At 39.0% G+C, this 121896-nt stretch overlaps 2 protein-coding genes across 5 annotated transcripts; both read left to right on the forward strand.

The window, feature by feature from the left end:
- The first annotated feature begins 27642 nt into the window (after nt 1-27642).
- Nucleotides 27643-77587, forward strand: ppp5c (protein phosphatase 5, catalytic subunit). Its single transcript, XM_067365629.1, has 13 exons — nt 27643-27733; nt 50296-50537; nt 58835-58982; nt 59517-59638; nt 69960-70025; nt 70328-70426; nt 70844-70949; nt 71055-71197; nt 71642-71729; nt 72616-72656; nt 72749-72927; nt 75897-75978; nt 76338-77587. The coding sequence occupies exons 1-13, from the start codon at nt 27643-27645 to the stop codon at nt 76398-76400; spliced, it is 1470 nt and encodes a 489-aa protein (XP_067221730.1). The 3' UTR covers nt 76401-77587.
- A 2049-nt stretch (nt 77588-79636) lies between these two features.
- Nucleotides 79637-108060, forward strand: si:ch211-235m3.5 (BICD family-like cargo adapter 1). 4 transcript variants are annotated; one of them, XR_010892129.1, is made up of 11 exons: nt 79637-79966; nt 81808-82023; nt 87225-87341; nt 87640-87786; nt 88209-88388; nt 88937-89086; nt 99117-99194; nt 102623-102723; nt 102826-102946; nt 104858-105339; nt 105522-108060. XR_010892129.1 is itself a non-coding variant. In XM_067364651.1 (10 exons), exons 1-10 carry the CDS (start codon nt 79691-79693, stop codon nt 105059-105061), a joined length of 1590 nt encoding a protein of 529 aa, XP_067220752.1. In that variant the 5' UTR covers nt 79637-79690; the 3' UTR covers nt 105062-108060. The 4 variants fall into 4 exon arrangements, 3 of the variants coding, with proteins under 3 accessions (XP_067220752.1, XP_067220753.1, XP_067220754.1); XM_067364651.1 differs by having other exon boundaries at nt 104858-108060; XM_067364653.1 differs by lacking the exons at nt 79637-79966; nt 81808-82023 and adding exons at nt 83945-84154; nt 84714-84893 and having other exon boundaries at nt 104858-108060.
- Nucleotides 108061-121896: the final 13836 nt, after the last annotated feature.

Below are 121896 nucleotides of genomic sequence, written 5' to 3' on the forward strand. Positions count from 1 at the left end.
CAATTCAAAATAGAATCTCGAACGGGGATTCACCTTACTGCCCAACAAGGAGGAGGAAAAAACACTGATTAAGCAGAGGAGAGAACTACCTCAAAAGTTAGGTGGGGGTAATCCAAAGCAAGAAGATATATGACCCATGGAGTCAAACAGTGCTAACTCCTTACACAACCCTGTATGCACTAAGGGCTAAATTCTTATGAATGGAGGTACCACCGCTAGAGAGTTTCACACAGTGTTCATTAATAGTAGCTGTTGAAACGTTTGGTGAGAATATTGTTCACTTGGTTAAAAGTTCCCTAGAGTCAGAACCAAGATTGGAAAACATAATCCTTCAGAGACCAGAGACCATATCCAGATAAAATTTTGTTTTACAAATGCACATGGATGTTCAATGGGTAAGACATTCTGTCTTAAAGTGGCCATTGTAAGATTCTAAGAACATCATGTGCCTGTTTTCTGTGCTTCTTTATCTCTGTCTAGCCATTACATCATGCTTAGAGAACATGTTACTTTTCTTAGAGTTGTGTACATCCCCTACTGATTGTATTAATGCTGAGTTGCCATTTTCACTTCCTATATTTTCAATGTATAATTGGCTCTCTGACTGAATAAACTTTGTATCTTGGTTGAACTGCACTCTTTGTGTCTGAGTCTTCCAATTGATACCCAGGTACCTGCTTTTCTGTGCTGGATCGCTCAACTCGAATAGATCTTTTTTAATTGTATTATTAAGTTGAATTATTAGATTCTAACAATGCTCACATGCACAAGTAGTTCTGTACTACATTTCTACTCCTTTCACACCTCTTGTGGTGAAAACATTATCAAACATATGAAAACATTATTTAACAAACATTGTATGTTAAATCCTTAAAACTTCAGCCAAGACAAATAAAATTATGCCTAAAAACACAAAACAGCTTTAGCATTTAGAAATAACATTTACTGTAACTTTACACACATAAAATTGTGCTTAACATAAGTTGTGCTTACCTTTGCATGAATTTTTAGGATGATTCCCTTGCAGATGTCGCTTCAGATTTGTTGTGTTTTTTCCAGCGATTTCCACTCCACACGGTTTACACAAGGTCTTGTTTGTCTTGACATCAAACATGAAACTAGCCCATATATCTTCTCTTCTTTTTCTCCCAGCTGTTGCCATTTCACCCAACATATGCAAGGTGATGTCATGTAACTAGCATATCACGTCGCCAGATGGATCAGTTACTTTTAAAATGTGCGTGTGTGTCTTACATCTCATTTTTCCTCCTTGCTGAAGCCTTTTACAATAGCGCAGTGAAAACTGCACGTCTATTGGCTCAAAGGAATGAAACTCTTTAAGCCAATGACGGTGCGGCGTAGTCGCACGAGCCAATGGCGAAATAGCGCGCCAACAAGCCCGCCAAAACGGGCGTGGCTTATGGCTATATAAGCCAGCGTTTCGCCGTTGGATTCAGTTCTCTCTCCTTCAGCGACGATCTACACTTCGCTGGATCCTGCTGATCGCCTTTGCCACAGAACGAGCTCTCTACGCCATGGAAGAGGCCCCGCAGAGGACAGCTGAATCCGCCGCCTGCTCCCGCCGGTGCCGCCGAAGACTGCCGCCCAGAGCGCTGCTCTCGCCGCCCGCCGCCCGCCGCGAGCTTCCGGTTTCGCTTTCAGCGAGTCTCCTGCTGCCATCCGGCAAGCGTTTTTCAACGCACCAACGCCGCTGCTTCAGAGCTTCCGTTCGCGGTCTATACCGCTCTAAAAGAGCCCCCCCAAGCGCCGTTTTTACTGCGGCGGCATCCCAGTATGCCGCGCCACGCCTGTGGCACCTGCAGAGCCCCTCTGCAGGACGACGACGGCCATGGTGAGTGCGTCGGATGTCTGGACAGGCCCCACGCTGACGCCGCGCTCACCGAGACTTTATGCCCGCACTGCGAGTGCATGAGTCTCGCTTCTCTTCGCGCTCGGATCGCTTTCTTCTCTGAAAGCGCTTCCGCGTCCTGTGCCTTCCCGTCTTCTTCCTCCCGCGAGCCGGCAAGGAAAAGACAGCGAGGCAGAGGAGTTCAGCGCTCGGAGATGGGAGAACTTACGCCGGCCCAGCGCCCGCCGACCTCTCCCTCTTCTGTGAGAGAGCCGTCCCCCTCAGCGGAAGCGAGTGACCTCATCTCCTTCGGCGGCTCAGAGGATGAGCAGCCCGACAACTCCATGTCGCTCGCGGCATCTGAAGCGGAGGAGTGGGTCGGCGACGAAGAGCCCACCCCCCTGCCGTCACTAGAGCCCATTGACTCGCCGAGCTCATCCGTATCCTTTCCAAGGCCGTCGAGGAGCTCGACTTGGAATGGGCCACACCTGAAGAGCCGACTCACAGCAGGCTGGACGAGTGGTTTCTGCCGGTGCCCCGCCAGACCCATCGCCAGCGATCTGCATCCTTCTTCCCCGAGGTCCACTCAGAGCTCACGGAGTCCTGGCGCGCCCCTTACTACGCCCGCCTTTGCACTTCTTCACCTGCGGCTCTCACCTCGGTTGACGGCTCCCGTGAGAAGGGCTACGAGCAGATGCTGCCGCTCGACGAAGCCGTGGCCGCTCACCTCTGCCCGCCCGCTGCCGTGGGCTGGAAGAGCAAGAGGGCCCTTCCCTCTAAGCCCTGCCGTACGACCTCCGCCATTGCCGGCCGAGCGTACTCCTCTGCAGGGCAAGCAGCTTCAGCGCTCCACTCAATGGCCATCCTCCAGGTCTTCCAGGCCAAACTCCTCCGCTCCCTGGACGAGTCTGGAATCGACGCGCCAGCCTTCCGTGACCTCCGCAGCGCCACCGACCTGGCCCTGCGCGCCACGAAGACCACGGCCCAGTCCATAGGCAGGTCCATGGCCAACCTGGTTGTGTTGGAGCGCCATCTCTTGCTTAACCTCACAGAGATCAAAGACGCAGACAAGATGGCTTTCTTGGATGCCCCTGTCTCGCCCTCAGGTCTCTTCGGGTCAGCTGTGGAGGGGTTCACCGAGCGCTTCTCGGCCGTGCAGAAATCGTCCCAGGCAATGCGACATTTCTTGCCGAAGTGCTCAAGCTCTTCTTCTGCTGCAAGTCGATCCAAACCTGCGCCGACCCAGCCTCAAAGAAAGCAGCAGGCCACCTTGAAGGTGATCCTCTAGGTCAAGTCAAGTCAAGTCAAATTTATTTATATAGCGCTTTTTACAATTGGTAATTGTTTCAAAGCAGCTTTACATATTAGAAGCACAGAAAAAAGAGAAGTGGTTAAAAATAAGCTGTACAAGCAGGCGTGGTAATATGTAACATATACAAGATGGTGCTACATTAAGCCAATGTCGGCTGACTCCCAGGGGTGGAAAAAAACCCCTAGGAGAAAAACCCAGCCTGCTAGCACTGGGAAAAAAGTCCTAGGAGGGAAAAAATCCCTTGGAAGATATATGTAAATAGTTATGGAGATCAAAATCTGAATTATACATTTTTATTATAGAGATTAAAAATAGATTATATATAAATATATGTAAGCGGATACGGAGATTAAAAATCTGAATTATAGATGCAGCCAGAACTGGATCTGTAGGCCCATTGTAGTCAGGTCCAGACACAGGTTCTCCATCTGATCTGGATACGGCCTGGATCCAGCACCCGGCAAACCTCAGGATAAGCAGAGAGACTGATATTAGCGTTAGACTGATATTCTGATGTACAGGTATATCTAGTGTTAAAGGAAATGTTCTCGGTTCCGGCCGACCTAATTATTGCAGCGTAACAATCCTTAAAAAGTATTAATGTTCTCGGTTCCGGCCGACCTAATTATTGCAGCGTAACAATCCTCCAAAAGTATTTATATCATTTTTTACCTCTAATACACCACTATGTCCAACTCCGTTCAGCTTCCTGCTAGTGAGGTCAAAAAACGCGTTCTGGTGACGGAAGTGATGTCTCGCCCATATACTTCAATGAGCGGAGACATCACTTCCGTTGTCAGAGCGCGATCTGACCTCACTCACCGGAAGCTGAACGGAGTTGGACATAGTGGTGTATTAGAGGTAAAAAATGATATAAATACTGTTCGGTTTCTCACACAAACCGATCGTTTCGTGTCTTAGGACATTAATGTGTCGTCACGAGCCGCAGGGTTTCATTTGGATTTGTCTAAGCAAGGTTTATTCACTCTTATAGGTGAAGTTCCCATCTACTGCAATTATCTGAATGACAGAGGGCAGCGGTTGCAGTTAAAAAATCATCATTTGTGATCGACTGAAGAAAAAATGTCACCTACATCTTGGATGCACTGGGGGTAAGCAGATAAACATCAAATTTTCATTTTTGGGTGAACTATCCCTTTAATAATATTTGGTTTAGGACTGCACGATATTGGCAAAAAAAAAAAAAAAATCTGCAATATATATATTGCGATATGAAAAAAATTCACCAGATGCCTTAAATAGCTCTATTTGGAAAGAAGTAATCATTCTAGGAGGATTGGGTTGATTTTGTAGGTGAGTGAATGCACATAGAAAATAATGAACAAATTATAAGCATAGATAAATATAGAACAAAGATACAAATGAAATAAATAGTGCTTTATATTTTTCAGCTAAGTCTAACAGTATTCAGTAGGGCTGGGTATTGACAATGTTCATGATTCGATTCGATTTCTATTCACAAGCTTGCAATTCGATTTCGATTCAATATTGTTTATTTTGGATGTATATCAGATACAGTTAATGACAAATTTTCTTGAAGAAAAAAAATCTCTCAAATAATGCTATAAACTAGACGAGGGAGTCACTTGGTACTATATTACTATAATATTGAACTTATTTACATACAAACACTTAATTACAATAAATAGTTTTTTTTTATAATAAAGTTATAATACTAACTTTAGAATTACATAATCATATTTCTACTCCAATTTGTTTTTTGAAATATAAACATTTAAATCATGGCTGTCATAAATAATTTATTCAAACATGCATTAAATACATAAATTAATTATAAATAAAATAAACATTTAAAATAAAATTATAATGAAATGTAAAAAAATGTAAAAGAAATGTAAAAAAAAATGTAATTAGCAGAATGCTCCTCTCTATAGCTGACTAATGAGTTTATGCTGAATATGATTTTTCTGAAGTAAATGTGACGTTACATGACATTGTTTACAAGCTGTTTTATTGACGTCTTTCCACGGTTGAAACACTGATCTGAGCGATTAAATGTGACATGTTATGGATCAGTTGTACTGTATCTTGTAACATACCTTCAGATGTTCATTCATATTTATTTCACACTGTAACTGGTATTAAAGTGGAGGAGATGATCGTTACACAGTACACATCTTGGCTTCAATCACTATCAGCAACTCTTTTCCTTTAGGAATACCAAATGGGTCTAGGAGGGTGGTGGAAAAGAACATCAAATGTCTTTGTTCATTTTTGATTATTTTCAAAACTACAAAGGTGTATATAAACTTTGGAGTGCAACTATATCTCTATATTGCTTTCATTCAATTGAGCCAATTATAATAATGGACTGACTCTGTTTACAAACAATTGTTTTCCTTCTGTTTATCTTTTTCCTCAAGGTATTTTTTTTTTTTTTTACTTTCCTGCCTCTTTGGAACATGTCCATTTACGCATACTGTGTAGAGATGGTGCGCAGCTTCATGGACATTTGAGGTTTCCTGCCGATGGAGAGCTTCTGGGACATTGACATAAACAGCACTTTTTCCTACAACTTCAAAAAAGTTGGTGATAGACAATTTTGGTTTTTGTGCCTTTTGAATTTGTCAGGTTTTTTGTTTTGTTTTGTTTTTCTTTTCAAAATTACATTCACTGTAATGCTGGAGAAAGATTTTAGAAGAAACCTTTTGGTCCTGTTTAATGTTCAATGCTAGTAAAGGTTTCAGAGCTTCTAAGTAACTAGGTTCGATAACACTTTACAATAAGGTCTCATTTGTTAACATCAATTAATATATTAGACAACATGATCTAACTATGTGCATTAACTTTTTACAGTATTTATTCATCTTTTGTTAACATTAGGTAATAAAAAATATAGTCTTTTCAAGTTGGTTAATAAAATGTATAGTCATTGTTCATGTTAGTTTACAGTGCATTATCTATTAACATATGCATGATTAAAATCAAGTTACATAAGTAAATGTTAAAATGAATATTAACCAGGATTAATAAATGCTTTGAAGTATTTTTCATTCATAGTTAATGTTAACTAAAATAGTTAAATAATAAAAAGTTATTGTAAAGTGTTACCCAAAGTTTTGAATCTTTTCTTTTCTTTACATTTTGTTTGTATACATTTTTGTTTGTATCTTATTTATCATCTTATAGATCATACCGAATGATTTTATCTGAAAATGTAAAAATGCAGTAAGTGATGGGTAGGTTAAACTTTAGGTACCTTTGTATGTGAGGGAGAAAATGATATATATAAGCCTCTCTGTCCTCCAGACTCTTTCTATATGAGAGTTAAAGTGTTGTAAATGTTTGTGTTTGTATAGTGTTTCTTGGGTTTTTCTTGTGCATCAACAAAAAGGTTTTTGTGTATTTGTTTTAGAGATTGTTTTGTCAATAAATGTAGAGGGTTTCAATTTGCATTTGTGTTGATTGCAATATTTTGAAATATACTAAATTGTAACTTCATTATTATATGTAACTACAAATAATGTAATAACAAATGTAAATAATGTAATTACAAATGTATTAAATGATATAACAGTGTACATGTAAATTACATTGAAGTATATTTTAGTTTACATTAATTGCTTGTCAGTACATTCGGAAGTACACTTTTACCATATTTCAAAGTACATAAAAAATTGTATTAAAGTCGCACTTAAGTAGTTTTTAAAAAATCACTCAGAAATTCAACTTATTGCATTTAATATGAACTTAATCTGTGATATATTTAAAATTAATTACAAATAGAATGCACTTAAGCGGCTGAAAACATTACATTTAATTCACACTTAAGTGTATTAATAACGTCTCGGTTACGTATGTAACCCTCGTTCCCTGAAGGAGGGAACGGAGACGTACGTCAGTAGTGACCGACGAATTGGGATATCGCTTAGAGAGCCCTATCATCTTCGTGTAAACTAAAACAAGCCAATGGAATTGGCGTGCGATATTTGCATAATGCGCACCGCCCCCGACAGGTGTATATAAATAGGAAGCAGATGCAATCGCACTCTGTTTTTCGCTGAGGAGACAACTGGTGTCCGCACTACAGCGAGGGTACAGAAACTGTGGCGACGGGACGTACGTCTCCGTTCCCTCCTTCAGGGAACGAGGGTTACATACGTAACCGAGACGTTCCCTTTCAGTCGGTCACGTTCGACGTACGTCAGTAGTGACCGACGAATTGGGATCCCAACTAAAGCGCCACAGTTACGAAACCCCTTCCAGTGCCCAGCGCAAGCTCAGCCGCCCATAGCACCGGCTGGCGGTGAAGGGGGCAAGCTTACACCGAGAGAGTCTACTGCTGTCTAACCACTACCCACTAAGTAAACTAGACACACTGGGGAAGCGAACCCGTAAGGGACGCTGCGGAAACCACTACCTACCCAATGGGGGAGGAGTTTACGTGGGAATACACACATGGACTGGCCCGGGGGGGCAATACGCATATGGAGTCCCTGGGATGGCTCCACCTGGTTAGGGGGAGACTCATCTGACAGGTGACAGCAGAGCTGGCTCTGCTAAGGGAAAGACACGGACTCGGCCCATAGGGAGTTTTAAACCGTGGAAAATACACATATGGGACCGCTCACGTAGAGGGGTCACGACATATGGGCCCCAGCCAACAGACAGCGTCAGCGACGGATGTAGGCCTGGCATCAGACACTCCGCAATGTCCGAGCCGAAGGGGGAGGCGGAGGAACTCGACAGGGTTCGCCAAGCGGGGAACACGACGGGAGTGAAAGTATGCACGTATCCGGCCAGTGGCGGGAATGGCATTGCAAGCCGACACTTAGAGTGGGTACAACACGTCTACCGACTAGTGGATGCGAGTACACGCGAGGATACCGGCTCTACACGTAGGCTATAAAACCTAGCGAACGTGTTAGGTGTCGCCCAGCCCGCAGCTCTACAGATATCTGTCAGCGAGGCGCCATGAGCCAGCGCCCAGGAAGAGGCCACCCCTCTGGTGGAGTGGGCTCTCAACCCGAGCGGGCAAGGCACGCCCTGGGATTCGTACGCCAAGGCGATGGCATCCACTATCCAGTGGGCCATCCTCTGCTTGGAGACAGCCTTTCCCTTCTGCTGGCCTCCGTAACAGATGAAGAGCTGATCTGAGGTCCTAAAGCTTCGCGTTCTGTCCACGTAAACGCGCAGAGCGCGGACGGGACAGAGCAAAGCTAGGGCTGGGTCTGCCTCCTCCGAGGGCAGCGCTTGCAGGTTCACTACCTGATCTCTGAAGGGAGTGGTAGGAACCTTGGGCACGTATCCAGGCCGGGGTCTCAGGATGACATGAGAAGCACCGGGCCCGAATTCTAGGCACGTTTCGTCGACCGAAAATGCATGCAGATCCCCTACCCTCTTCAGGGAAGCCAATGCAACCAGAAGAACCGTCTTAAGAGACATTAGTTTCAGGTCGACTGATTGCAAAGGTTCGAAGGGATGACCCCGGAGAGCTGTGAGAACCAGGGTCAAATCCCAAGAGGGTACGGAGGAAGGGCGAGGAGGATTCAGTCTCCTGGCCCCCCTCAGGAATCTGACGATCAGATCGTGTTTCCCCAGGGACTTACCCTCAACTGCATGGTGATGTGCGGCAATGGCGGCAACATACACCTTGAGGGTGGAGGGAGACAGCCTTCGCTCCAACCCATCTTGCAGAAAGGAAAGCACGGATCCGACCGAACATGACCGGGGGTCCTCTCGGCGAGAGGCGCACCATTCGACGAACAGGTTCCACTTCAGCGCGTAGAGATTCCTAGCTCTAGCGGAAGTGATGGTGTCTACGACCGCTTGCGGGAGATCACTCAGAACCTCCGCATCCCGTCCAGGGACCACACGTGGAGGTTCCACAGATCGGGAGGCGGGTGCCACAGGGTGCCCCGTCTCTGAGTCAGGGTGTCCTTCCTCAGAGGAATCGGCCAGGGAGGTGCTGTCACGAGGAGAATGAGGTCTGAGAATCAGGTCCGAGTGGGCCAGTACGGAGCCACTAACAGAACCTGCTCCCCGTCCTCCCTGACCTTGCACATGAATAGTGCGAGAAGGCTCACTGGGGGAAGCGCATGTTTGCGCAGACCCGGGGGCCAGCTGTGTGCCAGGGCATCCGTGCCGAGCGTGCCGCCGGACAGGGAATAAAACCACTGGCGGAGGGCAGTTTCCGGGGAGGCAAGCAGGACTACCTGGGCCTCGCCGAACCGCTGCCAAATCAGCTGGACCGCCTGGGGGTGGAGCCGCCACTCGCCCGCAAGTAGATGCTGCCGTGACAGCTCGTCGGCTGCACGGTTGAGCACACCTGAGACACGAGTGGCCCGAAGGGACCTCAGATCCTTCTGACTCCACAACAAGAGATGGCGGGCGAGTTGCAACATGCGACGGAAGCGTAGACCACCTTGACGGTAGGTGTACGCAACGGCCGCAATGCTTAGTGAGCGGACTAGAACGTGCTTGCCTGACAACAGCTCCTTGAAGCGGGCCAGCGCAAGACGGACCGCTAGCAACTCGAGGCAATTGGTATGCCAATGCAGCTGAGGCCCCGTCCAAAGACCTGTCACTGCATGCCCGTTGTACGTGGCCCCCCATCCCGTGGCAGAGACATCTGTGGAGACCACAGCGTGCCTGGACACTCGTTCGAGGGGTACTCCGGCCCACAGGAACGAAGGGTCCAACCACCGGACAAGGGTGCGACGGCAGCTCGGTGTCACGGGGACACGGAGCGTGCCGCACTGCCACGCCCATCTCGGGACCCGGCCGCGGAGCCAGTGTTGAAGCGGTCTCATATGAAGCAATCCGAGCGGCGTTACCGCGGCTGCAGATGCCATATGCCCCAGGAGCCTCTGAAAATCTTTCAGTGGAGCCGCTGTCCTGCACTTGAGCGAGCTCAGGCAGTTCAACACCGACTGGACGCGCACCTCGGTGAGACGCGCAGTCCGTGCGACCGAGTCTAGCTCGAGACCGAAACAAGAGATCCTCTACCCGGGGGCGAGTTTGCTCTTGTCCCAGTTGACCTGAAGACCCAACCGGTTGGGAGCTACAACCATGTCGGGTAGGACTTTGTACTGACATGCCCGACCCTCGAACGCAGACCGACCTAGGAAGGGTCTGCGTCGAGGCAGAATCGAGACATGAAAGTATGCGTCCTTCAGGTCTATTGCTGCAAACCAACCCTGGGGACGGTCCAGGATTGGCCGTAGCCCACCGCCCTTTTACGGTACAATGAAGTAGGGGCTGTAAAACCCCGACTTCATATCGGCTGGAGGGACCGGCTTGATTGTACCCTTCGCCAGGAGGACAGCAATCTCCACCCGGAGAACAGGAGCAGTGTCCAACGACACCGGAGTGAAGTGGACAGCCCTGAAGACCGGGGGACGCCGGGCGAACTGAATCGCATAGCCGAGTCTGATAGTACGAATGAGCCAACTGGACAGGCTGGGGAGCGTGCTCCACGCTTCCAGACACTGAGCCAGCGGGACCAAAGGCACCACAGACGCACCGGGGGTGGGGCAGCAAGGCAGAGAGGGACCCGACTCGGACGGCTTGAGGGCGGCCCGGAGTGGGGTCGGACTCTGCGAGGCAGCAGTGTGCATGGGAGACGGCGCACGGGACGCGGTCTGCACCAACACACTGCCACCTGCTGGCGAATGGGGAGGGAGCTGACAGCAGCGAGGCGGAGCCTGGCACACTGGCAGACACCCCCTGTTGCGACCTGGAGTTTGAGGAAACTGCTCTTTTTGTGGCAAAGTGGGTACCGCTGGACTCCGGAGAGCCAGCGGCGGTAGATGGACAGCCGCCACAAAATCCCCCCCGGCCCTCCTCCGGGGGTGGGAGAGCAGATGGAATACTCTCCCAAAGGGCAGGAACCTTCCGCTCCAGGTCGCCCGTCTCAGGGCCGAGTTTTCCCCGACCGCTTGCCACCTGGCTGGCAGAGACGGGCTGGGCACCACGTCCACGCCCGGCACCCTGCTGTTTGGCTGGTGTAGGCTGCTGCTTTGCCAACTTAGCAGGGGCGGAGGAAGACGCAGGCGGGCGCCCTCGGCGACGAGCGGGCTGAGGCTGAGCCACGGGCGGCTGGGTGGAGGCAGCAGCGGACCGCCGTGGCATGACATGTCTGATAGCCTCAGCCTGCTTCTGTGCAGCGGAGTACTGTTGGGCACAGTTCTCCGCCGCGTCGCCGAAAAGGCCGACCGGAGACACGGGGGAATCCAGGAACCGATGTTTGTCGGTCTCCCTCATGTCTGCCAAGGTCAGCCAGAGGTGGCGTTGCTGGGCTACCAAAGTAGACATCGCCTGGCCAACAGAACGCGCTGTCACCTTCGTTGCCCGGAGGGCAAGGTCAGTGGCAGCACGCAGCTCCCCAAGCAGCTGTTGGTCAGGACCTTCCTGGGGCATCTGCGACAGCGCTTTTGCCTGATAGACCTGCAAAAGGGCCATCGCGTGCAGGGCAGAGGCAGCCTGCCCACAGGCACTGTAAGCTTTCTCAGTCAGACCGGCTGAGAGTTCACAGGCCTGGGACGGGAGACGCGGCTCACCACGCCAGCCAGCGGCCGTTGGACACAACTGCGTCGCAACAGACCGCTCGACTGGCGGGATCTTCGCGTACCCCCTGGCTAGCCCGCCGTCCAGGGAGGTGAAGGCAGACGAGTGACCAGGCCCTGTACGAGCCCCATGCGGAGCTTGCCAAGACCTGGTCACCTCATCGTGTACTTCCGGGAAGAAAGGCATTGGGGCGGGACGCTGGATTTGACCAGCGCGACCCCCCGCCAAGTACCAATCGTCCAACCGAGATGGGCCGGGACAGGGTGGAGGGTTCCACTCAAGCCCGACGCACAAGGCGGCCCGGGAGAGCACAGCCGTGAGCTCGGGATCCGACTCGGGCAACGCTACCGTCCCGGGCGGCAGCGCGTCCGAATCCTCCCCCGAGGACTCAGGCTCACCTTCCGATGCAGCGATCGACATCCGATCCGCCGCCAGCACACCAAAGGTAACGGCTGGACAGTCCGTAGAGGGCCCAGCGGAAACCAACGGTGGCACGATGGGTTGCGGTGCTGATGAGGCGGCAGGGGCCCGAGGAGCGTTTCCGCTCGGCGGGGAAGCCCTGACCGTAATCCTCCGGTCACCCTTCCTATACAGCGCCGTACCGTCATTCCGGTTCCCGGGGCCGGAAAACGGTCGTACGCGGCATAGGAGAGGGGACCCCCGCTTCCTGAGACTTCAGGAAGGAGAGTCTCGACCTCAGCATCGCGATAGTCATGTTCCCGCAATGGGAACATGAACCATCCACAAAAGCTGCTTCAGCGTGCAGAATGCCCAAACACGAGATGCAACGATTGTGCCCATCAGCAGGGACCAGGGAACGACCGCACCCATTAACGCACAGACGAAATGACATACTGTCAGGGTTCGTCTGTAAAGCTCTTTTAGAAGGGGAAGTCAACTCACTCGTGCTGAAGCACCCAGGGAGCGACGCGATGTGTCAGGTACACCACTCCCTGACACACCGAGGAACCGGCCCAAATCGCTACACACGCACACACTCTTTGTGTTGCTGTGAAAACAGCAGTTTTCGAGCTTATAGCTCAGCTCCTCGGAGACTCGCGACCTCGCTGAACGTGCCCTTTCACCAGCACTGAAAGCTCGCTGTAAATCCTCTTCTGAGGCAATGTTTTAGAATAAAACAAACGAAGAAAGGAGTCTTCTAAAACAGGACACCAGTGAATGGCTCCGAAGCGAAAGACAGAGTGCGATTGCATCCGCTTCCTATTTATATACACCTGTCGGGGGCGGTGCGCATTATGCAAATATCGCACGCCAATTCCATTGGCTTGTTTTAGTTTACACGAAGATGATAGGGCTCTCTAAGCGATATCCCAATTCGTCGGTCACTACTGACGTACGTCGAACGTGACCGACTGAAAGGGAACTGATATTAAAATATATTTTATTTCACATTAATTGCTTGTCAGTACATTAAGCAGTGCACTTCAACTATATTTTAAACATACTAGACGTAATTATGAAGGTTATCATAAAGTTGTATTAAAGTACCACTTAAGTTGTTCAAAAAAATCACTCAAAAGTTCAACTTATTGCATTTAATATGAACTTAATCTGTGATACATTTGAAATTAATTACAAATAGAATGCACTTAAGCGCTGAAAACATTACATTTTATTCACACTTAAGTGTATTTATAACTGATATTAAAATATATTTTATTTCACATTAATTGCTTGTCAGTACATTAAGCAGTGCACTTCAACTATATTTTAAACATACTAGACGTAATTATGAAGGTTATCATAAAGTTGTATTAAAGTACCACTTAAGTTGTTCAAAAAAATCACTCTTAAATTCAATTTATTGCATTTAATATGAACTTAATCTGTGATACATTTGAAATTAATTACAAATAGAATGCACTTAAGCGTTGAAAACATTACATTTAATTCACACTTAAGTGTGTTCTTTTTAAGTATATTATTTGTGCAATAAGTACACTTTATAAAAGTATAATAAAGTGCACTTTCTTTTGTTGAGTGACGTAAAATGACGCAACGCTGAAATAAAGTGGGTTTTACAGAGACCGTCACTTTATCTACTAAATTCATGCCATTATGTCCTGCAAAACATTTTTAAACCCTGCAGTACCCTTTTATATGGTATTTTTTGTTCATGGTTATATATTCATCTTGAAAAAAATGTTTAACCTGCAATATGCACTTTAATCATCAGTGCCCGCCATTCAAAACTCCTTCCCTGCGTACCACCACAGCCGGACCTTTAGCATTAGCCATTACACTTTTTTGGCTAAAGGTTGCAGGCTTGCCTTCCAGTGGCTTTTACACAACATCTATTGTTCTATCTGTTAAACAGTAATGCGGCACATTTGCTGTTGGTAATGCCGTAAATGAGTCCTACCTGTTTTTTTATTTTAACAATTGGAAAGATGCAGCAGTGTTACTGAAAATACAGAAAGCCGGGGTCTGAGTTCTTATGAAGTGGTGTGAACAAGGAAGGGTCTGAAATCACTTGAATGCTGAAGAAGATCAAAAAAGAACTGGGTTCTCTAGAACCAAAAGGACTGAGGTCACTTTCGGCTGGTTCCCTTTCTGGTTCACTTGAACTGGGTTTGGTTCTTTAAAACAAACTATATATTAAAACACCCTCAATTATATATTTGATTTATTTATTTGTTTTGGATCAGGTGAGGAGCTACGGAGCCCCTAAAGAGACAGAGATGGGAGGATCAATTATCTTTTAATGTTTTTGTGTTCTCTCACAAATGTTTTATTGTCTCAAAAAAGTTTCCCCACAAATCTCTTTTCCAACACCATGTCCCTTTAGGGGCTCCACATTTAAATGTATTTTAAAATGAAAGGGGATATTTGCATTGTTTTATTGTGCTGCTTTCTTTCTCTGCAAATAAAAACACTTAAAGTGAAATTGACTATGCTGTATCAAAAACATATACACAGACATATCTTCAGAAGATTCTTGTAGTATTCTCACTGGTTGTTGTTTTAAACCACAATGATGCATGTTAGGACTCTCTTTCTTTCAACCCATTCACACCAACTGATGAGTGGGAGAGGGTAGATAAGAGGGCAGAAATACCTGTGAAATGCGTTAGTTACTAAACCATAAAATCTGGAATATCTGACATGTACTTTACTGACACTTTGGCTTTTCTTATCTTTTAGTTAGTGTATTCGAACTCCACCCACTCCCTCCAAAAACATGTGGTTGTAATAAATGCCCCTGACAGACCTCCTGCAGATAAAACTCCCTCAGCCCCTAATTAATTCCAGAGAGAAGAATAGTGATAGAGAAAGAAAGGAATTTATTAAAAAAAGATTCTTGAGATGCACTACCAATTCAAGATTTTACCTTTTCTAAAGAATATTTATGTGGTGTTGTCCTTAAACACTCTCTGCCAGAATAGTTTCCGGGTAGTACTATGCAGTTGGTAAAGTGTATTTTGTGTATAAGGCATGGTTTCACAAACAGGACTTAGATTAAGCCAAGATTAGACCTGGACATTTAAGTGGCTTTTATAAAAGTGCCTTAGAAAAAAACTTTATTGGTGTGCATCTTGAGACAAAACAATGGCAAGAAATAAGAAATATAATCCCTATATTTCTGTGATATTCTTTTCCCAAGATATGTGTGCGCCCCTTTACAGTGTTTTTTTTTTCCTTTTCTTTTTCACTGAGATGTTTAATTTCAGCCACTGCTTGTTCAATGCAGGGATCCATCAGATAAACAAAACTATACTCATTATCTGTCATGATCACAGTCTGCTCCTGTCAGTTCCCGGACTGCACTTCCCACAATCCTCCCTGCCAGTCACATGTTCACTCTACACCAATCACCTGTCGCCACATACAGCCATGCACACACTCCTCACTAATCACTACACCCAGCTGCAGCTTGTTACCTGGACTATAAAAGGACTCTCACTCACACCATCCAATCGCGAAGTCTTGATTACCCAGTGTATCATTTCCGAGTGTTTCCCTGTGTTTATTGTCTGCCTGTTTATTGTTACTGATCCTGCCTGTTTCCTGTTTATTGACCCGTTGCTGCCTGTCCTGACCCTTGCTTTGTATACCGACCTGTGAGTGATATGTGCCTGTCCTGATCATTGCTTGTTCCTTGACCACGATTCTGCCTGTCCCTTGCTGTTCCTGTTTGCTCCTGTTTGGTATAACTGCAAAACAGACAAAGAGCTGCTCAGAACTTCTGAAGCTCTGCGTGCGGTCCACGTAAACGCGCAGGGCACGAACGGGACACAGCAACACAAGGGCTGGGTCTGCCTCCTCCGGGGGCAGTGCTTGCAGGTTCACCACCTGGTCCCTGAAGGGCGTGGTGGGAACCTTGGGCACATATCCAGGCCGGGGTCTCAAGACCACGTGAGAGTAGTCCGGCCCAAATTCCAGGCACGAATCGTTGACCGAAAATGCTTGCAGGTCCCCAACCCTCTTGAAGGAGGCGAGCGCGGTCAGGAGCACTGTCTTGAGAGACAGATGTTTCAGCTCGGCTGACTCAAGGGGCTCGAAGGGAGCTCTCCGGAGACCCGAAAGGGCCACAGAGAGGTCCCAGGAGGGAATGAGGCGAGGCCTAGGGGGATTTAACCTCCTGGCGCCTCTGAGGAACCTGATGATAAGGTTGTGCTTTCCTAGTGACTTGCCATCGAGCACATCGTGATGCACTGCAATGGCGGCCACATAGACCTTCAGGGTGGAAGGGGACAGCCTCCGTTCCAAACCCTCTTGAAGGAAGGAAAGCACAACACCGACCGGGCATTTCCGGGGGTCCTCCGAGCGGGAGGAACACCACTCAATGAACAGACTCCACTTCATGGCATAGGCGCGCCTCGTAGAGGGGGCTCTAGCCGAAGTGATGGTGTCGACTACCGCGGATGGTAGGCCACTCAAGTCTGCCGCGTCCCGTCCAGGAACCAGGAACCACACGTGGAGGTTCCACAGATCGGGCCGCGGGTGCCATATGGTGCCCTGCCCCTGAGAGAGGAGGTCCTTCCTCAGGGGGATGCGCCAGGGATGGGCTGCCGCGAGGAGCATGAGTTCCCGGAACCAGGTCCGGTTGGGCCAGTATGGCGCAACTAGCAAGACCTGCTCCTCGTCCTCCCTGACCTTGCACAGTGGCATATTTGCGTAGGCCCCGGGGCCAGCTGTGTGCCAGTGCATCCGTGCCGAGGGTCCCCTTGGTCAGCGAATAAAACAACTGGCAATGGGCGGATTCCCGAGAAGGGAACAGGTCCACCTGTGCTTCCCCGAACCGGCTCCATATCAGCTGGACCGCCTGGGGGTGGAGTCTCCATTCCCCCGGGAGCGTGAGCTGTCGTGAGAGCGCGTCGGCCGCACGATTGAGCTCGCCCGGGATGTAGGAGGCGCGCAGCGACCTGAGTCGGCGCTGACTCCACAGGAGGAGATGGCGGCGAGTTGCCACATGCGACGGGAGCGTAAACCACCCTGGTGGTTGATGTACGCTACCGTCGATGTGTTGTCCGTCCGGACCAGTACATGCTTGCCCTGCAGCAGCGGTCGAAACCGGCGCAGCGCAAGGAGTACTGCCAGCAACTCGAGGCAGTTGATATGCCAATGGCGATGGGGTCCTGTCCAGGAGCCTGACGCCGACTGGCCACTGCATATGGCACCCCAGCCGGTGGTGGAGGCATCTGTTGTGACAACAACATGCCTGGACACTTGTACTAGGGGCACACCGGCCCGTAGAAAAGCAAGGTCCAACCACGGGCTGAATGTGCGGCGACAACCCGGTGTGATGACCACACGGAGTGAGCCACGGTGCCATGCCCACCTCAGGACTCAGTCGTGAAGCCAGTGCTGAAGCACAACTGCTCTCGCGACTGGGCCAAAATGAGCCAGTCGTCGAGGATTGCGGTCACTGTCTCCCAAGCAGCTTCCGAAACCTCCGGGTCTCCCGTCTCAGGGCCGCTTCTTCGCCTTCTTCTTTTTCTTGGAGGGCGGTTTGGCGGTCTGGGCGGAGGGCGTAGCCTTCCTGCGGGTGGCTCGAGGAGGATGGGAGGGCTCCGACCTCACAGGAGCCGGAGCCGCAGGAGGACGCCCTCGGCGAGGAGATTGGTGGCATCATCATGCCTGGGCAGGATGTGCTTGATGGCCTCCGTCTGCTTTTGCACTGCCGAGAACTGCTGAGCGAAGTCCTCGACAGTGTCGCCGAAGAGGCCGGCCTGGGAGATGGGGGCGTCAAGAAAGCGAACTTTGTCGACCTCCCTCATCTCAGCCAGGTCCAACCAAAGATGCCGTTCCTGGACCACCAGGGTGGACATTATTTGACCCAGGGCGCGCGCCGCGACCGACCTCGCCCTCCGGGCGACGAAGGGCCGTTGCTGCATTGCAGCAACCCTGGTTCAGCACTACCCTCGTGCAGGTCCTTCAGAGCTTCAGAGCGGAGTAAGCCTTGGCAGCGAGAGCGGCCGTGGTCTTACCTGCTTTGGACGGGAGACGTGGACGATTCTGCCAGGTGGCCGCGGACTGCGGGCACAGATGCACCGCAATCGCACGTTCCACCTGCGGGATGTCCACGTACCCCTTGGCGGCTCCCCCATCGAGAGTAGTGAGAGTGGAGGAGGCAGAGGACCTTAGTCTGGCAGTGTGAGGTGCCAACCAGGTCTTCTGGAGCTCCTCATGCACCTCCGGGAAGAATGGCACTGGGGCGGGACGCGGCTGGGAGCTGCGCCCCAAACCCAGAAACCAATCATCCAGCCGCGAGCGCTCGGGACACGGTGGAGGGTTCCACTCGAGCCCGATGCCCGCGGTGGCCCGGGCAAGCATGGCTGTAAGTTCAGAGTCCGCCTCCGACTGAGCAACCATCCCAGAGGGCGGAAGCTCTGAGTCATCGTCGCTCTCTGAACCATTCAGCCCACTCCCCGATGCAGCGATCGACATCCGATCCTCCTCCGGAGCGCCGAAAATGACGTGGGGCACCCCGAAGAGGGCCCCGCAACAGCAGACGGCATCTCAACGGCACATGGTGTTGCAGAGGAGTGGGAGGTTCGTGGGGACGGACCTGACGAAGTGGCTCCCACTGTGATCCTCAGATTTCCCAGAGCACTAACCGGGCCGGCGGCCACTACAGCCACCGACGCTAGAGTAGTGACAGAGGGGCCTCTCACTTCCGTGTTAAAGAAGGAGAGACGTGATCTCAACACCAACATGGACATGCCTTCGCAGTGAGGGCATGTGCCATCCACAAGCGCTGACTCAGCGTGCGGTCTACCCAGATACGTGAGACAGTGGTCGTGGCCGTCAGAGGAGGTCAGGAAACGACCGCATCCAGAAACACACGGACGAAAAGACATCTTGAAAAAGACGCTGATCGCCCGTGCTTGCTCTTTCAGTATACCTCACCAGCCGAAGCACCCAGGGATGGGCGTAGCACCATCCTGTGGGCAGCGCGCCGTGACACCCACCGCTGAACGTGCCTTTTTCCCACAGCTGGAGAGACTCAAGCAGCCACCGAACAAACAGATGATAGCAATAAAAATTGCTGTTGTTCAGGATGAACCTGTAGCAATTAAAATTGCTGTTTGCTCTTTCCTTAGAAATTCACTCTTTTAAGAGGTGATTGATGACCGAACTGATCGGCTCCAAAGCAAAAGTATGAATGAAGGTGAGTATGCCGGCCCTATTTATACCCGGATGCCGGGGGAGGGGCCCGGCATGTAAATCTCACAGGCCAATTCCCATTGGCTTGTTTTGTATCCTTGGAGGTGATTGGGCTCCCTGGCGAGACTCCATTACGTCAGTATCGACGTAACGTCGAACGTGACTGACTGAATGGGAACGCGTCATCCCTGGGGTACTCTATTAAACATTGTGAATAAGTTCACACAGCTAATATAACTCTCAAAATGGATCAAAGTGTTTGTGGTGCAGCATATCAGATCACGTAAGTAAGGCATGTATTTTGTGGATTTTACATTTGATTCTGAATGAGTTTGATAATGCTGCATGGCTAAGTAACATAGGCCTACGTGGTGTTAAACCGGATCAAGCTACCAAGCAATAAACATGCCATTGAGGATTACAAAATATTGTGCAGGACCTGGACTCGACAGTAACGCAACAACATGTGTGTGAGTGTGTTAATTCTAATTCCTGATCTGATATTAATGATTCAGTCAGGTGATCTTTGTCTATGTGTCAGTAAATCAAACCAGTGACTAAACGTCAACTTGCGTTGTTTCTCTTAGTAGGATGAAAATAATCTGTTATTTAACGGTGATTAAATTATATAAAGAAAGCGATCAAAGAAAGCGCCCTTTGTAATCGTTGGAGCAGCGCGCGCTGAAGCTATCAATCAAACAGCGCGAGTTTATCATTGACTGACGTGCAAAACTCCCGATTTATTCAACGAATCTCTTAGTTATATCGCGTTTGTACTGTTAGTGAAGATGAAAACATTTGTTAGTGTACAGAAATTGAGTTGCAATGGCGAGATCACTGCTTTCATGTGCTCAACATGTCTGTGATCGGCTACATACATATAAGTGCACCCTAGGAAACATTATAAAACAATAAACCAAGGCAGTTCATGTCCCCTTTAAGCACACTTTCATTCTATAGACCCTTTTCACATGTCCAGGTTTCTCGAAACAGAAGTCTTCATAGTTGGGTAAAATTCTATGGTGGTGAATGAGAGAATACATTCAATATAATTTTTGTGTCCCCATTTTCTAAAATAGCAAAAGAAAAACGCAATAACAGTGTTTTCCCAACTTTCAAAACAGACTGATAACGGCAGTCAGAAGAGAAAAAGATGTCAACTTTGCCATCATGCACACAGCCATATGAGAAACATATATATATATATATTTTTTTTTTTGTAATGTGATGAAAAGGTAATATAATACTAAGTATAGTCATATAAATGTACATACATTTAAAAAAATGAAAATATAAAAAAACTTTGCAAGATTTACAATGCTGATGACCGCTCATCACAGTCCGTGAAAAGGGTCCATTTGTGCTACAATAATTGTGGTGTGTGCTTTCTAACAGTTGTTTATGTTCCAGAATGTCTGGCATTCGTTTTTCCATTTCCCTCTCTCTCTCTCTCTCTCTCTCTCTCTCTCTCTCTCTCTCTCTCTCTCTCTCTCTCCTTCTCTCGGTAGTCGTGGATTTACAATTCCCTACATGAGTTTGTTTAAACTTTCTCAGGACTTAAAAATCCCCATACCAGTCATTAGTCCACCCATGGGGCTGCTTCACTGTCCATCCCACAAGCCTTTTTATTCCCCCATCTGTCCACCCACTAAATTTCTCCCACTTTTTGTTTTTTCCTCGGTCGGGGTAAAAATTCTTTAATATTAATATTTATATTATATCAATATTATAATACAACAATGTTAATATGATTTAAATCTTTAATAATAATCTATACTAGTATGCAGTACATTTTCATGTCCCCATCATTATCACAGCAGTAAGAGTTCTGTTCTTCTGAATATCAGCATGGTTGTGATTCAGCCGCAGGCCCAAGGTCACAGTTAATAAGCACAGTGATGTTTAAAAAGCATTCTGTAACCTCTCTGTTCCAGCTCCCCTTCGGGTCTTCAGTTTCCTGACAGAAATCTGTCTGATGATAGCAACATTTACTTCTAGATAGTATTTTTTTGTGTAAGCTTACTGTCTGCCCTTCACCGAGCAGTGTCTAACTTTTTATCCATCCTTATTCCTGCAAATAAAAAAGTTATTTAAAAAGTGCCTTAATGTGACTAGAGCATAGTAAATACTTTTTTTTTTTAGATTTCCATAAATTACAATGCAAACATTTTAAAATAAGGTACAGTGTTCAAAAAGATCTACATAACAGGATGTGCGTCCTCTCCACACATAAGTGAAAGTTGAGATTTAAGATTATCATACAGATTCATTCCCTAAACATGGGGAGTGAAAGTTCACATATACTTGTACCTTCACTCTTCCTGGAGCTGTTTCACAGGGCTGCTGATTCATCTGGTGCCTGTTTCTTCACAGTGGGGTGTCCTTTGTGAGTCAGAGGACCAGATGGGTTGGGAAAACATTCTCGTAATCAACTTCCTATGTTTGCACGAATGGCCATCTCAAAGATATGTTCGTGAGTTTCACACATAACTGACCAAGACATTTGACACTGAATCATGATATTATTCAAGTCCAGGAATGATGCATTGTCTGTGTCACAAGGAGACTATGATTATTATCAGAAAAAAGAGACTTATAAGAGTCAACCACTATGAATCAGTCTGTGAAAGAACCATGGGTCTATGCATCCTGAGATGTCTTTCTACTGAAAAAAAAAAGAGAAAAGGTCTGTCCATCCAGTCTCATAAATTGCTGCAGGAATTGTTGTACTCATGAATAAGCAAACATTCAGAGATGATAGTGTGTGTGTCAGATTTGCGATGTTGTTCAATAATTTCAGGCTTGCATGTGAATTTTCTGAATCATTACCATGGTCACACACTTTATCTGGTTAACACTTCTAGTATTAACAATGTATCTGTTTCTGATCTCTGCTGATACTTGTCTGATACAAGTATCAGCAGAGATCGAGTCGACTAGATCAGGGGTTCTCAATCTTTTGCAAGCTGGGCCCCCCCAAAGCTGGTTCATTGCATCTGGGGCCCCAGGCCGTGCGAGCATTTCACAAAAACTAAAGGAAAGCTTTAACTGTAGCCTATATTCTGACTAGTTTATTCGTTTATATGTATACAGGGTGCGATTTGTGAAAAAAACAGAGGGGAGGATGTTTTTAATTTTTAAAAAAAAAATTATTTTTTTTTTATTTGTTAAAAACCACAGTGCTATATACTATTTTTTGGCAGCTGTTACAGAAACTTTTTTTTTTAAATCTTCTGATTTAACCTTGAGATTTGAAGTATTACATATTTGCACCACTAAAATGACATTAATAATTCTTAATTTCTGATAGAAATGCAAAATCAATCGGTAGTTATTAATAGAATAACGAGACACAAACCTTTACATTCAATCGCGTTTGGCCCCATTTATTTTTGCATACAAGTTTACCTCAGATTTTATTATATAGAATTGAAGCTGGGCCATACGCAGGGTTTCAGAATTCCCGAGGTCAGAAAATGTAGTTTGCTAGGGGGGTACGGGGGCATGCTCCTCCGAGAAAATTTTGATTTCCCTCGTGTACATATGTGCATTTTAAGACATTTCAAGGCCAACTAATTGTATAACAATAGCTTTAAAACTTGACTTGACTTGACTTGATTCACAGATTGGCAGGTTATTTCTGGCTCATCATATTTAGCTTTGACTTTCCTTTTCCTGAATTGGTTCTCAAATCTGCTATTACTTTCCGCAGTGTCAGAGCTGTTGATTCTCTGTGTCTCTGACTCCATTGATGTATCTTGTCTATCTACATACTCTGATTGTTCTTCTGCAGTCCTCTCTCTAACACCAGTGTTTCGGAAACCTCAGACCATTATTCATTAATTAAAGGGATAGTTCACCCAAAAATGAATATCCTGTCTTAATTTACTCACCCTCTAGTTGTTCCAAAACTGTATGAATTTCTTTGTTAGATATTTTGAAGAATGTTGGTAATCAGACAGTCTCTGGTCCCCACTGACTTCCATAGTAGGAAAAAAATACTATGGAAGTCAATGGGGACCAGAAACGTTTTGGTTACCAACTGTCTTTGTTTGTGTTCCACAGAGCAAAGAAACTTGTCTCCATCATATCCTCTAGTCTAAACCATGTTCTGTGTCTAACTTTATTTTTCACCAGCCCATCTTTGATTTATAATAATCACAAAATCTCTAAAAGTTTGTAAAATGATCTTATTGTGAATAATTTACCCACGTCTGTCTATTTTTTTTTTTTTTTTTTTTAATGTTTAGTTATTAAAAATGACAGGTCAGTCAAATATGAAAACTGAACCTCGCAGAGATAAGTTGAGGCAAAGGGAAGACATTTTACAGCAGCTTCAACTGAGGATATTCAACACAGTCATCCTACAGAAAGGCAGAGCGCAAGAACTAAAGAGGTGTTACAATCTGTGACACTCTTTAATTTGACTAACTGGTCCTCCATGTAGATTGATAAGTCTTTTCTTGAGCAACTGAAGGGGTCTTTAACCCACGTAGAAGGCGACGTTCTCAGGACCTTGCGGAATGTTCCCTAAAAGTTCTGTAAAGGCGAAGAAAATTCAGAACATTTACAGAACATTAAGGACGTTCCTAAAATGTCCACTTTTGGTAATGAAAGTGCTGCAGTTCAAGGTTCTTTATATGACTTTAGGGGGACATTCTCTTTTGGTTATTTTATGGTCACATAAGAACGTTATAATGAGGATATTTGGGACATTAACAGAACGTTCCCACACGGTCTTCTGTCGGTCATTTAATAACATTCTTTTTTGGTTATTTTATTATGATCGTTACAAAGAGGACATTTGGGAAGTTATCAGAACGTCCTTGTCACGGTTGATCAATCCGCTGTCTCATTCTGGTGTCTGTGTGTTTGTGTGGGTGTGTCTGGTTGATTGTTCTGTGTGGGCGTTGCCGCTGATTGTTGATCAGCGGCAGCTGTGTGCAATCATTATCTGCCTATTTAACACCTTGTCTTTCGTCTCGTGTTTGTCAGATCGTTGTTTGGAATCCTGGTGTTGTGTCTTGTGCTCTCTCGTGTTTGTTTGTTCCCCGGAGTGGGTTACCTCGTCGTTGTTTCCTGTTCCTGTTCTCCGTCGGACTCCCACTTTGGATTGCACTCACGGATTCGGACGCACGGACTCACGGACTCACGACACCATCTCACCTCACCACAGGATTTCCAGCTGCCCATCGAAGTCCCTGCGTCACCACTCTCCTGCTACTGTCTCTCCTCGTTTAATGACTAACTCTGGTGTGAAGCTCTAATAAAGAGATTAACTTGCACTTGCATCTGTCATTCTTTCCGTGACAGTCCTATTGTAATAGTCCAAACAGTCCCAGAACATCCTGAATGTTCCCTGAAGGTCCACCAAATAACGTCCCTCAACCCTTAAAAGAACTTCACATTGTGACCATCTGTGAACATTCTGGGAATGTTACCAGGTGACAGGTTACCCTGCTAGAAATTTTATGTTTCCAAAACATTCTCAGAACGTCCCCACTGTTGTCAAGAATGTCATTTAGTAACGTTCCCAGTACACTGACATTTAAAAAAAAATAGTTTTTTTGTTTGAACAGCCACTTTTGTTAGTCAATTTAGCTCTAATTTTCAATTAAATTTTTGACAAGGGGAGCAGGGACGTTCTGGGAACATCACAAATAAAATATGTTCAGAGAACGTTCTGAATGTTCCCTGAAGGTCCGCCTTAAAAGAACTTCAAATCGTGACCGTCTCTGAACATACTGGGAACGTTACTAGGCAACGTCCTTAACACCAGTGGGGACGTTCTGAGAATGTTCTAGCGGGGTACAATTTCTAGCGGGGAACCTAAGCAAATTAACTGAAAACCTCACTGAAACAACAGCGAATTGTTGTTTCAGTCTATCAGCATGGTGAATGACTTTATTAAACAATGGAAAGATGTTAATCTCTGTTATTAATTATGCCTGCAACACAGTCAGTGAAAGCTGGGAAACATCAACATTTTTAATGACCACAGATATGCCCATGAATGCACTGACTGAAAGAAGCAAGATGTTGGCCTCTCTCCCTGCATCAATGTGTTCAACAAATTCAACCTGTTGAAAATGTCTGCAAGGTATGACAACCGCGCTAACCAAATATCATTCAGGTAATGTGCAAGATCAGACTTTGCATCAAAAATAAATGTCTTCACTTTTGAAGGCAAATATATGAAGGCAATAAAATCCCGACTGACTTCTGCAGAACCAGCACACCTGCAGTGTGAAATAGGAGCTGCTGATGTTTAGCTCCTATTTTCTGAAAAAAAAAAAAAAAAACGAGTGTGCATTCAGTGACCATGCTTTAATGAAATTGACCATTTTCAATGCCTGTTTTAAAACTGACTTCAGAGTCTCAGACAATTGCTTTGATGTGAGAGATGTGCAATGAATCATTCAGTGGGTCCACTTGGCTAAAGGAGCTAAATGCTGGACATGAGTGACCAGATGGTTAACCCTCCCAGTTACTGAACAGGCCACGCCACTTGCCATGTCAGATATGCAGAGACTAACTATATCATCAGACGGGGATGTCATCTATCTGTTGTGCGAAATTGTCTCCAGGTAAAAGTTCCACCTAAAATTGAAGATGTCATACTTTAGTGTTTCAGACTTTTTAGGGGTAAGTGTCACAGCTGACAATGTATATTTCCCACAAATCCTTTTGGCATGTGTGATAAACTTATCTATAGCCTTATTAGCACTGAGGTTTCATTTAGTTGGTAGTCACTGATTTTATGATACATGTCTGGACTGACAGCTAGAAAAATGCTAGACTAATTTCCACCTCTCCTCATCAATAAGAAAATGGAGTTGGAGAGGGAACACTTTTTTTTTTTTTTTTTTTTTTTTAATTTATGCAGTGGTTATGCAGTCTCTACCCCATTTTTTGTTCATTACTTGGAAAGCAATAAAATAAACCCAAATGATGGCCTATCTCTGTGTTTTTTTTCTTGCGAACCATTTATTTATACCCTACATATAATCACCTAGCCTTAAGGCAGTTAAACCATTATAGATAGAACAGTGTGACATTCTATAAAGCTGCTTTGAAACTATGTGCATTCCGGAAAGCACTATACAAATAAACTTGACTTGACCTAAGTGATGTTGAAGTTCTGTTGGCACTCATTTAGTGTGAATTCTGTTGGTACATTTCTCCTCATATTATTTCAGTCATTGCTGCAGTTGGTAGACAGTAGGGAAATTGGGTGCCATTTTCTTTGTTTGTTTTTCTCCTGTGTTTGATAGTTAGGAAGGGAAGCCTGTTATTTTGTCGTTCCCTGTCTTTTGTTGCAGGTTTGTTTTTAACCTTGATAGAAAAGGTAAAAAGTTTTAAAAATCAAATTTAAAAGTGGTGCAAAATCTTTTCAAATTGTTTTTGTTGTTCATTTGAATGGATCATATATTGTTTGTATTTACAGAGAATAAATAGTAATAGTAAATAAAACACAATAAAACTCAAAAGGATATACTTGATAAAATATCATAAAACACTCAAAAACAATAACAATATACAGACCCATTAAATACAATAAAGACCCTAAAATTATATGATTTTTTCAGGGAGAACGTATAAAATATGTTTTTAAAAATGTCCGCCAGTGGTGGATGAAGTAGGCTACACAATTCAAGTAAAAGATACCCAATTTAAATACTAACCTACTCCAGCAAAAGTATAAGTAGGGTAGGCTACTCATTTTCAGTTTACCCAGAAAACGTCTTTTGAAAACATTTGTCTTGAAAAATGTTTTTTTTTTTTTTTCTCCTGTGAGAAAAATATGTTAAATTTAACGCAAATTAAAATGTTTATAAATTATTTAAAATAACAAAGTAAATAATATGAAACATGAAACATGACCCACTCAAACCTGTAAAATAAAGCTGTTGTGCCCCCTACAGGCATAGTCAAAACATTACAAAATGTCTACTATCGGCACATACTGTACACCACATGGCTATAACCAGTTAACCTTTATATTCTTTGCTGAGATCAAAATATATATTTTTTTAATTTCGATGTGTATTATCCTTTTACTTAATGCATTTAATTACATCTTTTCTAATTAATAATGTATTTTACTTATTTTATTTGAGCAATTTTTACTTATTTTATCTTGGATTTGTAAAAGTGGACAGAGTAATTCACAAAATCTTGCAATAACTTGCACAAGTTCATATCGTTGATATCAAACTCATGTTGCTCTGTTAAGCGAACAGCGCTTTACGACCCTCTTGCAAGTGTTTGCGACAGCTCTTCGTGCACTCACAGTAGCATGATGGAATACGGCAGTGAGAAGATGGCGGAAGAAGAGCGGAATTCCAGTGCAGAGAAACTCAAGGAGAAGGCGAATAACTATTTTAAAGGTAAAAGCATATCAGCTACCCACTGTAAATAAGAGACTGGATTGATATTGACAGGATAGGGCTGTGTTGGATGAGTTTGTGGTTTCATGAGGACTGATGAGTTTAATAGTTGGGAAATGTGTATGAGATGAGCATGAACAACACATGACGAATCAGGCAGACCCATGAATCACTCATCTGACCGAATTGTTCATTAATCGTACTTATGATTTATTTACTCAACATATACCGATGACGAGGAGAGATGAGATAGTAGATCTTTTCGTTGAGTACTGCTATGAACTGTCAGGCTATATGTTGATGGTGTAATAATGCTGTTTCACTGTCATCACTACACTGTACAATGAAAATGCTCTGATGACAGCAATTAAATATGATGATAACTATGTGAACTCATTGCACCCGTTTGACACTCTCGTTAGCCAATTGAGTCAGATCTGTCCTTCATCGATGTACAGTAATTTATTTGCATTTTATATCTGCACTCTTCATATAATTTAATCTGGGGAAAAAAATAAGCGTCATGTTATTAGATTTTTTTTATAAAAATATTCTAATGTTTACGAAGAACATTAAACATTAGTTCAACTATGGATGTTCCTAGCATTTTAAAATGTAATAAAATTAAAACAGGACCCAGTGGAATAAATGTTTTATTTTCACACAATTTATTCCTAATTCTTTTATTCTATTCATTTATTAATTATACAACTTTATATATAATTTCCTCATTTATTTAATCCTTTATTTTTTCATATTTGTACCCCCATACACATCTCAGGATTGCTTTATGACTATAACATTGAAATTATAGATTGCAGTTCTGATTGTAGTGTTTTAATTGCATTTAGGTGTAAATATCTCTAGTTTTTATATCTCTAATGCTTTAACCTTCATTCTTTTTCTGTTGAGATTGACTTTACTGTCTTTATGTTTGGAGTCACCCCAATAAATACTTATATATATATATATATATATATATATATATATATATATATATATATATATATATATATATATATATAAACTAACTAACAACAATGTTTAAAGAAAATTGATGTTTTAGACCTATAAGGAGTGTTGCTTTGCAAACTTTAATGTTTTATGTTGATTGTTTTTGTGATGTTAGACACTGCAGTTGCATGTTTTGTTCTTTCCTTAGTTGATCTCTCTCTCACTCATTGTCTGTTTAGTGAGAATCTACAGAGCCACAAATCACAATGATATGCAGAGTAATGTCGATCAGGGCTCGACATTAACTTTTGTCCATGACAAGTGGATTTTTTTTGAAGGGGCAAGTGAAAAGAGAATTTTACTTGCCCAACCGGACAAGTAGCCTGATTAAAATGTCAATAACAAAAAATAAATAAATAAAATTACTAGGGAAACACCAAAACACGATAATGATTCTTATTTTATTTTATTTTAGGGATGGGCATTTTTCCAAAATACTATATTCGAATATTTGGGCTCGTAAAAAATGAATATTCGTTTATTTAAATGAGGTTCAACGAGAAGGACGTTATTTTTTATTTTTTTTTAATTCATCAAGATTTTTTAACCTTTTCTGAACAAGCTTACAATTAGGCAATATGCACAACAAGCTTATGTTTACATTTATTTACATTATGTTATATCTTAAGCTTTTCTTTTAGTTCAAAGCATTAAACAATATGTGCAAAAAAAAATAAAAAAAAATATATATATATATATATATATGCTATAGATAAAGAACAAAAACATTTAAGCTCAGGCAGCGCGAACAGGAAAAACACTTATAAAGCAGACAGTGCCAGTTATCGTACAAAATGTTCATAATACACTTCAGTCAGTAACATTATATGGTATAGTTATCATTTTCATATTGTTTCACATGTTCATGTTGAGAAAAACAATAATATCAACATGCTCGGGTTAGAATACGAGCCACAACAGACATTGCAGAAACACAAAGCTAAGTTTCTAACAGCAGCACTTTGTGATTTCTGTTAGTAAATATATCTCCCTCAACGAAACTTAAAGAAAGCATATGTCTCAAAATCATTTTGCTATCCGATAAGTTATTATTGGCTCATTCGGGTTACAGCTGCACTTACCTGTCGTGAATGCAGTAAGTTAATGGACAGCTGTCTTTCCTCATTCGACGGGTGTTTAGATTTCATTTTCATGATGATCAAATAAAGTGAACTTGTTAAACACGCTCCACAGCGCCACCCGGTGCATTTAGTTATAACTTCGAGTTTTAGTGCTTAGGATTTATCATGGATTCACTGCGTTTACGGCCAGCAAAGCAACATAGTAAAATTCAAATAGTATTTTTATTTTTCGAATATTAATTACAGGTAGAATATTTGACTATTTGTGCACACCCCTATTTTATTTAGTGTAATTGGTGATTGATAGTAGATAATAACATATAATATACGTTCTGTGATATACTGACAGTAACAAGGTTGCGCTTTTGAGGTTTGCGTAGCCTCTCAAAGAGAAATCGAAACAGTTGAGCGCAGCATACACAAAGAAACTCAGTTAACATATTACTGTGGTAAAAATTCAAAATATGAAATTTATAACACATACAGTTAATCAACATCACACGACCAAGAGTGCTGTCTTCCTGAATACCATCATGATTGAAAATGTGACACTGATTTCATACAACAGTTCAATAAACAAGTAGTTAAAATGAAGTCACTCACATTTTAGATGCAATTTTTTTACAGAGCCCGATCAGTTTAAAAAATAATACATTTACAAAACAAAATTCATAAATTCACAGCACAATTCATTCTTACAAAATCCGATTTGTAAATTCAAAACACAATTCATAAATACACAAGTAAAAGCAAAAATATTTCCCCAAAGGCTCACACAAATGCGTCCTACCTATATACATTTAAAATGTTTACGCAAATATGTATATATAAAGTTTTTGAATTAACTACAATTGCATATTTATGAATGATGTTACATGTATTTATGGATCGTTGAATCTGCATTTGCAAATCCTCACACGTGCATGGACTGCTTTGAATTTGTTTGTTGTATTTTTGAGACCTTTCTGGCAGGTTAAGATTCATAAATATCTTTTTTTGGAGGATGTTCTGTTCAGCCAATCATGGTAAGCTTTTAATCTACCAATCAAAATGCTCCTTACTGAACAGACTCAAGAAGCCCAACACTGCGCTTGTACTGTGCATTGTTACATGAGTCATATTTATGCAATAATTGTTAATTATTAATTTTTTAATTTAATGGTATTCAGAACAGAACAACAATGAAAAATGAGTAGCTATAAATTATATATAGCCTATAAAATAAAACACAAATTAGGCTATAGTGACGTTCATTATAAAAACAAATGTCAAGCCAAAATCCCATGCCATGTAACATTTGGGGGGCACAAAAAAAAAACCCAAATTTGTTTGTTTTTTTATGTCCCCGATTCGATCCAAGTCGTTGAATATTTATTATCTGCTGATGTCGATAATAAAATCATTTTTCTAGTGTTAGGTGCGCACTTAAATTATTTTAAATATACTAAAATCAATCCAATGAATTAGGGTTGTCAAAAGCACTGAATCCAGTAACAAGTTGGTACTAAAATTTAAAAAATGTGACGATACCAGCATTTCCCCCTAGTATTTTGAGCACTGTTGAGCAGATTCTTAAACACCTCTGATTGGCCATTGTGTACACACACTAAACAGATATCAACGCTTCAAAAGCATGTTGTAAATAAACATCTTTGGATCATCGATACCCAGATAACACTGAGATGCTGGAAGAAACACCTAACCTGCATGCATGCAAAAAATGTCTATATTATAAACTTATAAACTTTCTATTCATCAAAGAATCCTAAAATAATTGTACACAACTGTTTTCAACATTGATAATAAAAATAAATGTTTCATGAACAGCAAATCCACATATTTGAATGATTTTTGAAGGATCATGTGACACTGAAGACTGAAAAGTAATGATGCTGAAAATTCAGCTTTGCATCACAGAAATAAATTACATTTTAAAATATATTCAAACAGAAAACAATTATTTTAAATTGTAATATTTCACAATATTACTGTTTTACTGTAATTTGGATTAAATAAATGCAGCCTGGGTGAGCATAAGAGACTTACTTCAAAAACATTAAAGGTGCCCTAGAATTAAAAATTGAATTTATCCTGGCATAGTTAAATAACAAGAGTTCAGTACATGGAAATGACATACAGTGAGTCTCAAACACCATTGTTTCCTCCTCCTTATGTAAATCTCATTTGTTTAACCCTCAGGGGTCTGAGGATTTTTGGGGCCTTGGAGAAGTTTTGACATGCCCTGACATTTGTGCTTTTTTTCAGTTGTTCATAAACATATTAATGGAAAAAGTGTCATTACACTGTATTCAGCACGAACTAGGCTACAATAATATGTGAGGAACATGTATGTACATGTTTGTGTTTTTGAAGGAACAACGTTTATGCGTGGTTATTGAAAAAACAAAAAACTTAAGTCACTGAAATAAGGCCAAAAAATATATATTAAATCTTTGTTCACAAGACTTCTGGGTATTTGAGTTTGTAGACTAGAGTTTTTGCTTCAAAATGAGGTAAAATTATGCTGCCTGCTTGTTCATATAAAACAATAGAGAGATTTAAATTTTCTAAAACATCTTTGGTCAAACACAGTATGCGTGGAGGCGTGAATCCTCATGTATAATGGATGATTCTCACCTGAGAAAGACAAAAGAATTGCATAAAGAGCTCTAATGAGCTGCATAAATACAGAGCTCTTTCAGTCAGGTAGGCTGTGAAAAAACCCTCTGTTGATCATGTCTCAAATCTCATCATGGTGTAAATCAAACATACAGAAAAAATACTGCAAAAAAGCAATACTGTGAAATATTATTGCAATTTAAAATAATGGTATTCTATTATATTCTTTAACATATAATGTATTTCTGTGATGCAAAGTGTCTGAACAATTATGTTACCTCTATGGTATTTCATATAGGCTTTTAGCTTAAAAGCATGCACATTTGGAGAAATACTGATGGATTCTCATATGTTTGTCAATTGTCTATACAGAGGAGTACATTTATTCAGGATTTATTGTCATTACTATGAGTGCTGGATACTGTATTTTCAATTCACACTCGCAGCCGGAGGGCGCTCTGTACACCTTTAGTCCACAAATGCCTGAGCACTAAAGAAGAATAGGCAATTCAGGAAATAACTGAACTAACAGAGGCCAGAGATCGCTAACTATGGCTATTCAAAAACACGATTGAGACGATGAATGCATGTATTGACTAAGAATTTGTGTCTGAATAGCGCTCCCTCCGTGGGCGTGGCCGCATTAGCGGATAATGAGCTGAATCAAGGATTTCTGACATGGCTCTCTTTTCATACAGATTACATAAACACAGAATGTTTGTTTTCGATTTGACTTAAACGATTTAAAACCTGACATTTCAGCGTTTTTTTAGACATAAGTCTAATTTTTTTGTCATTAGTATTCACTAAGTTACAGTTCATTTTCTGAGAACTATCAGATTGGACGTTCAGAGGGAGACGAGAGATCATGCCTTAATGTTAGTTTTCTTTATTTTACAAAAAGCACAACATGTTGTTGTTACTCTGAGTGTACACAAATAAAAGAAGATATTCCACAGATTAAAATGGTGTATAACTCTTAATTGTATGTGCAACATTGACAGAGTATTTTGAGTCTCTTTCACACTGGTTAGAAAAAAAAAAACGCGTTGATCACGCCGGCGTGACCGCCGACACGAGAGTGTTAAAAGACTTCAGAAGAACAGGCGAATCTAAACATAACACCGACTGTTACGTAACAGTCGGGATCATTAATATGCACAACCCCAATATTTGCATATGCCGGCTCATGTTCAAGGCATTAGACAAGGGCAGCCAGTATTAACGTCTGGATCTGGCAGAAAATGTCAGATGGAGCAATAATAACTGACATGATCCATGATATCATGATATTTCTAGTGATATTTGTAAACTCTTTCTAAATGTTTCGTTAGCATGTTGCTAATGTACTGTCAAATGTGGTTAAAGTTACCATTGTTTCTTACTGTATTCATGGAGACGAGCCATGTCGTTATTTTCATTATTAAACACGTGCAGTCTGTATAATTTATAAACAACTTCATTCTTTATAAATCTCTCCAACAGTGTGTAATGTTAGCTCTAGCCACAGAGCACAGCCTCAAACTCATTCAGAATCAAATGTAAACATCCAAATAAATACGGTACTTACATAATCCGACGCATGCATGCAGACTTTGGTAAAGTTGGTTTTATATTTGCACATTCGGACTTCTGATAAATTCAGACTTTCCAATAAATGTGCAATAAATTAATGTTTGCGAATTTTAAGCAGCGACATGATATTGACAACCAACGATTGTCAACTTACAACATTTTTCACAGTCGATCAAAATAGACAAGTATGGTTTTAATGGCATATTTACTTGTGAATTAGGGCTGGGCAATATATCGAATGCTTTTGTCACGCGCATTTCGTCAGTAAAGCCGGTTCCCTGATTACCGCTAAATGGCCATCACCTGCTTTCAAATGGAGCGGCATTCAATAGACAGAGCCATAGTTCACTGACAAGCCACGCAATATCACGTTCAATATCGATATGAAACGCTGTCGATATTGAACGCGATATTGCGTGGCTTGTCAGTCAGCAGCCCTGAATCGGCTCATATTTAATGATGCTCCAAAATCGGCAGTTAAAAAAATTAATTTAAAAAAAAATCTATGGGGTATTTTGAGCAGAAACTTCACAGACACATTCAGGGGATAGCTTAGACTTATATTACATCTTGTAAAAAAACGTTCGATGGCACCTTTAAAAATTCTTACTGGTCCAAACTTTGCATGCAAATATCTTCCAATATGAAAGCTATCTTAGGCTCGGATGTGTAGTTGTAAGCATCTCTCAGCTCTGTATCATGCTTAAAGGTGCCCTATAACTTCTTATGCCACTAATCGCCTTGGAAGAGTATATCAAATTCCATAGCATGCGTTTTTCAAACAACCCATAATAGCCAACTTTCTGTTGGGGTGGAGTAGAACTTAGAGCATGGAAGTTGTTTGGCCCGATGAGGTCTATATGTGTACCGAGTTTCATACTAATACGTGCAAGTGTGTTTAATATATGGACCAAGTTTTCAGACTTTGTTCAAGGGGGCGCTATCGAGCCCCCCTGCCACGCCCGGGTACCAGCCTCTGTGGCGTTCCAATGTGTGTGCCAATTTTTGAGAGTTTTTGAGCATGTTAAGGTCCCCAAAAAGCCCCGGAAGACGGGGAAAAAAAAAATATATATATATATAAAAAAAAAAAAAAAAAAAAAAAAATATATATATATATATATGTGCACAGCGGGCAATGGGCATTTAAAACAGTTAAACATAAAAGGACTATGTCAATTTCACACCACATTTACTGCAGCAGCTGATGCTCCTATGATTATAAACCACAACAGCCACATCCATGAGATCGTTTAAATTGAGATGACTTTCATGTCATAGAATGTTGTCAATTTCAAATGAGTGCAGAATATCATCATAATCTGCCATGTCTGTATTCACCTTATTCCAACACCCCATGACGCTTTGCGCGAATTATGGGAGTAATTTCCGTTAAGCTGTAAACAGCCAGTGATAGACTCTATGAACGAGTAATGCGTTTTATCTTTAAACTTTTAAACTTTAAAATGACATTATTCTACTCACCCTTCAACCAACAAACATTAAAAGGACATTTAAAAGTGTAAAAGCATCAACAAGGTACTTTCAACAGGCCATGAAAAAGTGTGATTCTTTCCACAGCAATAACGGACGGAATTAAACATATACTATAGTGATACAAAATAAAATAATCGGGAAGATAGAAAGCATCTGCTGAAAAGAGAACTCGCCATAGATATTCTTGTTATAACATGTTATGTTACAATACCAAGCGTTATGTAATTCTTGTGATGTCTGAAAATAAAACATGAAAGAAAAATTGACAGCTTATTCAGTCAAGATGACAGATAAGCTTTATTTGTAGGGCAAGCTTATGATCTGAAACGATAAGTTTCAGTCTTTTTGAATGGAAGTGTCCCAAACCGGAAGTGGAACCCATAATTCGAAACGCAGTAGGCTAGTCAGGAATAAGGTCAATAATCCTCACACTTCTCTTCATGTTTTTTGACCTCCCTGAGCTGTTGTTTGTGCACCAATCTTATGCACCAAAAGCATGCTTTCATTTAATTTTAATATGTGTGGTATAAGATAAAAAAAAAATGGAAAAAAAATAAAAATTAATTAATTAATTAATTAATTAATTAATTAATTAATTAATTAATTAATTAATTAATTAATTAATTAATTAATTAATTAATTAAGCCAAATCACAGAACCTGCAAAGACAATTTTAATGTCAGTCTCAGGTAATAGTAAGGTACATGTCTAGATTTTTCTACTCACTTATGCAAGTTTGTTTTAAACAGACACTTTTATAATCTTGTGAAATTTACTTAAAGATTTTATTTTAATAATTTGAATTTTATCAATAAATAGTTCATTTTAAAAATAAATTTAATTGTAAAAATAATAATTGTAACTCGAACATTTTAAAAACTAGTCCTATACCAATAGTGATGTAGTGTCATAGTTCAATTTCAAATTAAGTTATATTTTGCAGTATGTTTTTATATTTGAATTAACCTAATTATCAAACTAATAATGTAATGCTATGTTGTCAGTGGCCTACAAATGAACTGGCCTGATTAGCTGTTTCAGATGTGTTTGATCAAGGGTTGGGAATAAAGTCTGAAGCACAGTGAGTCTGCAATAAAAGGGTTAAATAACTGATCAAGGGTGTAAAAATCTCTCTCTCTCTCTCTCTCTCTCACACACACACACACACTCACACACACACACACACACACACACACACACACACACACACACACACACACACACACACACACACACACACACACACACACACACACACACACACACACACACACACACACACACACACACCCCTATATTACAAACAGGGGACTATTACTCTACACCCGCCAAGAGGGGACCAGTGTTTCTGGTCATTTTGAAGAAACAAACATGACATCCAAAATTTTCTTTTAAGGTCTTATAACTTATATATTAAGTTTATTATATTATTATATTAAGTATAATTATATTATATATTACTTATAATATAACTTCAAATGAGCATTTTTTTAATTTTTAAAAAATATGCCAAGGTCCCTACCTGCAATGTCTACCTATCCAACAGGGGACCTCCATAGCCTGCAATGGAGCTATGTGTGAACAGTGAACTGGCAGTGAAAACATTATGTATCTTTCTATAATTATGTAATGTTCACACAGGCATAAGGGATCACAGTAGGCATGAACATACACAATATACAAATAAAAAAAAATGGCCAAACCATCAGTTATTAAAAATTATAAACGTTAAATTGCTTGAGGAAAAACCATTTGAATCAGTTTTAAATAGTGAGATGGCAACAGTTCAAAAGCTAATGTTTTGGACATTACATAAGAGTATTTTAATATGTAACAGCAAGCCTAGTTGTTTGAATTTTCCTGGTAATGCCGCCAAAACAAGTGCATTCTGGGAGTTGTTGTCTTTCATCCACATTATTGAAAAATACATTTTCTGCCTTTTTTCAGTCTAGAAAGCTCCAAATTCAAAAATAATTTCACATTTCTACTACATAAATGACCAATTTTAAATACACATTCATCTTTCCAGGGGTGAAGTACCCCTTTAATAGACATTTCCTTTGTTTTGGAGATGTTTAGAGTGAGATTTGATTCCTTGCACCAATTTAAAAAGATTGAGGACTGGACTGTGTTCCTCCTGCCCATCATATAAGAGACTCAGTAGCCATGTTTCCACTGTTGAGCCAAAAACTTCAAAACTTGCTGCATTAAAAAAATCCTCAGTTGGCTCAATTATGTGAACTGAACACTGGCACTTCATTTCTTAAACCAACCAAAGATCTTCAATGAAAAAATCAACATAAAAAATAATTTTGATCGATCAATCAATCAATCAATCAATCAATCAATCAATCAATCAATCAATCAATCAATCAATCAATCAATCAATCAATAAAAATCTTATTACAGTGTATTTTTTATGGCAAGAACTAAGTTCAAAAGTTTAAATCTGGCAGAAACAGGTATAAGGTAACAATTGCAGGTCACCATTTTATCAGGTTAGTGATTATATTAAACAAATGGATACTGGTCCCCTGTTAGATGGTGTGAAATGATCTGGTTGCTTTGCCAGTTCTTCAGTTTCATTCATTTTGACCTTAAAAATCTTTTTACAGTGTATTTTAATAACAAGAATAGGTGTTTTAGTGTTTTTCTGAACATTGCTGCTACATTCAAAGATATACAGAATACAAAATATTGCTAAATATAAAGGTATAAATATAAAAATATTATTTGACATCACTGAACCAACCTACCAATTTCAACAAAACTAGGTTTTATGGGTTAAATCAAGCAGAAATAGCTCTTTAAGGTAACAATTGCAGGTCATCACTTTATACAGTGAAATTTGATTTGATTAAACAACATGCCTTTGGTCCCCTGTTTGATGGTAAATTGCGACATCTGTTTGGTTGCTTTGCCATTTCTTACCATCACAAACACACTAAATATTTTGGAGGTCAGATCTCAAAATTTTATGTTGACTTGCTGCATTGCTGCCAAATTGTCAGTTATCTCAATTAAATTATGTGAACTTAACTGACACTTTAGCTGAACCAACTGAAGATTTTCAAAGCAGGAATCAACATAAAACTGAGTTTTGTCCTTTTAAAATCTTTCTACTGCGATGAACATTATGAACATTGCTATTACATTCAGAGATAGTCAGAATAGGAAATATTGCTAAATATAAAGGCAACCAAGCAGGTGTCACTTTACCATCTAACAGGGGACCAGTGTCTTTTTGTGTAATGAAATCAATATAACATGCACATTTTGCTGCTGCTTAACTTCACCATGTACACTTTAATGGTGAATAAAAAATGGCAACCTATTATGGTAACCTGTTATTATAATGGTGAATTAGCTAATTTTGTTCAAGTCAATTATTAAACCTTACTGAACCAACCTAAATACTAGGGCTGGGCGATATATCGAATGCTTTTGTCACGCGCATTTCGTCAGTAAAGCCGGTTCCCTGATTGCCGCTAAATCGCCATCACCTGCTTTCAAATGAAGCGGCATTTAATAGACAGAGCCGTAGTTCACTGATAAGCCATGCAATATCGCGTTCAATATCGATATGAATCGCCGTCGATATTGAACGCGATATTGCGTGTCTTATCAGTGATCTACGGCTCTGTCTATTAAATGCCGCTCCATTTGAAAGCAGGTGATGGTGATTTAGCGGCAATCAGGGAACCGGCTTTACTGACGAAATGCGCGTGACAAAAGCATTCGATATATCGCCCAGCCCTACTAAATACTTTAATTTATAACAACAAAACAAAGTTTTATGGGTTAAATCAAGCACAAATAGCTCTTTAAAGTAATACCACTTTATACAGTGAATATTGATTCAATTAAATAAAATGCTTTTGGTCCCCTGTTAGATGGCAAATTGCGAAATCTGTTTGGTTGTTTTGCCATTTCTTACCATCACAAAAAACACTGTAAATATTTTCCAGGTCAGATCTCAATTTTTGTTGACTTGATGCATTGTTGAGTTGTCAGTTATATCAATTAAATCATTTGAACTGAATGTCTTTTAACACTGGCACTTTAGCTAAAACAATTAAATATTTTCAATGCAACAATCAACATAACACTGAGTTTTAACCTTTAAAATCTTTCTAAATTGTATTTTTATGGCAATATCTGGTATTTTAGTTTTTATTATGAACATTGCTATTACATTCAGAGATATGAAACATTGCTAAAAGTAAAGGCAACCAAACAGGTGTCACACTTTACCATCTAACAGGGGACCACCGTTCTTTTGTGTAATGAAATAACTATTACATGCACATTTTGCTGCTGTTTACCTTTACCATTTAACTTGTTTGGAAATGGGCATGGAATAAAAAAAATGGTAACATATTGTGGTAACCTGTTATTGTAATGGCAAATTAACTAATTTTGTTGAAGTCAATAATTAAACCTTACTAAACCAACCTAAATACATACATTTTTACCCCAGAAAAAAGTTTTATGAGTTAAATCAAGCAGAAATAGCTCTTTACGGTAACAATTGCAGGTCATCACTTTATACAGCGATTTTTGATTTGATTAAACAAAATGCCTTTGGTCCCCTGTTTGATGGTAAATTGTGACATCTGTTTGGTTGCTTTGCCATTTCTTACTATCACAAACGCACTGTAAATATTTTGTTGACTTGCCGCATTGCTGCAAAATTGTCAGTTATCTCAATTAAATTATGTGAACTAAATGTCTTTTAACACTGACACTTATAAAAAAGTTATATGGGTTAAATCAAGCAGAAATATCTCTTTAAAGGTAACAATTTCAGGTCACCATTTTATACAGTGAATAGTGCTGTCTGTGACTCATTAGTTTTTTTTTAACAATTGCTAGGACAAGGGCTTGACAATAACACCCGCTAACCCGCCAAATGCGGGTAGATTTCAGCTGTGGTGGGTAAGACCAGAGTAGTCAAATACACGCACGCAGATGTCAAAATGTCGGAGTATGGATATGTGTCAGTATATTATGTACATCGGGTCATCAACTATATTTGTCCAAGGGCCAGAATTTTTCAATGCAGACACTGTAAGGGCCAGATACTCGTAATATAAAATAAAATTCAAATTGTATCCTAATATGTTATTATTTGATATACTAATTCTAATTCCAAATTTGTTATTTTTTACATAGTACCTGTACTGCAGCAAGCCACCAGGGGGCGATAGCGATATTTTAGGCTTCATATTTGTGACGCTGTCAAGCTGTCCATCACTGTCACGCAATTGTGCGCAAATCCCGGGCAAGGAAAATTTTGACATTTTTGAAAAAATGAGCATGTGAAACAATAAAAGATGTTCAATGAGAGAACGCGTTTATCGTCATTCTTGACTGAAGGCAGGCTATGGCACAAGCTACTTTTCAGAAGGCTTTTTGTTTCGTTAGATTTAAAAATAAAAAACTGTTCCCATTCCCCCTTGAATAAGGCTGGCGACACACTGGCTGCGTGAGCGTCTCAGCTGCGTGGCGTGTCCGTTTTTATTTCGGCTCCCATATTTAACAGGTTGGAGTTTGCACACTGAGACACGCGTCTCAGGTGCGCTCGAGCCACGCAGAAAACGCGTGCATGCTAGAAATAGAACCGACGCGTGTTCTTCCAGCCCTATGGTTGCAGCAACGGAAGTGTTCTCTGTTTGTATTAAATGTTTGTATGTCATTTATGTTAATCAAACAACAAAAGATAAATAAATATTAAGTAAACCTACTGTATCTGAAAATTAGTTTAGGCTATTTAATTTACTATTGTATTTGTAATTTGCTAAATTGCTTCTTTGTTCTTTTTTGTATAGCCTAATAAAAATAACTTACACAATTATTATAAAATTTATCATATTATGGTCATATTACACACCCCTTGCCTACCCGTACATACCATCTGATATACCATGTAGGCCTAGTCTTGATTTAGGTGGTTAATCTGCATTTGAAAGTTTGAAAGGTTTTAAATCTAGCTAATCAAGTAAAATTACTCAAAATCAAGTAAATTTAGTATGCCAAAGTCAAATTTAATCATATAAAATGTAATTTCCCAACAGCAAAATTATGGCCAGTGAAAATTCTGAGTGGCTAGTAACTTTGGAAAACCACTAGCCACAGTGGCTGGTGAGCAAAAAAGTTAATGTCAAGCCCTGGCTAGGACACATTTTTCAATATTTATGTCACTTTTTCAAAACTCTAAACTCTCTAAACCAGCTTTCAGCTTCACAACAGTTAATTACACATTCAGAATGCACTAAAACCACCAAAACACTTAAATCTCAAATCATGTCATTTTTTTTTTTTTTTTTTTTGCTGTTCAAAATTCACTGGAGTTTGTTACAATGTTCATGTTTACATTAGTGTACAAAAATATTTCTTAAGTTTTATGAAGTTTCCGCTTTTGTATAGATGATGAAAATGATGAAAGACTGACATGTAACTGTTCAGCTACACCTAATTGTTTTGATAGTATTTCATTTTTTTTTTTTTTTAGATTTGGAATATATTTCAATATGATACTACTGTAGAAATGTTGCAATTTTTGTCTAAATAATAACTGTGTGAATAATTATGAAATGTGTCCTATAGTGATTGAAAAAAACTGTAATAGCAGCTGTAAATGTGGCCTTATTTATCATTCAGATTTAGTTTTAAACACATTTACACAAACACATGTAGATGGTCAAAGTATCACTGCCTCTATAGGATCGTTCACACCACCATCCTGAGTGACTAAAGACACAGAATGATAATATGCAGTGAGAAAGTCGCAGATACAAAAAACTTAATGAGTTAAACTCTTTTTTATTTTTAAGATATAATTTAAAATCGTGGTCTAAAGATTGAATGATTTGGCCATAACTATTAATATATTTATTAATATAATATAATTATTATCCTTGATATTCTAAACATAAGTAACTTTGTGTGTATTTAGAAGTAGGCTTGCGGCACCAACCACCACTGACAATTTACATTTCAATAGGCTTCAAAAAGCAGGTTTGTCACAGGTGATGTACAGGCCAAAAGAGCTTACTAACTACAAATACTGTTACTAATGTCTAAGAATCTGTGGAACTTCACAAATAAACTAAAGAAGATTCTGGGATTTACCCAAATTAAATTAAAAAACAGTTTTACCACAGTTAGGATGCATTTCTGTTTAGGATAACTGAGTGAAGAGTTTTGAAAAATTACCTAACCAGCTTTCAGCTTCACAGAAGTTAATTTCACATTCAAAATGCACCAAAACTACCAAAAACACTTAATTTATGTCTCAATTCTTCACAAGACTAGCAAAAGTTCCCCCCAACAAACACACTTTGTCATAAAACAACACAACAACAACAAAACAGGAGCATTACACAATGTTTTCTTTTGTACTTCTTTACAAAACAAAAATAACATTACTGTTTATAATTCACAGTAGTTTGTTACATAATCCATGTTAAATTAGATGGTGATGAAACAAAGACTAACACTTGTGTAGGTGTTCAGCTTACATATAATTATTTTGATTGTATTTGTTGTTTTTTAGATTCAGAATATTAATATGGTGTTACTGTAAAAATGTAGCAAATTTCAGTCTTACTAATTTTTGTGTTGTGTTAGGTCTTGAATTTTATGTTAAACAGTTTTGTAAAGAGTATGTAAGCATGTGTAAATTGCCCTGTATAGAACATAAAGCTTTGGTGATGTTTGTGTCTAAGAGAGAAATGAATTGTATGTTACATGACAAAAAGTTATTTGTCATGTAACAAACTGCAGTGAATTATAAACAGTAAAAGTGTCAATCTTGTTTTGTAAAGAAATTTTACAAAATAAAACATTGTGTAATGCTCCTGTTTTCTGACAAAGTGTGTTTGTTGGGGGGATACCTTTTCTAGTCTTGTGAAGAATGACATGATTTGACGCATAAATTAAGTATTTTAGTAGTTTTAGTGTATTTTGAATTTGAGATTAACTGATTAACTGAAGCTGAAAGAAATGTGTCCTAGCTAGGGCTGCACGATTAATCGCATGCTATTCTCACGCGCATTTCGTCAGTAAAACCGGTTCCCTGATTACCGCTAAATCACCATCACCTGCTTTCAAATGAAGCGGCATTTAATAGACAGAGCCGTAGATCACTGAAAAGCCACGCAATATCGCGTTCATATCGCAGATGAATCGCCTTCGATAATGAACGCGATATTGCGTGGCTTGTCCGTGAACTACGGCTCCGTCTATTAAAAGGCGCTCCGTTTAAAAACAGGTGATGGCGATTTAGCGGTAATCAGGGAACCGGCTTTACTGACGAGACACGCATGACAATCTCATGCGATTAATCGTGCAGCCCTAGTCCTAGCGGTGGTAAACATTGTTTTAATTTAATTTGGGTAAATCCCAGCACCTTCTCTTGTTTATTTGAGAAGTTCCACAGGTTCTTCTACATTGGTAACAGTATTGGTAGTTGGTGAGCTTGTTTGTCTGTACCTCACCAGTGATAAACTGGCCCTTTTGAAACCTAGTGTATTGAAATGTAAAGCGGGGGTAGCGGGGCCAGCGGGGGTAGTGCACTCTACACAATCCAAACCCAATCCTGAATACACATGAAATTACCTATGTTAAAATATAAAGGATGTGTTATGGCCAAATCATTAAACTTTTTTGACTACAGTTTTAAATGGTCTTTTAAACAAAGAGAGTTTGACTCATTATTTTTTTAGTTTTGTCTGTGTGAATTTCTCACCGCATCCAAACCTTTAAGTTGATTTGGAGCTTTTTCAAAAATTATCTATGCTATCATGTCTGCTATTTCATAAAGAAACCTTGCTGCCATGTATGCAGCACTGTAACACTACAGAATTTGTAGTGTGTTATTCACCCAGTACACCAAACCAGCTTCACAGCGATTAATTTCATATTCAAAATGCACTAAAACTACCAAAACACATAATTTCTCAAATCAAGTCATTTTTCAAGAACACTAGCACAAGTTTCACCTAACAAGCACACTGTCACTCATAAAACACTATCGATAGGCATTATACAATATTTGTTCAGAATTCACAGCAATTTTTTACATGATGTTACAGTAAAATTGTTCCTTCTAGGTTTCCCCTTGTGCATAGACAGTGACTTGAGAAAACTTTCTAGCCATAAATTTTTTTTTTTTTTTTTTTTTTTTTTTTTTTTTTTCTGGCCATGAAACTCTTTTTGCCAAAACAAGCAGTAATGACACCAACATTTTAGATACCAGTGAAGATTTAAAAATTCTCTATTTCAATTTCAAGACCACATCTAAAACCACAAGCCTAATTGATATACAATAATATATATAAACATTATTAAAGACAAGTAAACAGTCAGTAATAAAATTATTATCCAAATGATGCAAATAAAATGAACCGTCCTTTTCAGGTTTTTCAGGTAGGTATAACAGTAGTTTTCAGATGCAGGAATTAAATAAAGTAAGGAAATGTAATATAACACTGCATAGCCTTCACTGTAAATTAAACATCTTTATTAATGAATACTTATTAAAGTTACAAAAGTTAACCAGTCAACAGAAGTGAGGGATAATTTTCTTTTGCCTTTGTTGTTTGATTAACATTAAAAACACAGACAATGCATGGATCTAAGATACTGATACTGTATATTAAGACCTAACCAACTATGTTTACTGGGATACTCACTATTTTTTGACATATTTTTTATTAATCTGTCCACTTAAGAGCAAAATGTCATGCAAGACAGCTCAGTTAAATATTTGTGGGCTGTCAAGAGATACTGATTTTTGGGCATGCGCTTGTTTGCGCACACAAAAGTTTTCTCAAAGCACACAAAATGAGCTCCCTTTTGTGCCTTCTTGCACTTGAAGTTTTATATGGTCAAGGCTTAAACTCTCTTGATGATGCAGCGCTGACCCATCAACTTACCCAATCGTTGTTTATGTTTGTTCACGTTCATGCTTTGTTAGAATTCATAAAAATGCTACCAGCCAACTGGCGTGTGACACCGTTTTATACGCTCGCCAATACCAATTTTTACTCACATTTGGCGGTTGGGCAAGTATTAATATTAGGCCTCGTCTATATGTACATGCTTTTTTTCAAAACTGTTCAACTTAAGTTCAAACCCGAACATAATATTACATTAAATAAGACATCAGTTTGATATATTTCTTTAGTAATATCATACTGAAATATATTTTCAGAATCTAAAAAATGATCTATCAAAATACTATCAAAACAATTAGATGTTGCTGAACATCAGTGATAATGTCCTCATGTGATAATCTGATAATATTTAGTTTATCTAGTTGTCATAAAACCAGACAATACATAAAGCCTGCTGTTTAAAAATCAAAATTCTAAGTTTTATGTTGATTATTGCATCTAAAACAGTCTTAAACAGTTGGCTCAAATTAAATTAACCCTCTACCGCATAGTGTTGCCATATGGCAACATACACTTTGTGTTCATTTCCTTGCCACTATCTCTTTAAGAGAACATTCTTGTTTTTTTTGTTGGTAAGAGAAGACCTTAGTTTAGCCAATGATGTGCTTTGGTTAAGACACATGACATGCAATTTTTTCTGTGGCGCAATTTTCTGACAGACTGCCGACTCTTGTCGGTAGTTGCTGAAAGCAAACTAAAACGTCAGTAACAAACAAGGACTCGTGTTGTTTATATTTACTGCTAAAGTTTATAATAGCACCAATTGATTCAATACAAACAACATTTCTGAGGAAAAATATTAACTATATACACTTACACTTATTCTAATTTACTTCCACTATTGTACGTTGTTGCCATATGGCAACATATAAAGTACCATAAAATCATCAGCACTTTAAGCCATTCTAAGAAAAGAAAAAGAGTCAAATATTTTTTTTATAGATTTATCATAATGCGTGCGGTAGATGGTTACATTTTAAAGTTGATCTGAAACTAAAAGTTAATTGAGCCAACTGACAATTTTGCAGCAGTGCTGAAGTCAATATAAAATTTGGAGATCTTGATTGATTGATTTACTTGATTTACTTTATTAATCCCCAAAGGGGAAATTCAATCTGACCTCCAAAATCTTTACAGTGTGTTTGTGATGGCAAGAAATGACAAAGCAACCATCGCACTTTACCATCTAACAGGGGACTCTAACAGAGTCAATTTGTTTAACAGAATGACTGTTCATTATATAAAGTGATGACCTGCAATTGTTACCTTAAAGTGCTACTTCTGCTTGATTTAACCCCTAAAACATTGTTTTGTTGGTATTTACTGATGTGTGTTCATTGGTTTATTGACCACGGTTAGTTTGTTGATGTTAAATAATATTTTGATGTGAAAAAAATAGGGGTGTAACGGTACACAAAACTTACGGTTCGGTACGTACCTCGGTTTTGAAGTCACGGTTCGGTACAGTTTTCGGTACAGCAGGTGGAGAGAAAACTAAACATAAAATTGCTTTTTTTAATATTAAACAGAGGTTTACTGAACAAATTGTGTTTTTGTCTTTAAATATATTAAATTAAATTAAAACTAAAAGTTTCTTAAGGATAAAAAAAAAAAGGATCTCTGCTAATGCTATAAACTATGTAGGGAGCCCTAACTTGAAAGAAGCCCAAACTATTAGCCTAAACTCAATTGCTTTTTATTTTTAGATAAAATAATCAACACTCAAATAACAAATTGTATGCAAACCTGTAAGCTGCACCTAAGGCAGTTTTTGCATTAACTTCTAAATGTTTTTACTCCAATTCGTTGTTGAAATATAATCATTTCTACACAGTGGCTGTTATTTTAACATGAGATTTTATTTAAACATACATTAAATAGCCTAATCAGGATATCACTAAAAGATTAAGTAAAATAATGAATATATTGGCTAATACAGTGCATATATTAAGCAAAAGAGTTCATTTCTCTAGCGAACTAACAAGCTGTGAACACTGAATGGCTTTTCTGAGGTAAATGCATCATGACATATTGTTGAATACGGACGCTTTCACCGTTGAAACACTGAATGAGCGATTACATGAGATATGACCGTTTCAGTAAGTTGTACTGAATCTTGCAACATACCTTCAGATGTTCTTTCATGTTTATTCTGTAACTAGTATTAAGGAGTAAGAGATGAACACATTCACTTGCGCTCCGCGCTCGCGCTGCCGGTTGAACTGAGGCGCCTGTACAGTGATCTGTCACCCCACATCAAAGCACGTCAAAATGGCATTTTCTGTTTAAACTTCATGATTTCGTGGACAGAATTTGAAGGATGACACTTTGTTTCTTATCGAAAGTAACAAAACACAGAGCTTATTGCGGTTATTGGTGGTGAATATTGGTTGCAATGTAATGCTTCGGTACACACGTGCACCGTACCGAAAGCCCTGTACCGAAACGGTTCGGTACAAATACGTGTACCGTTACACCCCTAGAAAAAAATGTTAGTTTACCTTTTTAGGTTATCATTTTTTATTCATCATTCTATGCCCAATTCCACACAAGTTAAAGTGTACATGGTGAAGTTCAGAAGCAGCATGTGCATGTTATAGTGATTTTACTACACAAAAGGACACTGGTCCCCTGTTAGATGGTAAAGTGCAACCCCTGTTTGGTTGCCTTTACAACCTTTATATCCTTGTCCTTATTTTGGATCAAAACTCAGTTTTATGTTGATTTCATTGAAAATCCTCAGTTGGATCCTCAGGAAAAAAAAAAAAAAAAAAGAGTTCAGAAACAGATGTCGCAATGTACAATCTAACAGGGGTCCAAAGGCATTTTGTTTAATCATATCAATATTCACTGTATAAAGTGGTCACCTGCAATTGTTACATTAAAGAGCTATTTCTGCTTGATTTAACCAATAAAACTTGGTTTTGTTGTTTATAAATGAATGTATTCAGGTTGGTTCAGCAAGTTTAGACTCCTATAACGAACACACAGCTGAAGTTTCATAAACATTAATCAATGTATGTAGAAGTTATAACACACTTCCTGTTTCCCTTTTCTCGCCATAAATTCGTTGCCTCGCCACGGCCAAACCATTTGAGATATCAAAAATCTGCTGGCAATTTTTCATCATCAATGTCTTGACTTCATCCTGACCGAGTTTGGTGGTGATCGGATTAATCGCCTAGGAGGAGTATATCAAATTCCAGATCATGCGTTTTTCAAACAACCTGTAATAGCTGACTTCCTGTTGAGGTGACATAACTTAGAGTACGAAAGTCGTTAGCTTTGGCTTTGGCCCTAATAATCCTAAAGAAAACAATAGGGCCTTCAGCCTTTGGCTTTGGCCCTAATAATAATCCTTAGGGTATCAAGAGGGCCCTGCGCGCTAATTCGCTTGGGCCCTAAATATCAGTAAAAATATCATGATATCATGGATCATGTCTGTTATTATTGCTCCATCTGCCATTTTGCATTGCCCTTGCTTGCTTACCTGCATAAAGTCTGTTGATTCAGCCATGCGGCTCCACACGGTAATACTGGCTTGTCTAATGCCTTGAACATGGGCTGGCAATATCGCGTTCATAATCGCAGATGAATCGCCTTCGATTATGAACACGATATTGCGTAGCTTGTCCGCGAACTACGGCTCTGTATATTAAGTGCCGCTCCATTTGAAAGCAGGTGATGGACATTTACCGCTAATCACAGAACCGGCTTTACTGATGAGACACGCGTGACAATCTCATGCGATTAATCGTGCAGCCCTACTTCAGAGGTTTTTTGCACAAATCAAATTTACATAAGAAGGAGGAAACAATGGTGTTTGAGACTCACTGTATGTCATTTCCATGTACAAAACTTTAATTATTTAACTATGCCGAGGTAAATTCAATTTTAAATTCTAGTGCACCTTTAAAGAAAAATTTGGTCTCTATTTGCACTTTGAATATTGAGAGAGTGCGTTGATTATGGTTGCACTTATTGCACTTAAGACTAAAAGAACAGTGTTATTTATTTTTATGGTAACACTTTACAATAAGCTTTCATTAGTTAATGTTAGTTAACTTTACATGAACTAAGGAAGAAAAATACTTCTACACCATTTTAGTTGATGTTAATTTTAACATTTACTAATACATTGTTAAAATCAAAAGTTTTATCTGTTAACATTACTTAATGCACTATCATGAACTAACCATTAATGACTATTTTTATGTTTAACTAGCATTAACAAAGATTAATAAATACTGTTGCAAAGATATTGCTCGTTGCTGATGTTGGTTAATACTTTAATGTTAATAAATGAGACCTTATTGTAAAGTTTCACCATTTTTATTTATACTCTTTATTTCTATGATCAATTTGTGGAAAGGAGTTCAGTTAGGAGGCCAAAAGTTGTAGAAGCTCATAGATCATATACAGTAAGGTCTGAAGAGACTCGTATGAAATCATACAGGAGAGAAACCAGTTTGCGGCAAAACGTTTTACAGTGCTTGAACATTGTTATCTTTTACTGCATATGATAATTCCCACTCAGAAAGTAGAACTGAAATGACATTAATTAAAAGTTAATGATTAGTTAAAACATTTCAAATAAACCTGCAGATTATTTTTCTAATCATGTATTTCATCTTTGAGTATTTCTTAAGTAGTGTAAAAATCTTGTCTCGTTCTTGTGAACTCAATCTCGTGTCTCGTATTGTCTCGTCTCGTGAGCTACCTGTCTAGTCACACCTCTAGTAGTGTATGTCACAATAGAGAAGATGATACTTTTTTGTGTCATGGGGGCATTAATCGTCTAATGCTCTTATTTCAGATAAGGACTATGAAAACGCCATCAAGTATTACACAGATGCACTGGAGCTAAACCCAACCAATGCTGTCTACTACAGTAACAGGAGTCTGGCATACCTGCGCACAGAGTGCTATGGCTATGCGCTGGCGGATGCCACCCGAGCCCTGGAACTGGACAAGAACTACATCAAGGGCTATTATCGGCGAGCCACCTCCAACATGGCCCTGGGCAAGTTTAAAGCAGCGCTCAAAGATTACGAAACGGTAAAACTCATTATATTCTTGTTACTTTAATACAACTGTTTTTCTTTATTACGATACATTGAAATACCTTGATCACCATCGAGAATATATTATCTTATTCTTACTAACACTGTGTTGGATGAGAACAAAACTTGAAAACAATTGAGCTGGATGATGACACTAAGGTTTTCTGTAGAGCTTTTTATATATAAATTGAATTTAATAATTGATGAATTTTTCAACATCAGCACTGTTATTGAACTGAATTGAATCAACGCTAAACTGAATTGAATAATGACAATCTTTTTAGAGCTGGTTTGCTCTTGGGTGGATGTGATAGCTCAATATTAGTTCATGATTATTATCTGCTAGGTTAGTGTTGGGAAGAAAACATCTCTGTCTCGTTGACTTAATGTTTCTTATACAAAATTATTTAAGTTATATAAACTCACCGGCCACTTCATTAGGTATGCATTGCTAGTACACCTTGGACCCACTTTTGCCTTCAGAACTTCCTTAATTTTTCAGATTCTGGTCCATATTGATGTTAAAGCATCAGGCAATTGCTGCAGACTTTGTCAGCTGCACATCCATGATGCGAATCTCCCATTCCACCACATCTCAAAGATGCTGTATGGGATTGAGATCTGGCGACTGTGGAAGTGATTTAGTATAGTGAACATTGAGAATTTCCTGCTGGAACTGGCAGGAAAGATGAAGATGAATCAGAAGATGGGTACACTGTGGTCATAAAGGGATAGACATGGTCAGGAACAATACTCAGGTAGGCTGTGGTGTTTAAACGGTTCTCAATTGATCCTAAGAGGCCCATAGTTTGCCAAGAAAATATCCACCACACCATTACACCACCAGCAGCCTGAACTATTGATACAAGGCTAGATGCTTTCATGTTGTTTACACTGAAATTCTAAATGTTGCTGCAGAAATGGACTCCTCAAACAAGAAAACATTTTCCAATCTTCTATTGTCCAGTTTTGCTGAGCCAGTGAGAAGTGAAGCCTCAGTTTGCTGTTCTTAGCTGACAGGAGTGGCACCAGTGTGTCTTCTGCTATAGCCCAGGGTTCAACATGTTGTGAGTTCAGAGATGCTTTTCTGCAGACCTTGAGTTGTTATTTGAGTTACTGTTGCCTTTCTATCAGCTGGAGCCATACTGGTCATTGTCTTCTGTCCTCTGGCATCAACTAGGCATTTTCGCCCACAGAACTGCTGCTCACTGGATATTTTCTCTTTTTCAGACCATTCTATGTAAACCCTAGAAGTGGTTGTGTGTGAAAATCCCAGTAGATCAGCAGTTTCTGAAATACTCAGACCAGCCTGTTTGGCACCAACAACCATAGCATGTTCAAAGTCACTTAAATCACCTTTCTGATTCTTAGTTTGAACTTCAGTAGATCATCTTGACCATGTCTATGGGGTAAGTATACATGACAACAATGGAAAAAAAAAGGAAACGATTTTTCTTTGTATAGATGACATGACAGCACTGTCAAAATGATCCCCGTTCACACTGATCCACGAAAATGACTTAAAAACGCTGTATTATGCATGCCAGGTCAGTAGTTGCTGATGTCACTTTGTGAAGAAAGACTACGCGCCTATGCAGATACACATTCTTTTACAGAGCACTGGTGCCAAACGCGCATGCCTATAGACTAAACATGTTATAGGCATGTGCATGTCGTCAGCGTTTTTACAGATCCACATTATTGTTGTGTACACAGAGATGAAAACGGTATCATTTTCAAAAACTTTTACAAAGGTTTGCATTTTCAGGCCTCCAAAATGCGATTGTTGTGTAAATGAATGGCCAAACTGCATAAAAACTGAACGTTTTTAGATGAAAACGTTGTTTGTGTAAACAGCCCCTACATGCCTAAATGCATTGCGTTGCTGCCATGTGGTTGGCTGATTAGATATTTGCATTAATGAGTAGTTGAACAGGTGCACCTAATAAAGTGGCCAGTGAGAGTATGTATGTCTGTGTGAGAGTACAAAGCTTTCAGACAACACTTATTTGTTTTATTCTTCTTTATTTAAGAAGTTTAAAAAGTAAATAACCCAAAGAACTAGTAACTTTTGTATACTTTAAACTGAAGGAAGTGAATCTGTCAGAAGTGACCTGAGTTGTGTATGTACGTATTTGTGAATTCTGCCTTATGCCTTGGGAAAAATTCCCTAACAGACTTGAAATATTTCTAGCCTTAAAGGATTAGTCCACTTTTATATAAACCTTTCCTGATAATTTACTCACCCCCATGTCATCCAAGATGTCCATGTCTTTCTTTCTTCAGTCAAAAAGAAATTAAAGTTTTTGATGAAAACATTCCAGGATTTTTTTTTTCCATATAGTGGACTTCAATGGGCACCAAACAGTTGAAGGTCAAAATTAGTTTCACTGCAGCTTCAAATTGTTCTGCACGATCCCAGACGAGAAATAATGGTCTTATCTAAAGAAACCATCGCTCATTTTCTAAAAAAAACAATTAAATTTTATACATTTTAACCAGAAATGCTCATCCTGAACTAGCTCTCTTCTTCTTCTCTATTAGAATTCTCTTGGATGACATGGGGGTGAGTAAATTATCAGGAAAAGTTTATTTAAGTGGACTAATCCTTTAAAACATCATTCACAGGGTTCCCACAGGTCCTTGAAAGTTTGTGAATCTGAAAGAAAAAAAAAAAAAAAATTCAAGGCCCTGGAAAGTTTTTGAAAATAAACATACATAGATACAGGTCCTTGAAAGTGATTCAATTTATTTTGTGCAAGAAGTTTTCTGGAAAAATTCCATATTATTCCTTTCGGTCTGCTAATGTGTTATTTTGCCATCACTTTGTGGCCTATGCATACTAGCTTGCTTGATTTATGTTAGTTATGCACATTTACGTGTTACGTTAAGTATTTCCCGTGCTAGGTACTTTGTGTTGTATGTTGCCATGACGTTCCCACGCGTACAAAACTACTACGATGGTGCCTAAACGTTTCACAGATGTAAACCCTTGAGCAGGGATGGGCAGTATTTATGATATATGTATTTCAAATACAAAAAAGTGTTTTGTATTTGATAGTGTTGTCAAAAGTACCGGTACTTCGGTACCTAGTCGGTACGGAAATTTTGAAAATGTGACGATACCAGCATTTCTGTAGTACCGGTAGTACCGAGAATCCGGGTATATTCGGTACCCACTGATAGGGCTGTGGCAGTATTTACGTGAATATGACACGAGTGAAGCTTTGTTTACAGAAGAAATAATACGTTAGCAATTAAATGTGACATCGCAGCCATGGAAACATTTTGGTTAATGCCGAATGAGAGAGGTACGTGAGTCCATACATTTAAGCTTCCTATTCTGTTTTCCGAATCGCGATCTGGTCACTTGATTATCAGCGAATTTAACAATATTCCATTGAACGTCTGTTTCTTTTCCCAAATCTTCACTCACGCAGGGGATTATAAACGTTTATTTCGTTCGCATTTAGGCCTATTAGTATTAGGCTATTCGCATTCTAGGAAAAGCACCGTAGGACAGAAACCTTTTTTGCTTGCACGTCAATTTCTATTTAACAGAGTTTGTGCTTGTTATTAGACTTTATAAGGCGTGTCAAGTTTTTTTGTATAGTGCGTTTCACACACGCTGGTGATTTTTATTTTCGTTTTCTCTGGCAGCGCTAAATCAAACATAGCCTGAATGTCTTGCCCCTGCGGAGGATAAAACTGGCTCTTCAGACCTTTTACAACAAGTGGCAGTTGTTTGTAACATCAGGAGATAAAGAAGATATTATTAAAGAGAAATGGTCTCTTTCCTGCTCGTGTCCCTCAAAGCACAAAGCACTCTTTATCAAAGTAATAACGGGACTTTGGCGATGACGCATCTTTGTGTGGAAATAAAAAACGAATGCTTTTTGAAATAATATTTAACTTTCTTATTATTTAGGTTACCATTATTTACCGATATTTGTTTCATAGTTTTACAGGCTGTAGTGTTGTTTCACTGACGGAATAGCTAAAATAAACATGCACGTCTGTTACCCCAGTTGAAAAAACGAGCATATGCTGATAAAGTAGGTTTTGAAGCTGGTATGGTGGTTTGAACTGTTTTATGCTGGTCCAGGACCAGCTTAGGACTAGCATTGACCAGCAGGACCAGTTTAGGACCAGCATTTGACCAGCATACAGCTTCAAAACCTACCTTACCAGCATATGCTGGTTTTTTCAACAGTACACAATGGATGTTTGAGCATTTATTCTTTTATTTCAAAATTTATTTAATTGAGGTAGCCTATATATACACACAAACATACAAACTCCAAATCATATTTAATGTTTTTAAAATAGGCTATATAAAATAGTAAAATAGTTCCAACAGATTTTGCTGTGGTACGGAAATTGGTACCGAGAACCGTAAAATTTTCATGGTATCGGACTACTGGGATTTTGGTACCGTGACAACACTAGTATTTGATAGAGTTGATGAAAATGGCTTCATATTTTATATCAAAATACTTTAGTGTTTTGTATTTTTGTGTTTTTAAAATACTGTAAAATACTTTGTAAGAAGTCTACATGATGACATCATAAAATTGCGGCCTCTGTTTGGTGCCTACTCAGTAGTTTGCAGAGACTTGTTGCGATTAGAACATAAATTGATCCATATGGAAGAAGGTGGTCAAGGAACGTGCAGGCTGCCAGCTTTCCATCAATTTTTTTGCATAAATTGCTATCATTTTTAACAGTTCATGTTAAGTTTTGGTGTTCGTTTTGGTAGCCTAGGCTAAATAGTATACCAATTTACATAATGTTCTTGAAAATAATTATACTGAGCTGGATACGGCCCAGATCCGGTTGACTACGGTAAACCTCGGGATAAACAGAAAGACTAATATTAGCGTAGATGCCATTCTTTTTCTGATGTAATGAGTACATCTGGTGTTATAGGAAGTGTTCCCGGTTCCGGCTGACCTAATTTATGCAGCCTATAATCCTTTAACAGATTTGAAAATACAGCTATGGAAAAAATTAAGAGACCACTTAACATTGATTTCTTAACTTGGAGTGGTCTCTTAATTTTTTCCATAGCTGTATAAACTGATAATGTGTTATGTGTATACCAGGTTAAAGAGATGCGTTTTTAGTCTAGATTTAAACTGACCGAGTGTGTCTGCATCCCGAACAATGCTAGGAAGATTGTTCCAGAGTTTAGGTGCCAAATAGGAGAAGGATCTACCGCCTGCTGTTGATTTTGATATTCTAGGTATTATCAGCTGGCCTGAATTCTGAGATCACAATAAACGTGAAGGACCATAATGTATTAAGAGCTCACTTAGGTACTGGGGAGCTAAACCATTTAGTGCTTTGTAAGTAATTAGCAAGATTTTAAAGTCTATACGATGTTTAACAGGAAGCCAATGCAGTGACAACAGAACTGGGCTAATATGGTCATACTTCCTAGTTTAAAACTAACCTTCATCTGGGAGATCATAGGGATATGTGAATATTTGATCTGTCAAAGCCACAATATGTACATTTTTGCTGCTAGAGATCGCTCATTCAAAACAAAGGCATAGCTTGATGACATCTTGATTTCACAGAATCATGGGAGGTGTTGTCTTCATGTCTACTGCTGGTGGAAAAGAATCGGGATGGGACTGAGGCAGAAATAATGTTCATGGATGAGATTATTAACTTACTGTAAGCAGAGCATGGGGGAGCAGTAACGAGACCGCTGGAGCGATTGCTAATGAGAGACGAGTGCGACACACGTCTCGACAGCAACGGATCTTTTACTATGCCCCAGTCGCTGCTTCCACTTCTTCTGGTCATGTGCATGTATGGTAAAGAAGTGCTGTTTATCATATTAGATACATTTGTGTGTTGAAAGTTGTTATAGTGCTACTCTGTGCTTTCGCTCGGTGGCTGCTATGAGACACTTGTTGCACACTGCAGTAAGCTAGATCGATATTAGTCATGGTAAAACATGGTACTTGCTGTAAATCAAGAAAACAAGATTCAAACAAAAAGACTTAGGGCCAGATTTAATAACAGGACTGAGTTGTTTTTTGCAACTGACCTTATTGCTTATGCATTTGTAGGAGTTTCCCTTTCAGATGCAAAATTTATGGGAGGAGAGTATTTAAATGAATCATGCAATGCCATTTACTAATATTTGCACTTGTCAGTTTACTGGTATTTTTGCCATTACTTGACGCCCTAAAAAAGCATGTCTTAACCCATTTTTTGGCATGGCTGCAATTGTTGCTGCTAGGAGGAGACACCGTAGAGAACAGAGAGCACGTGGTAGAAGGAAGATTATTAATTTCTTTGAAATGCCAGAGTAAGACGTTATCTGAACATATCGTTTGCCAAGCTATGTTAGCCTATAGGCCAACATGGCTTGGCAAACTAGGGTTTTGCCGATGGACGATATCATCGGAGAGAGAGATATATCGTCGGAGAGACACCATTGTGATGCCACGCCCCCACCCCGCTCCGCCCCTTTTATTCCCCTCTTATTCCCTTCACGTGCAACCTATTGGAAAGCCTGGATGAGTCATTAGTTGGGAAATAAAATATCCCTTTCGCGCGTAAGTTTAAAATATTCTGGCTGACCTCCCAGCGTGAGTTTTTCAAGGCGACCGTTATTTAGAACGTATCGCTTTATGGTTTCCATGGTGACGCGTCATTGCTTGTCATGTCACACACCGCAGCGCTGTATTACTGATGATCTGCTTTTATTTCAGTTTTCCTTTTTTATTCAAAATATTCACTAATTTGTTAACTATAACATGAAATATCTGATATTCCGATTGTCAAATATGTGAAAGTGGATGTGTTTTGCTGTTTAAACAACTTTATAATGATTGCGTTAGTTGAGCTATACACGTTATGGGCGTCGCCATGTTAGTTTGTGCCGCAGGTTCTGTTGGATTCACAACATCTTATATGTATTTAAACATCCGAAACCTAAAATAAACATTTATGTGGTTGAAAACACTGCATATTTGTGATATATGAAAAGTGCTGCGCGCGTCTATCTCTGGTTTAGCGCCAGCTAAAGCACACACGCACATTTGAATTTGGCAATTGATCAAGTAATTATAAAGTAATAAAGTAAAATAATGAATAATAATTATATAATAACGAAAAATTAAAATACACCCCCACCCAAGTACACAAGTCAACAAAGTATATAACATTGTTCTAGTGTTTTTTGGATATTTTAATCTAAAAATCCTACATATTTGTGCCTTTAACTGGTTGCATATGCCAGATTTATTGCATGACTCAGGCAGAGAAAACCTGTTGCTATCAAACATTGTTTGCTTAATCAACTGTCAGTTTAATGGTGAAGGGATAGATCAAATAGGCCAAATGATTGAAGTTTTGCTAAGAAATTTCATGGTCCCTTTTAAAAGTATTTTTGAGTATTTTTAAAATACAAAAATACAGTAGTTTATTTTGATACATGGTGTGGCTGCTGTATTTTGTAGTTTATTTTGATACACTTAAAATTAAGGTATTTGGCATTTTATTTTAAAATACATTTTGATGTAATTTTGCCCATCCCTGCCCATGTGGCAAGAAAAACTTAAAAGCATATTCATATATCTTAAAACGTCTGGTTACATGAGCCTAAGCTCTTCATTAAAATCCATGCCAAAGTTAATATCAGATCATTTTAGAATACAGTATTGGATGTACCGAATATTCTTCAGTTTTATGCAAAACAGAAAAATGACAAATAGAATATCAGATCTCTGTCAAATGGCCAAAAATAAATGCAAAAAAAGTTTTTTTTTTTGCATAGTTGTGTTTGACACATGAAAACTGTAACAAGGTAACATGATGTAACCTTGCTCTCACTTGAAATGTGTCCCCACATTAAGGCCCCATTTACACTAGTGCGTTTTTGTTTTAAAATGGCATTTTAAAATGAAAACGATCCTCGTCTACACTGGCGTTTCCACATCCTTTCAGAAACGATCTCCGTCTACACTACACGGCTGAAAACACGTCACATGACTGTTCATGCACAATGGGCATGCACATACAAGTGTAAACAGTTTCCTCTTGCGCATGTAAGCAGCTGCAGTATTAAAAAAAATGCAGTTTAACTGCACAGTGGCTGCTAAAAATGACAACAGAGCGAGTAAAGATTGCAGTTCAGTCTCCATGTTGTTTACATGATCATCAAGTTAACCAATATATGGGAGCTCTGCAATCAGCTTAGCACACAAGTGTAAGAACTTAATTTTTCTTTTAATAAATGTTTTTGTGTCTTTGTCATTTCATCGCTTACAGGTAGTTAGAGTTCGTCCCAATGACAAAGATGCCAAGATGAAGTACCAGGAATGCAATAAGATTGTCAAACAGAAGGCTTTTGAACGGGCCATCGCCAGCGACGAGCTCAAACGTTCAGTAGTCGACTCCTTAGACATCGAGAACATGAGTAAGTGCTTGAAGGAGGTTTATTACATTTTTTGGTATCACTTTATTTTACATTGTCCTTGTTACACATCAAATGCATTTAATATGGTAATAACAGTAAATTATGCATAATTACAAAGAATCAACCTCAGTCCTTTAGTAAGTGCATTTTGTTAATTGATATTACTCTTTATCTAATTGTTTCACAAAAGTGAGTGTCAGTCATACAAATATATTCTGGGGAAAATGCCATTATTCTTATGTAAAAACTGATTTCATTGAGGTACATTACATTAAATAAGGTGGCCTAACAAAAATTCTAATAACAGGGTCAGTTATTATAAATCTTTATGGACAGTGTTCTGTTTTGACAAGGTAGCAAAAAGTGCTGTGGTATTAAGTAATTAGTTGATGGACACTCTTTTCATTGACCTGTTGCAGAAATGAACAGTTAACTTCTTTTAGGACTAAACAGGTTTAAGAATATAATTTCTTATTGATTTTTAAAGATTTAGAAGTCCTGTAATTCAAATCTTGTTTTATATTCTACCACCAGCAATCGAGGATGACTATACTGGACCTAAACTTGAAGATGGGAAGGTTACACTGAAGTTCATGAAAGAGTTGATGGACTGGTTCAAAGACCAGAAGAAACTGCACAGAAAGTTTGCTTACCAGGTGAATGCTCTTCAAGTACACACATACACAGATATAGAAACATCTATTCATCTATTACAAAGCCCTGCACGGTTCCTGTTTGATAAACCCGCACCCGCAGTTATTAACAGCACACCCGACCCAATATCCTACAGAAACACTACCTGTTTGACATGAAAACCACGACCCGACCTGCACCCGCACCCGCATTAAATCTCCTACATAGACTTGTGCCGATATTCGGTAATGCGATATATCGCGATAATGAATGTGCACCGTATTGTTATCGTGGGCATTTCAAAATACCGTAAATAATTTATTAGCAATTATTACAATTTTTTGACACTCTCTGACAGCAGAGGGCGCTGATGGAACAGCAGAGTGCAATGCTTACCCCGGAAACCCCATAAACAAAGCAACTGTGCTAGTGAAGTTTTTAAAATGCCTCAAACATATATTTTAATCTGGACTACAACATGCCCTAGTGATTAGAAATGTTCTGATTATTTGTTATTGTTCAGTAAAACCTAAAGACATACAACTTCATTAGTTAACATGTTAATTCATTATTACCAAACTGACAATGAAAAATACTTATAAAGCATTAATTATTCTTAGTTAATGTTAATTTCTTAGTTACTGTTTAATAACATTACTAAAATCAAAAGTACTTATTTAAAGGTACAATATGTAAAATTTTTGCAGTAAAATATCCAAAAACCACTAGGCTAGTGTTATATATTTTGTCCAGCTGTAACTAACTTAATATCTCTAATGTTTTCAACTAGTAAATCATGAGAAAATTCCCATTCTAAACAGTGACACGGGGCAGTGCAGTCGCTTGTCAATGACGTGAGTTACCCTTTGTTACCGCCTTTACTGACGTAGAAACAACATGACAACAGTGCCATGGACAAATGCGGAAGTAGTGTCTAGCGTCCAGCAAACCACTAGCTTGCTTCAAGCAGTTCCTTATTTACTTCTTGCACGTTTTATGGTGGATTGTGTTACTCATTTATGGAACATAATTACTGTTTACCTTCTGCCGCTGGTTCTGTCGACAAGGACAGCTCCCGTAAACTCATGACCGGAAAAGCGGAAGCGGCACCGGCGACTATGTCATAATAAAAGTCCCGCTGCTCGTGAGGCGTGTGTTGATCAATCGCTCCAGCTCCTCGTTCAGCTCCCGCAACACTCGGTCCTGCTCTTCTTCATACTACAGTAACGTTAATAATTGCATCCACGAACATGAGTTCTTCCAGACTCCAATCCCTATTCTTTTGCACCGTCCGTTGAGATGGAGACCACATGTCCCAAGTTTCCGCTCTAAAACTTGCCGTCATCAAACTACGCCTTTGTTTTGAATAGGCTTCTAGCGACCTCTAGCGGAAAAAATATCACAAATTGTACCTTTAATGGACCTGAGAGAAAACTAACAATGATCAGTTGTTTCTTAACTAACATTAACAAAAAATACTTTATGTAACAAATTTAGCTGTTGCTCAATCTTAGTTAATGCATTAAATAATGAGACCTTATTGTAAAGTGTTACCTGTTGTTCTTTATGGTCTAATTCTTTTGCACTTTAACTCTCTGGCGCCGGCGCGTTTTGCAGGATTTTTTTCACATTGCAGCAAAACAGACTTAAAATACTCCGTCATTTCTTGTCATAGAGACACAAGTAATATATCAATTGAAACTATAGAATATCTTCTTTCATTTGTGTACACTCAGAGTAAAAACACAATGCTTTTTGTAAAATAAAGAAAACTAACATGATGCGTGATCTCTCCTCTCCCTCTGAACGAAGTCCAATCTGATAGTTCTCAGAAAATGAACTGTATCTTATGAATACTAATGAAAAAAAAAAGACAAATATGTCTAAAGATATGTTGAAATGTCAGGTTTTAAATCATGCAAGTGAAATCGAAAACAAACATTCTGTGTTTATGTCATCTGTATGAAAAGAGAGCCATGTCAGAAGTCAAGTCAAATTTATTTATATAGCGCTTTTTACAATTGGTGATTGTTTCAAAGCAGCTTTACATATTAGAAGCACAGAAAAAAAAGAGAAGTGGTTAAAAATAAGCTGTACAAGCAAGCGTGGTAATGTGTAACATATACAAGATGGTGCTACATTAAGCCAATGTTGGCTGACTCCCAGGGGTGGAAAAAAAACCCTAGGAGAAAAACCCAGCGTGCTAACACTAGGAGGGAAAAAAACCCTTGGAAGATATATATAATATATGTAAATGGATACGGGGATTAAAAATCTGAATTATAGTTGTCTCCATTGTCTCCTGGGATACGTTGTAGTCAGGTCCAGACAAAGGTTCTCCATCTGATCTGGATACGGCCTGGATCCAGCACCCGACAAACCTCAGGATAAGCAGAGAGACTGATATTAGCGTATATGCCATTCTTATTCTGATGTACAGGTATATCTAGTGTTATAGGAAATGTTCTCGGTTCTGGCCGACCTAATTATTGCAGCGACACAATCCTTTAACGGATTTGAAAAATGTTAATGTATTGATAATGTGTTATGTGTATGCAAGAGCAAAGAGATGTGTTTAGTCTAGATTTAAACTGACAGAGTGTGTCTGCTTCCCGAACAATGCTAGGAAGATTGTTCCAGAGTTTAGGTGCTAAATAGGAAAAGGATCTGCCTCCTTCAGTTGATTTTGATATTCTGGGTATTATCAACTGGCCTGAATTCTGAGATCACAATAGACGTGAAGGACTATAATGCATTAAGAGCTCACTTAGGTACTGGGGAGCTAAACCATTTAGAGCTTTATAAGTAAGTAGCAAGATTTTAAAATCTATACAATGTTTAATAGGGAGCCAATGTAATGTTGACAGAACTGGGCTAATAGAACTCTTCCAACTACGTTTGGCTTTTCTCACAGCTCGTTTTAGAGCCCGAGTGTGCTCATCATACCACGGCGTTGGATTTAGTTTCCTTAATCTTCTTTAGACGTAAAGGAGCGACTGCATCTAAGTCCATGATTCAGCTCATTATTCCCTAATGCGGCCACGCCCACAGAGCCAGCGCTATTTAGAGGCAAATTGACAGGCAATACTTGTATGCATTGTCTCAATCGTGTATTTATTGTCCTGAAAAGTGTTTATCTGGATGTTAAAGCCATGGTTAGCGATCTCTAGAAGACATGCCGTTAGTTCCTGGTTCCTTTTCTTCTTTATATGAATTTGTGGCCTGAAGGTGTAAAGAGAGCGCCCTCCGGCTGCAAGTATGAATTGAAAACACCATTCCTGAAATGTCCTCTTCTTCTTTATATGAATTTGTGGCCTAAAGGTGTACAGAGCGCCCTCTGGCTGCAAGTGTGAATTGAAAACACAGTATCCAGCACTCATAGTGATTATAATAAATATTGAATAAATATTACTCCACAGTATAGAATATTGACATAAACATATAAGAATCCATCAATATTTCTCCAAATGTGCATGCTTTTAAGCTACAAGCCTATATGAAATGCCATAGAGGTGGTATAATTGTTCAGACACTTTGCATCACAGAAATACATGATATTTTAAAGAATATAATAGAATACCATTATTTTAAATTGAGCTGAAACATGATTACAGAGGGTTTTTTCACAGCCTACCTGACTGAAAGGCCTCATTAATATGCAAGTCATTTCAGGTCGTTATTATGCGATTCTTTTGTATTCTCAGGTGTAAATGACCCATTATTCATGATGATTCACGCCTCCACGCATACTGTTTCTCTTGACAAACACTCTTACAAAAACTAAATCAATATATTGTTTTATATGAAGGAGTAGGCAGCATAATTTTTACATAATTCTGAAGCAAAAACTCTAGTCTACAACCTCCAATACCCAGAAGTCTTGTCAATCCAGATTTAATATACTTTTTTTGGCCTTATTTCAGTGACTTAAGTGTTTTGTTTTTTCAATAACCACGCAGAAACATTATTCATTCAAAAATACAAACATATACATACATGTTCCTCACATATTATGGTAGCCTAGTTTGTGCTAAATACAGTGTAATGACACTTGTGTCATTAATATGTTTATGAACAACTGAAAAAAGCACAAATGGCAGGGCATGTCAAAACTTCTCCAGGCCCCAAATCAGCCTCAGACTCCAGAGGGTTAATCTGTTTGAAAATTTGACTTTATATTTTTTTTGTGTATTGTTTTATTGTATTTAAACATTCAGAGTTATTTTTGTTATTACAAAAAGAGTTCTTAAACCTGTTATACTATGATATATAATATATATATATATATATATATATATATATATATATATATATATATATATATATATATATATATATATATATATATTTATATTTATAAGAATATATATATAATTATACTTTTTTTTTTGCAACTTATTTCAATACCGTGATAATACCGTATACCGTGATAAAAGCTTTAGCAATTAATCGCAACATGAAAATTTGATACCGTCACATGCCTACTCCTACATGAGGTAGATAAACATCATTTTCTGATGTAGCCTAACACAAGCAATAAAACCAACATTAGGCATTCTATGTCACTGCATTTAAATTAAAATTGCATTAAACAACACAAGTAAAATAACAGAACAAAGAATATTTCAGTAGGCCTATTTAATTCTAAGCTAGTAAATATTTTAGCAGATTCACTTCGCAATGTGCAGCACTGCAAATCATGCCACAATTAGATGCCTTTAATGGTCTTCAGAAAGCGCGTGAACACATAAGCATGGGACCATTTGAAAGCAGCTGTCAAATGCACCAAATTGGAATGGTCTTGGCTATCGGACCCGCAGTGCGCCCATGCCTGCCGCACCCGACACGTAAATATTATTCCACCCGTTACATAAAATTTGGCAAGTCACCCGCCAGGAACCGCGGGTACCCACCCACCTGCAGGACACTGATCTATTATTTATTTTATTTATGTTTCTTAAGGTTGGGCTATATAGAGGGTATGCGTGTGACGTCACCGTCAGCCGTTATGACTGCAGTTACGCCCACTGAGTGGCAAAAAGGCTGAGTGGCACAATTGGTTTTCATCATGAATGCCGCGAAAACCACACAAAACACATCCAAAATGGGAAAGAGCTTTGCAATTGACTTTACAAATAGCTTTGACACAAAGTCTGAGGTATATTTTTACAGATTACCGAAAGCTACAGAAAAAAGAAGCAAATGGATTGCTGCAATTCACAGAATCAATTGGACTCCAGGCAGAGAAATGTGGATTTCCTGTACATTTTGTGTCAAAATGTTTAATGTTAAAATGTTTTAAATAAATACTGACAAAAACTATACAATTTTTAGGGCTAGATGATATGATGATATATATAACATTGATATAAGTGATCACTCCGATTTAGACCTAACTATATTGTAGTTATATAAAGCGTTCATGGGCAGACTTGCTTTCTGTATTTCCCCGGCATCGAAATCAGGCACATATAAATGTCAGGAAACACGATTCCTTGCTGCATGTCAATATCCATGGATTAGGTTTCTTTTCACTTTCGAACCCAACCTAGTGTAATCATTTGTTTTACTCGACTTTTTGCAATTTCCTCTATTAAAGGGGACCTATTATGCCCTATTTAACAAGATGTAAAATTAGTCTCTGATATTCCCAGAGTGTGTATTTTAAGTTTTAGTACGATAGTGCGCACAGACTTTGAAAGGTTCGCGCGCTGAACTGTGCACGAGATGGAGCAGGACACGGAAAATGAAGGCCTGGCTATAGCCTACCCGCCTGTCAAGTGATAGACGAAACTGACAATGATTTTATCTTTTTTAAACAAATGAAAGGCAATGTGGATAAACATTTACAGCCATGATGTACAGAACACCACACAAAGATGTATATATATGTGTGTGTGTGTGTGTGTGTGTGTATATATATATATATATATATATATATATATATATATATATATATATATATATATATATATATATATTAGAGATGCTCCGATCAGCATTTTTGGGGCCGATTACCGATCACCAAGATCATGATCTGCCGATTGCCGATCACAGAATGGCAGGGGAATGGGAATCTTTTATCTACAATCTAGCAGAGTTTGCACCATTTGTAGAAAAGAAACTAACTCTAAATTAACTGTATTGAGAAAAAAACCTTAGTTTTGGATCTGATATAGTTGAGGAACCAACTATATCAGATCCAAAAAATAAAATAATGTAAGCTACTGTATGCCAATGCCATCCTTCCTAAATAACAAAGCAGAGAAACAAGGAGGCCAAGCAGATAGTTACCAACCAAATGAATTCCATAATTCTGAACGTGATATCTTCGTACTATCCTTGCTGTATGGTTCACGTCGTTTAAATGCATCACTCAAGCCTCGTTTACACTCTACGCGTGTGCGGTCCAGCTACCGGAGCTGATACGCGGCCACTCTAGTCAATGCTCGTGTTTACACCAGCTGCGCCGCTTCGCTAAAGATTGGCGCCTCTCCGCTAAAGATAGGCGCCTCTCGCCTATTTTTGACGGACGCCGCGCCCAAGACGCGCAGCTCAAATACAAAATAAAGACGTAAAGTTAGCCGTTTGCAATGTATGTCGTGATGAAATCCCTCGAGGTGGAAGCAAGCAACGTCATTTTAACACCACTAACATGATTAGGCACCTTAGAACAAGCCATACAACTGAATATGCCGAGTATGAGAAACTAAACCAGCCGAAGCCAACAACATCCCCATCCCTCAACCAGCAGACTGTGTGTGAAGCCTCGTTTTCACTGCACCACATTGCAAACGGTTAACTTTACGTCTTTATCGGACACTTTGAAAAACTTCCAAACGGGAGAACTCATGTTGCCACTGACAAGCTCCGCTCTGCTGTTGTGTACCTGTGCGCCGTGCAAGCACGTGTGAAAAAGTCGCGCGGGTAATTTACGTCACGTGATCGGCTTTTTTGATCGGCGCTTTTGGGGTTCGCCGATCAAGCTATTTTTAGCCAATATCGGCCGATCATGATCAGTGGCCGATCAATCGGAGCATCACTAATATATGTATATATATGTATATAATATATGTGTGTGTATATATAGATATATATATATATATATATATATATATATATATATATATATAATATATATATAATATATTTATACAACAGTTCTGTCTGGTTCTCGAATCTGATTGGCTGATAGCCATGCGATATTTCAGTGATAACAGCACTCCTACTGCCTTTTCACCATTTGTATCACTCCGCTTGAAGTGACCGTCATGGCGGCCGATCAAATCAACCATAATTTTTACAAATACTACTTCTTGTACAACGAACTGTAGTTTTAATAGTTTTTAGGCGAGAATGTAGTTGTTTAGACCTGAAATATTTGACTCATATTTAATAACAGCGCCTATTTTACAGTTTGTTTTGACGTTTTCGGAGATGCGAGCTCGAGTGCGTCAGCAGCCGTTCAGTGCTTCTGTAACCGCCGAGAACAGCTTCATCTCGGCCAGTGCCTTGGGAATTTGCCGCTGGCTCTTATAGTGGTTAAACACGAGACATAATTCAATTTGAGTACATAAAACGGGCAATATTTGGTCTTATTAATCTATTATTTGTTACAGAGCAAGTCGAATTGTGCTATATCAAATTTGATAATAATAAACGTTACGTTACATCCTTAGGCTATATAGCACATTGACTACAACTAGACGGGACATATCAGACTCTTCTCCGCTCCAAATATGTAAAACATTAAACTTTATAAACATGTTTTTTTGAGTAAAGAAAACGCTTTAAAAATTTTTTTTCAAACATCAGATCTTTATTTACCTTTGCATTGCACAGAGATGTCCAAACTGCGTGCACACTTCATTCACGAGGTGAGGCGCATTAATGAGGCTTGATTGACAGTTTGAGGATCCAATGGAGTTAGGAGGTTTTGTCACAAGCTCTTTAAAATCCTTTTCATTCGTTAAATATTTGTAAAACCCACATACAAGCATAAATGGTGACCTATTTTTTTTTTTTTTTTAAATAACTAGTGCTTTGTTTGACTGAACTGTACAATTGTGCTTATATGTTGTTCAGTAAATATTATTTTATATAAATATGTCCATTAAGTAATATGGATTGAGTGAACTTTACATTAATACCCCATTAGATGGCAGCAACACTTTACAGGAGAATTAGTCAGCGAGTCACAAGAGACTTTTAAATTGAAAGGAACTTTTGCAAAGGAAGTTGTTTTAGCGATGTGGTGTTATGGATGGAAAATTCCCAAAGCTGAAAAAAAGACAAATACAAAGATCGCTTTCCTCAGCGGACATTCAAACGGACTTGTATAAAGGATGTAATATTATGGACATCGACTTGATGAATGAATGTAATGCAATATACCAGACACAGGTAATAGCCTACTCTCTCTCTCTCTAATACTTTACAAAATTCAATGTGTTTCAATGAAGCGACAGAAATGGACAGCACCTGAGTTAAATATATGAGTGTCACAGCAAAGGGTCTGAATACTTAGGACCATGTGATATTTCAGTTTTTCTTTTTTAATAAATCTGCAAAAATGTCAACAATTCTGTGTTTTTCTGTCAATATGGGGTGCTGTGTGTACATTAATTAGGAAAAAAATGAAATTAAATGATTTTAGCAAATGGCTGCAATATAACAATATAAGAGTGAAAAATTTAAGGGGGTCTGAATACTTTCCGTACCCACTGTACATCGTTAATGAGTAGTAACATGGACTATTCTAAAGGGGGGGGGGGGGGTTACTGCACACAGTTTCTGCCAATTTCATGTTAATTTTGAGTACATGTAGAGTAACAATGCATCCTTCATATCTCTGAAAAGTCTTTAGTTTTGTCATATTTATGAAAGATAGATACGCTAAACTGAGTCTTTCTGGAAAAAGCTGAGATCCTGGAGACATATCTGCCGTCAGTGCTGTGGGCAGACCTAAAGAGTGTGCACAGCTTCTGCGATATCTGCTAGCTGCGACATCATTATAAATACAAAGGGAACGAAAGCATTCGTGTTGTTTACATTATATGCACTTGCGTGCCGATTGCCAAGAAAACACAGACATCTGATGCAGCTTTACTCCCCACCTGTGATCTGCAAATCCAGCGCCGAACTGGGACTTGTTTACAAAGTATTCATCACCGAAATCCCTGGAACAAACAAACATGCATGCACAACTCTGTTGCTGCCCCAGAAACACAAACTTCATGCACTGTTCCCTTAACGCTAGGTTCTTTGGGAAGCTGAAAAAGGTCATCTTTCCCTCACAACCAAAAACACACTCCTTTTGGTGACAGGAGCTGCGTCTCATTTCGGAGGCTTCATCCTTCGGAGGTCGCATTTGAAGGCTAAATACTTTATCAAGGATGTCATATTTAAGAAAAGTAACCATAATACAATTGACTATTCATTGTGAGGTGTAAAATACTCTCATTTCTTTCTTACGTTTCAATCTTAACAGTTATTTTTCTTAAATGAGACCGATGATATATGCAGCCTTCAAAGGGTGCAGCCTCTGAATTGGGACACAGCCATTGTTGAAAAATCTCTCGGCAACGAAACACGTTGATGGGCGTGCTCTTGCTTTTGCTCTGGGTGATGTGCGTGCGCACGCTTTTCAGGGAGAAGTGTCTATACAAGGAATTCCGCTCTCTTGACGTCATAGACAGGCCATACTCGAAAAAACTCTCCGAAACCTGTACCGAAACCGGATGTAGTCATTTGGCACAGAAATACTTCATCATACGCCCAAATTGTGTTTTGAAACTTTGGCCATGTTTAGCATGAGAATCCAACTCTTCAACAGTGTAAATAAGAATGCAGTACATAAGAATGTACTTCGGGGGTACTCCATTGATCTTTACTATATTGTTTTATGATTGTGGTTTTGTAACTTCTGTGCCCCAATATGGAGTCTTTTTTGTTGTTTTAACAGAAAAACATTAGCAAAATTTGGAATTAATATCAGGAATTTCACTGTTTTAGCTTTTGAGAGAACTTCATGTTTAACCATATTTTGTAACGTAAGAAAGTGTGTTAATTTATATGATAAATATAATAAATCAGGAAGCTAAATGAGGAATCTCTAATGATTTGTGCTTCTAGTGCAGTAATTCTGATGAAATGTAAAATGAAATTTCTCAAATGACAAACATGATAATCAGTTGAACCAATATTAAGCAGCACTATCAGGTTAATCATGGAAGATGTGTGTACATAGTTATTGAATTTTTAATGTATTTTTGAATAAATCAATAGATCCTACAAAACAATCACGTTATTGACCCATGATCATAATCAAAATGTCTCTTTCAGATTCTGATTCAAGTTAAAGAAGTTTTATCCAAACTTCCAAGTCTTGTTGAAATTTCATTAAAAGAGGTGAGAGAATTATATTAGTATTATTTTTACAGAGACTTCTGTCACTAAACAAGTTTAAATTCATTTTCTAGCCGTGTGTGTGTGTGTGTGTGTGTGTGTGTGTGTGTGTGTGTGTGTGTGTGTGTGTGTGTGTGTGTGTGTGTGTGTGTGTGTGTGTGTGTGTGTGTGTGTGTGTGTGTGTGTGTGTGTGTGTGTGTGTTCTTTTACATGATTGTTTTTTTTTTTTTGTCAACCTTATAGTAATTTCCTTTGATGTTGAAATGATTTTCTTGTTCTCACTGTTCATTTCTCTTGTTGTTTAGACAGAGAAAATAACTATTTGTGGGGACACACATGGCCAGTACTATGATCTTCTAAATATCTTTGAGTTGAACAGCTTACCATCTCCAACTAATCCTTATGTATCCTTTTCCTTTTGGGTTTGTAATCTTAATTGTGAGAGAGCTGTTCTCATGAAAATTAATATTATATTAATTTGATTTAAATGAATAAGCTACACAGTCCAAGCTTATCCTTTGCAATGTTTTATGCTTTTATGATTTATGTTTTTACCCAATAAAAGGCTGCTTGTGGCAGAACAGTAACATGTGGCCTCGAGTGACATGATTCTTATATAAAACCCCGGCAGCAGCAAGATGATGAAAGGCGCCAATGTTCTATAGTTTGTTATTATTAATTATAATAATATAAACAATTAAGTAATATAGTATAGCCAGACTTTGCAGTGTTATTTTTTAGCAACATTGTACAGTAATTATTGCACAATTATGTGCAACATTGCACAGTAATACACATTAGCCTTGACATTAGGATCTCAGCTGTTCAATGGTGACTTTGTGGACCGCGGCTCTTTCTCTGTAGAAGTCATTCTCACACTTTTTGGCTTCAAGCTGCTCTATCCAGAACATTTCCACCTGCTTAGGGGTGAGGACACACCAAAGCTTCCTTGTATTATACCAGCAGAATTCCCAAAGACATTTCAAATGTTTTGTGTGTAAGAGATAAATGTTATCATTTTGTTTTGTGAAGGTAACCATGAGACAGATAACATGAATCAGATGTATGGGTTTGAGGGTGAGGTGAAAGCAAAGTACACTGCCCAGATGTTCCAGCTTTTCAGTGAAGTTTTCCAGTGGCTTCCTCTCGCCCAGTGCATCAATAACAAAGTACTGGTAAGAAACAAGTTGAATATCAGATTCAATATTTTCTGCTGTCGGAATTATACCACTTAGTATTTTTGTCTTTGAATTAGGGCTGGGCAATATATCGCATGCAATTGTCACGCGCCTTTCGTCAGTAAAGCCGGTTCCCTGATTACCGTTAAATCGCCATCACCTGCTTTCAAATGGAGCGGCATTTAATAGACAGAGCCGTAGATCACTGATAAGCCACGCAATATCGCGTTCATATCGCAGATGAATCGCCTTTGATAATGAATGCGATGTTGCGTCGCTTGTCAGCGATCTACGGCTCTGTCTATTAAATGCCGCTCCATTTGAAAGCAGGTGATGGCGATTTAACGGTAATCAGGGAACCGGCTTTACTGACGAAATGCGCGTGACACGATATCGCCCAGCCCTACTTTGAATTTGAGTATGAGTTGAATTGTGTTTCAGGTGATGCATGGAGGACTGTTTAGTGAGGATGGTGTGACCTTAGATGACATTAGAAAGATCGACAGGAACAGGCAGCCTCCAGACTCTGGTAAGACATGTCTGATATCACAAGATAATATTGTTAATGTCAAAGCTTATATGGTCCTGCACTGTTTGTGACCTCAATGATTCCATAAATCATGTGGAGAGTTGTGCTATTACTTGTGATCAGATTTAAGATTTTATTCTGGAAGTTCTTACAAATAATTTGTAAACTATTAGTTTATAGTTAAATCATAGTTTGTATTGTAGTCTTAACTTTGTTAATATATTAATAGCCTATTTACAAATTGAGTTCCTCATTCATTGTCACTGTAATTAACACAATTATTATTGATTAATTAGCTCATAAAATAGTTAGATAATGTTTTTAATGCTTCAACTTTTTAACCATATAAGTAATGTATAGTATATATAAACCAGTAGTAAAAGAGTTGTTAATGGTTATTAGGAGTAAATAGTTCTCAGATTAGATTAGGTTGCTTAATGGCAGCATTGCATGCTTGATCAATCAATGTCTTTGTGGGTTTTGGTTCTTTTGCAGTTAAATGCTGTAATGACCTTTTGAAATAACTAAAATAACTTGAACTGAAATGGAATTAATAAAGCATTCAACAGCGCCAAAGTATAAAGTAGTTTAATTGCTCACCTGGTAATAACATGCTAACTGAAAAACTGGAATAATATGTAAATTTCACCCTATAACTGCTAGGTTCCAAAAACCCCCATAGCTTTTTAACATCCACATAGTGATGCCCTAGCAACCACACAGACAACCTAGCAACCACATAACACTGCACTAAGACTGCTCAGAAGGCCTGGCCAACCACACGCAAAACTCTAAAATGGTATTAAGTGTTGCACGACCAAGCACTACTCTCATTTTTATGAAAGTGTAAAACTCAAGTTGTAATTTGCAACTCTCTGTTGCACAGGTCCAATGTGTGATCTCCTGTGGTCAGATCCTCAGCCGCAGGTTAGTTCCTGTTCCTCTCCTTTAGCTAAGCAAAAGTTTTAGGTCTCAGCATTCACCTTTACTGTGTTTGACTGATGTGTGTTCTCTTCCAGAACGGACGGTCCATCAGTAAGCGAGGTGTGAGCTGTCAGTTTGGGCCTGATGTTACTGATCACTTCCTGGAGCAGAACAAACTGCAGTACATAGTGCGCAGTCATGAGGTGAAAGCCGAGGGTTATGAGGTCACTCACTCAGGGAAGTGCATAACCGTGTTCTCAGCGCCAAACTACTGGTACGATAACCTCTCTGTTCTTATTTTGTGTTTTTGCCCTTATTAGTGCATTGTGATTTTCACAAAGTGGACATATTAATGGCACAATATGTAAGATTTTTGGATTAAAATATAAAAAAAAAACTAGAAAAATATGTATTTTGTTATGTATTTTTTTCCAACAATGTTTAAATCCAGAAAAATTAGCTATTTTAACCAGTGTAACTCATTGCATCTCCCTGTCAATGACATCATATCCGCGTTACCCTCGATTTCCAGTTTTACTTCCATAAAAACCATGGAAACACAGAAGACGCTTTAATATATTATGCGTTTTATTAGACAGGTGAGCAACTGTTTGGATACCTTTATTGACACAGAAAACTAATCATTGTTATAGTTCAACATGGTTAGTCTTATTGTTACACCCATATTTGAATTTCTTGTTTTCTTGATTTAACGTAACATGTTTACATCATGCCTCAGAAACAACACTATTTTGTCAAGTGTCTAAAATAGCATAACATAACATAGCATCAGATGCAGCTTTATTTTTAGTAACAGTAATGTAACATTTTCTCCACCATACGTTTTAAAATGAACTGCATGCCATTTAGTAACACAAGTTATCCAGCTTTTATCAATATAGAATGAAATTAAAATAAGGTCTATTTAAGTGATAAAATGTAACTGTAACAAAGTTCAGGGACAAAGGAGGCAGATATGGAGTCAAATTAATGCCTTAAAGTTTTGCAAAACAAAAAAAAAAACAAAAAAAATTGAGCAATAAAAAAATGTTTTGCAAACAAATATTAAGAATTGCAAAGGAAAAATAAAGTATTGAGCAGAAAAAAATAAGTTTTGCAAACAAAAATAATAAATTGCAAAATAAAATAAAGTAGTGCAAAAATAAAAATATAATCAATTACAAAAATCAATCACAGCTGTAACCCTATTTTATCTTTGCCACATATTTTTCATGCTCAAACCTACTAAATCATTTGCAACACTCATTTTATTCTGCGTTTCAGTCAAGCGTGTGTTCACGATACTGTTTTTTCTTTGCGCTTGCACTTTTCTGTGCGGTTCTCTTTATGGCACTGGTTTGACGTGGGGGTTCTCTTTATGGCACTTGTTTGACGTGGGGGTTTTTTATTGCTCAATTCTTTTTTTTTTTTTGTTTGTTTTGCAAAACTTTATTTTTGTGCAAAACTTTAAGGCATTAATTTGACTCCATAGGCAGACATTAAGCAACTTAAATCGTAACTTTAATCATATAATATGCCACAAAGTAAAGGAGAAGCTGCAGCCGACTGCGGCAAATAAGCATAATAGAAACAGCAACGTAGAAATGTCCCAGGCTTTCTGCCCCGCTCGGTTTCATACCACAGTAACGTTGATAAAACTTAAGTCCCTGAGTCCCGTCGGATTGTTTTTCATCATCTGTGGAGGTGAGGACGACTCCCATGATACCACATTCACAACGTCACCAAGCTGTGCCTTTGTTATTGTTTTGAATAAGCAACCTCTAGCGGCCAAACTTACATACTGTGCCTTTAAATGTCACTTATTCAAAACAATAACATGGGATTTGACAGCTGTCTTTGGCGATTTACTACTGGATTCATCTCATTAATGTAGTACTGTAATGATATGAGTCTTTCTTTAATTAAAATCTGTGGTTAAGGACAGTATAAAAAAATACCACCATGATATATAAACTTTTCAAAAATCCACTCAGGTACAGGATTCAATTGGTTCTTAGTAGAAAGATTGGTTGATTGGACACATATTTAAGATCAATGATTTGAATCAATGATTCAGAGGGTAATAATTCAATATTGAATTCTTGATGCATCATGATGCATCTTGTCCTCCAATTTGTTGATTAATAATACACACAGTCAAAAGTATTTCTCTTTCAGCTTTATTTACCAGCTGTAATCAAACAAATGAACACGTCAAATTACACAACAACCTGTCTTTTTTTTAAAGTTACTCAGAATGTTAACAAAAAACTGTTTTTCAGGTACAGTCTATTTAACATTAGCATTCAAGCAAGAAATAATACAGAAATTGAATAATAAAATGTAAAAATAAAACACTTCACTGCATTAAGGACACAGGCAGCAGGGATCCAATAAATGGACATATCCAAATTCTTTCTGAACTCTTTACGCTCACTTAAAGGGGTCCTTGATTATGATTTCACTTTTTTAACTTTAGTTAGTATGTAATGTTGCTGTTTGGGCATAAAAAAACATCCAACTACAAAGTTACGACGCTCAAAATTCAGTACAAAGGGAGATGTTTTCTTTTACAGAAATTGCTTTTTAAGGACTACAACGAGCTTCTTCCCGGGTTGGTGACATCACAAACCCCAATTAGCAACCAAGGGGGTGTGGCCATGTTGGTGTGCTTTAGAGAAGAGGAAGAGTTGTTGTAGAGTGTTGTTACCATGCCCTCATTTTATGCCAGACTGCTTCACAAACGAGGGTCAATTCAATGCTGGATTTACACAAAAGATTAACATGATGGCACATGGTAGTCGATGAGTTGAATCACAGCAACTACATAAATTTACCTACTAACCATTCAGAAACGTCCAGTTGCATTCTAAAAGTTGTAACTTTTTCCTGAGTCTCTCCATCAGTGTCCGACTCTGGTTTGAACAATGTAAGGCTGAACACCATTACTGACAGTCGTCATTTTGGCTGCATGAGATTCTCCAGCTTTGTTGTTGTTGAGCAAACAGGTTGAACTAACCTTATAAGTGTGTATATCAGTTTAATATCCTTTATTTATTTTTATAATATTAGAAAATTTTCAGGTAATGCAACCTTATTGAAAGCAAACATTTGGTGTGCAAACATGTCATAATCAAGTCAGAATTGAATGTTTGAACCCTACTACAGACTCATTCAACATCAGTTACAAATTGTGTATCTTCATGTCTTTTTCTTTTCTATGTGCTTCCTTTTTGCTCTTAGTGACCAGATGGGAAATAAAGGAGCTTACATTCATCTCAGGGGATCAGATCTCAAGCCAGAATTCCACCAATTTATTGCTGTGGTCAGTGGAATTACATTTTTATTATTTACATTTATTCATTGTGCAGTCATTTTTATCCAAAGCAAGTTACAAATGGGACATCACAAGATTATGGGTATGGATGCAACAAGATGAGGAAAATGGTCTGGAAATGTCATACATGGCATTAATCACTGTAAAATTATTTAAATATTAATATCATTTATATAATTATTTCAAAAAAGTGTTGTTTATATTGATTTTTTTTTTCACTAGTGTGTTCAAAATATCTAGTTTTGACCAATAATTTTCCTTTAGGTGCATCATGCCTGTAACTTTTTTATTGTAATGTGGCAACCTCATATAATTAGAATTTTTTTTTTCTTTTTCCTTTTCCTCAGCCTCATCCAAATGTCAAGCCGATGGCATATGCCAACTCTCTGATGCAGCTTGGTATGATGTAGAGGTTTTCCATTGATCACACAGCAGCTGCTGTGGTCTGAAGTCCACACCATCCCTCTAAATCCACTCTCACATTCTTCTCATTTCTCTTTCAAACAAACAGTTTCTTCCTTGTGGACATGCACACACTTTTACAGTACTCTTCATACCTGTAGTTATATAGGGAAGAAATCACTGAGTCGTACATTGGCGATGCCTTGACTTTCAAACAGAAATAGGAATGTTTTTATGGATGTATAATGGATGTCATTCTTCGGTTGATGCTCCCCAAAAGACACACCCCCCACGCCCCCACACCCTTGTCATTAATGTATTAGTTCATGTAGAGCCGCATAGTTTGAATTGGAAGTTGCTCTATGATAATGGAGCTGAATTGTACCAAAGAATGGGCAAATGTATACAATGCATCCCAAAGGAAGAGTGCTGATGTAGAATTTCAGCTCCTGTGACCATATTATGAGAACCAGATGCATAAAACCTTATCAGCACTTTTACCCAAAGGTGTGTTTCTACATAGCGCCTTTATTTTGAAATTTTGCCCCCATGAATACTTCATAACCCCACATCCTATTTCATGTTAGTGAAGTTCTGTTGGGAGGGAGAACAGCGTGTCATTTAATTTCTGTAGCAGTAATGTGTTGTATGTGTCATCTATCCCAAAACTTTAAAAAGCATAATAAAAAAATAAAAAAAAACTTTTTATAACAAGCTCCATCAGGACTCGACCCAGAGCATCTGTCTTGTTTCTGTGTCAAATAACCTCGCAAAACAAGTTTAGGTACTCTGTAACTCCAGTAGTTTTCTTCACACACTCTTTCCCCTTGTCAAGTTCAGTAACTGTTTGGTGTTCTCCACTATGTAGGCAGCTCCCACATGTTCTTTCTCCCAACATGCTTGACTGAAATGCACTGGAGATCTTCTATAACCCTTGTACCTTCCACTGTTTGTCTAGCAGATCCTGAACCGTTTGTGTGGACTTAAAATAATACAGCAGAAACCTACCTTCCTCTCTTTAAGCGCACAGCAGCCATGTCCCATGCCCTTGACTTTTTAAAGAATATCATTATATAACACACACACATATGTATACTGTATCATTGATACTGTATCATTTCTGTGTACATGTTTGGAAAAAAAACTTATTGAATAAAAAATGCCAGTCCAATAATGTAGAATGTGGTCATACTTTTTGAATATTTGAACACTCTTAAAGATAAAGGTTCTTTATTGGCTTTAATGGTTCCATAAAGAACCTTTAACACCCATGGAATCTTTCCAATGATCACTGAAAGGTTCTTTGGGAAACCAAAGGTGGTTCTTCTATGGCATCACTGAAAAAACCCAACTTTTGAAACCTTTATTTATAAGAGTGTAGTGCCAAAGTTGGCATTATCAGCATTGGCTGCAGCTGATAAGAAAAAGAGTGTTTCATTAATTTAATGGGCACTAAATAAGAGAAAATGCCATTTTATGTTTCAATATTGCACAATAGGCATCATGTCTGGCAGAATGCTTTAAATAAAAAATATGAAAACGAAGATGACTAGATTCTAACCAATGTTACAGAATGTGTGACACACAAATTTTCACGGAAGCTGAGTTCAAATTAATCTCAGATGTGAGCATAGGCCATAAAGATGTAACAGACACATTTCTTTAACCACACTACCAGAAGAGAAACATACAGTGTTGGGAAAATGGGTCTAAGACATACAAGGCCATATATGTTGCTAAAGGTTAGCCAAGCATTGGGAATAGAATACAAAGAGACTTTCTCCCCAATAGCAAATATCACTTTAATACGAGTTTTGATGCAAATGGCAGTTCAGTATGATCCAGACCACCAGATGGATGTAAAAACAGTCTACTTGCTCCAGCTGACTGATGAAATCAGACATAAGTAAAAAACTAGTCTGTAAACTGAAAGGCTCAAGTGGTTTAACACAGTCATGTAGCAAATGGAACAAAATGGAAAGTGATATTAATTATCACAGTTAGTAATGGTTTATTAAATGTTGTGAAAATGTTGACCTCAAGATTTGAAGTGAAAGATCTGGGGAAACTTCAGAAATCAGAAAAGGTACATTTCAAATGTTCTAGAGAGATTGCATATTTGATGAGGTACTTGAAGGGTGTCATAGATTCCAATCAGATTTTAGACAAAAATGCTATTAAATGAGGGTGGCTGCTGAAGATGACCAACTTCAGTTGGTAGCTTCCACTGAAAGGAAGATGTATAACAAATTTATCTTGGTACAAATGACAAACAAAACATGGTTAAAAAAAAAACTATTTTAGAAATGTGCCATAAATGCTTATAATAATAATACTATTAATAATAGATTAGTTTTGTCCTTAAAGTTTTTTAAAAAAAAAAATATGCTGTCACATTTAATGCGCAGTGACCTTTACACCTCTAATTATATTACATGTCATAGTCTCAGGATTTTGAACATTTTCCCCTGGTTTCACAGACAACTAGTACCAGACTAAAATGCATGTTTGAGCTGTTTTGACTGAAAGCAACTTGCACTGACAGATCTTAAAATATGTCAGTGCCATTGTTTTGTCTCAAGATGTATACCAGTAATGTTTTTTTCTAAGGCACATTTATAAAAGCTACTTAAATGCCCTAATTAAACTAAGGTCTGATCCTGGCTTAATCTAAAACCTTCATGTCATTATCCATTTTTGGCATTTTGTCTTCAAAAGGGGGCAAACAGCAGTATATTTTATGTAACATTTAGTTCACATGTTTGACCAAAGGGTCTAACAGTTACTAACCACTGAGGTGTTGTTGATCAAGTCAAAATAAAAGGTGCAATATTTTGTAGGTGGTCTGTATTACTTTTGTTATACAGTAGTCAACATTTGAAGTGGATCAAAAGTTCATCAAAGTCATTTTCTATTTGTAAATATGTGCAATGCACCTACGTGTAAATGTTGCAACAATAATAACCCCATACGCTAATCTCGTTTTTTCATGTAAAATGTCATCTAAACTATCTATGTTCTATTTGCATGTTGTAGGCCTGCATGTAATGTGTTCTCAAAAAGTGCTTACTATATTATTTAGTATGATCTAAAAATTTATTGTAATACATCTGTTAAAAAAAGAAAAAGAATAAAGTCACGATTTACCTGAAACTAACTCACAAGCCCAACCCACACACGAGTTCCTTTCCATCATCCGCCTTCAAAAAAAAACAAAAAAAAAACATGAGTGACAACCACAGGACTCTTACCCACTCTCACATACAGTAGCACAAACGCATGGAGCGTTTTACTGTCTATGGTTTTCACTCATAGCCTAATACGGACGCCATGGGAAGAGCTGATACATAATATGCATAAAATGGAAGTGGAGGAAGATTTCTACTCATATGAATTCAATAATGATGACGATCTGCCGGTGTATAAGGACAGTGAGGAGTTGTTCGCAGCTCTTCGGCAAAAGGAGGATGAAGTTCTTCTTGCTGCTCAGGTGGGAAATGCTCTGCTCATAGAGAACAGACAGCTGAAAGAAGAGAGAGACGCACTTCATGACAAATACATGCAGCAGCTGGAGGTGAGACTCGAGACAAGTTCTTCCCATGGTCGTTTCCATTTCTCTGCAGCTTAATAACCACACTGTATTTATAGCGAGTCGTCATAATTTCCGTCTTTTGTCTTTTTTTGGCGACACTGTTGTCTTCTAAAGGTTGCTGTTTTATATACAACGTAATAATGTGTAATCTGATGATGTTAGAGCTTTCCTTTAAACGAACTTTACTCTCTGACCCATTTTTTGCAGTGCCTTTAAGCAACTGGTGCCATGATCATTTTTAGGAACTGTATGAAGTCAGGTTTACACAGGTCTCCTAGCTGAGTGTCTTCATTTTCAGCTCCATATCTATTGTATTATCACTTCAAACTTACTTTTTCTGAAATGTTTTCTTGGAACAGTTTTTTTTTTTTTTTTTTTTTTTTTTTTTTTCCTTTGAACAGTATTCTTTAAGGCAAAGGAAAGGACACACTTTGATAGTTTATCTAATACAATCAGACGTTTTTTGGTTTTCGAATACCTTTTAGGCCACTGTATGATTATATAAATATGTATTTTAGGCAGATGTTCAAAATTTCATGCAACAGTAAGTAAATTTAACAAGTTCTTTGCATGGTTATCATTTTGAAATGATCTGAACTAAGAAATGAGAGCAGGGCCACATCAGATTTCATGTGTGTTGTCTCATTTAATGACTGCAAATCAGATTCAGTCAAAGTATGACTTTGAATATGAAATCTGTTACCTTAAAGGGATAGTTCACCCTGAAAATAAAATTATTTTATCATTTATTAACCCTCATGTCGTTCCATACCTGTATGACTTAATCATATGGGGAAATCAAAACAAGATATTAAAAATCTTTGATCCCAAAGGCTTTCATTGTATGAAAAGAAAGTACTAAGATGTTTTTAAAAATATCTTCTGCAGCATTTATTAATATTTGTTCATGTTAATTTCAACATTTACTAATACATTACATTATCAATAAATTAAGAGTTATATTTTGTTAACATTAGTTAATGAACTTCAACAAACAATGAACTGCTGTATTTTTTATTAAATAATGTTAACAAAGATTAACAAATACAGTAACAAATGTGTTGCTCATGGTTATGTAAGAAAAAAATGATGAGGACGTTGAAAATCTTGATGAAGTTTATTGCAGCATAGCAGTGACAAAGTACATGTAGCACCTTGGGTTCATTGGAGTCGGAATGAACCCAGAACATCCAAATTCTCAAACCTTTTATCCTGTTACAGTTTACCACTCTTCATGTAAATGTAGATTATCATGTTTTACCAGCTGTGGTCTGAATGTTAATGAAGTTGTGACACCTCATTGTCTGAGATGGTTCTCTGTGTCCCACAACCATTCCCATTCTACATTTGATTACCATTTGCTCAGGATTTGATCAACCAAATGGTACATAAACAATATACCAGTTGACTTTCTTCTTCTCTATGATAATTAAGCCATTTTGGGGATGAGCTCATTCTAAAATATACTTTGGAGTGGAATCTGGATCGAGGCAGACTACAATTTCTTATAGTTAGTTCATATTAGTTAAAACATCAACTAATGTTAACAAATGAACCTTATTGTAAAGTGTTACCATATCTTCTTTTGTGTTACACAGAAGAAAGAATGTCATACAGGTTTGGAATGACATGAGGGTAAAATGGTGGAAATAAATGGTGACTGTATTTGCAAGTTTACTACTACTAAAAACAAATGTCCTGGGCATAGTTAGTGTTTTGCTGTAGGATCCACTATTAATGTAAAGTTTTTTATAACTTTAGTGTGATATCTCAGATTGGTATAAGTGAAATCAAACACTGTGAAGATATGATTGTGTCCTCAGGAGCTGCAGCAGGGCAGGTACGAGCTGCGGGTGAAGGTGGATGACTGTAAGGCACAGTGGGAGAGTCAAGTGTCCGAGCTGGAGCGAGACGTTCAGGAGCTGCAGGTGCAGGTGGAGAGACTGAACCAGACTCTGAGTGAGGCTGAAAGAGAGAAGAGCAGACTGAAGCATGAGCACAGCGAGCAGAGCCAGAGACTCAGAGAACAGCTGCAGAGGGTCAGTGAAACCTACTATATTGTACATCATCCCTTACATCACCCAACTTTTACCCTTCTTTTCAAGCATCACTTTTACTATATGATGTTTTATTAACAAAATTTGGGAGGAGCAGGTGCAGATAATTAGACTAATTAGCACAAGTGGAAAGCATTCAGCTAATCAACCAACAACAAGAGGTATATATACTGCAGACTTTCCTCTGTTCGTTGACAGTTTATCAGCATCCCTCCACCACCCCATCTCCTCACTTCTAGTTCTATTTCTCATTACCACATCCGGGGGGAGTACTCTGGGTTCGGGCCAAAATTCTGAGCTCAGAGCCCTCCCCCTGGACAGCACGCCAAATACGCATTACTTTACTCAATCTAATTTTATGTATATGTGAACTCATGAATGCTCATATTTTGGGTAGTAATCTGAACCCCGAGTATTAATGCTTGGTGTATCATTGGAACTACAGGGATGAAATGACATGAAATGAGTAGTGCAGCATTTGACCAGTAAGCAACCACCACCACACACTCACATTTTCCTAAAATATTATAAAAATATATTTCATCAATAATTGAACAATGTCATTGTAACCTTTTGCCTCGCCTCACTCATATATATATAGTGATCGTAGTGACAAGCCAGTTTTCATGATATAATCATTAAAGGCATGTCCATTGAATGTTGAATGTGCCCTTTATTAGCCAGACTTCAAAACCTAACCACACACGTAATACATACACATACGCAGGAGTCATAAAAGAATAAAATGATTAGAAGGCCAGTAATGCAACATATACTGTCTCTCGCTCAGATAAAGATGACTTCACACTGTTCCTTCCCTCAGTTTAGCAGATATGAAATGGTAGAATGGGCCATCCACACAGTCCTAAGCCTAATATATGCTTAGTAAACCTATGGGTAACACAACAAGGTTGAGTTGTTAACTACACAAGTAAACATGAACGAACAATGAACAATGTATCTACACCATTTGTTAATCTTAATGTTAATTTCGACATATAATAATACATTTTCAGTTAAAAAATTGTACCCGATAACATTAGTTAATGTGCTGTGAACTAAATAGAATGAACAAAAATAGAATAATTGTATTTTGCATAAAGAAAATGAAACATATTTTAGGATATTTAGTATTTTTTCCCACTATGATTTTATTTTTTATAATAATTTTCTTTTTTTCACATTTTTAATTCACATTATTCATAATGTTATTCTCATTACCATAAAAACAGTAATGTTTTACATTATTACAGTAAAATATTACTGTAACACAATTTTTTTTTTTTTTTGTAAAAGAGAAAGTACAAAGTAGGACTTGTCCAAAAAGTCAAAACAAGAAGAACTTGTCTCTAAAAAAACAACACAAACCAACTTACCGTATTAATATATAATTTGATTATAAAGAAATATTGGATTTAGAAGAATTAATGTACAGATATCAGTAGTTTTACTTTTACTATTTACTGTTTTCTATGACTTCTTTTATGTGATGGAAAACCTAAATTTAGATGCACCTGCTCCTGTTGACTCATTCACACACCTTGCTCTCACATTGGGCTGGTATTTAATCTTACAGACTTGTTATGCTCAAGGTCAAGGTTTACAAATTTTTTTTAGGTGTTTGCACACTTGCCAGAATTCCCAGTTCAAACTCATGAGCTCATTTAAAAAGCTGTTCATGACATTTAATCCCAGTTTTGTATGACAGACATGCCAAAACACTCTGTTATGTTCTGTTATGTGTGTAGTCATATATTGTTGTCAGTTTGGATTAGAGTAATGACTAACTCATACTGTTCCACTGGGTGGTCCCACACCCTCTTATTCTCCACACGTCAGCTGACTCAAGTAGACGTAGAGACTGTCTTTGGCTATTTTTTTTTTCCAAGAAGTCAAAGTTCAGGAAATACTGATGTTTACTGTATGCATCCTGTCCTGCTCTGAAGCAAGAGGAAGTATGTCTTACTCATTCCTCTGTGGCTTCCACCATGTCTTAAACTGCTCTCGGATGGTGTCTAGAGTGGAGTTATAGAAAAACGTCTTGTGGTTCAGTTGCAGATGAGCTTTTGTCAGTTATGGTAAACGGCCTTTTGTCCAGTCCTTGAAAGGAATGGTAAGTATTTAAGCTATACTTTTTGAGACAAAAGTAAACTTGTGTGTCTGTCTGTGTGGACCAGTGTCCCCATCAATTGAATATGCTTAATGGACATACTAAGTAAAAAACCCTTTATGTGAGGGTTTGGATTAGTTTAGGTTTAATGTGTGTAATTGTAAGTATTCCTTACAGCCTGTTGTTACTGTTTATTACATACTCTTAGCACCTAACAGTCTGTACAGAATCAGAATCTGAAAGAGCTTTTTTGCCAGGAATTAGTGTTGGTACTGAAGCTTCCAGTCCACGCATACAAATACAAAAAGAGACATAGTAATAAAATTTAAGAATAAGGTTTAGTTATAATAAACATATTTACAGATTACAAAGATTTTTACAGTTTTATGAATAATATGAATAAACAGAAGTGATATAATATAACAGGCAATAATAATAATATGAATAAACAGTACAGAGGCACTAAGAGAGTCTATCAGGAGAATACGGGGTAATTTCAAGGAAATCGGCCTCCCCCAGTTGTTTACAGAGAAAGCTCAAAACAAGCATTTGTTTTTTCCAGGAAAGCTGTGCCTTCCTGTTGGAGGGAGTAAACCTGCATGCTTGCATCCTGCTAGGTTTCTCTCAGGTGCTGGGTCTTCTGACAGTTTTACCAAATCTAACATCCATTCAGGAGTATCAGTATGAACTGTGTTGTTGTTACTTGTGGGACAATGAACAGGGATATTTGTATGAATATAAAGTAATGTATATTTCCTCTGCACATTTTTTTATCACCTTTAAATAAATGTTTACTGGAAGTGTAGAGTTGTTGAGGTCACACGACTCTGATTCAGCAAATCAGTCACAGTTTAATTGCGTGATTTGTAAATCATTCACACTTGTGCTGTTCTCCAATCACCTGCTGTGAGGTAATGCTACACCTACCTTTGACAAACTGCATGATTTGAAGTATCATTCAAGTTTAACACCTGTATGAGCAACAGCAATAGTGATGCATCCCACCATAGAAACACCATCAATGGTATTAAATTGGTTATGTGCAACGTTTTGACAATGTTAAGAAACAAATATTCTTCTCCAATAAATAAGTCTTAAAGATGCAGTAAGCGATTTAAAAAAAAAAAAAAAACGAACACCAAAACACACTTGTAGCCAATCAGCAGCAAGGGGCATATACAGTCATGATGGGGGAGGAGAGAGAGCTCAGTGCACAAGACAGACATTTGCAGGACGAGGGAGATGGCAGAGAAAATATAAAAGAGGAAAAGGCCAAGGGAATATAAAAAAGAAGGGTTACGATCAGGCAAGAGGTAGAACCCTCGTTAATATCGGAGAAGCTTTCCAGTGTTGGAGAGACCTTAAGGAGCGGCAAGGCCTGAAAACAGACGCAGAGGTTGCTTTATTTCTTCTCAATACGTGTCATTGGTTTTCACAACCTGTGTTTCACAGAACTAAGATATGCATGAATATACTTGTGTGTCATCTTCATTGTTTGTTCATTTGCATTATTATTTTATAATGCCCGGATTATGCCCGGATTGTCTAAACCTCTTCCACTGCCCGTTTTAACCATCGGCTCCCAAACTGTGTCTGAAAAGTGAGAAAACGTACTCGTAATATATGGTTTTTCTTTTGGTTCCCCTTTTAGTGATCACTATAACCTCTTAATCTTGTCACATTTGTAATATATTAGTTACTTGGCCTATCGTGTTATGTAGGGAGCTGTTCATGAAAGCTGGGATGACCTTGCCATCGAAGGAGTAGAGGAGCTAGATACCAATTAATCATTCAGCCTGAATTATCATAGTAATACAAATTGCTTTCACTTATTGATGACATCAGCAGCAGATTTAGCCATAGTCGTTGCCTGTGTTACATAGCATGTACTTGAATGTGGGGACAGAGGCATCAAGATAGGGGTGTGATCGTTTAGGGTAGGGACATGTTTGTTTTGGTGATTTCAAATATCAACAGTTTTTACCAGAAATTGCTTACTTCTCCTTTAAATCAGAAGCATCCAAATTCATGCACAGAATTTAACAATGTATATAAAGTTGCTTCCAGAGTTATGTGCAACATTTAGGTTTTTTGTTTGTTTGTTCTTGAAGCAAATTCACTCTTTTTGGGGTTTTTTTTTGTTGTTGTTTTTTTTTTTTTTTTTTTTGTTCTTAAAGCAGATTCACTCTTTTGACAGCATTTGTGTCATGTAAAAAAACAACATATATATATATATATATATATATATATATATATATATATATATATATATATATATATATATATATATATATATATATATATATATATATATATATATAAATATATATATATATATATATATAGTAGTCTCTTCAATAAAGCTTGTGACACAATCTGATTAAGAAAGAAATTGAGATTTATTAGTTTAGAGAGATTGATATTTTTCACCAAGAATGCCATCTGGCTTGGGACATCAGCTGGCAGGATCGTTATTGAATGCTACAGGGGCTAGACTTGCACTAGTTAACATAATAGCACGTTAGCTTTATCTCCCGTCCTGAATAGCCTTTCCCTCAAGGGACCACTAACCTTGTGGTGGTTGGTAGTTGAGTCTCATTGAACCAGGACCTCTTGCCACCCCTCCATATGCTGTTGAGCGTGGGGTCATTCCCCGCCCCATACACACTCACAGTATCTAGGATGATGATGATGCCACTGCCAAGACCAAGATGCCAAGCTGCATCTGTCATGTGGCTCTTTGATCGGGTTCTGAGCGTATGTGATGAACGCTGATGGCTGTCCAGTTATCTGCTGATTCAGGTTTGTCACCACAGGCCTCGGAACGCCCAGTGCAGGCTTTTGTTTAGCTCTTATCAAGCGAACTTAACTCCTTTTCATTATGAAAATGGGACACATTCCTTAGTGGAAAACACGTCTTTTTGTTATTGTTGCTCTCTGTTCTTAATTGTGACTCTCTGGAATATCAGCCCATTCAATTTGTGAACACACTGCATGTATTTGAAAGCTAAAAAAAGAGTTTTCCAGTTCAGATAGTGGTTTTTGATAAGTGAGCTGTGTTGTGTATTTTTAGGGTATGGAAGTGGAGCGAACCATGACCAGCGAGCTTCAAAGACTAAAACAGGAAATGAGAGAAAGGGGGCATGCGAGACCCCAGGATGAAGAAATCATCAATGCTCTTAGAGAACAGGTGAGAAACAATTCCACACTTGCACACTCAGATATCTGTATGGTGTTATATATGATGAAAATATATTCAAATAATAGTCCAACACTGCAGCTTTCCATGCATGCTTGTTTATTAAATATTATATAACAGTTCATTCCGGACCTCAAATTTGATTGGCTGAGTGACGTTCAAAGAGTGCTTTCCACATAATAAAGTGACAGCATCTGTAGTGTGAACAATTATAGAATTTGTTGACTTTAAAGTATAGATAGAATAATGTAGCGGGAAAGTTGTGATAGTTTTGTGTGTGTGTGTTCAGGTAGCACGGCTCACGCAACGGGAGCAAACACTTGAACAGAGCTTGAAGATGACTTGTCACGAGAATGAGGAACTCAAAGACAGTGTGTCCTCACTACACAAACGCCTGGATTTACAGGAACAACAGAGTCACACACACATACAACAGGTTCGGTTGCTCAATTGAGCAGAATGCTTAATGCTAACTAATAAGGTGGGAAACTGTTGGCCTTTAGATTACGTGGAACTGGAATCTGGTGGTTCAGGATTTCTGCCTTAAAATTTCAGTACAGTTCTTATGATAGGTATAAGTGTACTAGTCACATGATCCAGAGATGACAAACATTCTCGAATGCTGATTTTCTGCCATTGTGTTAGTATAAGATGTCTGTGTGTGCTCCAGAAATCAAACAGGGCTTGAGGCAAAAGTGGCAAAATGGTTGTTTTATTTTGTTTTATACATTTAGGAAAAAATAAATGTAAAAATGCAGAATTCAGGGTCAAATATTGTCTGTTTCTAAAAATAATGTGCACACATTTGTACATAACCTACAAGAATAATAATATATATTTTTTTTTTCTCTGTCTCAGCTGGAGGAGGCCTGGCAAGAAGTGGATGGGGTTCGTTCCTGGGCACATGAGCTGCAGTCTCGGGTAGAGGAGCTCCAGGAGGAAGTGGCCCTCCAGGAGAAAAGTCACAATGACATATCTTTACTGTCTGAGCTTGAAAACAATCTGGACACCACAAACTGGAGCCTGGACAAAGAACAGGTGATACACTGAACTGTACTCACTGTAACCTGATAATGCCTGATTGTACCTCACTGTACTTTCAAATAAATGTGTTACAGGAAAAAGAGCCTTGTATTGCAAGCTAATTTTGCGTGGGCTGGGTTCAAATTAATACACGTACAAGGCATAACAGGTCACCATTTTTATGGTCATTTTTTGGCTACATTTAATCAGATTTTGCCTTCACTATTTCACATAATTAGTCCAAGAGGGTAAAATCTTTTCCATGTAGTCTGTATTGTCTGCCTCTAAAGCTGCTCACACACCGGAAAATAATCGGTTCAGCACATTTCAGTTGCTGCCTATATGTAAAGCATTCAAAATCCCCAGTCTCTTGTGAGGTTCTCAATCAATATGCTGCATTAGAAGGAAGATTCTTTCAGAGGCAGTAGACAGTTCTCTGCTTACCTGCTGCTCACCTGCTTTTGGAACAATGCTAAATACACACAATATATTAATGGTACATTTATGCCTATTAATTTGATATTTGGGCACAACCAGAACATCTATCTACCCTTGCCCAACAGGTCTCTCAGGATGTGCACTACATCCTAGAATTGCTTCAACCTGTAGCCTACAGGTCAGAGACTGAACAGAACTTAGATGACAGCCTGCAGGGCATGCTGGGACAATTGAAACATGCAGCACAATGGATAGCACAGAGTGACACTCTACAGGTAAAGTTGTTTCATATGGAACACACAGGGACACAAGCGTAACAGAAATTGACATGTGATGTGCTGCATATAACATATCATCTTCCCTGGAGTATTTTGACATCTCGTACTGTATCACATTTCAGTAACAATATTTCACATTCACATGGATATAGTAGTGGGCAAAAGTGGTCTGGAGGGGATGTTTGTTTTTTAACGACCCTACAATTCCCAGCCAGCACACTAACGTGGGGCCCAAATGGGTGTCACCTGGGCTATCTAAATGGTAAATGGGGCCCAGCCAGTTTTCCATGTAGGCCCCACATAAGTTAGCCCAAATGAAATGAACACTGCTCAGTGTGCACACTACATGGCATAGGCACCGATTTATGTTTCTGCCGGTGGGTGCCCAGTGCCCCACATCACCCCCCTCCCCTCCTCCCAATTACATCCATATTATACTATAGACAAATCCGTGTTCGAAGTTCGTATTCCATAATAGTCTCGTGGTAGAATTTTTGTTAATAGTGTCAGAGGTTCAGCCATGCTCTAATTATCAGTGGTTCGAATCTGCCCTCATATAGTTTTTTTTTCCTCACAAAGTTCAAAGAAGTTCATTAATGTTTGTATATCGAGAGCAGGGACATGTTTGTTTGTGTGCTTTTTGTTAGTGATTTCCCTGGAAAGAAGAGTCAAGCGATAGATTATAGACTACACGAGCCACAACGTTCCTCTGCATGATTTAAAAAACAACACGTTTTAGCACTAGTTAGCTTATTTAACTCAAATTTCCGTCAACTGGATGTTTCATTTGCATTATATCAGTGCAGCAAGATGACAATTTCGACCCAAAAACAAATTTTTTTCATGAGTGTTGTCGCGAGTCGTGCTCTCGCTGATATCTGATGCGAGGAGAGTTTGAGTTTGAGCGCGCACATGTATCTGATCCAAGATCTGATCGAGAACAGAGCCATTTGTGCTCGCGCATCACTTGGATGCGCTGTCGACGTTTGCCATTAAAATATCGCCATAGAAACAGCCTTAAATAAACTATAAAAAAAGGGTGAAGATCGTGTCTGAAAGCTCCAATCGATTTTTTATTGGTTAAATCAATGGAGAATATCTCGTATTTTTCCGTGGGTGCTCCAGCCCCCGAGCACCCACGGGATCGGCGCCTATGCTACAGGGTGTTAAATGTAATACTGAAACATGTTGTAGTTAATGACATAATTAAGTGATTAATTGAGTGATGAGTATTTTTGGAAGATAGGTGATCATAAAAACCAAGATCACTGAACAAAAGAGGAACAACAAGAACAGAATCTACAGCCACAGCCTTAAATGAAATTAGTTGAAGATAAAAGAAGACGTTACATCTCTCGAGATCTGATTAATCAACTCCGAAAACAAACAGCATTACCAGCTTCACTTATTAGTAACCAGTTTGACTTTATTTCTGTCATACATCTTCAGAAGTTCTTAGGCAGTTTGACTCAACTTTTTAACATTTGTTTTTTTCTGGTGGCTCTAACTGTGTATGTTATGGCAAGAACAACAAGCAAAAATGTGATCAGATGCTAACAGCTGTTTGATGATAAGAATAAAATCATCATGTAGTGGCTTAATTCAGTGATATGTCTTGAGTTCTATGTGGGCAATATGCTATTAATTTTGTTTGTGTTGTGATTCTACAGCAAGACATCGAGCACAATTTAATAAGAAAATCTGCATGAGTTTTAAAACACAATACACATTTTGAACTCCTGCAAGTTTTGCTCACACACAGACATCAATAATCAGTGTATGAATCTCAACAGTGGTGACATGCTTCATGTCACAATGCTTTCTGGGAGCCATGGATGAGTTTTATATGATGCACCCAGAATACATTGCAGCAAGAAGCATGTCACCGTTGTTGAAATTCATAGGGTGATTTTTGATCTGATTTTCTGTGTGTGTCTAAAACACATAAGAGTTTCAAAGTGTTTTGTGTACAATATGTTTTTAAACAGGAGCTAAAAACTTTTTTCTTTTTTTAAATCATTGTTTATTTGATTAAAACACTGTTGGATCTCATACTGTAGTCACATGGGTGCTATAATCAGTAATTCTCATGAGTTCAGCAAATAAGGCCAGTATGTGATGAATACAACTGTATCATCAACAAGAAACCAACATCATCTTTATCATGTTTCCTCTTGCTGTTTTGTCCATAACAAACAGTTACAGCAGCCAGAGAAAAACGCCCCGGGTTACTTCACTGTAACCCTGTTACCTGAAAGGGCGGGAACGAGAAGCTGCGCTTGATCAGCGCTATGGGAACATCTTTAGTCGTGACCAGCTGTGAATATATGTGTAAAACAACGTCAATTAAATTGACCTATATAAGCCTTGCGTGATGTCATTGGAATGCGTCGTAGCGAGGCTATAATTAGATGTGACACCTGTGCATTAGCAGATATTTTGTCTGAAGAGCAGTCCTGGGACATCCCAGTGCGGCAATGAAGCGCAGCTTCTCGTTCCCGCATTTTCAGGGAACAGGGTTACAGTGAAGTAACCCGGGGCATTGCCTTTCAAAGGCTACACTCCAAGCTGCGCTTGATCAGCGATATGGGAACGAGAATACCCACGCCACCGCACTGTGTGTCTGGACCCCCAGGCTGTGAAGTGTGTCACAAAGCACAGAGAGTCTCAGACACTAGCTTGCGATTTTGACTCAAGGGCACAAGAGCCCGGAGTAACATGAACATCCAAACTATAAAATCTTATGAATGTGTGTGGAGAGGACCAACCTGCCGCATCACAAACATTTTGTAAGGGGGTGCCTCCCCCGCCAAAGCCCTATAAAGAGGCAACCCCCTTGGTGGAATGAGCCCTGATGCCTATTGGCGAAGTTTGACCACGCGCCTCATAGGCAAGGGCAATAGCATCTCTCACCCAATGTGACATGGTCTGTTTCATGGCGGCCGCACCCCTGCTATGGCCTCCATGACAAACAAATAGTTGCTCTGACTTATGCCACTGGCTAGTGCGGTGGATGTAAGTCTGAAGAGCACAGACTGGACAGTCTGTGAAGTCTCTCCTGCTCCGGCGTAGTGAACGGCAGAGGGTAGAAGGCTTCAAGAGTGACCGTATGCAAGTTCAAGAAAGGAACCTTAGGCAGATAGTCAGAATGAGGATGCAAAATAGCTTTCACCACTCCTGGGGCAAAGTCTAAGCAGGATGGCACAATGGACAGAGCCTGCAAATCCCCAATTCTTTCCAGAGAAGTTATAGCCATAAGAAAAAACATTTTCAGAGTTAACAACTTGTCAGAAACTGACTCTAACGGTGCAAAGGGGGTCTCAACCAGGCCCTCCATAACTTTATCTGGTGGAGGGAGTCCTAGCATTTAATGGTCTCAATAACATCAGGTGAAAGCCCTGTGTCCCTCAGTTGGTTCCCCATCAGGCGATAATATATTGTCCCCTGCACCTGAGACAAAAGGTCTCTCCTCGACAGCTCGCTTTGGGCAATACCGAAGGGGAGAGACCTTTTGTCTCAGTTGCAGGGGACTATATATCATCCCCTGATGGAGATGTGGAAACCTTCATGTCATCTCAGAGAACCATATTCCATTCAGCCAACAGAAAGAGGCAAGTCCCTTGTTGGCGAAATTTGGCTAGAACTCATGGGAGCACAGAAACCGGAGGAAACGCATACAGGCACATACTGGGCCACATATGCGCATCACATCCAGACCCAGCAGAAGCTGGGTGACTCCAAAAGAAATAGAGTGGACATGGTGCTGCCTGTATGTGGCGAAGAGGTCCATCTGTTTTATAAAATCTTTACTAGATTTGTTTGATTACCTTGGGTGGAGTTTCTACTCCCCCGTCTTTATGCTCTGTCTGGACAGATATCTGGGGATATAAATCACCATGAGGGACAGGAACTTGTCCTGAGCCCAGAGCAGAATGCGCTGCACTAGCCTGTCTAGACGTCGCAAACGCAGGCCACCCTGGCGATTCATATTAGAGGCTACCACAGTAATGTCCACCCGCACTAGGACATGGTAACCCCTTAACTGGTGGCGGAAGTACTTCAGGGCCAGAAATACAGCCATCAATTCGGGGCAATTGATGTGCCAATCGAGACGATGACCTCACCATATCACGTTGGACTGTAACCCTTACCATAAACATGGATTTTAGAAAGGGCACAAAGCACTCAGCGCGTGCCCTTGCCCTTATTTGCCGTAGGGGATTACTTAGACAAAACCTCTCGGCTCTGAGCCACAACTGAAATGTCTCATATGCAAGAGGCCCTTAGGAATCACAGAGGACGCTGATTCCATGAGATCTAACATTTCTTGATACTGCAGAACAGTGCAATCTTGGCCTAGCCTGACATTGTTCAGGGTGGTTAGAATGGTCTCAATTCGAGCGGGAAATTGTGCCCACGTCATGGTCGAATCCCATATGACTCCTAAATATGTCTTTCTCTGGGTAGGACAGAGAACACTTTCGTCTCGTTTAGTCTCAACCCTAAAGAAAATAGATGAGCTAGTACGACATCTGTGTTGTAATGCCATCTCGTGACTGTGCTAGTATTAGCCAGTCGTCTATGTAACTCAAAATGTGAATGCCCTGGAGTCACCATGGAGCCAGTGCTGCATCCATACATTTTGTGTATGTGCAGTGGGGTAATGAGGCTAGGCCGAATGGAAGAACCCGATATTGGTAAGCTTCGCCCCCGAAAGCGAAACCTCCTGTGTTGTGGCAATATTTTATATGTGAAATATATGCGTCCTTGAGATCGATCGTGACAAACCAATCATGATGTTGGATTGAGACACGATCATCTTTACGGTTAACACCTTGAACTTGAGAGCTTTGACTGAATGGTTTAAGCCTTGAAGATCTAAGATTGGATGCAGCCCCTCGTCCTTTTATAAACTAAGTAGTATCTGCTGTAGTAACCTGACTCTCTTTCTAGAGGGGGAAACATGCTCAATGGTCCCTTTCTTCAGAAGAGTTTGCAGCTCTTGTGACAGTAAAGTCGCTTGCCCTGGCTTCACGGTAGTGGAGACCACACCATTGAAACGCGAAGGACAATGAATAAATTGGATTCTGTATCCTTTTTCTACTGTCTTTAGAACCCACGCAGAAATCCCTGGCAGTAGATTCCATGCTGCCAAGTTCTCTGAAATGGGCACTAATTTTGATAATTCCCTTTGTTAAATGTTCCATGTCCTGATGTGTTACAGGAATCAACGGAACACCTAACTTTTCACTGAAAACCGCTGCCCCCCGAAGCACCAGAGGTGGCGGGGAAGGAGGGTTTATGTGAAGATATTGAGAAGGGGCGAGTGTTAGATATATATGGCTGCTGAGCGTGACGAGCTGGTCCCCAGTTTTACAAGGGGAAGCACAACTCGCCAAAGTCTGCTTTTGAGCCTTCTTAGCAGGTCAGCCTGGTCCACCTGCAACACTGCCATAGTGTGCAGAGCAGTACCATTCTGACACACCAATCGAATCGCCTTCCCACCAGTATGAATGTTATTATGCATAGCTTGGTGGGGAATGTTTGGGGTTTGCTTGTGTTTCACTGCATGAATGACCGCCCAGAGCAGTTCCCTTTCGTTCATCATCACAGGAGGAACGCTCAGAGACGGACAAACTCATATTCCATTCCAACGGAAAACACTTAATTGTCCTCTGCCCGAGCCGAAGAAGCGCCGAGGCACGCTTCGGTCTCGGTAAAGGACATCGCGATCTGGAGAGAGAGTGAGAGAGCAATAAGGATGAACCCGTATCTCAATCCTCAGCCAGATCGCCACGCGAGCCACACAATCACATTGTGGGTGCTACCGCTTTGAAATAGGCAAAGCGAACGCGAAGCACTTCAACTGTGAACATTCACAATGCTCGCACTCGCCCTGTTACAATGCAAGGGCAGCGTGCTCTTCCCCAAACAAACTAAACAATACTGGTGTGTGTCCGATTCGGAGATGGAACGCGAACACGGAGACACACACCGTTTGCTTTGTTCAGCCATGACTTTTTCTCAAATATATAATATAATATATGTGTGTTCACTTTTCATTTGTCAGTCAGAGTTGAAAAAGGAACAAAGGGAGAGAAAGTTCTGCGCACTGCCCGTCAAATCTAACTCCTAACAAGTAAAGAAGGAAGGAAAGAGTTTGATCAGAGCTGCTTCACACACACACTTCACAGTATGGTCTCTAAAGACAAAAGACCTGCTGATGCACAGGTGGCACATCTAATTGTAGCCTTGCTAGGATACATTCCAATGACGTCACGCAAGGCTATAAATATAGGTCAATTTAATTGACGTTGTTTTACACATATATTCACAGCTGGTCACGACTAAAGACGTTCCCATAGCGCTGATAGCGTAGACTTTGAAAGGGAACTAATGTTAAAAAGTCAAGAGTCAAGAGCCCATCTAAATCAAACACTGATCTCCATCTCCATTCAATAAAACATCAACATCTAAACCTATGTTAATTCTCAATAACTTCTGTAGATGTATGACAAAAATAGTCAAACTGGTTAGTAATAAGTGAAGCTGGTTATGCTGTTTTTGGAGTTGTTTAATCAGACCTCGAGAGATTTAATATCTTCTTTTATCTTTAGTTGATTTCATCTAAGGCTGTGGTTGGATGCTGTAGTTTCTGTTCTTGTTATTTCTCTTTCCTTATGTGATTCTGCTTGTTATCATCAGCTATCTTCAATAATACTCAGTCATCACTCAATGAATCACTTAATTATCTCATTAACTCATGTTTCAGTGTTATATTTAATACCCTGTAGTGTGCACACTGAGCAGTGTTCATTTTATCTGGGCTAACCCATGTGGGGCCTACATGGAAACTGAGGACAAAACTGACTGGGCCCCAGTTAGATAGCCCAGGTGACACCCATTTGGGCCCCACATAGGTGTGCTGGCTTGGAAGTTTGATTTAACCATCAAAATATGAGGAAAATATTTTATATATTTAAAATATTTTAAATATGAGGGAAGAACAAAATGTTAAACTTGGTTATTCATCTGACAAAATTATTTTTTACAAAAAAGCAAACTACAGAACTATGCAAAAATGCATAGAAAAACAAAAAGCTCACAGGGAAAAACATTCATTAAGAAATGAAATAAAAAAGCATTTATTAAAATATAATCAGTTATTAATATTTTGTTGTTTCTCTCATGTTGTTGCATGTGTTGCAACTATGAAGTATGCTTACAAAATCTTTAACACATTTTAAAAATATTTGAATAAAGGGTTTAGATGTAAAATTTCCTAGGCCAGAAAATCACTTTTTAGCCACTACTCTATGTCTTCATAGAGTATATCTTCATTCAGACCATATCAGTTATTTTTTATTTGTCCTCATGGCTTGTAAGTGTTGTCATTGGGTGAATCTTATGTAACCTGGCAGGGAAAGAGTTAATGAAAATGAAGCAGTTGGGACCCAGGTGTTTTCTTTCCAATCCCAGACAGCAACATAGTGTGGCCCAAATCTGGCCGACGTCTGGTACATGTGGATTACACGCGGACCAGATGTGGGGCGAATCTCGCCCGACACTGTGTTGCTGTCAGGGATGCAATAAATAAATAAATCTTATTTGTAATCTATTTTTAATCTTATTTTTTTTTTAAATATATTAATTTGTGTTTTATACATCATGTTAGTACTGTATTCATATGTATTACATTAATGATCTATTTAATAATTGATTTAGCATCAGTATAAAGAAAATTACTCAAACTCAAATATTCAGATGCATTGCAGAAAATAGTTAGAAAATGAACTTGTTTATGAAAATAATGCTAGAAATATTATGGTAATAAAACAGGCTCCATCTGCTCTATGCAAAACATTTCTTTCTTTTTTTATTATTTGGAGGTCAAATGTCACCTGGACCTGTTTTTGTGAGATTTGCCCATTACAAATGGAGGGGGGTTCAGAATATATTTACATTTACATTTAGTCATTTAGCAGACGCTTTTCTCCAAAGCGACTTACAAATGAGAGTAGTAAAAGCAATCAAATCAACATGAGAACAACAGTATGTGCTGTGTGATGTCACAGTTACGTTAGTAAAGTGCTCGTAGCAAGGATTTAAATTTTTTTTTTTTTTTTAATAAATACACCAATAGATGGAAAAAGAATGGAAATCAAAGTAAGTGCTACTATTACTGGGTCAAGTGCTGACGAAAAAGATACGTCTTTAGCATTTTTTGAAAATGGCTAAAGACTCAGCTGCTCAGTTGGAGTGTGGTAGGTCATTCCACCAGCCAGGAACAGACCCGGAGAAGGTCCGTGAGAGTGATTTTGTGCCCCTTTGTGATGGGCACCACAAGGAACCGTTCACTTCCAGAATGCAAGTTTCTGGAGGGTGCATAAGTCTGAAGTAGTGAGTTAAGGTATAGTGGTGCAGAGCCAGCGGTCGTTCAACAGAATTGGATGAATTGGATGCGAGCAGCTATTGGCAGCCAATGCAGACTGATGAAGAGAGGTGTGACATGCGCTTCCATTCTGGACAAGAGCTTGGACAAGAATTTGTGTGGAATGCTCCAATAGGAAGGGTCTAATCTTCCTGATGTTGTACAAGGCAAATCTGCAGGACCGGGTCGTTGTAGCAAAATGATCTGTGAAGCTTAAACAATCATCCATCACCACTCCAAGGTTCCTTGCTGTCCTGGAAGCAGTAATGGTTGACGACCCAAGTTGAATTGAAAGGTTATGATGAAGTGTTGGGTTGGCACTGACCACAAGTAATTCCGTTTTTGCAAGGTTGAGTTGAAGGTAGTGGTCCTTCATCCAGGCAGAAATGGCTGTCAGGCAGGCTGCGATGCAACCAGCAACCGTCAGATCATCTGGTTGAAATGAGAGGTAGAGTTGTGTGTCATCAGCATAACATTGATAAGAGAAACCATGTTCCTGAATGACAGATCCTAGTGATGACATGTAGATGGAGAAGAGAAGTGGTCCAAGCATAGATCCCTGAGGTACCCCAGTAGCAAGATGATGCGACTTGGACACCTCACCTCTCCAAGATACCCTGAAGGACCTACCTGAGAGGTAAGACTTGAACCACTGGAGTGCGGTTCCCGAGATGGCCTTCGACATGAGGGTTGATAGGATGATCTAGTGGTTAACTGTGTCTAAAGCAGCAGACAGATCCAGCAAGATGAGTACTGATGATTTTGAAGTTGCTCGTGCCAGTCTCAGGGCTTCAGTGTCTGAGAGCAAGGCAGTCTCAGTTGAGTGGCCACTCTTGAAGCCAGACTGGTGGTTGTCAAGGAGGTTGTTCTGTGTGAAATAAGTAGACAGTTGGTTGGACACTCTCTCAAGTGTCTTAGCAAGGAAAGGAAGAAGGGATACTGGTCTGAAGTTTTCTAAAAGTGCTGGATTCAGGGTGGGTTTCTTAAGCAGTGGGGTAATCCTAGCCTGCTTAAAAGCTGTGGGAAATGTTCCAGTGTGAAGGGAAGAATTGATTATGTATTTGTACTTAATATATTGATAAAAAATTGAGAATATATATATATATATATATATATATATATATATATATATATATATATATATATATATATATATATATATATATATATATTTTTTTTTTTTTTTTTTTTTTTTTACGGTCAGTTTGCATCAGTAATTGCTGAAATTTGCTATTTTATTAATGGACAAAACTTTCCACTATGCTATTGATGCATTATATTGCTAGTTTGGGCCAGTTGATATTGGTTGAGTGTTGGTGTGTGCATTGAAGTGGGAATTGCATCAGAGTTTTGTTGTCCAGGTTGGGATGTGTTCAGTGGGCATCAATGAAGCCACAAATGTAGCCAGAGGTAAAAACAGAGAGAGAGAGAAAAAGAGGGAGAGATGGAACAGAGGGCCATTTATGTACGTTACATGATACTGATCCTGTAGAGATACACCCTGCCATCAAGGCCTCACAAAGACGACACTTCACAAATTCTCCCAGGCTAACCACCGTGCAGTGCTGAACCCTCCTGTATCATTTGTGTCTGCAGGAGATGAGGAAGCCCATTGTGGGACCGGTGAGCGATCCTTGTGAGAATGTCATCCGGATACAGGAGCTACAGGATCAGGTTACATTTATTCATGCATTCAAGCTTTCAGCCACAACCAATAACAGCCCAATACCACTGTCACTGACCTGGGGTCAGTTTCTTAAAAAAGGATCCATTGTTTGGAGGGCCTGGCAAAGTCTGAGGAATTTTTGTACAAAGATTCACTGCTTTTCTTACTTTTTGATTCTCAGCTGAATGAATCTATTTAACAAATGCAGTCAATTGGTGAATTTGTTGTGAGTCTTCAGCAGTGTTGGGTAAGTTACTCAAAAAACGTAATCCACTACAAATTACTACATTAGAATTGTAATTTGTTTACATTACTGATTACTACATGTAAAAAGTAATCAGATTAATTATTACTTTACATTCAAGTTACTTTGAAACCTACAAAAAAACACAACAAACTAAAACTCATAGTTCTTTCTGTAATTTAATATTGACTGAAAAATATTACATTAAAACAGCAACTTGACTTAAAATTATTCGTTAATCATCTGTAGGTAGCTTATTCATTCTAATGTAATCATAACAGTCGCCTGAGTGCGCTCAACGACCACGTCATCTGTGAGCGTGAGGTTCTAAAAAACTAAAAATAAATTTATTAAAACTAATACATAAATGAAATATAGTACACTTGTAAAGGTTTATTTTTGTTTGCAGTTTTTTTTATAGTATTTAATGATTATGAACCCGCATGACAAACCATACAATCGATGAAACTACAAAGCTGGCAGGTATGGTATGTATGATTACAAAATAAAGTCATTAAGATTGTTATTAATATTATTTTATAAAGTAACATGTAGGATAAAAGTAGTTGAGCCATTTCTGTGACAGCTCCAGCTCTCCGACGCACAGTTATAGGCTACGTCAGCGTCCAAATTCACTCACTTCATGTTGTTCACTTTTAGGCTTACACTATATAGGGATTTGTGAATCATTGAACGAGTGAGCGGTTTCGGACACAGCTAAAACATTCCTTGCTGTGTGTAGCATGTATGTGTGTGGTAGCTGAACTGTGTTTATGTTTGTATGTAACTGCATTAAAGACAGGAAAAAATAGCTGAAAACATTATAATAATATTTGAAAACTGTATTATTCAGAAGTTACCTTCCCTTCCGATCCTGAACAAAAATCCAATCTAGCTTGTTTAGGTGAGGTTGGACCGCTCTCGTCTTGGGAGCGGGTATCCTCCTCCACGGGTTCTCCGGTGATTCATAATGACGCATCCACGCCAAAAGTGATTTCTTTTAGAAATGCACATTACCTATTTTTTTTTTTTTTATTGTAACGCAAGTAACATAATTTTATTGACATCAGTAACTGTAATCAAATTACTTACATTTAAAATGTAATAATGCGTTACATTACTGCGTTATCAGGAAAAGTAACTTTGTACTTTGTAACGCGTTATACCCAACTCTGGTCTTCAGTTTATTTGCTTTCAGGAAGAAAAGAATATTACATGGCAAGATATGTAAAACTAGTCCTCACTGATCTCATTTGGGCTTTTCACACTTTAAATGGCTAAAGGTGAAACGTGTCATTTCTGGCAAAAATGATAATTTACATAAATAATAGTTTTCAAACACTTTCACCCCATCTAAATGACACACTTCACCTTTAAACCCACCATTACATAATCCTGTCTTATCTTGTTCTCTGTTTTACACTCTTCATACTTTGCCCTGGGATTAATGTCTGTCCTGGATCAGCAGTTTTCAAGATATGCGACTTGACAACCACACTACCAATTTAAATTGATTGGAGTATCTGTTTATGATTGTTGAAGTTTTTTAACAGATGCTAAAAAAAAAACACAATGTATGAAAGTTTCTGCAACTGAAAGCTCATCAATATTTAATGAGGCACAATCTTAGTTTAAAGGGTTTGTTCATCCAAAAATGAAATTTCTGTCATTAAGTATTCATCCCATAGACTGTAAAAAAATATGGACGTAGCATCCGTGACGTCACCCATAGAGTTCTGAACAGCAGTTTTGACGCGTAAATGAGGCCGCGGCCATCTTAGCTGCGCGTCACCGCACGTCACTCCCGGATTACTGAAAATGGGCAAAGAGGCAGGGAGGTGGTTTGAGCTGATATGACTGGTTGCTGAAACCACGCCCGTTTAGCTTGACATGACCATGTTAGCAGGCAAAGGAGCTATCTATCTATCTTAGATAAAATATTAATGAAGATAAGTTTTATCATCAGAATGTTCTAAAGGTTTACTGTCAATCTATGGTGTTTTTTTAAGATATAGATCCTCCAACACCAGTAGTGTTGGGTGTGCAAATAACAACATGGAAAATCAAATGGGACTTCATACCTTTATAATGAAATAGAGATCGCGAGATGAATCCAATCTGTGGCACTTATTCTGTGGGTAAAATATGAGTGTCCATTGCAAAACAAAAAAACATGTCACATTTCTTCTGAATGATCTCTGTCATCGTTCTTCAAGAAAGGATGCAATCTGAACAGCCTTTATGTTGTAAAACTGTATACGATTGTATCTAACAAACAAATGAGCCTGTGTCCAAAGTATATTTTTTTCAAAATAGTGCAGCAGTTTTAGTTATAATATCCAAGCAGTGCTGTCGGATTTTGATATCCTCCCGTCATTGTCATTGTAGTAAATCTCACAACCAAAACTTTCAGTCAATGCCACGATCCAACAACGTGTGTTCTGTTTCTTCCGCATGCATGCACATCTACACAGACACATATCAGTCTCGAATATTATGCAGCAAGCCATATTTTATAATTGTATAAAATAATCAAGAAAAAAAAACGGCTGAGATGCCAAATTCAGCGGCAGCTGAGGTAAAGTGACAGCTCACAGACAGCAGCGCAATCTACCTGTCACTCAAGTGACCACGCTCTTAATTATGCAGAACTTTAAGGCTTAATATAATTTAAACTGATAAGTTATAAAAAAATTCACCCCCCTCAGAGTTGTCATGAAGGGCAAAAATAGCAGTATAGACCAAAACCACAATTTGAACCAACTTGTAAACATTTTCTGCTATAAACTTGGCCAATTTAGGTTTTTTGTACACAAAAAATATTCTCATCGCTTCATAACATTAAGGTTAAACCATTGTAGTCACTCTGACTATTTTAACAATGTTTTTTCTACTTTTCTGGATCTTGAATGTGATAATTATGTTGCTTTCTATGGGGGATAAAAAACTCTTGGATTTCATCAAAAATATCTTCATTTGTGTTCTGAAGATGAACGAAAATCTTATGGATGTGGAATGAGAGTTTGATGCTTGTCTGTTTCTAAACAACTCACTGTAACATTTTTCATGTGTACAAGTCCAAGAAAAATATTTAAAATGTTTCTTATGCCTTTAAAAACATTTTGATCATTGAGTTTAAGATTGCAAAATCATTTAACATATTAACCATAATTTGCTGGCATCCTCTCTCAGAATGAGCGTCTCATAGCAGAAAACACCAAACTTAAGTTGCGGCTTATGGACAAGGAAGTAGTTCAGCAGGCCATAAAGGAGCGTGATGATGCCATCGTAAAGTAAATATTGAACATTTACTTGGCACTTAAATGTTTATGAGAAAGTAAATATACATAATATGAATATAATTTTTAAGAAAGTGTTGGTTTCTTCTTATGCAGGAAGACAGCGATGGAAGCAGAGCTTCTGAGGACTAAGCAAGATATGATGTGTTTAAACAATCAACTCCTGGAAGCCATTCAGCGTAAACTTGAACTTTCACAGGAACTGGAGGCCTGGCAGGTAGAAAACTGATGTCTGATTACAAGAGTTAACTTAAAAAGTGATTTTCAGTAGTTAGGATTAGTTTCCTGCTACTTGCCAGGTTTATGAGGCGCATATTGTCCATTAGTTTAGTTTAGTTTAGTTTAAAGGTGCCCTAGAATTAAAAATTGAATTTATCTTGGCATAGTTAAATAACAAGAGTTCAGTACATGGAAATGACATACAGTGAGTCTCAAACACCATTGTTTCCTCCTTCTTATATACATCTCATTTGTTTAAAAGACCTCCAAAGAACAGGCGAATCTCAACATAACACCGACTGTTACGTAACAGTCATTACTATGTACGCCCCCAATATTTGCATATGCCAGCCATTCAAGACATTACACAAGCCAGTATTAACGTCTGGATCTGTGCACAGCTGAATCATCAGACTAGGTAAGCAAGCAATGACAACAGTGAAAAATGGCAGATGGAGCAATAATAATTGACATGATCCATGATATCATGTTATTTTTAGTGATATTTGTAAATTGTCTTTCTAAATGTTTCGTTAGCATGTTGCTAATGTACTGTTAAATGTGGTTAAAGTTACCATTGTTTATTACTATATTCATGGAGACAAGAGCTGTTGCTATTTTCATTTTTAAACACTTGCAGTCTGTAAAATTCATAAACACATCTTCATTCTTTATAAATCTCTCCAACAGTGTGTAATTTTAGCTTTAGCCATGGAGCACTATCAAACTCGTTCAGAATCAAATGTAAACATCCAAATAAATACCATACTTACGCGATTAGACATGTTGCATGACGAACACTTTGTAAAGATCCATTTTGAGGGTTATATTAGCTGTGTGAACTTTATGCTGTTTAAGGCAAGCGTGAGCTCCGTGGGCGGAGAGCGTGAGGAATTAAAGGGGCCGCAGCATGAATCGGTGCATAGTTAATGATGCCCCAAAATAGGCAGTTAAAAAAATTCAGGAGACACCATAGACTTATATTACATCTTGTAAAAAAACATTCAATGGCACCTTTAATTTAGTTTGACTTTATTGTCTGTATAGATTTCCTGAACAAGAAATCTTCTATGACACCGGCATAGAAGATACATCTTAACAGACAATACTACACATTCACATATCACATAATAAAACACATGGAATACACTTTTTTTTTTTTTTCCCACAACATAGTTCCTTTGTCTTCTCTATGTTCAGTTGTAGATGACTATTATCAAACCACTGTACAAGACTTTCAATATACTCAAAATAAGACACTATTTGTGTCTGTTTGGCAAGAGATTAAAACCAAGTCATCAGCGTATTTGATGATTTTATGGATGCCTCTGCAGTTGCCATGCTTTGCTACATGACATATGGACAAAAATATATATTTCATGGTCACAAATTAAGAATTTGTTCCCTTGATTTACTAAACCATGGCAACATTGTACTAATTCGTTTCCTTGTTTTGATTTAACTAAAACAAAAGAACAAAATATTACAACATAGCCACTATTTAATAAAGCAAGGGAACAAAATCTTAATTTGTGGCCACAATTTAACTAAAACGAAGGAATGAATTCTTAATTCATGGGCACGAGATGTGTATATATATTTTCTTTGCACATTTTATGTGCGAGGCTCTGACGTTTGCAATTTGCAATTTGCAATGACCTGCACTTGTTTCAGAATCTGAACTGTTCAGTGGTTGTACTCTGTCACCCCCTGCTGTTCACTCTTGAAACACGCAGCTGTTTAATGTGGCATGGAACTGCTTTTGAGATTAAATGAACTGCTATCAACTAGAACATAGACACAAACAAAAATAATAATGTGCAAAAGAATAAATACACATTCATTTGTAAGTAGATTTTTAAAATGTTATAATTTATAATATTTTGATCTATTGATGTGTACCCCTCAGGACGATATTCAGATTATCATCAATCAACAGCTGAGGAGCCAACAGCAGACAGAACAGCAGCAACTGCCTCAGAAGAGATCAATGGGTCGTCTGTCTTTCCTGCGTAAGTCCAGACGGCCCTCTTCTTCCCCCTCGGTTATATCAGAGATCAGCCCTGAGCAGAACCTGTCACCCTGGAGAGACTGGCTCAAACTGAGCAAATGATCCTGCTGCTCCGCCTCCAGCACCTCAGACCATTTCAGACGCTCATGACTTACCATCCAGCCGTCAATGCCAAAAACACTCTCTAGCCTTGTTAGAAAACTATGTTTAAAAAAAGACCTGCTTACATAAAACCACATGAATTTCACATGTGCAAAAACACATGGTCTCATGTGGAACACATCCTTTGCACATGGGAAATGTGGTTTTGGAACAGTTCTCATGTGAAATCCATGTGGTCTCATGAAGAACATGGGAAATTCATGTGGATTTTCAGTAAGGCATTACTGCCATTGGCTTAATGTAGCACCATCTTGTATATGTTACATATTACCACGCTTGTTTGTACAGTTTTAACCACTTCCCTTTTTTTCTGTGCTTCTAATATGTAAAGCTGCTTTGAAACAATTACCAATTGTAAAAGCGCTATATAAATAAATTTGACTTTGACTTTGACTTTAAGGGTTTGCTGATTCTCACAAAAACACATTTCTCCCCAAACTCAAAATATATAAAGAATTAATAATTTGTATGAAGATAATTAACTTTTTAGAACTTTTTTTGTTGTGACATTTATGTGACAATCAAGCACATTACCTTCTCAAAATTTTCATAAATGTAATGCATCCAGATGTTTTACCTGTTATTTCATTATTTTATTTTCCATTATTGTCAAAGGTGATCATCATTGAACTCTCTCAGTAAAAATAATGAAACATAAATACTATCATGATGATGTATTAATATTTTACAATTTCAGAATCCTTATTTTTGCATTACAGTAATAAGAATGAGATATTTTTGTTGTGGTAAATGGAATGTGCTGTGATTGATATCTTATTGTTCCTAAAATTTAATTTCCTCATGCAAAATATGATTTTTTGTTTTGTTCTATTGACTTTGGTGAAATTTGTTTTTAAAAGTTTTTGTGAGAATTAATTGTATACTATGACTATTTATACTTAGAGTCGTATGATTTTGTTGAAAATTTGTTTATTTAAATGGTACTATTAATTTACATGGTACATGTTTGTTGCCGTCAAATCATAAATGTAAGTGATGAGAGAATCCATACAATGACATCATGCTGGCCATGATCTTGTTGATTCGAATGGCATTTAACGTAATAATAATATGAAATAATAACATTACGTAGAAAAAAAACATTTACCTGAACTGCAATATGTGGGCATGAAAGTATGTTTCAGTAGACTGTAGTGAAATACTCAAGATGGTGCTTAAGATTTCAAAAACTGACATTGTTCAATTCAATAATGCTCCGTATCATATGAAGAATCTGTAGTGCTCAAACTTGTGCCATTGTGATGCCTGTTCACACAAAGAACGATAACCATAAACCACAAATATAAATTTATAAGCGTTCACACCAGCGCACATTATTGTTCTGTTTATTATAAGGACACGCTGCAGATTTGTCATCTGTCACTTTAAATGCTCAAGCTCTTTAAAGCAGGATGGATTCTGATTGGCTATTTTTATTGTTTGTCAAATGGAAATTGTTCTGAAAGTGATTCCAACAATTTCATTTCTCTGTGCTGTAATCTTTATAATTGTGGTGTGGAGTCTGCTAATCTTTATTTAGTACAATCTTTATAGTTATCGTCTTTGGTGTGAACGGGCCTTAGAATGATATGTGCTCTTCTAGAATCTTTGTGCTCTGGCACAGTTCATTGCTGAGTACTGTTCTACTATAAGTGTGTTAATGCAGTTTTTAGTTTTGTATATATTTATATATTTGTGACAGACTTGTACAATTACATTTTTTTATTATGTACAGCACTGTCTTCAGAATATTTATTGAGAAATTAATTTGCACATCATGCTTCAGAAAAAGTTAAAAAGAAAATCTGTTGTGTAAAGCATTAGAACACTAGTAGACATTGTTCTGTTCATTCGAGCATCAGCCAGTTTCTTCATAACCCTCTGGTGCTCTTCGGCCATTTTTGAATGAAACATTTTACATATCGTTTTTTCTTAGAATTATTTACTTCATCGGACTGGCACAAAACTTGGTAAAGGTTTTGGCACTTGCTATGGAAACACACAAAATCCTTATCATGATTTGAAAAGGTTAAATAGTCCTGAAAAAATAGTCAAACTTGTACTGTTCGCAGTCAAAAATGAGCGCATAGGAATCAAAAGGGAAGTTAATTTTATATAGTGGAAATGTTTGGTACTGCGCCCAAACAAGATCGTATTTCATTTTTTGAAATATCAAAAAAAAAAAAGGAAAACAACTTGTTTAGATTTATAGCTTGGGTTTTCTCACAGTTTTAGAGTAAAGCATACTTTAGTATGCTTTACTCTAATTTGCATATTTATAATAATAAATATGTATTTCATGTACAAACTGAAAATATTTTTTCATAATTTTTTTTTCATCATTTTTTCATACATTTTTCATAATAAACTTTTTAAAAGTACACTTTATGTATTTATTTATTTTACATTTTTAAATTTTGTTTTCCTTTTTATTCAGCAATAATGTGTCATGTGTCTTTTTTAAAAAGAGACCAAACTTAAGGAAAACAAGATGTCCTTAATCCTGTCCAATACAATCTGTCTCAATGAATGACTAATGATTTGTGATTTTGTTATCTCTTTTGTTTTTCTGATATGCTTGGCTCATTCTGTGAACAAATGTGATGACATGGCTGTGTTAATGTGCTTTTGTACTGGACAAAGTTATGTTGTATTAGTGTACATTAGCTGCCTATATTAGCAGGGGTTATTCCATTGGTCCACGTATAGATGTTTGTTCAATGTATAGCTTTAATCCTAAAAATAAATTAAAACATAATAATAAAGTATTGCACTGGGTTACCAGTGACGAAGCGGACACACGAGTGTGTGACTGCGAAGCATTCAAAATTTATGACAGTTTAAGTTGAAAATTTCATTTTCAGGTCTTTGCTCAAAAAGTGAATGAATGGACTGAACAAAATATTAAATAAAAACATAATCGAATTAAAAAATAATATAGTCATTTCATTTAAATAAAAAAAAAAAAATCTGTAATTTTTGCAGGGGCGTAGGAGCGATTTTGAACCTGGGGGGACAGTAAATGCCAGGGGGGTTCGTATATTATATATATATTGCAGTGTTTCCGACAGGATTTTGTGAGACTGTGGTGGGTGGACATGGGTTCCTCTAGGGGGGTCCGGGGGCATGCCCCCCCGGAGGAAAATTTTGTACATTTTAAATTTAAATGCATAAATCTGGTGTATTCTGAGAGCAAAATTACGTGACTAGATCAATAGAGAAATTTGTTCTCTTGTAAACAATTTTGTGCTCTAGTAATTTATTTATTGGTGATGGTGGGGCACATTAGTCATGTACACAACATATAGTAGGCTAAATGATAGTTCATAAGTGGTCAAACATGTAGAGTACACATTTAAACCACTAAAAATATGTAGCAAAAGAGGTTACCTTTGTTGAATTAATTTATTAGTGGGAGCCTGTATCTTTGATTTGTTAACCAATCCAGAATGCACTACACACAACATCTCATTATATATATAAACTAAATCTGACATTGGCAAATAGTGAGGGGGACAAAACTTAGATTTTGAAATGTGTTTTCAGACTGATGCCATCATCACTGAATGTATTCTTCCAGCTAAAGTAAAATGAAGACCTCACCACCTCTCCAAATCCAGCTAAATTATTAATAGGAAACCACTCTCTCTCTCTCTCTCTCTCTCTCTCTCTCCTTCTTCTTCTTCTTGTTCTTCTTTGGATATTTATTTTATATCCTGACAAACTTCCAAACTAACCTTATAATAACACACAATGGATCCTTGATGAGTGCTTCAAGTCATGAGAAGCAACACGATCACATGAGAATGCATATCAATAGTACGAGTTTGTAATCTCGTAGAATATATACGCCAAAATGAGTTTTGGCGTGCGCAGTTCCCTTTCGTGGGAACTATCGACGCTACATCAGTGACGTGATGGGAATCCTCTGCATTTTTGTGTTCGTGAAGCACTATTGTATCCAACCAATGAGAGAACGTGACGTCAGAGGTGGGCGACGTCGCGGACCGGAACCTATAAAGCATGCCCAGAAACAAAGAACGCTAGCTTCTGTTGTCTTCAGTAAGCGCTATTTGTATCTTGTCTGTCTTATTTACTGTTGTCTGTCTACCATCTCGCCAGAAAGTGATCTCTTTGTCTGAGGACAAGAGTTTCTAAACAAGTGAAATAAGACACATAATAGACATATATATATATATATAAAATGACGGAGAAAGGCCAGCGTTTCACTAAGTGTGCACCTCCTTGTCCGCGATTCATCGTGGAGGGAGATACACACGAGATGTGTGTGAAATGCCTGGGAGTTGAGCACGCACAGGCAGCTCTTGAGGGGGCTGTCTGTGTGCACTGTGAGCGGCTCACTCTCAGGGCGCTGCGCTCACGCCGGGCGCTCTTTGAGGAGGGCGCCGCGGCAAGTGTTCCCCGCGGGTCTGGTCCCGCTGTTGCCGAGGCACAGCGAAGGCTGCACTCGTGGGGTTCACAAATGGATCTAGCAGAGGGGGGAGAGACGGGCTCTGCCTTATCGCTTCCCTTACCTGCTAGATCTAGTGTCTCTCCTTTGGTGGTGGAAGCACGCGCTGCGGTTTCTTCCCCGCAAAGGGAGGCACCGACACTGAATATATCTTCCTCCGAGGAGGTTGATGTTGAAGGTGTCGAGGGTGGTGATGAGGGACCGTCATCCTCATCTCCAGCCCATGAGGAGCTTATGGAGGTAGTGACCCGGGCAGTAGAAAAATAGAGAGATGCTGGCAGTGTTTCAGGCTCTGAAGCACTTCCTCCCCGACCTGAGGGGCCACCATGTGTTGGTTCAGACGGACAACACTACGGTGGTCTCCTACATAAATCACCAAGGGGGACTGCGGTCTCGGCCACTATGCAAACTGGTCAGTCACATCCTCCTGTGGACCCAGGGGAAATTACTCTCGCTAAAGGCGGCGTATATTCCGGGGTATTTGAATATCGGGGCGGACGCTCTGTCGAGGCAGAGCGCGAGTCCGGGGGAATGGAAGCTTCACTCAGAGGTAGTGGAGCTCATATGGAAAACATTCGGTCGAGCGGAAGTCGATCTCTTTGCCACAGAGGAGTCAACTCAATGCCCTCTGTGGTACTCTCTGAGGCACCCAGCTCCTCTGGGGTTGGATGCCATGATACAGACGTCTGGTCTCCCAACCGAGGTTGTGGAGACCATCCTTCAGTCCAGAGCTCCATCTACAAGGAAGCTTTATATGTATAAGTGGAAGGTTTTCGCTACATGGTGTAGCCATCATAGGGTGGACCCGGTCCACTCATCTGTCAGCTATGTGCTTCAATTCCTCCAAGAAAAGCTTTCAGAAGGCTTAACTCACTCCACATTAAAAGTGTATGTGGCTGCTATTTCAGCCTATCATGTTCCTATGGGTGGTGTCTCGGTAGGTCGAGACCCCTTAGTTGTTTGCTTCCTTCATGGCGCACTGAGGCTGAGGCCTTCAGTACGCCCAAAATCTCTGACCTGGGACTTAGCCATCATGTTACAAGGGTTGGCTGAGGCGCCCTTTGAACCTTTGGAAGATGTGTCAGAAAAAATGCTCACATTGAAGACTGTGTTTTTACTGGCCATCTCATCCTTGAAAAGGATAGGTGACCTTCAAGCTCTTTCGGTTTCACCATCATGTTTAGAGTTTGCACCAGGCATGGTTAAGGCCTTTCTACATACAAGGCCTGGTTACATTCCTAAGGTCCCCACTAGGGTCCCAGGTCCTATCGTTTTGGAGGCTTTTTATCCCCCTCCGTTTACTAATCCGGATCAGGAAAAACTTAATCTGCTGTGTCCTGTGAGGGCATTGGACGCTTATGTTCACAGAGCTGCCCTGTGGAGAAAATCAGACCAACTATTTGTATGTTATGGGTCCCCGAGTAGAGGGGGCCCAGCGTCTAAGCAGAGGATGAGTAAATGGGTGGTTGAGGCCATCTCATTGTCGTATAAAGCCCTGGGGCGTCCGTGCCCCTTGGATGTTAGGGCACACTCAACTAGAGGTATGGCTGCTTCAAGAGCTCACATGTCAGGAGTTTCCTTGGCGGATATTTGTGGCGCTGCTGGATGGTCATCCCAGCACACCTTCATCAGATTTTATAATCTTAATGTGAGTAGTACTCCGGGTGCTTTGGTGTTACAAGATAGCAGCCAGGCACTCGGAGGCACGGCGTAGTGGGGACAGCGTTCCCATCACGTCACTGACGTAGCGTCGATAGTTCCCACGAAAGGGAACGTCTTGGGTTACGAGTGTAACCCTTGTTCCCTGAGTAAGGGAACGAGACGCTACGTCACGTTGCCGTACCTCCAGCATGCCTGGAGCGCTTACTTCAGACATATCACAGAAGCTAGCGTTCTTTGTTTCTGGGCATGCTTTATAGGTTCCGGTCCGCGACGTCGCCCGCCTCTGACGTCACGTTCTCTCATTGGTTGGATACAATAGTGCTTCACGAACACAAAAATGCAGAGGATTCCCATCACGTCACTGACGTAGCATCTCGTTCCCTTACTCAGGGAACAAGGGTTACACTCGTAACCCAAGACGTTTTCGCGTGCATATGATACGCACTTTATGGCGTGTATATGATACGCTCTTGGTAAGGATGGGGGTGGGGGAGTGGGGGGTTCGTATGTATAATACGCCATAAAGTGCGTATCATATGCACGCGCAAAACTGCGTACCATAAGCACGCCAAAACTCATTTTGGCGTATATAATCTACGAGATTATAAACTCGTACTATTGATACGCATTTTCGTGTGATCGTCTGAAGGGAATTTCGAAGTATACATTGAGGAATAAAAAGTTTTGAAAATACTTTTCATTTGTTTTAGGTTGCTTGTAAAAGTTTGTTTAGAGTCTTTTATCTTTTATAGGAATAAGAACCACCTTTACGTTTCACCTGGGGAGGATTATAGCTTTAAAACCAAGTCTGTGGGCAGTTGCATTTTATTTATCAAGCGTATATAATAGATTCTTAAAGATGACAATCAGGTTAAATGTTGCATGATCCACTCTTTAAACACAGAAGAGTTGTCTATTGTCTTTCCTGTCAAAGTGTATTAATAATAATTCTGTAAAATCTATATATCTATTTCATCTTTTTATCATTTTGGATTTAAATGATAGAAATCTGTCTCAAACAGTACATATGCAAAACATAAGCAAAATGTGTTTTATATGAGTAGTTCGTTTGAACATCAAAGCTCAAATAGTTTCAGTAATATTCTTTCCTGAATTAACCAATGTTTTTTAACCAATTGTATGATTCACTTGCTCACTTATAAGGACAGTCACTTGTTGCCTCCTACTGGCTAAATGATGCAAGTTGCACTGTACGGAATGTTTCCAATGCTGATAGTAGTGATTTTACTGAAATTCATTCACAATATGTGCACATTCTTTATTAACCTTAGGCCTAATATGCTGAAAACAGCTCCTTTAATGTCTCGCCACATTGACAATTATCAATTAGCAATTATCAAGGCATGATTCACCTAAATTATACATTTTTCCAATTAAAAGGTCAAATAAACATAAAATAAACAAAGTTTATTAGTTTGCATCAATGATTATCAGCCACAACATTAAAACCACTGACAGGTGAAGTGAATAATATTGATTATTATTATCACAATAGCATTAGAGGTAGGATATATTAGTACCAAGTGACCAGTCAGAAGATCAAAAGATCTGAATGACTTTGACAAGGGTCAAATAGTGATGGCTAGACAACTGTGTCAGAGCATCTCCAAAACGGCAAGTCTTATGGATTGTTCCTGGTATGGTCTGTATCTACCAAAAGTGGTGCAAGGACAACCAGTGAACCAGCATCAGGGTCATTGTTGCCCAAGTCAAAATTAATGCATGTGAGGAGCGAAGGCTAACCTGTTTGGCCTGGACTGATGAATCAGGCCGGTGGATGTGCATGGTTTACCAGGGGAAGAGATAGCAGCAGGAGGAACTATGGGAAGAAGTTGGCAGTGGCCTCTTTCAGCAGGATAATGCACCCTGCGACAGTGCAAAAATTGTTCGGAAATGGTTTGAAGAACATGGCAAAGAGTTCATAACAAAGGTTTTGCCTTGGCCTCCAAATTCCCCAGATCTCAATCTGACTGAGCATCTCTGGGATCCATGGAGGCTCCACCTTGCAAACTTGCTGCTACTACCAGACGTCAGATATTACAGGACTCGTTCAGAGGTCTTGTGAAGGTCCTATGCAATATTAGGCTGGTGGCTGATCAGTCTGTTGGTCGTTTAACTTTCCTATTGCAAATAAAGTTGTTTTGAAAATTAGATGTTTCATTTAGCAACAAATATCTTCCACTTTAGTGCTTAGCGCTCAGCCAATAGCATCTAGCTGCAAACCCACAGCGCAATACGTGACAGCAGCACCAAGACAACAGTGAGAAGGGCTCAGCGAAATATCACCAGCATGTCACTGCCACTAAAACCAGGTGTCGGCTGCAGTAAATCAGAGGTACCTGCCAATAGTAGCCAACGGAAGCAAACCAAATCATAAGAGAGACTGCATGAAAAATGATCATTAATATGATTTAGATTTTAATGATCAAGTTAATTGATATTACATTATAGGACTTTAAAAGTAATTTTAATCAAGCAATTCAATTAATGAAGTAGTTATGCAAGGTCTTAAATAAAATTAATCATCAAGTAAACCTGCTATTTTAATAATTAAAGATGAAAAAATAAAAATCTCTAGACATTATATTACCGCTTCTTTATTTATCTTTAACATATATAGTAGCATATTATAGATTTTTAAAAATGTATTCATAGTGGACAGAAATGCTTATCGTTATAGGGCCTTCTATGTTGTATTTTGATTATGATTCAGCAAAGATCAAATTTTTAATGCAAGACCTTTCTGGGAGACTACATGTGATTATCACTAACATTTATTAATATTTTTAGAAAATTTTGAATGTTTTAGAATATTTTGCAGTATCATATAAACATTTCAAATTCAGTTTTGCACTGCAGTGGTTTATGAATCAACATTAACAATCATTCTTGTGTTTTTGGTTAATAAAGCAGTTATAAATAATAATCAAGACAGAAAACAGGAAGTTGCCATAGGGAAACAGTGAATAGTGGGTGATATGCATATAAGCGAGTAAAAACAAGACAAATATGACAAAGTCATTTCTACGTGCCACACTTCCTGCTGCTAACAGGTGGTGCTTTGACTATAACTGAATGTTGGCATAGAGATGTCTTTAGGCCAGGACTATTCTCAAACATGTGAAGTTAGGGGCAGATCAGACATTGTATGCTTAAGTTACAACAGATTCCTCTTTCATGACGAAACATCAGACTTTGTCAGGCCGCCACGGACACACCCTTCAACGAAAACTCAAGATCGTCGCAATTTAAAGTCCCCGTGAACCGGAAGTTGCAAACGATTTTTCTCCAGTGTTGTGATGTATTTCCAAGTGAAACGGAATATTGAATAGAGGGCAGGGTTTTACTTTAGCGCTCCTCCCCTCCATCGCCAGCTCATAGCAGACAAACGGTCGGAGAGAAGTGGTTTAAGCGATTTCAACCCAAGCCAGAAGGGGCACTGTTGCAGAGGGGAAGAGCATTTTCAGATTCTGATTAAATATTACTAAGCCAAACAATTTTTTTGTGTGGGTTGATTTGCACGGATGAATTGTTCACCACAAAACTAGCAATTTGAGCTAACAAAATAAATAAGTTCAGATTGATTTCATGTGTACTTTAACGTCACAAAGGTCTTTAGAATAGGCTGACGAAATATGATGTTTATTTGATAAAAGCTCTTTGAGAAGTTTGTTACAACATCTGGAAATGGCAAAAACTGCAAAAATGTTGCAGAGAACATTCAACATATCTCACTTCCTGTTGGGTTTTCAGATTTTGCACTTGGGGACTTTTTTGTAGGTGTTGGACTGTTACATGTGTCTACCGAATTTCATACCTGTATGTGAAAAGTAGTGCAAAGGGCGCTTAATTGAAATTTTGTAGGTGGTGCTATCGAGCCATTTTGCCTCAACTAATTCTGAAACCCATATCAGATGTAAATTTTCAACACTTCTGACTTGTGTAAAGTTTCATGAGTTTTCGAGCATGTTTAGGTCCTCAAAAATGCAATTCATTTTGGAGAAGAAGAATAATTGACTGAGCAATTACAATAAGGTCCTCACACCATCGGTGCTCTGGCCCTTATTGTAAAATATGGGTGCGATTTGTGAACAAAGCAGAGGGGGGGATGTTTTGAAAAGGTTTTTTTTTTTTGAATATTTGTTAAAAACCACAGTGGAGCTATATACTATTTTTGGTATGTAAATTGGTAAAAAAAATCTTCTGATTTAATCTTGAGATTTGAAGTATTAGATAGCTTAGATATTTGCACCACTATTTACAATGACACTAATAGTTCTTCATTTCTGATAGAAATGCAAAATCAATCGGTAGTTATTAATAGAATAACAGACACAAATCTTTACATTCAATCGCGCTTGGTCCCATTTATTTTTGATCACAGTGCATACACATATAAACTTTAAGTCCAGAAGTACGCACATTTGGAGAAATGCACCCTCATATTTTATTAGATAGAATATAAGCTGGGCCGTATGCAGGGTTTCATACCGAGGTCAGAAAATGTTGTTTGCTATACGGGGGCATGCTCCCCCGAAAATCTAATTTTCCCTGGTGTACATATGTGCATTTTTAAGACGTTTGTAAGGCCAACAAATTGGATAACAATTTAACATGTCAACAAATAAATGCATGCACAGTTTTGAGGCAGCTTTAATCGCATGTTTGGTCATTTCATGGCTTAACTTACAACAGAACAACGACGGTCATTGCTCGTAGTTTCTTTTGTGCTTTAGTTAAGCTATAATAAAGTAATTATGCAGCGCGCCCTAGCGCATTTGCGCATGCAATTCTTGAGTGCGCGCCACGAACACTGTATAACGGCTGATTGGACAGTCATGTTAATTTTTCTGAGTTTTACCGACATAGCCTGACAACATCTCAGCTGAACGCAGTTCACTGTTGTTCAACTGAAGCTCCCTCGTCGTCACTGCGCTCGTCTGACTTGCACCTGAGGCTGAAGGACGTCGGAATGCGCGTCTGAAAAGTGTCCCGTTTGTTGTGTTCGTAAAGAGACAGTTCTATATAAAGGCAGCGTTTTACTTGATGTTTAAAAAAAAAAAAAAAAAAAAAAAAAAAGATTTTCATTTTTGGTATTTTATATGCTCTGTTGGTGGTTTGGGGATATAAATAATTAAGCAGACTGCCTCTGTCCGTCCCCACACCCCTACAAATCGCACCCTGAATATAACCATTCAATATGGTCTTTTCCCCAGTACCAGCTGAATTCCTTCTGTCAAACACAATGTTTCTGTGTTTTGAGAAAGCACAGATCTTTCCTTCAGTGACTCTGGCAGTCTAGAAACCCTTGTTCCTTCCCTTCTCCAGTATCGGTCATATGACCTCAGTTTCAGAGGAATCACTGTTGTGAGCAGAATTGAGTTTCTCCGGGAACAGTAGCGTTTGAACAAAGAGAACTCTGTGAAGTTCTAGATTGAGATCAATTATACAGACAGCATTGGTAGCGGTACACCAGCACTTCAAGTCATTGGGCTTAATAATTTAGTTTTTCATTAGAAAACTGAAAATATGAAAACCTGAAATGTTTAACAGTTTTACAAAAGGGGATTATGCTGACAAATTACAAATTGTATTGTTATATGTCAAATTCCTTGGTATGTACATCATTTAAAAGTTCCTTTGGACAAAGTCTGTTAAATAATAAATGTAAATGTAAAATGTAATTATTAAAAGTATTCTGATTTTCTGCTTGTTTGCTGCACCAAGAGTGCTTTCTTTGTGGACTCTGTTTTGTCTGTAATAGGCTATACTTAAAACCGTTGTGAAAGAAAAGTACACTTTAGCATACTGTTAAAAAGAGTGCTTATTACAGAAATAATATACTTAAAAAAATATGTATGTGTAAACTTAATTGCATTTGCATTGAAATGAAAATGTATCAAAGTTTAAATTTATATTAAAGGCAGTTAGTAACTTAAGAGCATTTTTGATCCACTTAAAGGGTTAGTTCACCCAAAAATGAAAATTATGTCATTAATGACTCACCCTCATGTCGTTCCAAAACCATAAGACTTCCGTTCATCTTCGGAACACAGTTTAAGATATTTTAGATTTAGTCAGAGAGCTTTCTGTCCCTCCATTGAAAATGTATGTACGGTATACTGTCCGTGACCAGAAAGGTAATAAAAACATCATCAAAGTAGTCCATGTGACATCAGGGGGTTAGTTAGAACTTTTTGAAGCATCGAAAATACATTTTGTTATTTTTGGACCAAAAACTACGACTTTATTCAGCATTGTATTCTCTTCCAGAGTCCTTTCCATTGAATTGATTCCATTGAATTGTTTGTAACAAAGCAGATCTCAGCAGCCACTGACTTTTTTTCCTCAAAAATTTTTTTACGCACAAATAAATTCTTACAGGTTTGAAACAACTTGAGGTTGAGAAAATGATGACAGAATTTTCATTTTTGGGTGAACTATCCCTTTAAAGGATTAGTTCACTTTTTTAAAAAAAATTCCTGATAATTTACTCACCCCCATGTCATCCAAGATGTTCATGTCTTTCTTTCTTCAATCGAAAAGAAATAAAGGTTTTTGATGAAAACATTCCAGGATTTTTCTCCTTATAGTGGACTTCAATCGACCCCAAACGGTTGAAGGTTAAAATTACAGTTTCAGTGCAGCTTCAAAGAGCTTTAAATGATACCAGATGAGGAATAAGGGTCTTATCTAGAGAAACCATCGGTCATTTAAAAAAAAAAAACCAACTGTATATGCTTTAAATAAACAAAAGATCGCCTTTGTAAGTGCTTTTCTTCGAATGAAGAAAGAAAGACGTGAACATCTTGGATGATATGGGGGTGAGTAAATTATCAGGAAAAATGTATTTGAAAGTTGACTAATCGTTTAAGTAAAGAAATAGAGCTGAACTGTAACTTCAGATATCGGGTGTTCATGTGGATGTGTGTGGAAAACATAGGATAAGGTGGAGTACAAGTAAAAAAAAAAAAAAATAAGCAAAACAATAGTGTGACAACAGAACATAAAGAGCTATGATGGAAGCTGGGATCAGAACGCTCCACATCTGGTGGCTGGATACTGCGATCAGCTCTTCTGTTATATCAGCAGACAAAATGGTTATTGTTACTGACAAAGCACACATACAAGCTCCCTACATGAGAGAAAGATGACAAGGTTAAAAAAAACAATGTTAGAATTCAGTGTGGCCTGTCTTGGTTAAAAGCCCGCTCACCACGACAATGGGCAGACCAGGAGTGGGAACATATAACACGGGAAAAACATACAAGACACTACAAAACATCGGGACAAGACATGAAAGAAATAGAGAACATACAACCAATACAACACTGATAAAACAATATACAATGGTGAAAACAGGGTGGGCTATAGGAACAACGTCTCGGCTACAAAGGTAACCCTCGTTCCCTGAAGGAGGGAACGGAGACATAAGTCGGACAGACCGATGAATAGGAATCTCACCAGAGAGGCCAATCTACTTCGAGTGTAACTAAAACGAGCCAATGCACATTGGCATGGAATCATATGCATCAGCTGCTCGCCTCGCAGCGCGGGTATATAATGAGCAACAGGTGCGTTGCATCTTCAGGTTTTCGCTGAGGAGCCGAACTAGCATCAGCAGGATAACAACTGTGGCGACGGGACGTACATCTCCGTTCCCTCCTTCAGGGAACGAGGGTTACCTTTGTAACCGAGACGTTCCCATTCAGTCGGTCAAGTTCGGCGTACGTCGGACAGACCGATGAATAGGAATCCCTACCAATGCGCCACAGGAGCTGCCCTCCTCCAGCCCTCTGTTGTAAGCCACCTGAACCCCCTTGCCTGCGGACGGTGTGACAGGGCTAACACACACAGAGTGTCGATCACTGTTGTTCCCAAACCCATTCAGTGAGACTATTGGATAATGCTGGGAAAGCGTAACCTTTCGTTAGGAAAGGAACGCTGCAGAAGCCACATCCTTCCCTGAAGGAGTTATGTGGAGAAGTACATATGGACTAACCCTGTAGGGCTGTGCTACATATGGAAGAACTGGGGTGACTCCAACTCGGTTAGAGATGGGTTCTCCCAGAGGGAAAGACATGGGCTTCGTTTAGGAGCAGCCGTGGAAAAAAACATATGGGATCCCTGTAGGGTCACACATATGGAACCCAGCCTAAATCCGGTTCTCAGGGATGCAACGGAGCATAATCCTGGCGCCAGACGCTCCGCCACATCGGCTGCCGAAGGGTAACCGGAGGACTCAACAGGGTCTGCCCATAGGGACTCTCTGGAGCAAAGAAGCGCATGAGCGCAGCAAGCCGACACTAAGCCGGAGCCTTTCTGTGCCTCTGACCTAAGGCGAGAACACGGGAGGAGACCAGCTCGATACGAAGGCTATAGTATCTAGTGAATGTGTTAGGTGTCACCCAGCCCGCAGCTCTACAAATGTCTATTAGCGAGGCGCCATGAGCCAGCGCCCAGGAGGTTGCTACACCTCTCGTGGAGTGAGCATGCAACCTGAGCGGGCAGGGCACGCCCTGAGCTTGGTAAGCCAGTCAGCAAGTCAGGTCCCCTACCCTCTTGATGGAGGCCAATGCAACCAGCAGCAAAGTCTTCATAGACAGAATCTTTAAATCTGCCGATTGCAAAGGCTCAAAGGGAGCAATCTGAAGTGCTCTCAGCATCAGAGCGAGGTCCCAAGAGGGTATGGAGGGGGGACGAGGAGGATTTAACCGTCTCGCCCCTCTAAGGAACCTGACGACCAGGTCATGCTGACTAACAGATTTGCCATCTATGTGGTCGTGGTAAGCGGAGATAGCAGCGGTATGGACCTTAAGGGTGGAGGGGGACAGCCTACGCTCCAACCCTTGCTGCAAGAAGGAAAGCACGACTCTGATCGAGCATCTTTTCGGCAAGAAGAGCACCACTCGATGAACAGGTTCCACTTCGAGGCGTAAACACATCTCGTCGACGGTGCACAAGCCAAAGTGATGGTGTTAAGTACCTGAGGGGGTAAGTCACCTAGAACCTCTGCATCCCGTCCAGGGACCAGACATGGAGTTTCCAGAGGTCTGGACGCGGGTGCCAAAGAGTGCCCCGTCTGGGAGAGAAGGTCTTTCCTCAGAGGAATGGGCCAGGGAGGGGCTGTCGCGAGGAGTGAGAGTTCTGGAAACCTGGTCCGGTTGGGCCAGTAAGGCGCAACCAGCAGGACCTGCTCCTCGTCCTCCCTGACTTTGCACAGTGTCTGTGCAAGTAGGCTCACTGGGGGAAACGCATGTGTGCCAGAGTGAAAAGCAACGGTCCTAGTACTGACCCTTGTGGTACTCCATATTTAACCTGTGATCGATACGACATCTCTTCATTAACTACTACAGACTGATAACGGTCAGATAAGTACGATTTGAACCATGCCAAAGCAATTCCACTAATGCCAATATAGTTTTCAAGTCTTTTTAAAAGAATGTTATGATCGATAGTGTCAAAAGCAGCACTGAGATCTAATAACACTAATAGAGAAATACAGCCACGATCGGATGATAAGAGTAGATCGTTTGTAACTCTAACGAGAGCAGTCTCAGTACTATGGTACGGTCTAAATCCTGACTGGAAATCCTCACAGATTCCATTTCTTTCTAAAAAGGAACACAGTTGTGTTGAAACTGCCTTTTCTAGTATCTTTGACAGAAAAGGTAGATTCGAGATTGGCCTGTAATTTACTAAATCTCTCGGGTCTAGTTGAGGTTTTTTAATAAGAGGTTTAATAATAGCCTGCTTAAAGGTTTTTGGCACGTATCCTAGTGTTAAAGATGAATTAATTATATCAAGAAGTGGACCTATGACCTCTGGAAGCATTTCTTTCAGTAGTTTAGTCGGCATTGGGTCTAACATACATGTTGTTGATTTTGATGATTTGATAAGTTTAGATAATTCTTCCTCTCTTATAGTGGCAAATTATTCTAGTTTTACCTCAGGGACACTACAGTGCACTGTCTGAAGCGAAACTGTAGACGGTTGCATGCTTTTAATTTTCTCTCTAATATTATCAATCTTGCAAGTAAAGAAGTTCATAAAGTCATTACTGCTGTGCTCTATGGAAACGTCAGCAGTTGAATCTCTGTTTCTAGTTAATTTAGCCACTGTGTCAAATAAATACCTAGGATTATGTTTGTTTTCTATTAAGAGATTTGAAAAATAAGTAGATCTAGCATTTCTTATAGCCGTTCTGTACTCAATCATTTTTTCTTTCCACGAAAGGCGAAAAACTTCTAGTTTTGTTTTCTTCCAACTATGTTCAGCTTTTCTAACAGCTCGTTTTAGAGCCCGAGTGTGCTCATCATACCACGGCGTTGGATTAGTTTCCTTAATCTTCTTTAGACGTAAAGGAGCGACTGCATCTAATGTGCTGGAAAAGAGAGAGCCAATAGTTTCTGTTGCAGCATCGAGTTCTTCTAAGTTGTCAGGTATACTAAGGCGATGAAACTGCTCGGGGAGATTATTTATAAAGCAATCTTTAGTGGTAGACGTGATGGTTCTACAATATTTATGGTTGGGTGGTGGTTTTGCAGCCTTGGCTAATTGTATTATACACGAGACTAGATAAGGATCTGATATATCATCGCTCTGCTGTAGAATTTCAACA

This window comes from Chanodichthys erythropterus, chromosome 17 (assembly GCF_024489055.1).
Source record: "Chanodichthys erythropterus isolate Z2021 chromosome 17, ASM2448905v1, whole genome shotgun sequence".
Lineage (NCBI taxonomy): Eukaryota > Metazoa > Chordata > Actinopteri > Cypriniformes > Xenocyprididae > Chanodichthys > Chanodichthys erythropterus.

Excerpts from the sequence above, each read along its gene's own strand:
- ppp5c (XM_067365629.1), top strand. The coding sequence starts at position 27,643 with ATGATGGAATACGGCAGTGAGAAGATGGCGGAAGAAGAGCGGAATTCC. Across the intron at positions 70,427-70,843 it reads CATCTCCAACTAATCCTTAT|CTGTTCAATGGTGACTTTGT; the intron begins GTATCCTTTTCC and ends TTAGGATCTCAG. Across the intron at positions 70,950-71,054 it reads ACATTTCCACCTGCTTAGGG|GTAACCATGAGACAGATAAC; the intron begins GTGAGGACACAC and ends TGTTTTGTGAAG.
- si:ch211-235m3.5 (XM_067364651.1), top strand. The coding sequence starts at position 79,691 with ATGGTTTTCACTCATAGCCTAATACGGACGCCATGGGAAGAGCTGATA. Across the intron at positions 79,967-81,807 it reads AATACATGCAGCAGCTGGAG|GAGCTGCAGCAGGGCAGGTA; the intron begins GTGAGACTCGAG and ends TTGTGTCCTCAG. Across the intron at positions 102,724-102,825 it reads CGTGATGATGCCATCGTAAA|GAAGACAGCGATGGAAGCAG; the intron begins GTAAATATTGAA and ends CTTCTTATGCAG.